At 39.5% G+C, this 144179-nt stretch overlaps 2 protein-coding genes and 1 non-coding gene across 5 annotated transcripts; 1 reads left to right on the top strand and 2 right to left on the bottom strand.

Annotated features, from left to right (window-relative positions):
- Window positions 1–45399: 45399 nt before the first annotated feature.
- On the bottom strand, window positions 45400–45472 carry TRNAR-UCG (transfer RNA arginine (anticodon UCG)). Its single transcript has one exon. It is a non-coding gene; the product is annotated as a tRNA-Arg (tRNA).
- POLG (DNA polymerase gamma, catalytic subunit) lies at window positions 45466–75096 on the top strand. 3 transcript variants are annotated; one of them, XM_069098572.1, is made up of 25 exons: window positions 45542–45927; window positions 46797–46837; window positions 47028–47080; window positions 47150–47742; window positions 48506–48701; window positions 49266–49433; window positions 49631–49777; window positions 50068–50147; window positions 50701–50883; window positions 51013–51161; window positions 51398–51524; window positions 52279–52503; window positions 53944–54061; window positions 54893–54952; window positions 55352–55459; window positions 56117–56277; window positions 57675–57728; window positions 58032–58149; window positions 58691–58826; window positions 58964–59210; window positions 60921–61043; window positions 62113–62281; window positions 62532–62740; window positions 72688–72848; window positions 73096–75096. In XM_069098572.1, the coding sequence occupies exons 4-25, from the start codon at window positions 47150–47152 to the stop codon at window positions 73158–73160; spliced, it is 3597 nt and encodes a 1198-aa protein (XP_068954673.1). In that variant the 5' UTR covers window positions 45542–45927; window positions 46797–46837; window positions 47028–47080; the 3' UTR covers window positions 73161–75096. The 3 variants fall into 3 exon arrangements, 2 of the variants coding, with proteins under 2 accessions (XP_068954673.1, XP_068954672.1); XM_069098571.1 differs by lacking the exon at window positions 46797–46837; XR_011170311.1 differs by lacking the exons at window positions 46797–46837; window positions 62532–62740; window positions 72688–72848; window positions 73096–75096 and having other exon boundaries at window positions 45466–45927; window positions 60921–61131; window positions 62113–62243.
- On the bottom strand, window positions 72224–139392 carry FANCI (FA complementation group I). The gene is made up of 39 exons (XM_069098570.1): window positions 139205–139392; window positions 138618–138839; window positions 136510–136612; window positions 135199–135271; window positions 131497–131627; window positions 130105–130261; window positions 128925–128982; window positions 123544–123585; window positions 122461–122584; window positions 121922–122007; window positions 119423–119549; window positions 118232–118324; window positions 116944–117080; window positions 114590–114770; window positions 112687–112774; window positions 109058–109188; window positions 108505–108575; window positions 107887–108001; window positions 104616–104738; window positions 103388–103456; window positions 101648–101749; window positions 100439–100606; window positions 100234–100355; window positions 99609–99773; window positions 97819–97998; window positions 97317–97483; window positions 95543–95616; window positions 93282–93398; window positions 85040–85091; window positions 84397–84524; window positions 84218–84286; window positions 83956–84049; window positions 83517–83701; window positions 76396–76449; window positions 76261–76320; window positions 75561–75635; window positions 74669–74764; window positions 74176–74298; window positions 72224–73556 (listed from the first exon to the last, which is right to left on the bottom strand). Exons 3-39 carry the CDS (start codon window positions 136591–136593, stop codon window positions 73491–73493), a joined length of 3987 nt encoding a protein of 1328 aa, XP_068954671.1. The 5' UTR covers window positions 136594–136612; window positions 138618–138839; window positions 139205–139392; the 3' UTR covers window positions 72224–73490.
- Window positions 139393–144179: the final 4787 nt, after the last annotated feature.

The raw sequence follows: 144179 nt of genomic DNA, 5'->3' as shown, positions 1-144179 counted from the left end.
TTCTACCGGGCGTTTTCCTATTCAAGCAAGGTTTTTAGGCTGAGAGCAGCTTCTTCTATGGAAATAGGGACAACCATTTCTTTTTGCAGAGCACAGGCCCATTCTTGATCCCATCACCCTCTCCAGCTGTCACTATTGTGATTATTAGTTATAATAAGAATATATGATTAATGATGCTAATGGTATTAATAACGATTACGCTTCCTAGTGCCAGGGCCAGAGATGATCGCTCAGTGTATGGAAAAGCAAATAGCAAGCTTTCCAGATTTCTCTAGTTCCACTGGCCTCTATTCTGCCCATCCTACGCTCTTTTATCCTCCCCCACCCCTCAATCCCCCAGCTGCTGTGGCAAATCGACCAAAACATAGAATGTTCTCTCTAGCCGCTGACATTCTCTTTTCCTTCGAGTTTTCTGCCCGTAGCTGAGATGGGACCGTTTCCCGCTTGCGCGCGCCAGGACCCAGAGCTTGGCGTCTCCTTTGTTCCAATGGTAGGGCATGGCCCGCTACCCGACTGCTGCCAACTTCTTCCTTGCCTTGGGGACATTTCCGCGTGTTCTTCCCAAGCTAGTCCTGGAGCGTGTTCTCTGTCTGAACCCCAGGCCTCTCCCAAGTTCATTTCTACCCTCTGGAACCGAGTGATTCCTCTGCGGCTGCTGAACTTCGGCGCCCCACACCTTACCGGCTCTGAGCGGGTACTTCAGCCGACTAGTGGCCCGTGGTATTGCATTGCAGAACCCTCAGCTCCAGATCTTTGCCCTTCTTCATATCAGCTCCTCTCCTTCGTCTAGTTCTATCCCAACGAAAGATCTGGAAGCCAATTGGGGGTGTTATCGTTTCCTCTTGACTCCCCGCCCCCCTTAAACCATTCACTAGCCAAGGGCTAAAGTAACCTCGGATTAATAAATGGGGCTTGGTGGTGTGGCGCTGTACTTTTTTGAGTGAGTTTCCACAGTCCTCGCCACCACGGGGTCCTTGAGAAGGGGTCTTGAAGGAAAAGGGATCAGAAAATAGCCTTCCATTAGTGGAATTTGCTGTTGTTTCTATAGAGCCATTTTGGCTTCCAATCCCTGGCCAGTTTCTATCCTCTGGACGCAGGAACAAGGGTAATCTTGGGTGAATCGCACCCCACTCCCCGAAAAAATTAGACAAAATAAGACCGTCCTAACAACAACAACAACAACATTTTGTCTCAAGTAGTGGTTCGCCGGCCAGGAGAAAGAGAGGACCCTGTACTGAGGTTTTCCTTCCTCCTCTCCTTCGTTTGGGCCACCCGCCCATACTCCTTGCAACATACAACTTTCACGTGCCTGTGTCCAGGAAAGGAAAACGGAAACCCACTCCCTGACCCTTTAAAGGAAAAGGTGGAGGGGATCAGGGCGCTGTGAAAGGCTATGCTCTGGACCCGCTGGCTGCTGGGGCGTGTCCTCTTCCCCTGGTTGCGGCAAGATCTGGGCGGTAGGGGTCGAGTCAGGTTCCTTCTCGTCCTGTCTTTTGAAGGCCAACAAGTTGTGGGAGCTAGTGCCCTTTTCTTCAGTGAAACAGATCTACGGTTTCCGGTTAGCATTTTTTTTTCTCCTCCCCCGGTGCAGTCCCTTTGGACTGACTGTGGCCCCGGGGCCTAGGCTACCCTGGGAGGTCAGGCTGGTTTCCTCTTTCGAAAGTCAGCATCTTTCTTTTTCCCCGATGCCCCCATTCCGACCTCATAGAAATCAAGGGAGACCAAGAACAGATTTTTCCCCCTTCCTCTTTCCTGTCCCATAAATATTTAGTAAGATTATCGAAGGCTGGGAAATGGTGTGTTTTAAAGGAAAAAGTAAAATACTACCCACCAAGCAAAATCACCAAAATGTAAATCAGTTTGCCGCCCAGGAAAACAGGTACTCTAGCACCCCAGATCTTTGTTTTGCCTCCAGCCGGGTGGGACCAAGGAAAAAAAAAGAAAAGTCAGCTAAAGTAGAGAAAACTACAGAAAGGCAGATACAGTTTTACCATTATTCCTGCTGCCCTTTCCCTCTTAGCTTTTTAAATCTAATCCAATCCCCAGAAGGGGGAAAAAAAATCTGATTTTCAATTTAACTGCATCGGGGACTAAATTCTGGGCTGGTACATGGTCCAGGGAGGTTTAGGGTTCCCTGGCTCTGGGGACAAGGTTGAGTTGAATTGGAGAAGTGGAGTATCTCAGATAGTCCTGGACTGTGTTCTCTGTCAGGGAAGAAATTTCAGATAAGTGCCATTTGGTACCTTGTGCTTCGAATTTAAAACTCTTTTAATCATATTTTTCTGTAAGAAAGAAGGGTAAACTCTGAAATAGTTGGAGGGAGCCCTAAGTCCTAGAACTTAGAAAAGATCAGAAAGGAGTGAAGGAATCATTTGTTATTTTCTTAAGCTTTTTCAAGACAATAACAGTCATGGCATACAAGCATATATTTTTTTAAGTCCTTCCTTCTTTCCTTCTATCCTGTCTCTGTCTTTCTGTCTCTAAATCACTGTCTCTCTCTGTGTATCTGTCTCTATTTCTCTTTACTTTTTTTCTTTTGCTCTTGCTAATTGTGGTTTTAGCACCCCACTGCATTTTTCTTTTCTTTCTTTCTTTTTTCCCCCCTTTGAGATCAGGCTGGCAAACAGCAACCTCTAGTGGACAGCCCAGGAGAGGTCTGGTGGCGCATAGTGGTGGAAGAAGCTGGAGAAAAAGAGAACTGGTGTCATTTCCCCGGTATCTTCTCTAGGGCTGGGGAAGGAGAAGAGGATCTGGCTAGGGCAGTCCGATTGTGAACGCATCTTCTAAGTGCGTTCAGGATTAGGGGCTCCTGGCTTTGCCCACTGAGTAAATTTTTGTCGTTTTTGGCTTTGTTTAGCCTGGCTAGAAAGTATGTTAGAAGAGTGGAGGTACAGGGCTCCACATTTCTGTGACTACACAATACTCTAATTTTTATATTTAATCCATCTTTATAAGCTCAGATATTAAGAAATAGGGTTTAAGGCCAAGGACCTGGGAATAAAGCACACACAGAGACAATATGACATGGGTTTAAAAACAAGATTTTTTTTGTTTGGGAAATCTAGACTAGGCTGATATAGTTGGGTTTACTAATTACAATTGCATCCTCATCTTGTAGTCTGAGATTTCCTTCCCAAAGGAGCTAGGGTTGATACTTGGGTAGTCTTTCATTTCTTCTTTCTGAGAAGGCCTTCTGGACCTTACTCCCCTGGTGTAATGCAGTACAACTCATCTGCCAGAGAAGAGTATGGAAATTTCTCTCAGCCCTGAATGTGCTTGGCCAACCCACTGATTTCAAGGCCTCTCTGCCCCAGCGGAGGACTGTTCCGGTTGAACTCCTTCACTTTTTGATCAGGAGGGAGCTCTGGACCCTCTCTCTCAGGCACAGAGACACCAGTGCCAATCAGCAAGTGGCTTCCCTTACCCCTCTGATTAAACCTACCGAAGGAGGTTTAGGGGAAAGCCTGAGGGGAGAGACGCTGGAGCAGTGTCTGGACTGTTCCTACCGAAGCCGAAAAGTCCCCAACTGATTAAAGCATTGGTTTAACTCAGGCAAGCCAACTGGAGGATAGGAAGTGGGGAGCGAATGGGAGTTGGAGGGTAGGAGGTGTCTTGGGAAACTGAGTAGATAGGAGCAGCAGGAAGAATCGATTCGCAAGGTGGTGATGGGTGTCCCGTTCAGTGGGGGACTAGCAAAGGACAGGGAGACTAGACCAGGAGAAGTTTGAGCGCCAACACCTTGTCATTTCTGGGTCACCTGGTCCCGGACACAGACTCTGGGAGAACTAGCCGCTGCGCACCTTTTCTTACGTTTGAGCTCCGAAGCCCGGCCGCGGTAAGCCGAGCTTGGAAAGCTTCCCTGCCTCTCCTACTTCCCGATGGTGGCGGAAGTGGGTGGGGGCTGGTTGAAGGTTAGGCCTTTCGGAACCCAGGGAGACTCAGCTAGTCACTAAGCGCTTTCTCTTTTTACTGGACGGGACACGATTCCTAGGCGTTGGAATGAAAGGCTGGAGAAATCTCTATCTAGCATCATGCAACCTCGTCAGCCCAAGTAAAGGGAGAAGGGAAGCTGCTGTCAGAAGGGGATGGAGTGGGGCGGGGAGTCTGGTTTTCAAGCAGGACTGGAGAAGTGGGAACAGAAAGATGGAAACAAAGAAGAGGAAGCGTAAGCACAGATTCACCTCTTGATGCTTTATGATCCTCTGGGGCTCAATCATCTTTTGTCTATCTGACATCCATCACCCTCTGGCCAATTTCTCTCCCCCACTAACTAAAGCCTCTACAATTCACCCTTCTTCTCTAGGTTTAAATGCTACTTCTAGCTTCATGCTGTCTATCCTCCTAGAAGAACAAGCAAGAACGAGAATAGAATGACTGAAGAGAATTGTTGGTCATTGGCCACTTGAGGCCGCTAGGAGGAGCAGTGGATAGAATGCTGGGTCTGGAGGCCGTAAGATCTAAGTTCAAATATAGCTTCGGATGGTAGTTTTGTGATCCAGGACAAGTCACTTAACCCTTCCTACCTCAGTTTCCTCATCTGTAAAATAGGGGAAATAACAGCACTAGTTGTATTATATAAATGTTAGCTATTACTATTATTACTTGGCCTCTGAAGTAGCCTGTACTTGTGCAGGAGTGGCCTGGTATGAGAATGTTTTCAGCTGTCTCTCCACTCTGGTCCCATAAAACAAAAGGGAGAATCTTCACTTGAGGGGTGGGAATGGGGGAGGAGGTCTTAGAATCAAAGAATAGTAGAACTGGAGGGGAATTTGTAGATTGCATAAGACTTGCTTATTTTAGAGGTTAGTGACACCAGAGAGATTAAATGGTTTACCACAAGTCAGAGCTAGTGAGTGGTACAGCTAAGACCAGAATCTGACTCCTGGTCAGTGACTGTTCTACTAACACCTTGATATGACCCAAAGATACTTCATAGTAGGCTTTCAGGAATTTCATAAAATGGAAGGCTTTAGGAGCTCACTTTATTAAATAAATGAAAAAGCTACGCAAAAGTTTCTCCACTGTTTACAGAACATTCATAATACTCAAACTCCAGTAATAGTTATGGGTCACATAAAATAGTCTGCCTTCTAAGCAAATTTGATCCCTTGTTGATACTCTCACTATTTCCATATGGGAGCAAGTGTAGATGTGGTCTTATAATGAAACACAAAAATTAACCCAGGAAAACACCAGGAAAGGTTTTTCAAATACATTTCCTGAAGAACAATGAAGAAGATTAAGATATCCAAACAAATAAGCCCAGTTCCCAAAAGAAATTAAACTGGGCAGGAGTGTAGGACTAAGGCAAAGTGAAAAGAGTTGCTACTCTCCATGAAGCCTGAAAGGAATATTAAAGTCTACTTACTCAATTCTGTCCTCTAGTCCCACATATAAGGACAGAATCAGGACAAGACATTTATATATCTCAGGCAAAATTTGAAAAATTTACAGTCCCTGAGGATTACCGATCAATAGAGTCTGTGAACCTTCATAATATCTGGCATTCCTATGGCACTTTAAGGTTGACAAAACTTTACATACATTAACATATTTTGTATTCACAACTATGCTGTGATAATACACATAATAATGTGTATTACCCACATTTTGCAGACAAGGAAATTGAAACTCTGGTGGGTTCCTATCACTTCTAGGATCAATATAAAATTCTCAATTTGGCATTCAAAGCTTATCATAACCTGCCTTACCCTACCTTCCTAGTCTTCCTCTATATCCACTCTGCCAAGTACTCTTCAATGCAATGGCATCATCCTCTTTGCTCTTCCTGGAACAAGTCACTCCATCTCCCAACTCCAGGCATTCTCACTGACTGTCCCTTATGCCTGGAATGTTCTCCCTCCTCATCTCTGCCCCTTGGTTTCCCTGGTTTCCCTTCAAATCCTTAAAATGCCAATGTCTTAATTTTGGTCCTTTTCCTCTATTGATTTCCACCTTATTCTATATATAACTTGGGTGTACATAGCTATTTTGTGTTGTCTCCCCATTAAACTGTAAGGTCCCTGAGAACAGAACTGTTTTTTACCTTTTTTTTTTTTTTTGTATTCTCAGCATTTAGCACAGTGCTTGGCATATGGTAGACATTTGATAAATGTTTATTGAATAACTGACTGATATTTCTTTGTTCTTTTTTTTTTCAAAACTAAATTTGGTCAGAGTTACATATTTTTCAGTTTTTAAAACTTGTTCTTTTATTTGATTATAATAGTCATTGTCCATTTTTGTCTTCCAGATTCTGCAACTTTCACTTTGAGTCAGTTTATACAAATCTTCCTATGTATTCCTCAATTTTTGCACTTGTTATTTGTTACAGTAAAATACTATTCCACTACATTCAGATTCTAGGGTTTGTTAATTATTCCCCAATAAAAGGGTGTCTTCTTGGTTTGCAGTTCTTTGTTACCACAAAAAGTGCTGCTATGATTATTTTAGTGTGTGAGACCTTTATGTTTCTGACCTTCTTGAAGTATCTGCAAAACACTAAGATCTCTGGGTCAAAGGCTATGAATAGTTTAGTTTTTTTCTACCTAGTTGCAAAATGTTTTCTAGCATTGTTGGACCAATTTACAGTTCCATCAACATAGTATTAGTGTACCTGTGTTCCTTCAGCCCCTCCAAACATGACTGTTTTCATTTTTTGTCAGTGCCAGTTTTGCTGACTTTAAGGTGAAATTTCAAACCTATATGCCTGTCCATATATCCTTTGAGTATTTATCAGTTGGGGAATGGCTCTTCTTCTTACAAATTTGAATAATTATGTGGTGCATTTTAGAAAAGAGATTCTTATCAAAGAAATTTGCTACAGATTCCCTCCCTGCTCCAATTACCCAATTTCTTTCTAATTTTGGCTGCACAGGGTTTTTTTTTTGTGTGCAAAAACTTTTCAATTTTATGTAATCAAAATTGTTCACTTTATCTTCTTTGGTCCTCTCTAGTCTTTCTTTGACCACGAACATTATCTATAGATATAGATATCTTCTTTACCCCACTAATTTGTTTATGTCACCCTTTATGTATCTTTCTATTTTTAACCAAATCCAGATAGTTTGATGATTACTATTTCAGAATATAGTTTGAGGCCTATAAGTTCTCTTTCCCCTATATTTCATTTTTTTCATTATTCCCCTTGAGAGTCTGGATTTTTATTCCTCTAAATTATTTTTGTTATATTTTTATTGCATAAAATAATTTTGTAGTGGTTTGATTAGCATAAATCTGTAAATTGATTTAGACAGTATCATCTTTTTTTTTGTTATACTGGAGTAGCCCAACAATAAGGAATTATTTCTAATTACTTAGGTCTTCTTTTATTTCTTTAAAAAGTCCTTTTAAATTGTACTTTTATGGAATTTCTCTATTATTTTCTCCTACATAAAAATATCAATAATTTTTGTGAATTTTAAAATATACTTTTACTTTACTGAAGCTATTTGTAGATTCTCTGGGGTTTTCTAAGTAAATTATCATATAGTTAGTAGAGATAATTGTGTCAACTCTTTGCCGTTGCTTATATCTTTCTTTCTATTTTATTTTTCTATCGTCTTTTTGCAATTACTAGAATTTCTAGGAGTATCTCAAAGTGGGGAAAGGAGGAAGCTTGCTTTATTCTTTTGTTTAACAGGAAAGATTCTAATGTTTCACCATTATAAATAATATTAACTTTTGACTTTGAATATATCTTTATCACATGAACATTTGCCCTTCTGTGTTAATGCTTTATAGTGTTTTTTGGCATATATGAGTTTTGGACTTTGCCTCAGCATTTTTCTACATCCCTTAATATTGTAATGTAGTTTGGGCTAGTTTTGTTTTTAGTATGGTTAATTATGTCACTTGCTTTCATGATATTGAACCATCCTTGCTTTTCTCCTTTTAGGGACTTCAGAGTCAGTAATTCCCTCTCTGCCCCAAGTTAGATCTCAAGGCTTCAGAAATATTAAAAATAGCTTTTACTCACTGAGAGATTAGGCATTCTTGTCATAAGTAGTAACTGGGGGTGGGAAGAGGAAGGCACAAGACATAAGCAAGTGAACAATATCTTCATATGTGGGTCAGGAACTGGAGCAGTCACTGTTCCTCTTTAGGCAAAATTTTTTTCTCCATTCTCAAACTCCAAAGTGTCTTTCTTTTGCTTGTTTCACTAACCAATGGCCAAGAAGAGAGTTACTTCTATTCATCTTCCACTTCTCATTTGCTTTTTCTACTGTACTGTTTTTGGTTTTTACTCAGTCACTGATTACTTCCTTTGGAAAAGAACAATCAAGAATACAGTCCCCAAAAGGCTCCTGTGTAGCCTAGGTGAAGCATGAAACCTGTGTCCCTTGAATGTTACTGTTCCCAGTAAGCATTTCTAGTAGCATATAAAACTTGACTTGTTGTTGAGTAATTTTCTTGGCAAAGATACTGCCACTTCTCTCTCCAGCTCATTTTACAGATGAAAAAACTGAGACAAAAAAGGTTAAGTGACTTGTCCATGGTCACACAGCTAGTAAGTGTCTGAGGTCACATTTGAACTCAGGACCTCCTTACTTTAGGCCTAGCCCTCTATCCACTGTACCACCTATCTGCCCCATAAACTTGACTTAACACAAAGTAAATACTTATGTATAATAGAAATGGAATTTCCTGACATTAAAAATAAGTGCAGGGGTAGCCAGGTGGCTCAGTGAGTAAGAGCGCCGGCCCCAGAGTTGGGAGACCTGGGATTGAATCCAGACTCAGATACTTAGCACCCACCCAGAAACACCTGGCCGTGTAACCTTGAGCAAGTTACTTAACCTCAATTTCTTTAAAAAAAAATAAGTGCAGAACAACAACTTCCAGGAGACAACATAGTGGAGTAAGCAGTAAATCACCAACTTTCCCATATTCACCTCCATACAACCATAGTGCCTCAAAATAAATCTTAGAACAGCAGAACCAGCAAAAAGATGGAGCAAAACAATATTTTAGACTAAGAAAACTGGAAGATCAACAGGAAAGGTCTGTCTCACCCAGGTAAAAGGGGAGTGCAGTGCAGAATAGGAAGCATCCCAGCAAGCCAGCAGCAAGCCCCACCTCAGCAAATCAGGGGGAGATCATCAGCTCCAGTGCAGTAGAACAGGCAAACACCACCAACAAGGAACCCCTTCTTCCCCCCCATGCCTCACCATAGTCGGGGAAATGGGCAAACTCCAGCTCTGAGAACCACCACATGCTTCAGAGTAGCCCAGGCAAATAGGCAATCTCCAGTGGTCAGACTTTCTACTTTCATATGCTTCAGTGTAGCTCTGGGGAAATGAAGGAATGCCCCACTGACCTCAGCACACCCCAGATACCAGCACTAGGACCCCAGATCTGCACTAAGTAAGCTGCCAGACCCCCTACAGCATTCAGCAGCACAAGTCACTCCCCACCCCACCCCCTCAGCACAGCATTAGACACAAGGGTCCACTGTGGGCCTCAGGGCAATATCAGTGCAACACCAGGTAAACATCCATGGCCTGCAACCCCTGGCTTGAGAAGCCTGGGAAGAACTCCTTCAACTCCGGGAACAGAGATCAAATTTAAAAGAAAGGAAAAAGGCCAAAAGAGATGAGCAAAAAACAACAAAAAAAGAATCTGACCACAAAAAGTTATTATGGTGACAGGGGAGACCAAGACACAAACTCAGAAGAGGACAACAGCATGTCAAACCACCTATGAACAAAACCCCAAAGAAAAAATGGGCAGAGGTCTCAAGCCCAGAAAGAATTTGTGGAAGAGCTCAAAAAGGATAAATCATACAAGAGAGGTAGAAGAAAAATTGTGGAAAGAAATGAGAGTGATGCAACAGAATTATGAAAAAAGAGTCAACAGCTTGGAAAAAGAAAAAGAAAACAATTGCTTAAAAAGTAGAATTGGCCAAATGGAAAAGGAAATACAAAAATCCACTGAAGGAAACAACTTAAAAAGTACAATTGGCTAAATAGAAAGGAACACACAAAAACTAATTGGGGAAAACAACTCCTTAAAAGTTAGAATTGGACATACGGAAGCTAATGACTCTATGAGTTGTCAAGAAAAAAATCAAACAAATCCAAAAGAATGAAAAAATAGAATAAAATGTAAAATACCTCATGAGAAAAACAACTGACCTGGAAAATAGATCCAGGAGAAACAGTATCAGAATTATTGGACTATTATTGAAATAATATTTGAAATGAAATAATTATTGAAAGCTATAATCAAAAGAAGGACCTGGGGGTGGCTAGGTGGCCACAGTGAGTAGAGCACTGGCCCTGGAGTCAAGAGGACCTGAGTTCAAATGTGGCCTCAGACACTTAACACAAAAACTAACCATGTGACTTTGGGCAAGTCACTTAACCCAAATTGCCCTGAGAGAGAGAGAGAGAGAGAGAGAGAGAGAGAGAGAGAGAGAGAGAGAGAGAGAGAGAGAGAGAGAGACCTGGATAGCATCTTTCAGGAAATTATCAAGGAAAACTGCTCTGATATCCTGGAACTGGAGGGCAAAAAAGGAATTGAAAGAATCCACCAAATACCTCAGGAAGGAAGTCCCAAAATAAAAACTCCAAGGAAAATTATAGCTAAATTTCATAACAATCAGGTCAAGGAAAAAATACTACAAGTGACCAAAAAGAAACAATTTAAATATTGGGGAGCCACAGTCAGGATTACATGGGACTTAGCAGCTGCCACATTAAAAGATCGAAAGTCATGGAACATGATATTCCAGAAGGCAAAGGAGCTAGGACTACAATGAAGAATCACTTACCCATTGAAATTAAACATAGTACACCTAGTAAAAATGGCTATTCGATGAAATAGAAAGATTTCAAGCTTCCATAAGGAGAAGATTAGAAGCAAACCAAAAATCTGATCTCCAATATCAAGACCCAAGAGAAGTATAAACAGGTAAAAAGGGAAAAGAAAACATAATGGATTCAATAGAGCTAAAATGTTTACATCTTTATATGGGAAGATAATACTTGTGATTCTTAAAAATTGTATCACTAACAGTAAAGCTAGAAGGAATATACACAGACAGAGGGTGTGGGTATAAGGTGAATTTGAGGTAATGGCAAAAAATGATGAAAGGGTGAGAAAGAGGAGTACACTGCTTGCAGAAAGAAGGGAGAGGTAGAATGGGGTGAATTATTTCACATGAAGAGGCACAAAAGACCTATTATGGCGGAGGGCAAGATGAGAGGGTGATGGGCATTTCTTTTATTTTTTTTCCTTTTGGAGGGCAATTTGGGGTTAAGTGACTTGCCCAAGGTCACACGGCTATTTTGTGTGTTAAGTGTCTGAGGCCGGATCAGAACCCAGGTCCTCCTGACTCCAGGGCCGGTGTTCTATTCACTGCGCCATCTAGCCGGCCTGATGGGCATTTCTTGAACCTTGCTCTCATCAGTATTGACTCAAAGAGGGAATAGTATACATAATCAGTTGAATATAGAAATCTATCTTACCCAATAGGAAAGAGGGGAAGAGATTAAATGAAGAAGGAAGGGGAAACTGATGGGAAGGCAGATTGAGGGAGATGGTAGACAGAAGCAAAACACTGGTGAGGAGGGAAAGGGTGAAAGGAGAAAGAGGACAGATAGGAGGAAAAATAGGATGGAGAGAAATATGCAGTTCATAATCATAACTGTGAATGTGAATGGGGGTGAACTCCCCCATAAGATAGAAGCAGATAGCAGAGTGGATCAAAAACCAGAATCCTACAATATGTTGGTTACAAGAAATGCACTTGAAACAGAAAGACATACACAGTCAAGGTAAGGGGATGGAATAGGATCTATTATGCTTCAGCTGAAGTAAAAAAAAAAGCAGGGATAGCAATCCTGATCTTAGACAAAATAAAAGCAAAAATAGATCTAATTAAAAGAGATAAAGAAGGAAACTACATCTTGCTAAGAGGTATCATAGATAATAAAGCAATATCAATTCTAAACATATATTTACCAAGTGGTATAGCACCCACATTCTTAAAGGAGAAGTTAAGTGAGTTAAAGGCATTATGAAATATAAAATAGATAATTTTGATGATATTAAAATACTTTTTTTTTACAAACAAAACTAATGCAACCAAGAATAAAAGGAAAGCAGACAGTTGAGAAGATGTTTACAGAAAGTATCTCAGATAAAGGCCTCATTTCTCAAATATATAGAGCACTGAGCCAAATTTATAAGAATACAAGCCATCCTGCAACTGATAAATGGTCAAAGTATGTGAACAGGCAGTTTTCAGATGAAGAAATCAAAGCTATCTATAGGCATATGAAGAAGGACTCCAAATCACTTTTGATTAAAGAAATGCACATTAAAACATCTCTGAGATTCTATCTCACACCTATCAGATTGGCTAATATGACAATAAAGGAAAATGATAAATGTTGGAGAGGATGTGGGAAAATTAGGACAATTATGAACTGTTGGTGGAGTTGTGAACTGATCCAACCATCCTGGAGAAAAATTTGGATGTATGCCCAAAGGACAACTAAACTGTGCATACCCTCTGATTCAACAATACCACCACTAGGTCTGTATTCCAAAGAGATCATAAAAAGGGGGAAAGAACCTACGTGGGCAATAAATATTTGTAGCAGCCCTTTTTGTGGTGGCAAAATACTGGAAATTGAGGGGATGCCCATCAGTTGGGGAATGACTGAAGAAGCTGTGTTATATGAATGTAATGAAATACTCTTGTGCAATAAGAAATGATGAACAGGCAGATTTCAGTAAATCCTGGAAAGACTTATATGAACTGATGCAAGTGAAATGAGCAGAACCAGGAAAACATTGTACCCAGTATAAGAAAAATTGGGACACTGAGTTAAAAGCAGGAATTTTAAGACAAAAGCCACTTTAGGTTGTTCTCAAGTTTTTCCTAGAATATTTCCTGTTGAGAAGCCTCTAAGTGAATATATCTCTGAATGGGACCTGGGTTCTGAGCTCTAGCTTGATTGGGGCAGTCTTTTGACTGATATAGGAGAAATGGTTTTTGTTTGGAAAAAATGTCTTAATGGATTTAGGGTTGCCAGGCTTATATCCATAATGTACTCCCCAGGTCCTCATCAGCATTAGTGAGGGCATGTTGCCTCTAATATCTGGTTCTGGTTGCTCCAGAAAGCCAATGAGAAATTGATGATATGGTGATATTCCTGTAATGGATGCAAATGGAGAGTTCCATCCACAGCTATCTGGAGCCCTGACAATGATGAGAGAGTTGGAAGTCCATATAAAATTGAATTAGAATTTTATAGTGACTGTGAAAATGTCAGCATCTGGTCACTTTAGGAGTAGGAGAGGTTCAATCCATAGCAGAGCTTAGTAGAACATCTGTCTGCTTCCCTGATAATGGGTACTATATGGATCAATAAAGTAGATTCCATTCTTTGCAGGTTGTCATCAGCACATGCCTTGTCACTGAGACTGGACCACATATGAAATATAATTTGGTTGCCAAGACTACAAAGTATGAAGAACATCCTGTAGGTAGCTATGGGTGACCTGATGCTCATTGTGTGAGCACTGTGTGTCCAACTCAGAGCGACAATTTTCAGTTAATGGCTAAAGATAGAGTTGTCTTGTCCATGTCTCCTGGAGAGAAGGAGGTGTTGTTGTGAGTTGTGAATAATAATAATAATATATCATATTCATATTAATAATACTTAGCACGTATACAATACTTTAAGGTTTGCAAAGCACTTTATAAATGTTATCTCATTTGACTCTCATAACAGCCCTATAAGGTAGGTGCTATTTTATCCCCATTTTGCAGAGGAGAAAAGTGAGGCTGACAAAAGTTAGTGACTTGCAAAAGATCATTCATCTAGTGAGTGTCTGAGTCAGAATTTGAACTCAGCTTTTCCTCACTCCCAGTATAGTATACTATCCATCCTGTCAAGATGCTTCTGCTTCAAGTCAAGTCAACAAGCATTTATTATGTGCTTAATAAATGCCAGCCATTGTGCTAATTGACGGGGATGCAAAGAAAGTCAAAAACAGTCCCTGCTCTCAAGGAACTCACAATCTAATGGGGGAGACAACATTCCATCAACTATATAAAACCAAAATATACATCACAGAGGGAAGGCACTAGTATTAAAGGGAACTAGGAAAGGCTTCTTGCAGAAGGTGAAATTTTAGTTAAAACTTGAAGGAAACTAGGAGGCCAGGAAGCAGAAAATGGAGGGAAAGCATTCCAGCCATGGGGAAAGCCAACGAAAATGCTTGGAGTCAGAAGATGGAATGCTTTGTTCCACAAACAGTAAGGAGACTGCTGTCACAGACAGGACCATGGAATGTATTACATTCTACTCTGTGTTTTACAGGGTGCTCAACTGTTTATAATGTTTTTCAGTTTGTTTGGTTTTTATGCTTCACAAACCTTCTCATGAAAACCTTGTATTATTGTCCCCATTTTACAGATGAGGAACTGAGGTTCATATGGACTAAATTACTTGTCTAGTTAGTGAGATAGAAAGTATCATGGAAATAGAAAATATCAGATGTAGGTCTTCCAGCTCCATATCCAGTGTTTCTTCTATTATACTACAGTATATTTGTGAAGGGATCAGGAATATTTTCCATCACTGAAACTAAAGTATGCTCCTTGAGAAGGTTACTTCCCTTCCTCTTTCCTATGACTGTAAAGCACAACTTTACTTTTGAAGAAATTTGCTTGTTTGTTGTGAGTTTGGGTTGAATGCTGCTAAATCTTTCTCCCCTTAATTCATCTAAATCAAGATTAGGGTTTAAAACACACACACACACACACACACACACTTTTACTGATATATTAAAAGAAAAAAAACAAAAAGAACCAAAATAAATGACAAGAATTTGGAATTTCCAAATTACAAAGATATACTGATATTTTTCGGTTTAATCTGTCTCTAACATTCTGTTCTTCTGATCTGCCTCTCCTTGTAGACCTTGTAGACTCTCTTGGAGTGGATAAGGGGGATTCTTCCCATAACATGAAGCTCAGCTCTGCAGCTTTTTAGATGGCATCTTAATGTAATCTAGGCCTACTATTTTGTGTGTCTAAATGGCTGCGCAATATTTAAGGTCCTTTTAGGGGCTGTTTCCTTTTTGAAAATGTATGTCCCTCTATTACCTCCTACCAAGTGATAGCTATTGGGACCTTCTGGTAGAACTTTGTGCTGATAAGACTGACACCAAATGGATCCAATTAAGATTTCATATCTGTCTTTGGTAAATTTGCTAGTATTCCACCTATTTCATTATGCTATCAGTTGATAATTCATTTTTGAGTTGGCTCTTAAACCCTCTCCACAAAGGGAGTGAACCATCTGAAAATTTCATTTTACTTTGTTACATTTATCTAATACTTTATGTAGCTGTTAGCCTGGAACCCCTTATTCTGAGTTTATCCAGACCTGATTCAACCTTAGGTGCCTTCTTCACTCCTAAGTCACCTTGTTGATTCATTTCTCTATCATTCAAAGTTTTCCCTGGCAACTTCAAATTATACCTCTTAAATAGGTCTATACTCATGTGAGTAAAAGGGTCCCAGCTCCCATGTAAGTAAAAACCCAAGGTAGCAGTATATATAAGGTATAGGGCATTCTACAGACATAATTCATGAAGGACTTACAATAACCCCTAAACAATTGATACAATTCTCCCCCTTCCAATGAGTCTTGTTTTGATCCCCAGGGCATACAGGATAATCTTACAATACTATTCTAAGGGATTGGACTCCTCCAAGAAAGTAAATGAACATGGAGTTACTAGAAATAGTCAGGTACCCTGAGAGAGAGAGACAGGAAGTGGCATGTCAAACCATGCTACTACTTCAACCAATATCTCTCCTAAGACCCTAGTGGAAAGCCCTAAATCCTTGGGAATAGCAGTTCTGTCCCCCTGTCCCCAACACTGGCTTGCCTCCATTGTGGCTCCCACAGCCATCACTGAGGACAGCAATCCCTGTTGTGAAGGGGTCTTCCTGCTTTGTCATCACTGCCACCAATCACTGACCACCTTCTACCTTAAGGCAAGTTAAGCCCAAGAGTCCCAGGAATACCAGTGCTTTTTCCTCCTCCACCCTGCTGAACACTGGTTCTGCTTTCAGCCCAGCCTCCAAATCTATCATTTTGGGAAGCAACTCCTATGGAGAGCTGACTGTTTTCTACAGGTACTGAAGCCTTCACCTTCCTAGCAACCATAGCTAATGGAGACGCAGAAGAGAAAGTCATTGGCAAAGTCAAATAGTTCAAAACTAGAAACAGATATTATTTTATTAGTGGAAACGACATTAAAGAAGATATATTACCAAGTGACTCACTGCTGCACCCTGAGAAAGCATACGACCTTTTGATCTGACCTGCACCAGAAACTTCCTGTATGTTTTGTCCTGCCCATTAGAATATGAGCACCTTAAGAACAGAGATTATTATCTCTGCTTTTCTACCCGTCTCCCCAATACTTAGCACAGTACTTTACACAGAGTGAATGTTTAATAAATGCTTTTTCATTCATCTATTTAATGGGCCTATACCATATGAATAACCAATGGCAGTAGTAGAAAGCAAAATCTATGTTTTCTGCTCCTCTGTGTTGTGTCTTAATATCTTTAGGCTCCAGAGCCACATACGGGTCCCTTATTCTAGAAACTTTTGGCATTCCTTCAGAAGGCTGGGATTTACTAGCTTCCATCGCTCAGAACATGGTTCCATTCCTCAGAGGGTGGTAGCTGGCACAGTAGGTAGAGCACTAGGCCCAGAGTCAGCAAGACCTGCGTTCTGTTAATATGGGCTCTGCAATGACCATACTATATATTAGAACTTCTTCCTTCACAGGGGAACAGGACAACAACCAGACAATTAGAAGGACTTCTGAGGCTCAGAATTGCTTGACAAGCAGTGATCCTTTGCAAGTTAACTCTAGCCCAATTTTGATGCCTATAGCTGTCAGCAACCACAGAACCAGGCTTGATCAACTCAAGGGCAACCTTGAGCAGAAGTTGCAGGCTCAAGATTTTGCTCAGGACTTTCTAGACATCCTTCTGCTTGATTTATTGTGTCTACAGATGTCCTCTTCCTTAACCCCTGCTCTCCACCAAAAAGCCTCTAGAAAACTCTAATATCTCACCCTGTTCCCACTCCTCTTTGAGCAGCTGAGAACTTGATCCCCCTCTGTTCCCTTGTGGGATTGTCTCTCTCCTGTAAGTCTTCTCAGACAGTAACAGTTCAAATTCAGCCCCAGGTACTTACCAGCTGTGCGACCGTAGGCAAGTAACTTAATCTCTGTCTGACTCAGTTATTTCAACTGTAAAATAGGGATGATAATAATAGTACCTACCTCCCTGGGTTGCATGAAGATCAAATGAGATAATATGTATAAAGTGCCTAGTACAGTGCCAGGCACATAGTAGGAGCTTAATAAATGCTTGTTTGCTTCCTTCCTATTCTTCCTTCTCTGTGGCAACCATCTCAGAATGAAAAGTTACATAATTTCTGAGTTCTCTTCACAGCTGAGTCTAAGAACTTGGAGTCCACAAACATCCCCTCCTCTATGCAGGAGGCTGAATCATGTGACTTCACCCTTTCCTGAAACCATGTTGCTAAGAGACTCCACCACTACCTCTCATTGCCCCTACTCTGGCTATGTGGGTGAAGACATATGCGGTTGCTCTGGCATAACTTTCTAAGGAGGGCGTTAATGACCCCAAGGGTAGGCTGTGCAGATACACGGCCTACCCCTTCACCTCAATGGAGTCAGGCCTGTTCTTAGTTCTGCTGTAATTCTCCTTTCTGTGCTCAGCTCTTTGAGAACCTCACCAAGACTAATTCTTCTCCCAAGACTCCCCTTTATAGGCCCAGTACAAAAGGGGTGGTGCCAGTCCATAATAGATCAAATTATCCACAATCACTGAGACTTGCTTAATCACTCATCCTTAATGAGTTATGAATAGGTTGACAAGCACCCAAGCCCAGGAGATGTCTTCAACCATCTCAACAAGGTTTTAATGGGCATGCCCACACTCTTCATAGGGAAATGCAATCAAAGTCCCAAACAAAGGCTCACCCCCAGGAAACCACATCAAGTTGATGAGTATCCCCTGCTCAAACCGCTACAATTATGCATGCTGAAATAACACAGACAATTTACATTTCAACCAGAGAAGGATTGCTTCATCACATGGTGTCTTGTGGGTCCACCTGTGCTGTCAGGGGTAAGCATTTCCAGAGCAGAGACTAAACAAAGCAATTTGTGCTTCTTAGACAAGGTTTTTCTCCCCTTTCTTTTAAAAAGGTTTAATTTATTTTTACAAGCATTTATTTTCTCTCTCCCACTGCTCCAATGAAAATTTGATAAAATAAAAAAAAATAAAATCCTTATAGCAAACATGCATGGTTCAGAAAAACAAATCACCATATTGGCCATGTGCAAAAATGTCTCGTTCTGCCTTTTTAAATCCACTACCTCTTTGGCAGGAGGTGGGTGGCATATTTCATCTCTAGTTTTATGGAGCCGTGGGTTATCATTGCAGTGTTTAAAGCTCTAAAGTCTTTCAGAGTTGTTGTTTTTTACAATGTTGTTGTCATTGTACTGGTTCTGATCATTTCACTCTACATCACTTCATAGAGGTCTTCTCATTTTCCTCTGAAAATATTGATTTCATCATTTTTTTATGAAACAATTAATTTCCATAGGAAATATTTTAATAACTTTGCTCTATCCAATTAGAACTTTTGAACTTTTTACTGTAAGAAGTGCAGTTTTAGGGGCGGCCAGGTAGCACAGCGAGTAAGAGCACCGGCTCCAGTGTCGGGATGACTTGTGGATTGAATTTGGGCTCAGACACTTAGCACCCACCCAGAAACACCTGGCTGTGTAAACCTTGAGCAAGTTACTTAACCTCAATGGCTTATTAAAAAGAAAAAAGAAGTGCAATTTTACTTGGTGCAAGATAAATACCAATAAATGAATGGAAAAATAATTTATTGTTATTGGCTATGTGCCAGGCACTGTGCTGACTTCTGGGGATACAATGAGGCAGTCTCTTCTCTCAAGGAACTTACTTTCTAATAGGTGAAGAAAATAAATATAGGGAAGTGGTAACCAGCAATTGGAGTTTAGTCTGGGAAGTCATGTCTTGTGCCTGTCCATTGCTCTTTGTGTGATCCTCAAATTTAGTTCTTTGAAGACTACGGCATTCCATGATTCATAGTCATTCAACATCATATGAAAAATATTAGTATAAAAAGGATGAATCTCTGTTTCAGAAAGAAACTTGTTTGGCCATTTTAAAATCATTAATCATGTCCACTTCTTCATGATCCAATTTGAGGTTTTCTGGCAAAGATACTAGAGTGGTTTGCCATTTTCTTCAACAGATCATTTTACAGATGAGGAACTGAGACAAATGGGGTTAAGTGACTTGCCCAGGGTCACATAGCTAATAAGTGTGTAAGGCCAGATTTGAAGTCGGGGGATGATTCTTCTTGACTCCAGGTGCATCACTCTATCCACTGTGCCACCTAGCTTCCCAGAAGAAACTTAGGAGTCATCAAAAGAAGTGGGCAATTTTCCAAAGGTAATCTTGCCTTTTGTCCTCTCTCTTATCAAGCCTAGGTTTAATTTATCTTGTATTGCATAGTGTCTGTACCAAGTGAGGGCACTCTATAGGTTGTACATCCAAATGAAAAATCATTATCTGGACAGCAGTTTTTCTTCATCCTCTTGATTTTTCTGTTGTGTATAGTTAGGCAGAATTCTTCTGAGCAACTCTAGACCTCATTTAGGAAATATTGCAGTGCTCTAAGGCTTGGCCAGTACAAGATTATCCATAAACAGGATATTATATATATAGGGTCCTCACTAAGCATAGGGATTTTTCTATTTGGATTCTGTTCTGAATCTCCTCTATGACTATGGAGAATATTTTTAGCAAGCATACTTCTCTTGGCTTTATGCCTTGATTGATATTAAATTTTGGGTTGTTGAACCAGATTATCTTTGTTGTTACAATTTAAAAATGAAATAAATTTATCCTTTTATACCTGACAGATATTTCAGAAATATTCTTTAGGAGCAAGGAATGGGAGAAACCAAAGGCTTATAGAATACATATAGAAGCCTTACATATATTATACATGATTACTTTCTTTAGAAAACTCAGCATGCAGTTCTTAAGTGTCAGGTACTGGGGAAACAAAAACAAAAATGAAACACTTTCTGCCCTCCAGGAGCTAACATTCTCTCCAGAGGAAACTATACACACACATACACAATATACACACATAATAAATATATACATACATACGCAATGTGTATGTACACACATGTATATACACATGCATATATAGATGTATAATTATATATTATTTTACATATAGTTATATATGTATATGTGTACATATAGTTACATGTGTATATATATGTTTGGATATGTATAGTTCTATATGTGTATATATACATATATGTATATGTATAAACTTTATATAAATTGACATAAGATAATTTAGTGCAAGGGAAGGCACAGATAGAGACAATCAGGAGAGACCTCATATAGCAGGTTGCCTTTAAACTGAACTTTGATGCAGGACATGCAAAGGTTACCAAGAAGGAACTGTCAGACAGATAGGAGGAAACCAAGATAGAGTACAGTTATCTTTCCACATCTCAGGGGTCAGTGGTGAGGAAAATTTGCACAAAAATTTTTTAGCCGTCCCTTGGTACAGAGAAGTCTAAATTATTATAGCATTAAAAGATAAAATATGTCGATATTATCCAATACTATACATATATTTTATGTATTTCTGAGTTTCTAAACTTTTTCTGTGTTGTCTGCTGGCCTTTGAGTGTCATCCATGGTTTCCGCAAAACTCCCAAATAATTTCAATTTAATTTCTTTTGTTGACCTGTGAAACTTTGATGTGGAAAATTGCAATGTGGAAGGCATAACTGTTGCATCTTGAAAACCTAGAAAGGAGAGAGTGTTCAACAATGACAAATGCTACAGAGAAATCAAGAAGGATCAGGAATGAGGAGAGCATAGAATTTGGCAATTAAGATTTCACTGGTAACTTTGGAGAGAACTGTTTCACTTGAGTGATGAGGTTAGAAGTCAGGCAGTAAACATTTAAGAAATTTAAAAAAAAAGAAGAGGGAATGGAAGCATTGAATGGAGAAAAATTGTTCTAGGAATTCCTCTGGGAAAGAGAAGAGAGATATAAGATTTAGTAGGATGAAGGGAAGGTTTTTTTTTTTTTCTTAAGGATAAAAGGGGCAGCAAGGAAGAAACCAAGAGACAGAGAGATTGAAGATTAGGGGAAAAAGGGGGATAATTAAGGGAGCAATCTACTTGGGAAGCTGAAATGGGATGGGATCAAGGGTAGAAGTAGAGGGATTGAATTTGACAAAGATAAAAGTCACTTCATCAGGAGAGAATAAGTGATAATGTTAAAGGGTTTCAAGATTAATAAAAAGGGGGAAAAGACTGAATTTTGGAATAAGAACTCAGTATTTGACAAAACCTGCTGGGAAAACTAGAAAATAATAGGACACAAACTAGGTGTAGACCAACACCTCACTCTGTATACCAAGATAAGGTCAAAATGGGTGCATGATTTAGACATAAAAGGTGACACCATAAGCAATTAGAAGAGCAAGAAATAGTCTACCTTTCAGATTTATGGGTAGGGGAAGGATTCATGACCAAAAAAGAGATAGAGAGCACTACAAAATATAAAATAGATAATTTTTATTTTATTAAATTACAAAGTTTCTGTACAAGCAAAACTAATGCAACCAAGATTAAAAGGAAAACATAAAGCTGAGAAATAATCTTTACAATAAGTGTCTCTGATAAAGGCCTCATTTCTCAAATATATAGAGCACTGAGCCAAATTTATAAGAATACAAACCATTCTGCAACTGATTAATGGTTAAAGGATATGAACAGGTAGTTTTCGAGTGAAGAAATCAAAGTTATCTATAGGCATATGAAGAAGTGCTCCAAATCTTTTTTTTTAAAGCAATTGGGCTTAAGCAACTTGCTCAAGGTTACACGGCCAGTCATTTCTGGGTGTGGTGCTAAGTATCTGAGCCTGTATTTGATCCCCAGGTCATCCCGACACTGGGGCCAGTGCTCTTACTCGCTGAGCCACCTGGCTGCCCCAATCCAAATCATTTTTGATTAAAGAAATGCACATTAAAACAACTCTGAGATGCCACCTCACACCTATCAGATTGGCTAATATGACAAAGAAGGAAAATGATAAATGTTGGAGAGGATGTGGGAAAATTGGAACAATTATGAATTGTTGGTGGAGTTGTAAACTGATCCAACCATCCTGGAGAGCAATTTGGATGTATGCCCAAAGGACAACCAAACTGTGCATACTGTCTGATTCAACAATACCACCACTAGGTCTGTATTCCAAAGAGATCATAAAAAGGGGGAAAGGACCTACATGGGCAACAAATATTTGTAGCAGCCCTTTTTGTGGTGGCAAAATACTGGAAATTGAGGGGATGCCCATCAGTTGAGGAATGATTGAAGAAGCTATGTTATATGAATGTAATGAAATACTCTTGTGCAATAAGAAATGATGAACGGGTAGATTTCAAAAAATCCTAGAAAGACTTTTATGAACTGATGCAAAGTGAAATAAGCAGAACCTGGAAAACATTATACACAGTATCAGCAACATTGTGTGATTATCAACCGTGAATGACTCAACTCTTCTCAACAACACAATGATCTAAGATAAGTACAAAGGACTCATGAAAGAAAATGTCAACCATATCCATATAAAGAACTGATGGACTCTGAATGCAGATCAAAGCATGTTTTTCCCACTTACTTTATTCTTTCTTATGTTTTTTTCCCCTTTTGATCTATTTCTTCTTTCACTATTGTGACTAATATGGAAATTTTTTTTTACAAGGTAGCACACTATATCAAACTGCCTACCATTTTCAGAAGAGAGGAGAGGAAGGTGGGAGGGAGAAGAACTTGCAATTCAAAATGAATGCTAAAAATTTTCTTGACTAATAACTGGGGGGGGGAATAAAATACTATTAAACTTTAAAAAAATAATGTTAAAAAATAAAAAGGGAAAAGAAGGCATTTATGGTAAATGACTGCTATTTTCTCAGTAAAGTAACAAGATAGGTCTTATCCTGAAAGGAAGTAGTGGGAAGAGAGGGAAAGGTTTGAAGTAGCCTTTGTGAGGATTTCAATAGACATTCAACTAGAGAACAGCAAAAGCATTGCTTTGTGACAATAAGGGCCCAGTTAAGATTATAATTCTTGATCATAGAAGAACATTTGTGGATGATGGTAGGATCAAGGGTGTGACCATCTCTGTGAGACTGAGAGGAAAGAAGGTCAGCATGCCAACCTTGTCTCTGGTCCCTGTACCGCTTGACTTTTTAGGAAAAATTCTGTTACCCTGCCCTACTCCATTCAACATGGAAAGAAATTAATCTTAGAGTTTACATGCAAATGCACACAAGAAATAAAATAATAAAAATATTTTTTCTTCTCTATTAATTGTAAGGTCCTTAAGGACAGGGATTATTTTCCCTTTTTTTGCATCCCTAGAGTTTGTGCTGGGTCCACCTTGAACAATGCACATAGTAGGTACTTAATAACTGATTGTTGACATATTGGCTTGGCTTGACTTGATTTAACTACTCCAAGGGCACACCAAAATTATTGAAATTATATAGATTACAAATAAGTTCAGAGTATCTGGAAGAGCTTAATAAGAGAATACAGTTGTTAAAAAAAAAAAATCCTCTATACTTCCTTGTTGAGCTTCTCATACTCCCTGGAGGTACATATTCATACCCTAGACTGGGAATCCTTGGTGTAGGTCTTGGAAAGTGAAGAGGCCTATAACCAGGGAGGTCAGGGCATTTGAGATGTAAATGAGGTAGTCTTAATGAAAAGAGTTGGGGAGCCTGCTTCTCTAAGGGTATGATGACAAATCATGGAAGTGCTTTGCTTCCCTAGTTGAAGAATATTGGAAATTCTGTAAAACGTTCCAGACCATATGTCACATGGGAAAGAAATGCCATTTTTAATGACTGTAGAGCTGGACCTAGGGTACATTCAAAAGGCTAGAGGAAATCACTTGGTCTGACCCCTCCTGACTGTTATGCTGAGAGAGGAGAAAAAACATTGTAAAAGGAGAGTCCTCATGCTCTCCTCATCCAAGGTTGACATCTCCACCACAAGGTGGCTTTATTCTTTGTCTCTGAATTTATTTCCTATTTTAGGTGAAGGAAATTGGAAATTACTATTTAGGATTTGGAGAGCAAGCCATCAGAAGGTGATGGAACAGAGTTCATGCCAGATTTAATGACAAACCAGTTTAGCACCAATGGCCTGAGGAATGACTTTTGAGACCCAGGCCCAGTCATAGCTGAGATGTGAACTTGCCTAGCAGTGATGCTGCATTTGGAAGTGAACTTTGTGTGTCCAATTCTATTTAGTAACTGTTCAACCTGAGCCTACTATCTCCAAAGAAAGAAGTCATGGAGGGGACAGTATGCCTCTCAAGTGTTAGAGTTAGAAATGTTTGTACTTATGTTCTTTATTGCAAATTAAATACCTCTCTGTAAAGGCTAGGTGAAGGAAAGGAAAGGAAAGGTGGGGAAGCGAGGTGGTGCAGTGGATAGAGTGGCCTGAAATTAGGGAGACTGATCATCCTGAGTTCAAGTCTGGCCTCAGAGACTTACTATGTGACCCTGGACCAGTCACTTAATCCTGTTTACCTCACTTTCCTCATCTGTAAAATGAGCTGGTGAAGGAAATGGCAAACCACTCTAATATGTTTGCCAAGAAAACCCCAAATGGGATTACAAAATGTTGGATGTGATTAAACAACAACAAAAACTAATCAATATTAATTGGATAAAGTTAACTGAAGATTAACAAAGACACACAGGAATGAGGGTTTGGGAAAATAGCTTTAGAGAAAGCCATCCCATAATCCCACCAAGGAGATGCCCCTAGAACTCTGTGAGACTAGAGATTCATTTACTATAGAAAGAATATCAATATGTAGGTTGAAGGCCATTAGTATTAGTGCAGAAGTTGAGTTAGAGAATAGTATGAACCAGGTTTTCTTTGTGAAAGGAGGGAGAATCAACTGGTTACTGATAAATAACTGCCATGAGGTTCTGCATAGAGTGAAATATCTGAATCGAGTGAATCTTACAAGAGAAGTTCTTGAGTGATGGCAGCATGTAGCTGCTGCATTGGGAAGTGAACTTTTTGGGACTAATTCAATTTAGTAACTATTCAACCCGAGCCTACTGTCTCCAAAGAAGTAAATCATGGAGTATGCCTCTCAGGTGTTAGAGCTGGAACGGTTTGTATTTCTGTTTTTTCTTAATTGCAAATTAAATATCTTTTTGTAAAAGGTAATCAGGGCAGCTAGGTGGTACACTGGAAGAGCCTATGGGGAACAAGGATTATGTCCCCTCTCCTCCTGGTCCAGGGTGCCAAGGAGCATGAGAATACATGCATTCAGTACTAAAAAAATGGATAAGGATACAGTGCCTTCAAAGGGAAATCCAGGTCTCCATGACTGCAGACATATAGAAGGAGGATGAAGTAAGAGATCGAAACGGAAGGAAAGTTTGTTAATAGAATGGCTATCTCATGATGGCCATCTCTACAACAGAAGGCATAGGGTCAATTGGATTGGGACTTGAAATGGGTAGAGATCAATTGGATGGATATGAAAAAATAGAATTGGTGGCTAGAGATAAGATGGTTTTTGCTTGGGAAACCAGTGTTTGTGCAACACTGTAATTGGGAGAGTAAAAGGTAGATATGCTAGCCATAAGAGAGGTATAGTGTGCTTTTTATTTTTTCTTGAAGGGAATTGGAGTGACTTGCCTAGGGTCACACAGCTACTAATTTAGTGTATGAGATGGATTTGAATGCAGATCTTCCTGACTCCAGGGCCAGTGTGCACTGTGCCACCTAGCTGCCCCATGGATATTAAATTGTTTAAAAGCAGTGTCCATTCTTAAAGACCTTCTGAAAGACAGTGGCCAGCATCAGTTCTCTTTTATGTGCCAAGAAAGAAGAAAGATTGGGTATGATATTAATGGTCCTTTCTGTAAATGAGGTCCTGGCAACAAGAAGTCTGGTACTTGAGTATGGTATTTATATAGAACTAGGTTTATAAGGCCTAGTATTGAAGGCTCTGGTCCTAGGAAAGGAAATGGGAGACATTGGACATGGCAAGTACCAAAATAACACTACAAAAAATAACACTGTACATTTTTCCAAATAGAAAATAACTGATTACTGATTTGGGAATCATTCCTGAATCAGGTATCTGTAGAGTCAAACTACTGACTTGATAGAGTAAAAATTAAAATCAATATAAAACTAAAAGAATGAAAACAAGAAAAAAGATAAGGAATGAAATTTTAAATAACTTCTACCTCTTTTTATTAATAAAATTATTGACACTAAGAAAAGGGAAATGGATAGAGGGAAGGGACTACAACATTGATTATAACCATTTCCTCAAGCAGTTTAACCAATATAAATCAATTGTCAAAATAATTGCCAAAGGAGCCTAGAAACTACTATGGTCAATAAATATGTACTCTGTCATCACCAAACACAGAGATAGGACAGCCAGAGATAATACTGGTTTACAACATAAACTTAAAAAAAGTAATGGTGAGAGCTTATAAGAAGCATCATCTTATAAAACAAGAAGCAGTAACAGCAGGGGTGTGGGGTGGTTTGAGACCAAGTTAAAAAAAAGGCTTGACAAGATACCCTACTAAGAACACACAGGAAACTAAGGATGAACTTGACCAGAGGATAATATATGGATGAAAAGTGGTAAATAACTGTCAAGACTTATACATAGCAAATGACTTTTCACCATCAATGACTATGAAGCTACCACATTTGGAGTCTAACATGCCTTTCCACATGCTGCACAAGACACACCAAAGAAAACAAAGGTGAGAAATGCAGCAGTGCTAGACAAGGTATAGACAGAAAAGGCCCATACTGGAAGAGTGGGTGAAGACACAGCAGCTGACCATCTTTAAAATATTCCTCCACTTGCCATATTTTTTGACAAAAAACAGCTGTAGAGAGACCAGGCACTGTGCTCACTGAAACAGAAATATGTCCACATTCCAGTGACTCTGCTATCTAGTTGTGGCAGAAAATCCTGGGACCAATAACCTTATTCACAGTTTTCCCAGGTAGATCTGACACATATTACAAAGATCTGATAAGCCAGTTAATGTTTTGGTTAAAAAACACACTATACTTCTCATTATTACTATATCTTCTTGCCTTGTTTTCCCTGGGATCCCAGTGAGTAAAGAAGGAATAGAAAGTCTCTTGAAAGATGTTCTTAATAACTTTTGACAGTTGTTGGGCAGTATGACTGTGACATTAGAAGTAATACCACTAAGCAATTACCCTTACCTTGCCCCACCTCACCGACTCCACCCCAAACAGTATTTCAAACAAGCAGGTATTGATCTAAATCCCAATTCAGAGGGTAACTGGAGAAATATCTCTGATGTAACCATTTAATTCAATGCAACAAGTATTTACTAAGGATCTACTTTATGCAATGTTAGTCACTGAAGAAGATATAAAGATGAAATGATACATAGTTTCTGCTTCAAGGAACTTAGAATGAAATAACAGGGCTAATAGAAGAATGTGTATAACAATGGCACAAGTTCTAATATGATATATGCATAGAACATGTCCAAACAGTGTAGTAGAAAGGGTTTGAGGAGGAAGCAATCATTCTGTTCTTTTATATTAAATTAAATGAAATTATTAATTTTAAAATTCTGAATTTAACAAATACCAAAGTGAGCATTTCCATATACAAAGTAGAACACAAAAGATACATGAAACCATGAATTTCTATTCCTTGAGATTTGCTTTTTTTTTTTAAACAAAAGCATATAATAAATTCAAAATGTTTCTTTGAAAGCTGTTGGTGTTTCCTTCTGACCTTCCTTCTATTCCCTTCTGTGAAAAACATTTCAATAGCCCCTCTTTCTTTTCTTCTTTTTTGACATCACTATTGTGAGCTCCACTCTTTCCCTCCTGAAGTCCACCCTCCCTCATTAAAAACAGAACAAAATACACCTAGTTACAAAATAAGCATAATTAAGTAAAACACAATGATCATTTCTTTTTTTCTTTTTTTAACATTCTTTTTAAAATTCTGAGTTCTAAATTCTCTTCTTCTCTCCAGTGCCTCCCTCACTCATTAAGAAGGCAAGCAATATACTTGTTATACATGTGAAATCATACAAAATATATTTCCATATTAGTAATGTTGCAAAAAAAGCAAGAAACAATTCTAAAAATATGCTACAATCTGCACTTAGCGTTCAGCAGTTCTCTCTTGGAGGTGGATTGCACTTTTTTAAAATCTTGAATCTTTTGGAATTGTCCTAGATCATTGTATTGATTAGAAAAAATAAGCCACTGATGATCATCATTACAATCTTGCTATTACTGTGCACAATGTTCTTCTGGTTTTTCGCATTAATTCATATAAGTCTTCCCAGATTTTTCTGACACAATGATGATTCCTGAAATATACCTTTCTGCACTTTGAATCTATCACCTTTCATTTGGGAGATAGGTGACTTCATTGGTGGTTCTCTGCAAATGTGTTTAGTCATTGCTTTGATCAGAGTTCTTAAATCTTTCAAAGTTGCTTTTCTTTACAATGTTAATGCTATATAAATTATTCTCCTGGTTCTTTTCTCTTCACTCTGTATCAGTTCATAGAATTTTCAGAATTTTCTGAAGTCACCTCTTTTGTCATTTCTTATGCTGCAATAATATTACATTATATTCATGTACTGTAACACAATTTGTTCAGTCATTACCCAATTGATGGACACTACATTAGTTGATTGTTTAGATTTTGATGGCTTAGAATAAGTGTAAATAGTAACTGTTTTCTGTTCTTGCCAGAAACTCTAAGGGTTTTCCCCTCCCAGACTGATAACTGTGATGACAAATTGGGCCATCTTTTGTCTCAATTCTTACCTAGCCCTTTGTCATTGAATGGGTATTGCCTCAAACAAACTGAGACCTAGGAAAAGACCTTTCTTGTGGGAACTCTCTCCTCTTGCTGACTTTGGATTAATCTTCTAGTCTATAGGTATCTCTGGTCCACTCTAATCATATTAGGAGACTTCCATCTTGTTTGTGTACATTGGCACTGGCTTTTCTCTTGGGACCACTTTCCTATTGTTTGTGGACTTCTGTCTGATTTTGTATAGTTCTGGGGTTGGATTAAATTACATAATGTAGTTTCTCATTGTGTTTTTTGATCATTATTAAGTCTGATGTTATTTTTAGTTGTTTTTTTTTTGTTCGTTTTTTTGCTGAAGTAGAAGTATGAGACTTGGGCTGTCTGTCTTTGGCCAGAGGTTTCTGGGAGCCATCACTTGTAGGTAGGGACAAGCAGGGCAGTAAAGAAGGAATCAGGGAAGACTTTGTAGAGGAGGTAGTACTTGAGTTGGGATTTGGAGGAAGGGAAGCATTTTAACACTCATATTCCTACCTCTAAGGGTTATTTTGTGGGGATAAGTCACTTGGAAATTATATATTGAAATGGAAAAAAGAACTTAAGTATTTCCCCTCATAGTGGTAAACACTCTACAAAAGGCCTGTTTTGCTCTTCACTGTGGAAAAAAGGTAACTCTGAGTTGTTCAAGGCTATGCCAACAGAACCTAAACTTAGGAAGGTTTACCAAGCTGGAAAGACCTACCCAGCCAAACTACATACAGTCCAAAGACTGGCCTAATACAAAGCAGTTCAGCACCTTCAGACTGTACACAAAGTGACAGATCTTACTCCTATGTTACCTTTCCCCACTCCTTGCTTCAGCAGTGATGGTAGTAGACTGGCAGAATAGGTTGGGAGAGGGTGCTAAGAATAACATAGTTTTAAGAGAACATATAAACAATTAGATTGACTGCTGGTATTTTAAATGAGTGTTACTTGACTAGAGCAAAGTTCTCAATATTCTACTGGAGGAAATGAACCAAATCCATATGGACATTCTTAATATAAATGACGGCTCACAGGTGCTCCTCCAAGAGATAAATACAGTGTTCTTGATGAGCATAAGGGGAAAAAAGACCACCAAGAAGATAATTGCAGATTATGTAAAAAAATATTTGCTGCAAAACATTAAGAGGAGGGGAATTCTTTTAAGAATTTGATGAGATTCTCCAAACCAAGTCAGTACTGCTTCTTGTCAAGATTTTTTTTTTTTACTGGTTTCTATTTTAGCAACATTTCTCTTTGTTGATTAAAATGAGGTGAAGATTTTTAGTTTTCCTCATCATTTCATTTTTCTTTGGAAAGATGAAATTATCAATAAAATAAGGTATGAAAATATTAGCTTTTCTGTTTTGGGGGAGAGAAACAGAGAGCTCCTATAGGTGCCAGATAATTTAAATTCTCTCAATCTCAAATCTTCAGGTTTGTGATTTTTCCTAAGTCTTCCTCTATTTTCTCCTTCTATTCATGAGGTCTATATAATCTACTCCCATGACAATATCATTTCTCCTTCTGTTAATCTTCATCCAATGTTCTCCATCATGTTTCCTTCCTCTGGCACCTGGATTTCTTCACATGAGTATGAATTCTTAATATACAGTGTTCCTCCAATGTTTTCTTCCCCTCCCTTTATCTAGTCTGGTGGCTTTTTTAAAGAATAAAGTAAATACACTCATATACTTTAATTATAGTTCCCATACCATTAAGATATACCTATGAAGTCAAAGTTACTTTTTAACGTTAGGGTCTCTATTTCACCTTGCATGTGAATAACAAGCAATAAAGGCAGATGAGGAGATGCTAATGAACAATGGATACTAATACAGGATTTAAAAAAAGATGTGGATGGGTTATGATCTACGTTATTGGATGGAGTACCCACAAAAATGGAATAATTAGTACTTTAAGGACAAGTTGGGGAACTTTACTAAACAACCTTTTTAAAGCAGTTACAAATAGTTATGTTTGGGAGACATAATAGATAGTCTGTTATAAGTCAGTCCATTATTAGTCTTAATTAAAGAAAAGGACAGAAGCAACATATCCATCTAGGTGAGCAACTTGCCTCTCAATCAATCAAATACAACCTTCGGAATATTTTTTCTGAATCCCCAAAGGAGAACAAGAGGACACTATAAATTCCTCGAAATTGAGGATATCTTTTGTTCTCTTATTCTATTTTCTCTCAATTACATGAAAAAGTGTTAATATTTGTTTTTAAAAAGTTTGAACTCCAAATTCTCTCCCTCTATCTCCCCCTCCCCTCCTTGAGAAGGCAAGCAATTTAATATAGATTATACATGTGAAGTAATGCAAAATACATTTCCATATTAGCCATGTTGCATAAGAGAACACTGACCAAAATAATCCAAGAAAAAAATAAAGTTTAAAAAAGTATTATTTGATCTGAATTTAGACTCCATCAGTTCTTTCTCTAGAGTTGGATAGTATTTTTCATCATAAGTCCTTCAGGATTGTCTTGGATCATTGTATTGTTTACTACTCTTACTATGTACAGGATTACTGCTACTATGTGCAATGTTCTCCTGGTTCTGCTCATTTCACTTTGCATCAGTTCATTTAAGTCTTGCCAGGTTTTTCTTGCTCATTTATTTTCTTTTGGAGTTTGTGTGTATTTAAATTTATTCAGTAATTTATTTTCCTCAGTTAGATGTAAAAACAATTTTTAATATTCATTTTTAAAACTTTGAGCTACAAATTCTCTCCCTTCTTCCCTCTCCTCCCCACCTCATTGAGAAGGCAAGCAATTTGATAGAGGTTATGCATGTGTAGTCATGCAAAACATTTCCATAATAGTCATGTTGTAAAAGAAAGCATAGACTCCCAAAAACACCTCAAGAAAAATAAAGTTAAAAAAAGTTTGCTTCAATCTATATTCAGACACCATCAGTTCTTTCTCTAAGGATGGATAGAATTTTTCATCATAAGTCCTTCAGAGTTGTCTTGAATTCTTATATTGTTGAGAATAATAAATCATTCACAACTGATCATCTTACAATATTGCTATTACTTTATACACAGTACATTTCACTTTGCATCAGCTCATGTAAGTCTTTCCAGGTTTTTTAATAGTATTCTTTTTTTGTTAAATAGTATTCTACCACGATCACATACCACAATTTGTTCAGTCATTCCCTGATTAATGGGTATCCCCCCCAATTTCCAAGTCTTTGCTACCACAAAAATAGCTTCTATCATTTTTTTTGTGCATCTAGGTCCTTTTCCTTTTCCTTTGATATCTTTGGTATACATACCTAGTGTTGGTATTACTGACTCAAAGGGTATGCACAGTTTTATAGCTCTTTGGGCATAGTTTCAAAATATTTTCCAGAATGGTTAGATACATTCATAGCTCCACCAACAGTATGTTACTGTCCCATTTTTTTCCATATTCCCCCCTAACAGTTGTCATTTTCCTTTTTTGTCATGTTAGCAAACCTAATAGGTGTGAAGTGGTACCTCAGAGTTGTTTTAATTTGCATTTCTCTAATCAATAGTAATTTAGAGCATTTTTTCATATGACTATATGTAGCTTTGATTTCTTTGTTTGAAAATTGACTGTTTATATGTATTCCAAGTATTGACCAGTTATCAATTGGGGAATGACTCATATTCTTATAAATTTGACTGGGTTCTATATACATTTGAGAAATGAAGCCTTTATATAAAAAGAACACTTGATATAAACATTTTTCTGTTTCCTGTTTTCCTTCTAATCTTTGTTACATTGGCTTTGTCTGTACAAAATGTTTTGAATTTAATGTAGTCAGAATTATCCATTTTATATCCCAGAATGCTCTATCTCTTATTTATTCATAAATTCTTCCATAATCCATAGATCTGATAGGTAGAATGTCCATGCCCCTCTAATTTGCCTATGGAGATGATACATTTCTTAGTTACCATACTGTGGTAGAAGCAATATCTGCCATGTAGGCTAGGCTAGCTTTCCCTTAACAAGTATTAAAACAATTCCTAATTGACTTGGTGGATTAGGGCTCAGGCCATGACGTGGTTTCTTGGTGGCCCAAATACAAAAGCCATGCCACAAGAAGGCAGGAGTTGTTCTTTTCCCTCAGGTTTCTGACCAGTGAACCGTCATTGCCAATCTAAAGACAAAGAAGTTGTACCCAAATGAAAGAATAGTGTATCTTTGCTGAATATTCTTTCCCTGCTATGGCTAAGTAAAACTCTTTTTGTTAGTGGTTAGATATCTTATGAGTGTCTTGTTTTGTACCAAGTAGAAACTTCAAGCATCAAACAGGCATGAACCAGGCCTCATCAATAATATATTATATTTCCTCCAGTCTATCATAATATCTTATGTATGACAGGTGCTTAATAAAGGAATGAATGAGTTCTGATCATTAGCAGCCTTAATAGCTCAGTTAACCTTACTGGAAGGCCCTTACATGGGATGATCACAAGGCATCGTGCCAATTCAGTAATCAATAAACCAACACATTTATTAAGTATCTACTTCAGGTTTAGGCACTATGCTAGGGTCTGAAAGGATACCACAGAACTAAATGTGTGGTACAGAAAAACAAAATCATACAATAATTACAGAACTTAAAGGGAACATAGATATTATTTAGGCTTAATTCTTAAGGATAATTAACATGGCTAAGGTTATAGACAATGCTTATAAAAATTCAGGGAAGGCAAAGATTGCTGTAAGCTGGGAAAGTCAGAGAAGGCATAATGGAGGAAATTGTTTTTGAACTGGACCGTGAAGGAAGAGTAGAGCTTCATTTGGTGGAGGTCAATTTTTTAGTTATGAGAGAATGCATCTAGTACAATATATGGGAGAGGGCCATGAAGAGGTTAGTCCAACTGGAAAGGGTTGGATCTGGGGGTGGGAAGCACTAGGGAATAGAGAGATATTAATGGATTCTTTACAAAAATATTTATTGAGTACCACCTGTTGTGCTTTAGGCTAAGAGAGGAGGATAAAGTAAGGTAAGTAAAGAGGTCTGGTTGATAGAAATAATTGAACCCTAGGCAATTTCTAGGGGTTTGCAGAATGCTATCCCACACCCTGGCCATAGGATACTCCCAAAGGAGCAGAAAGTCTAGGCTGTACATTAGAATACTATAGAATCAGAGAAACTTTGTATTGGAAGGGACATTTGATACCACTTATCAACAACGCAAGTGCCTGATTGGTACTCTTCAGCCATGGAAGCTAGACTCCTCCCCATCCCAAACTCCTCAACTTTCTTCTTCTCAATAAATTAAAAGTTTCATCTTAATCTTATTTTTAACACTCCAGCCTTGTAGCTTCCTTTAATCTATTCTGTGCTCTGTCAGAAGCCCCTGGATGAAAGTTTTTCTATACTAAGATCCCATTCCTCTTTTCCCCTTCCATAATTATGCTCAATACTCTTCCCTTTACCTGGAAGAACCATGATCAGAAAATGACCCGATGAATTTATTTACTCTTTTTGTGTCAATAATAATAATAGATGACACTTATATGCCACTTTGCTTAATGTGCTTTCCTTACATTATCTCATTTGATCTTCACTCGATTCTCCAGTCCTTTAAGATTTGTGAAGTGGAAGCATTATTATCCTAATTTTACACATGGGGAAACTGAAGCACAATTGCATTGTAATTATATAAATCAATCAACAAACAATTGCCTGTTCTCCTGGACTTAATCTACAGAAACTCTTCTTTCTGCAAGATGAAATCAACTCTGAAACTCATATCTCCTCAGTACCATGGACCTCTGGACCCCTCCCTCCTTCTGATTGGAAAGGAGGGAGAATAGATATTGGAAAGTTCTTCTTAGGCCCTCTACCATTGAAGGAGGGCTTCCAGGGAATTTCCCCTCACTATTTCTCATCAGGCTTCTCTCTTGTATTTCATGATCTATACATAGTCATCATTCTGCAAGATGACTTTAATTCTATAACTCATCCTTCGTCAGATCATTTCCCACCCTGGTTATAGGTCTTCATTTTGCCCTTCCCCACATATCTCCTCCCCAAACCTTTCAAATTCTTTTTATAGACTGTCTTTCTCCATTACATTGGGAGCTCTTTGAGAGCAGGGACTATCTTACGGTCTTCTTTGTAGCTCTGGTATCTAGTATAGTGCCTGACACATAACAGATTCTTAAGAAATATTTATTGACTTTGATTCTGACATTTATTAAGCACTTATTATATGACAGGCACCATATTAAAGAATGACAAATGATAAATGTATCAGAATGATGTGAGTGAAGTGCTATGTGAGGTTAGAAGCTATTGATCACTAGGGAATATGGGAAGGCTTCCTGAGATAACATTTGAGTTGGACTTTAAATGATGGTAGGATAAAAAACAACAACATTGAATTAACAAATAAAACTAGGAGTTAGTTTTGTTTTTCTAAAAAACCCAACAAAATAGATAAACCATTGGTTAATATGATTCTTAAAAAGAGAGAAGAAAACCAAATCACTAGCACTAAAAATGAAAAGGGAATATTTACTAATTAAGATGAAATCAAAATAAGGAGATATTTTGCCCAATTATATGCCAATAAATTTAACAACTTAAGTGAAATGGAATATTACTTACAAAAATATAAACTGCCTGGATTAACAGAAGAAGAAATAGAATATCTAAATAAGTCGTTTTAGACAAAGAAATTGAACAGGTGGGGCGGCCAGGTAGCACAGCGAGTAAGAGCACCGGCTCCAGTATTGAAAAGACCTGGAGATCGAATCCTGGGCTCAGACACTTAGCACCCACCCAGAAACACCTGACCGTGTAACCTTGAGCAAGTTATTTAACCCCAATTGCTTAGGGGCGGCCAGGTGGCTCAGCGAGTAAGAGTACCGGCTCCAGTGTTGGGACGACCTGGAGATCATAATCCCGGGCTCAGACACTCAGCACCCCACCCAGAAATAACTGGCCGTGTAACCTTGAGCAAGTTACTTAACCCCGATTGCTTTAAAAAAAAAAAAAGTATGAAGACCCATAAGGAAGGTATTTCAGTTGTCTAGGCTAGTGGTCATAAGAGCCTGTACAAATAAAAGTTGAAATTTATATACCATTTTACATACCTTATCGCATTTAATTCTCACAACTGTAAAATAGATAGTGCAATTATTATTAGTCTCATTAAAGAGATGAGGAAACAATCTTAGAGAGGTTCAGTGACTCATTCCTGGCCCCACAGTCACTAAATGAGAGAGACTGTATTTGAATCCAAGTCTATCTTGATTCCAAATCCATTATGCTTTGTATGACACTACGCTACTCCCCACCCCCATTACTCCTAACATGACAGTAAGAGAGATTAGATACGATGACTATAGAATTGAGAATGTATAACCAATTAAATATGAGAAATAAGGCAGAAGGAAAAGCCAAAGATAAGACCAAGGTTTCAAACATGGAAGAGTATATGTTTTCACTATCAGAATTGGTAGAATTAGAAGAAGGTTAAGTGGGAGAGATAATATATATTTACTATTGGATGAGTTCAATTCAATGTACTGGAAAAAAACATTTCATTTGGGAAGTTGAACATTCAGGTTTTGAGCTCAGAACAGAGGTTAGAGCTAGAAAGAAAGATATGGGAATCATTTAATCTGCCTAGAGATAGGAATTGATGTTGTGGGAGTGGATTGTGAAGGGGAAAAGCACAGAGTAAGAAGAAGAGAGGGACATAATCCTTGGGAATACTTCCCTTAAAGAGTTGGGAAGAACAACCAACAAAGATGGCAGAACAGGAGTGTTCAGAGAATAGAAGTTAAAGGAAGAGCCTTCTCTAGAAAGTGAAAGTGATCAAAAGTATCAAAGGTTGCAGTTATGTCAAGGAAAGTAAGAAACCAGAAGAGGTCATTTAATTAGCTTGCCATTGGGTGACCTTCTAAATGGTGGTCTCCTTAGAATGGTGAGTGTAGAAGATGGATTATAAGAGAGGTGAGGAGAAAATAGGTTATGAGGAAGTAGACACATGAGATTTGGACTTCTTTAAAGGTTTGTCATTGAAAGGGAAGAGAGATACATGTTGTTAGCAGTATGGATCAAGACTTCCTGGGTGAAACAGGACACCTACTAACTTTCTTTTCAGGTGGGCATCACTTCCCACCCCAGCAGCACTGCCTAGTTGGGGAAGACAGATTTTTCACAAGGTGAGTTAAAATGTACAGAAGTCAAGAACCACTGACTTCAAGGTGGCAAGTGGGGTTACACTGCCACCTGGTGTCCAGTCACATCAGGCGGCATGAGTAATGATCTACATAACCAAAGATATACGTGAAGCGGCTAGATTTATCTCTGTAAATGGGCAAACTCAGGAGGACTCTCATTTACTACACCACCGTCATGTAGGTCTCTGAAACCAGAACGGTCTCTTAGACATTATCCATTCCACTCCCTCTGAATCCTCATGAAGCAGCAGATGTAGAAGAAAGAGAAAGCAATCAGATGGCTTGAGTTTGAGTCCTAACTTTGCTAATAACTTATTATGGGATAAGAGTAAGTCAATTAACTTTGCTAGGACTTGGTTTCCTTGTCCATAAAATGTTGGATCACTGAGTTTTGTGTAGTCTAAAATCTGATGATCACTGGAGTCTATATTTCTAAAATCCTTTCTAGCTCTAAAGTCCATGATTCTATTGTATAATTTTCCTATCCCACCCCCTTTCAGCTGGGGCAGCTGAATCACAAAGAGGTGAAGTTAGTTATTCAAAGTCTTATAGGGTTCAGGGCCTGCCTCTGATGAAATTATGATCGACAGATTTGGCCATCCTTATTGTCACTTTTTTCCTCCATTCCCAGATATGTCTTTATGCTTCTCCTCTTCCCTTCCTAAATATATACCCGGGATTAGCCCTCTTTAGGAAATATAACTGGAAGAGACCTCACAGGGTCATAGCCCAATACTCTAAATTTACAAATGAAGAAACTGAGGCACAGATAAATAGACTTGCCTAGGATCAAAGAAGTAGCAAGATCCTAGAACCCAGGTCCTCTGACCCCCATTTCGTATTCTTTAGATATGACCTTAAATTCTTTAACTTTTAAAAGGAACTTGTAGATCACAAAAATTGTAAAATTTAAGACTTAGTTGAATCATAAATGGGGAATGATAATAATAGAAATAGGTACCTAAAATCATACCAGAGGAAATATGTAGTATAATTCATTGAGAAAAACACAAGTATATTTCTCTAAATTCTTATAGAATTTCAGAGACTCCCAATTTCCTACCATTCAAGCTTCAAATTGCTAAACCATGTCTTCAGTGATCTATAAGAAATACAACTTTCCCATCATGTCAAAAAATCAACCCAAAGGACCTACTTGCAAACTCACATGCCTTATAAATGAGACCACATCCCTCTTGTTCTCATTAGGATACAAATTACCAATATGAATCTATGGGACCCTTCCCTGGGAATTTATATTTAACTAAATTAACTAATTAGGGAATTTTAAGCATAGGCAAGAAAGGGGAAGTATTGTCCTGGGGAAGGTAATCTTACTGTTCTCTGAAATTACTCCCAAGCAGGCAGTAATCAGCTCTTGGGATGATATAGTTACCAAAAGTCCTACTTGAGAAGCTAACAAAAACCAAAACCAAGAACAAAACCCAACATTTCCTTTCTTTCCAAATGCAGTTGTTATAGAAATACTCTGATGCTCTGACTTTGCCCTTTACCATTCTTCTCAGGGTAATACCTACCCTTTGTTGGGCAAGAGAAGTTCAGTATAAATTAGAATTCTCATTTCTGCCCCAAGTACCAACCATTTCAACCTCACGCCATTTTCATTCTGTACTTTCAGAGAAGGAAAATTCATGTTTTCAGTGCAGGGACAAGATATTTGTGTACTTGCACCAATATTTGAAAGTTGTTCCCTTTTTCAATTTTCCTGATACCATTCCCTCCCAACACCTGTTACAATCCACTAGAGACTATAATTTAGCCAAAATAATAATAGGACTATCAAGAGTGAAGTTTTCTGGTATTAAAAGTGTGTGGAATTGTTGTTTGGCAACATGGCTAATATGGAAATGTGTTTTGCATGACTTCACATGTATAATTGATATCATATTGATTGCCTTCTTAATGAGTTGGGAGAGGAGGAGGAGGGAGGGAGAAAATTTGGAACTCAAAATTTTAAAAAATGAATGCTAAAAATAAACAATTTTTTAAAATTCGGGCATTTAGAGGAGAAAAGATAGTATTAAGGACCATCTCCACAGTGTATTGATTGAACCCTAAGTTGCAGTCTACCTTGCCTATGTCTAGTCCTGGTTCTGCATGCTCCATACAGTTAATCCATATCTAGCAAGTGTATTATTCAATGCTAACCTTATGGGATAGACATCTAATTTTTCTGCAATTGGTTCAAATGTTTTATAGAAGGAGGTAGTATAGGCAGACCAGAAAGTCAGGGACAAGGGCCTTTGATATTGTGGGGTGAGATGAGATGCCTGCTTCAGCATAGGAATATGGACTAATTTTTAAAAACCAGAGTGTTCTGATTCAAATGACTTCCAGAAGTTTTCTCTCTATTCCTCTATGCTTACAATCCCCTTTCCCTCAACCTTTTGTGATCCAAAGGGTGAATGAGTGGAAAAAGGCTGGGTACTAGCAAGAGTGTTTGACTTGGAATCAAGAGACCTAGGTTCAAATCTTAGATTCAGAGATAGCTTTGTGACCATGGCTATTATGTAGCCTCTTTGAATCTGCTTCCTTATCTTCAAACCCAAGGTAATAATACTTGCATAATCTAATTCATGAAAATATTATGGGGGAAATGATATACAAATGTGAGTTGTCATTATTATACCTGAAATTCCATTATTAGAGATTCATTCCTTTGGCTCATTTGTTTTTAAAATTTCCCTATCATTCATTTATTCATTCAACAAATATTTTTTGAATGACTACAAACAGAGGTGTGCTAGATCTAGCTAATGAAGGCTCTCAAGAGAAGATTGTTAAATTTCCAGTGAGGGTATTTACACCTAGGAAATTGGGAAATGTTACAAATCAGGGCTTGATGTATTGCTTTGTTGATTGTCTAGACTTAAAGTGATAGAGAAAAAGCTATCAATGCAGATTAAACTTTAAAATGTGCTGTGAACACATTTCCCCCCGGGAGAGTTGATTGTTAAACATTTACCAACACACCCCTGCTTACAAATATGCCAGGGACTATGCTGCAGGCTGAGGATAAAAAAATAAAATAAGAGAGGGTTCCATCCTTAATTAGCTTATAATCTAGTAGGACAAATGAGGCATCTTAACATGAAGACTTGGAACTTGAATCATAGCTCTGGTATTAACTAGCTATGTGACAATTCCTTTATGTCTCTGTACCTCACTTTTCTCATTTGTGAAATGATAATGTAAGACTAGATGATTTCTAGGGTCCCTTCCATTAACAGACTGAAGCCAGCTCATAAAGGTTCATAAGAGTGGATTGTTAAATTTTCACTGTGAGCATTTAAAACTTAGAAACGAGAAAGTGGTATAAATCAGAGCCTTATTTACCATTCTCTTGATTATGTAGACTTAAGAAAGAGATGGAGACAATGTTAACAATGTAAATTAAACTTAGAAGTATGTCAAATGTACATTTTTTTCAAGAGAGCCATTGTTAAATATTTTATCACCATACACCTGCCTCCAGTCATATGAATCTAACCTATATATGTATGAGTGTGTATATATACACATACGCATAAATGTATGGGCAGACAAATGTTTGTATATACACATGCACGTGTGTACACATACACACGTGTATACAATGAATATATACATGTATGTGTATACATGCTCGTATATACACATACATGTATACATACACTCACCTACATGTATCTGCAGGCAGAAGTTTAAGGAATAAATTATAGATGTGCTGAGTAGAAAGAGATTATTTTCTGTTGGTACCATCTTATCAATAAACTCTGTCTCCTTATTAACTCTGGAATAAAATACAAATTGCTGTTTGTCCTTCTCAACCTGGCTCCAATCTACCCTTCCAGCCTTATTTTACATTCTTAGCCCTTTATTTGCTCTGTGGTTCAGTCAAACTGGCCTTCTTGCTAATATTCACACATGACATTACTCTTCCAGCAATAGCTATCCCCCATGTCTGGAATGTACTTTCTCTGAATCTCAAAATTCCTAGTTTCCTTCAAATCTCAGTTCCCTTCTACATGAAGATTTTATAGATATCCCCAGCTGCCAGTGTTTTCCCCCTAAAATTACCCTGTACTTATTTTGTATTTAATATATACACACATATGTGTATATATATGCATATGGCATTATATAATGCATAAGATATATATGTATACCTACATACATGCATATGTAAATATACATACATCTTACTTTCCCCAATAAAATGTAAACTTGAGGGCAGGGACTGTTTAATTTTTGCCTTTGTATCCCTAGAACTTAGCAAAATGCCTAGAACATAGTAGAAGTTACTAAATGCTTGTTGAATGATTGATCCTATAACAAACCTGTGAAGTACTATTGTTATCTCTGTTTTACAAATGAGGAAACCGAGGCAGAGAGGTTAAGTGACTTGTCCAGGTTCACACATCTAGTTAAGTATCTGAGGTAAGATATGGAACTAGGTCTTCCTTAGTTCCTGGGAACCAAGGTCAGCACTCTTACCTACTGAGTCAGACTATATACATGTTGCTGCCAAGCCAGATGCCATTGAGAAAAGTAGGTACAACGAAAGTAGGACATTAGTAAGGGAGGGCCAGTAATTCACAAGAGAGTAAAGCTAATGGTCTGTGATGTTATAAATGCACAAAGTGCAGGTAATAAGCAAGGTACATTTAAACTCTGTGGGCATGTGGGCAAGTTCAGTCTCATCAGAAGCACAGAGACTTGGTGGGATGAACTCATGTGTGGAATATGGCTACTATGCTATTCAAAATGAATAATATGCCAAAAAGGAATAGCAGAGCTGCATACATAGTATTTTAAAAAGATATACTCATGAGAGAAAATCAAGGAAACAGAATGATGTCTTTATTTTATGGTGTTAGGTAGGCTCTGAGAAAGAGCCTGGCATAATGGAGAGAGAGCTGTGCTCACAACTCCAAGACCTGGATTCAACTGAAACCTACTGCCTGTATGACTCTGGGCAAGTCTCTTAACCTCTCAGTTCTCTAGGTAACTCTATAAGACTACAAATTGCCAAGGGTGGGGGTGGGGGGGGACACCAATATGTATGTGTAAAAGGTGTTTCCTCACCTAAGAGTTTTTCTATGCTAATACAATCTCAGGTCCAGTTCCCATCCCTGTAAGTAGGATCGACAGAGAAACAAGGCCAGAAAGTTTTAGAAGCTTTCAAAAAATGAAATTCTGAGGAAGAGTGCTGTTTTAAGAGTCCAGTGTGGACCAACTTAGTGAAAGATTTTTAAAAACCTGCAGAAGAGGGAAATACAGGTAAGAGAATAGGAGATGAATACAAAAGAATGTCATGGGTCTGTAATTTCAGGAATAGTAATGCAAAGAATGAACTGAAGCTGATGAGGAAAGTTAAGAAAAACAAAAAAGGGGGGCTTGCTTTTAGTTATATCGGGAAAGGAATGAGAGTTTATTAAGTGCCTACGGGGTGCCAGAAATTGTGCTACAAGCTTTACAAATATTGTCTCATTGTATCTTCACAACAGTCCTGTGAGATAGGTGCTTTTATGATCTTTATTTTACAGTTGAGGAAACTGAGGCAGGCAGAGCTTAAGTGACTTGTCCAGGGTCACACAAGCTAGTAACTGACTGAGACCAGATTTGAGCTTAGGTCTTCCCAACTCCAGGTTCAACACTCCATCCACAGAGTTTCCCAGCTGCCTCAAAGAAAGAGAAGGCAAAAAAAGGATAGTACCAAATAGAAAGAAAGAAATCGGGGGAAAAAAGTTAGGACCACTGCTTAGGGCAGATGAGATGATCGTTGATGCCAAAGAGAAGACAGCTGGCCAATTTTTTCTTTGCTTTTGTTTCTTCTCTTAAAGAACATGTTCTAAGGACTGGAAAGGACAGAATAAAAATGGCTAATAGGGAGCTGACCCTGATGATGAGTAAATGAGTAAAGGGAATACCTGGCTGACTGATCATTTTAAGTTATCTGGCCTTGGGTACTGAAGACACAGATATTTGTGGTTGCTGAGTCACTGACAGTAATCCTTGCATGAAAGAAGAAAGCAGGACATCAGGACTGGAAAAAAGGAAAAGAGTTCTGTATTCCTAAAGGGGAAGAGAATTAAGTCTAGCAAGTATCAGCCAGTGAACTTGAATTTAATTCTGGGCAAAATTCTAGAATAGATTATTAAAGGGATGGTTAATAACCATCTAGGAAAAGAAGCAGTGATATAACCAATAGCCAGGACAACTTCATCAGAAACAAATCATTCCAGATTAACCTATTTCCTTCTTTGGAAAGCTGGTACATTAAGGGGGTGGTATAGATAAAGTTAATCTAGATTTTAGTGAAGCACTTGATAAAGTCTCTCATGGTATTCTTGTTGGGGGGGGGGTGAGGAATACATTCCATTCAGGGCATCACATCCTAGAAAGGATGCTGATAAAGTGGAACGCCAAAGCAAAGGCATAACTGTCCATTTTTTGTTTTGCTTCTGTTTCCTCTTCTAAAGAACATGTTCTTTGGATGGTGAGGGGCCTGGAGTTCATGCATCATGAAGATGAGTTGAAGGAATTGGTGATCTACTATGATCAATCAATGTAAAAACATTTATGTATTAAACGCCCACAGAATAGAGAGGGAATGGTAGTTAGGAAAGAGAGCTTTGGTCTAGCCAGTCACAGGCATTGTAAATTAGTGGAATGATAGAGGTAGGGCAGGATTCTTTTGGACGGAGAAAACATATACAGAGATAAGTAAAGAGAAAGAAAACTAATAAAAGAAAAAAAAAACACAAAACCTCAAAAGAATCAGGAAGGCCTCCTAGAGAGGGTATATCAGCTTGACCTTCAAGGAGGCAGGATTAGGTATGCTCTGCTTGGCCCCTGGGCAGAACTAAGAGCACTGAGTGGGTAGAAGTTACCAAGCAGCAAATTTAGACTTGATATGAGGAAAAACTTCTAAACAATTAGGCTGATACAAAAGTTGGAAAGAAAACTGCCTGGGTTCCCTCTCATTAACTTTACATGGTATTGCAGAGCTGAAAGGGATTTCAGAAGCCACCTAAATCCTACTCTCTCATGTGTAACTCAGACTTAAAGATATTAAGTAACTTAAGGTCACTTGGGCTTCATGGAGAAGACACAGGATTTGAATTCACAACACAGGTCTCTGGAAGCAGTATTTTTCTACTGTACCACATTGCTGTCTCTAAGCAATGACTGAAAGATCACTTGACTGTCATGGATAAATGTAGAGGAACTGTTGGGTCAGGTATAGGTTGTACTAGATGGCCTCTGAAACCCTTTCCAATCAATCAATCAGGCAAGCATTTATTAAACTATTAGGTGTCAGTTACCGTGCGCTAAGGGCGAAAGAACAGCACAGTCTCTGCCTTCAAAGAGCTTACATTCTACTGGGAAGGGCATGGTACATAGTCATAGATAAGGAGATGCAAGTTACATAGAAATAAATACAAAATGATGTGGGTGGAACATTAACTACGATAAGGCCTCCAGAAGAAGGCATCTGGGCTGAGCTTTGAAGGGAGTTGGGGGTTCCACGGGGTGAGGAGGGAGGGCACCCCAACCATCTACTGAGAACTGTCAATAGGCCAATTTTCTCGGGAGCGTTGAGATCGTGGGGTGGAGTAAAATGGATCCAGCCGGGGCGGACAGACTGAAGCCAGCTGGTGGAAGGGCTTTAAAGGCTGGCATCGTAATCTAGATGCAATGGGACTGTCTTAAAAGCTCGGCGATGGACCTATCCCTGCTTGTTTCTGGAATCATTCTGCAGGACCCAGTTTGCTGAAAGCATTTTCTGGAGTGGGAAGGATGTGATGAGCAAAGGATGGTTTTGCTTTCCTGGCTTCCAAGGTCAGTGCTTCTTTCCCCTGGTAGGATTAGTTAGTGGTCCCATGAGTTTGAATGACTGTAGCCTTTAAGATGTTAAAAATTGCCATTAATTTCTGTAAGTAAAAGCAATTACTGCATAGTAAATGGTGACATTTCCCCCTTTTATAAAATTGTAGCACTGAGCTCTGTCGTCCCCTTTGCAGGGATCAGAAAAGTCTTCTCTTTATATAATCTCATAAAGATTCTTGAAACTTCCAAAGAGGAAGTGAAAAATTCTTAGCCCCCGGCTCTAAACGACCGCGGCAGGACTCGAACCTGCAATCTTCTGATCCGAAGTCAGACGCCTTATCCATTAGGCCACGCGGCCTCATGCAAACCAGGCCTCTCGAGCTGATTTAGAAAGACGCGTCACCGCCTGGCGCCTTGTTCTAGACCAATCTCCAGGTCTTGAGGAGGGAGGGGGCGGGACGTAAACAGGTTCCTGAGGCTGCGCGCTGTGCGGGGAGGGTCCGGGGAGGGTCCGCGCCAGGCGCGGGTGGGCTAGTCTTCTTGCCTTTCCTTTTCTTCCTTTCCTCTGCTGCCTCGTCCCGTCCTTCCCGCTGCAGACCCGGCCATTTGCGCCCTTCCCCAGTTCCCCCTCCTCCGTCGTCTCGGTCCGAGGAAGCAGCGGGAGCTCGAGCTCTGAGGAGTCGCCGGGCCGAGGCGGCGGTGGCAGCGCGGGAGGGGCCGCGGAAGGTGCAGCACTTTTGCCCGAGGCTGTGTAGGCCGCGTGCATTTAGGGCTTCCCGAGGTCAAACGAGAGGAGGAGGAGGATCAGAAGAGGTGAGGATCCGGCTTTCCTGGCCTCCTCCCGAGGGGAGGGGGAGGGGTGGGGTCGGGGGCACTGTGGGGGAGGGGTGGGGCTGGAACGAGGGTGTCCCCCGCCTCGGGCAGAGGGCCGGTGGTGATCGTGACAAACCCGGGAGAGTCGCCCGCCCAGCGCCAGCTGTCCCCTCCTGCCTGGGGATGCCGGGGCCGGCTGCATGCCACCCCTGCGGGGCCGGCGGGCAGCGCCTAGGAAGAAGGCCCCAGTGGATAGATGGATGGTACCCCTGGGAGATCGGTTCGAGGCTGCTTTTTCGCCTTTCTCTGCTCCCCCTGCCGAGTCCAGAACCATTTATTAACGTGCCAGGCCAAAAAACCAAACAAACAAAAAACCCAAACCCAAAACAAAACAGTCCCTACTGCTAAGGAGCTCACAGTTTAATGGGAGAGACAGCCCACTAACAACCATGCAGAAACGAGATGTAGGCAGGTTATATTAAAGACAGTAACAGAAGGAAGGGGAATCGGGAGAGGCTTCTTGTAGGAGGTGGGATGTTAATTGAGACTCCAAGGAAGCCAGAAGGCAAAGAGAAGGAGAGCATCCCATGCATAAGGGACAGCCTGTAAAGAAGCATGGAGTCAGGTGATGTCTTGTGGAAGGGCCAGCAAGGCGTCCAGGGTCACTGGATGTAGAATAAATGGAGGGGAGGGTAAGGTGTGGAAAGGGAGGAAGGGGCTAGGCTATACAATAATCAATTACACTTGTACATCACCTTGTAAGAAGTAGCCAAGGTGAGGGATCAGGGATTAATATGTTCCTTTAAGAGTCTTCACAGTTATCACATTGTACAATTCTTCCATCTCCATTTTTACACATGAGGAAACAGGATCAGAGAGATTAAAAGATTTACTCAGAGATACAGAGCTGGTAAGTGGGGGAGCTGGGACTTGAACCCAGGGTTTAAGACTCTTAGTCCAAAGCTCTTTCTTGCTGAAAATGGAAAGAAGTCCCTTAAAGATTGTAGGAAGTGGCCAGGGTGGGGGACAGAAATAAATTTTCTCCTTTAAGGGTCTCTACAGTTATCACAGTCTACAATTCTTCTATCTCTATTTTACAGATGAGGAAATAGGCTTAGAGAGGTTAAAAGAGTAACCCAAAGACACAGAACTGGTAAGTGGGGGAGCTGGGACTTGAACCCAGGGCTTTAGACTCCTAGTCCAGAGCTCTTTTCCACTACAGATGAGTCGCCTGGTATGGAGAGCGGCAGCAGCCCGTGGGGTCCAGCCTTGGTGTTTTCGATGGGCTTCTGGCTCCTCTGTTAGTCAACAGTCCTGTGAAGAGGAGGTGTCTTCAGTGGCAGTTGGAGAGGAGAGCCAAAGGAGACAGAATGCATTGCATATTCAGATGCTGTCCAGAGGGCTTCATGAGCAGATCTTTGGGCAGCCAGAGCTGCAGCCTTCTAAGGAAGCCATACGGCAGAGTGTGGAACATCTGCAGAAGCATGGACTGTGGGGCCAGGAGACTTCTGCCCTTCCTGATGTAGAGCTGAGGCTACCTCGTCTTTATGGGGAAGACTTGGACCAGCACTTCCGAATCCTAGCTCAGAAGCAGAGTCTGCCCTACCTGGAGGCTGCCCATGAGCTGCTACAGGCTGAATTGCCTCCCCTCCCCAAGAAGTGGGCCTGGAAGGAAGGCTGGACCAGATATGAGCCTGATGGGAAGGGACAGCAGGTGGAGTTCCCTGAGGATCGTGCCCTGGTATTTGATGTGGAGGTCTGCATGGCAGAGGGCAATTGCCCCACCTTGGCTGTGGCTGTATCACCAAATTCTTGGTAAGTTAAAACCATGCATTTATGTGAGTACCCACTCCGTGGTACAGTCATCACCAGGGATATGATATAACTGTTAATGACTTTCTTTTACAACTTGATACTGTTTCTCACATCTTCCTTTCCTTTTCCTTTAGTCTCTTTCTCCTTGCCCAAGTTTTTTAATTCTTTTTTCTCATTTTCAACTTGTTCTTTTTAGTTTGGCTGATAGTACCTAGAACATAGGATATTGTTGAGTCCTGACTCCCCTTCACATCCCTGACTTGAATATTCAATTCAGTAGGTGTATCTTAAACACCATGTATGTATATATACAGCCTTGTGCTAAGTATGAGGACTAACTTCTGCTGTCATGGATTAGATTCTTTCTTGTGATCTACAGGTTATTCCAGGAAACTTATCATGACTATGGATACTGGTATATCAAGGATATTTTAGTTTATCTTGTCATTTCCTTGCCTTTTGGCTTGTATCTGATCTCTTTGTAAAATAGTCCTACTATATCTTTTCCCCAGCCTCTCTGGTCTCTCCTCTGTGATATTTTTTTAATCTGTCCCTACTCAAGCACACCAATTTCCACCTTACATTCAATTATTATTGGTAACAATGATATTGGTAGAGAATTGGGTGTTGGTTCCCAAACCCTAAGCCAAGAAACTTGTACTACTCCCTTATCCAGTACCAGTGTCAGGAGTTACATGCACAGATGTCTGTGGTTTTTCTATTCCTCTTTGTGACACCAGCCCCATTTTTGCACTGCCTCTAGGTATTCGTGGTGTAGCCAAAGGCTTTTAGAGGAACGCTACTCTTGGGCCAGACAACTGTGTCTATCTGACCTCATTCCTCTGGAGACTCCTGCCAGTGTTAGTGGTCCAGTCAAACAGGATTGGTTGGAGCGTTTGATTGTAGGGCACAACGTTTGCTTTGATCGAGCCTACATAAAAGAGCAATACTTGGTTCAGGTGGGGACTCTGCATCTATCACTTTTCTTCTGCATGGGGCCCTTGATTTCCCATTTATGTATAGTCAAGGATGTGACATGTTAAACCATTCAGGAGCTGGGAAAAGTAAAGAATATTACATGGGACTTATGTGACTTTTTTTGTAAAATTTAGTCAGAGGTCTCTATTCTTGATTCCTCACAAATAAGTTCAAAACACTGTTCTAGGCTAGTTGTACCAAGGGCATTTGACAGGACAGGTAACTGGTCAAGGTGACTAAAAGAGAGATGTTAGGTCATTTGTGATTCACTCAGAGGATGTAGAGATCCCCTCCGGCTGGGGTAGTTGGAGAAGACTTTACAGAGGAGGTGAAGTTTGAACTGAACCTAAAATATGAGTAGTACTTGTATAATCAGATAAGGGTAGGTGGGGCATTGCAGGGTTTATGCTGCTTGACTTTACAAAATATTAAAAAAGTAGGCATGTGTACTAAATAATTCAGGTGACAGTGATAGACCACTTGGACTGACGTTGAGCATTTGATGACAGAGTATTTTTGTCACCCATCTGTCGTGTGTTTTCCAGGGCTCTAAGATGCGTTTCTTGGACACCTTGAGTATGCACATGGCCATCTCTGGCTTGAGTAGCTTCCAGCGCAGCCTTTGGATGGCAGCCAAGCAAGGGAAGCAGAAAGGCCATCAGCAGGTCCAGAAGCATATCAAGAAAACCCAAAGTAAAGTCACGGGCCCATTGGTGAGTGAGGAAAGGTGCCCGCCTTTCCATTCCTAACATCAGTAGTCAGAGACAGAGTTCTTCTGGATGACTGACTTTATCTTACTTAGGGTTCCCAGTCTTTTTTGTATCTTTTAGAACTGACTAGAGAAGGGTACAGAGTAGGATAGGTTAGAGGAAAGGAGCATAGCTAATCACTTGTTCTCTCATTGTCCTAGATTTATGCCTGGGATTGGTTGGACGTCAGCAGCATCAACAACCTAGCAGATGTACACAGTCTTTATGTTGGGGGACCACCCCTGAAGAAGGAAGCCAGGGAACTGTTTGTCAAGGGGACCATGAAGGACATCAGGGAAAACTTCCAGGTATGTTAATTGGGCAGTGCATTGGCTAACCCTAGAAAAGACACAAACCTTTTTAATCTAGAAAAAAAGTGAAGGTATGTGTGGCTTTTGGACTTTTTTGTAAGTGGCCACCAGGATTCTGTTTTTTCTGTCTCTCTAATGCAGTGGATTCCTTGGGAGTATAAGACTGGCTTATATTGAACTGAAGTTAATTCTGCAGGTAGCAGAATCTGCTCTTACCTTGAGTGAGAGGAGAGGGGTTGTGATTCTGCAAAGTATCACTTTGTACCCCTTGTGATTCTCTCTTATAGGATCTGATGCAGTATTGTGCTTTGGATGTTCAGGCCACTTATGAGGTTTTTCAGGAACAACTGCCACTCTTCATGGAGAGGTGAGAGGACCTTGAGGGCAGAAGGAGCCTAGAGTTATTCCTGCAGGGTTCCTTCATCCAGAGCTTTTTGGATATTAGGATCCCTGTTCTTGGTGGGAGTGGCCAGGTAGACCTGCTCTTTTTTTCAGGGACAGCCCATCAAGATATAAGTGTCTATAGTCCCTGATTGTTTCCGCAGAAGCCTTATAGGAAAAAGCATAGGAAGGGGATATGGAAGAGGAACCCATTTTTCCCTATTTATTGCTCTTAGAGGGAGGGGTGGGTTGGTTTGGTCTTGACTCCATTTGTGAAGTGGAGGGTGATAATGTTAACAACTCCCATTTATATAATGCCATTCTGTGAGGTGAGTAGTGCTAGTATCACTCCCGTTTTATAGACAGTGAAACAGGTTCAGAGATGTTAAGTGACTGGCGCACAGTCATATATCTAGTAAGTCTGAGAACCAACACTTTGATCCAAGGTTTTTGATCTTAGTGTTGTGCTCTTTCCACCACATGCCCCTTCTTCCTGTCTCTTCTCTGAGGCTTATGTTGACGTGTCTTCATCTCTGAAGGTGCCCTCACCCTGTAACATTAGCTGGGATGCTGGAGATGGGGGTGTCTTATCTTCCTGTCAACCAGAACTGGGATCGTTACCTAACGGAGGCTCAGAATTCTTATGAGGAGCTGCAGAAGGAGATGAAGAAGTCTCTGATGGACCTTGCTAATGACGCCTGTCAGCTGGTGTCTGGGGGAAGGTAATCTTGGGGATGAGGGCCTTGGGGTGGCTGCGAGTGGACCCTGGGAGGCCCAAAGTGGGTGAAAGGTGAGCCTAAGTATTGAGATCCATTAGCTGAGTATGAGTATTGAGTAGTTTTGTTCCTCAGATACAAAGATAACCCCTGGCTTTGGGACCTGGAGTGGGACCTACAGGAGTTTAAGCTGAAGAAGAAAAAGAACGGGAAGAAGGATCAGAATAGATCCTGCAGGTCTTCAACTGAGGCTGAAAAGTCCTCAGAGATGGAAGGGCAAGAAGGTAGGACTGGAACAGGGAGGTTAGATGTGGGAAGTAGGGTGTAAGGATGGACATAGCTGAGCTGTTGGGACATAACATGTAATAGGGAACCTTCTAGGATGGCTTCGAAATCCATTTTGGCAAAATACTCCTAGGACCAAATAGGAGCAGCTTTGTTGGGTAGAATGTGGAGATGCAGAATAAGTCCCTTTTTGGGGAGTCCATTTGTGTTTTGAGCTGATCATTTCCTGGGACAGATCCTGGCCCTCCTAGTGAAGAGGAAGAGCTGCAGAGAGATGCTGCCATCAGAACTCGAATGGAGGAGTTAAAAGAGACTGCATCATTGTTACCCAAGAGGACTCAGCACTTGCCAGGACATCCTGGGTGAGCTTCTAGGCCAAGGGGTGGAAGGACACTTTGGGCACCACCCCCTCCATAGACTGAGCTGCTCTCAGGCCTTCATCTTCTTCCCTTGCCTCACTCCTGTCTCTTTCTCTGTTCCCCAGCAGAAGGTAGATTTGGCAGTAGAAAAATCATGTTTCAGCGGTCAGGTCATTAAATCGAGTTGTGCAGTTTTTAGATCTCATCTTTACCATTTCCCCTAAGGAGCCCTTCAGTTTCCAAGAGTTTGTTCAGAGAAGTTCAGGACTGAAGTAGGAATAACATGAATTCCCAACCTCTACATGTATGTGTGCATAGGTATTTGCCCTCTTTTGGGGCTTATCTGAAGAGAGTAACTGTACAGTTCTTACTGCTGTTATCTTTGAAATCCCAAATCATCTTAAAGAATTAACCCACAGCTATTTAGTCACTGGTATATACTCAATACTTCTGGAGATACAAAAAATGTTTAAAGTTAAGGATTCTTTGCATTCTTAAGGAACTTGCATTCTTATTAGGGAGATAATCTTAACACAGTTGAAATAATTTAAGAACAGTTAAGAGCTGACTATAAATTTGGTAGGAATGAAGAGAAGGGAGTGATCAGTTTAGGCTTATATAGTTTGAGAAAAGCTTTGGAGAGAAGAATTGCACCTTGAAGGATTTGTAGTATTTGGGTACTTGGGGTCAGGAGAAGGAAAGAATGTCAGTAGTTGGAAAACAATGATTTCCTATAATCTCTGTGTTTGTGCTACAGGTGGTATCGGAAACTCTGTCCTCGGCTAAATGATCCTTCCTGGGTTCCAGGGCCCAGCCTTATCAGCCTGCAGATGCGAGTGACTCCCAAGCTCATGATGTTAACATGGGATGGCTTCCCTGTACACTACTCAGAGCAGCATGGCTGGGGTTACTTAGTACCCGGGAGGAAGGATAACCTGTTAGTAGGTTCTTCAAAGACTGATGTTGCTGGCTGTCCCTACAGGTAGAAGTCTAGGCTGGATGCCTTTAAGAGCTCTTATGTGATGAGCAAACAACTTGGGGAAGTTAGGCTTCAGTTTCAGTGAATGGGGAGAAGGGGTCCAGACAGTAGGGCTACTCTGCAAAAGTTATCACAGTTGGCACCATAGCCCACAGGGTCATACTCCCACAGCCAGCAATGCTCCTCTGTGTAGCTTCTGATTCCCTTCTCATCCTAGAGATCAGGTTAAAATTTGCACTCCTTAACTGCTTTTTAGAAGAGTCCCTACCTTTTTTCCTTCTTCCTCACCTTGTAGACAAAGGGCAGGGGCCTTTAGGGTAACTAGGATTATCAGAGGTTCTTGAAGTATTCTTCAGAGATTACTTTTGTAGTCCAGTAAATCAGAGATTTATATATTTATAGTTCTAGAATCCTCACATCTTCCCAGTATTATACTAAAACATAATGGGCAGTTATTTGAGGTTTGCTTAGAGTGGTGTTAGATTTGGGGTAAGAATGAGGGGCCTAGACCTCCCTGAATCAGTCGGTGTCTGGGAGCTAGATAGTGAAAAAAACAGAACTTGAGGGCTACAGTTACAAAGAATAAGACTATCCCTACTCTCAAGTTCTGTGCTAGAGGGTGACAGTGAAAATCCAAAGTTTCTAGGGTAGTTGGGTCCTGGCTGTAGCATAAGGCCCAGTATTTCTTAATTTTGCTTCTCCTCTGCCAGTTTGGCCTCCAGAGAGTAATTTGGACTATAGCAATGAATAAGTAATATTTTGATCTGATTGCCACATTATTAATTACATTTAAAGTTGAGAAGATCATTTACTAATACATTAGAGATGGGAATAGGAAAGGTTAGTATATCCCAATTCCTATCATAAAATTAGTACTTTCACTTGGAAAGGGAAGCTTTTAAGGAACTACTAGTTCCCTGGGCAAAGCTTGGGCTGGAAAAAAAAGTCAAATGACATATAGCCCCATTGAAGTGAAAAATCATCTCCCCACTCACTATCCATTTTACCATATCCCTACGGATGTCTTTTTCTTTATGGATATTGAACATGAGCAATGCCATGGCCTGAACTGAGGCTTTCAGTACTCAGAAGAAATTTCACTTCTGTACTTTACCACTTTCCTCTGATGAAACAGATACCAAAATACTCGAGATGGAAAGAGAAATCAGAAAAAGAAAATGATTGCTCAGTTTCACAAATGTATACCTCTATAACCATATTGAATAAAAGATTATCAAAGAGGCTACAGTAACATTGTGGCTGAACCAAATTAAAATGTAATTGGGAAATATTTAGCAAAGTAAATTAAGATATAGTAGAACATAGATAATGTTGATATGTGATTTTCTAAGTATGTAGCCATCAGATATCCTTAGGTATGACCTAGTTGCCCTCTTTCTATGTGAGTTTGACATCATTGCCCTTCTCAACCTGCTTTTACAGAGCCATTGAAGCCCTCTATCAGAAATACTGCAGGGACAGGGGGAAGGAGCAGCCTGTGCTGATGGCCCAGCCATTGCCAGAGGAGTTCATGCTCACTGACAGCACAGTGTGGCAAGCGGTGAGAGCAGCTTTAGCCACAGGAAGTAATGGGGACGTCTGAGCTTCTCCATTAGCAACAGGGGAGATGGTTGACCAGCTGTGGAGTCTGAGTTCTGTCCCTGACCCTAATCCAAATCCCATTTCCCTGGGAATATTGAATGGGACATATAGGCCTTTCTCTTTTCTTTCTGTCAGAGATGGGAAGGGCGTGGCATCTTCCTGAATAAAGTTGACAAGAGGGTGAGGATAAGTCTGTAACCTCAGACTGATACCCCAGTCCTCTTAAAGCTGCGTTGTCAGGTTTTCCTCCCTAATTCCTTAGTAGTTGTATGGGTGTAGTTGAGATAACTGATGAGGATGCAGTGTTAAAGAGACACGTATAAATGGAAACATTGTTCTTTGTTTTTCCTGGGGACCCCTCTTATCAGGACATTGATGTGTCCATGATTCCTTGAGAGGAGAAAAGGCTTTGTGTAGATATCCAGTACCTGGTTTGGGGGAGAAGGGGTACTTTGGCCAGACAAGGAGTCAAGGAAAGGACAGCTTACTTGTCATTTCTTTGTTGGTCTTAATTCTTTTTTCATGGAAAGAAATTATGGCAAAGTAAAAAGAGCTTGGGTCTTGGAGTCGAAGGAACTGGGTTCAGTCTCACTCTTGATGCGAGCTTTGTGACTTTGGCCAAGTCATCTAAGACCTATATGGACCTCAGTGCCCTTATGTGTAAAATGGGAATAACAGTATTTGTACTGCCAGGTTGTTGTGAGAATAAAGTGCTTTGTAAACTTTGATGTGCTCTATAAATGACATAATTTAATATTGTAATTGTTACTCCTCTCCTTGCCTCATTCAGGTAGAGGAGTTGAGCCACTTGGAGTCTGATGCTGATTTTGAAAATGGTAGAACAACACAGGTAACTGGTTGAGGTCTTGGAGGGCTCCTAATTTGGGATGTGAGACTTAACAGCAGGCAAACTGGTCATCTTTTCTGATTTGTTTTTTCTTGGTGAATTTCTATAGGTAACATTTGAGTTTAGAGTGGGAAGAGAGTTCTTTCTTGGAACAGCTTCTTCCTAAAATTATAATCTTGACTTCAACTGTCACTACAGGCCAACTTAGAGCACCATTAAGACTTGAAAGGGAGACAAGACCCAATATCTACCTCTATTCCACAGTGCCTAGAATCTGGGGACCTGGGTATTACTTATGGATGGCTTTATAGGATAAGGTCACTTACCTTAGTCTCTACTGTCACTCTAATTTCTGTATATTCATAGGGGAGGGTTAGGATAATATATATGTCATACCCATAGGAGGAGACTAATGGTTTGCAGCTTATTCAACCAACCTATCACCATGGCATTGGACCTTACAATGATGTGAACATTCCTGGCTGCTGGTTTTTCAAGCTGCCACACAAGGTAAGTGTGTGCCTATTACATAGTAAAAGCATAATAAATGCTTGGATTAATTAGTATGATTCTTCTTGTCCGTCTTAGAATGCTACTAATATGACCATATTTCCCCCATGCCCCTTCCTCCAAGAAATAAGACTTAACCATGAAAGAAACTAAGTTACAGATGGGGTCTAATGTCTGAATTTAGGGCTAGCCCTGGCATTAACCTAGCAAGGCTATTTGTGTGGTATTAAGCAGCTATTTTATAGTTCTGTGACCTTGACAAGTTAATACCTCAGAACATACATCACTTTCCTTATCTTTAGAACAAAGGGGTTGAACTGGAAGATCTCTCAGATCAAGTGTAGTTCTGTCATTCTTTTTGTTAGGGAGGCAAAGTTGAGATGAGAAGAAGATAAGGCATGAACTTTTCTAATGTTAAAGGGGAGGAACTGATAGAGGCAATCATAGGAGCTTTGGATACTGCATAGGGAATTAGTTATTTGGACTTTTACTCCCCCTCCCCCGCCCCCATCAGTGTTTTGGGGTTGTCTTTCACTCCTTTTGGATCTTTAGCTCCTATAGTCTGGCTTAATTGGCCCAGAAGTTTTCTTGGTACTTAGTGTGTGTTCCTGACCCACGGATCTTTTCTACCATGGATCTTTTCCTCCCCCATCAAAGGACGGCAATAAGTTTAATGTGGGAAGCCCCTTTGCCAAAGATTTCCTGCCAAAGATGGAGGATGGTACACTGCAGGCTGGTCCAGGGGGTGCCAGTGGCCCGAGGGCTCTCGAAATCAACAAGATGGTCTCTTTCTGGAGGAATGCTCACAAACGCATCAGGTAGCCTAGAGCAAACACTGGGGAAGGGCCCTTTATGTGGATGGAAATAGCCTTTTTATTCCTGGGGTTGAATGGAAAGAATAGAAACTACATAGAGAAGAAAATGGTTTGGATTTCTTTTTCCTACAGAGAGATTGAATTGAGTCACAAGTTACTGGCAGTTTACTGCAACTCCCAGGGTGGGCCTAAGGTGACTCTGGTATTTTCTTGACTAACCCAGATCCTTTTCTGAAAGAGGACCCAAACATTCAGAATCAACTAAACCCAGAATGATCTAAGACAGGGCCAGACCTCACTAGAAAAACTGTTTGTGCCTCATATTCCTTAGCTGTTAAATGGGAATAATAATATTTTCATTAGCCTCCTTATAGTTGAGGCTTAAATGAGACATTATGCAAACTACTTTGAAAACCTTAAAGCTTTATAAATGTAAATTATTTTTAAGAAAAATCTCTTCCCGGGGCGCCTAGGTGGTGCAGTGAATAGAGCACCGGCTCTGAAGTCAGGAAGACCTGAGTTCATATGTGGCTTCAGACATTTAACACTTGCTAGCTGTGTGACCTTGGGCAAGTCACTTAACCCCAGTTGCCCTCCAAAAAGCAAAAAAAAAATCTCTTCCTTATTCTACTGTAAATCCCTTAGGGGAAGAATGTACAGCCTCAAAAGGGTTTTCTCCTCCCAGAGCTAGGGAATCCCTAGCTTCACCAAACTTGTAGGTTATCTCCCAGAAATATCTTTATATTGTGATGAAGATATTCTCCACTTGCCCTTCTCAGTTGTCAACCTGAGTTAATGACCATTGGTCCTAACACATTAGACCAGCTCTGCCATTAATGAGCTGTAAAACCTTGGGGGAGTCGCTTAACCTATGTAAACCTTACTGACGTCATTTCTCCAAGGTTCTAGTTCTAAAGAATGTTGTCTTATTCTATTCTTTGGTTCTTCTAGCTAACCCTGGGGGTATGGTCTTGGGATCATTTCTATCCTGGGTCATCCTAGTCTTACATGGTAAATTTTGAGGTGACCTGCATAAGGTCATTAGGAGGCCTTTGTTATGTGTCACACACAGAAGACACCTGCTTGCCTCCCATGGTATGCTGATGATGGAAAATTCCCAGGATTGATCAGTTTCGTGGCCAGTATAGGGTCTGATTTCTGCACCCTAAGAGAGAGAATGTTGGGAGTTCTAGACTGAAAAGGATCCAAAGCCATTATTAAACTTGAACCAATACTCTGATGATGACAAATTAAGGGCCAGGATCTACACTACAAATTGGGCTAAATTTCTGGAAATTTAGAACTGGAAAGGATCCAGACCAGACTTCCAGGAAAGGAAGATTGTTACTTGCATCCTTTTGGGTTTTGGGTGACCCTGAGCTTTGTCTCCTTTCCTACAGTTCCCAGATGGTTGTTTGGCTGCAGAAAGGAGAGCTGCCACGAACAGTGACTAGGTAGGAGCTAATTTGTTACCTGGGGGAAAACAAGCGAAATGTGGGCAGTACTTGCCCTCTTTTGTTACATAAGTCAGTAGGGCTCCTTTTTAGAGTGTGAACAGTATGCCGCTTTCAGACCTATTACCTAGCAAAGTGAGGGTATTCTGTGATAGATATGTTGAGGGCGGAGGGGGCGGGGTGCATGGGGTATCCATTTATAATCCTGTAATTGGCTGAACTACAGTGCAGTTTTTAGTATCCATACTACAGCCTTCCCAGTTCAAGGTTTCTCTAAACACTGATTCCAAGTTTTCCACGCAGGCACTCAGATTATGATGAAGAGGGCTGCTATGGGGCCATTCTGCCACAGGTGGTGACAGCTGGCACCATCACTCGAAGAGCAGTAGAGCCCACCTGGCTCACAGCCAGCAATGCCAGGGTATGTCAGTCTTTAAGGACTCCCATTTTCCTGTCTTGGAGATCAAGGGGAGATTTTTTGACCCTTAAGGGAAGTTTATGATCTGTTCATATTTTTCTTTGTTTTCCTCCCTACCCTTTCAAATCCTGTATCTAGATCTTAAGAGCCCAAAGCTCTTTATTTCTTTATTTATCATATATTCTTTTTATTTATTTATTACATATTTATATATTATTTTAATTATATTATTATTTTAAAAAATTTTAAATATTATTTTTATATATCATAATAAAATATTATTATTAAAATATATTTAATTATAATAAATTTATTTATTATATATTCTTTATTTCTGAGACTATCAAAGGTGCCTAAGGCATAACCAAAGTTTTTAGGACCCACCACCCACTCCCTCATTCCCTGGTGATTCTATAATTTCCTATTCAACTTCAGAGCTGGTGACTTGAGGTGGTTTAACCAGGGTGGGGAGAGGGTTTGTTTGTTGCTCCTCACTCTCATCTGTCCTAAGTGTCTGAAGGAAAGGACTGTGTGTGTTACATAGGTGGACCGGGTAGGAAGTGAGCTGAAAGCCATGGTTCAGGCCCCACCTGGCTATGTTCTAGTTGGAGCTGATGTTGACTCCCAGGAACTGTGGATTGCTGCTGTGCTTGGAGATGCCCACTTTGCTGGAATTCATGGTGAGGGAGGGGTTTGGGGAAGGAAGTCTTTAAGTGATATTGGGGGAAGTATAGATTGATGAAGACATCTGATCTGTCACCCTTTTGAGCCCCTGGGCCAGCTAGGTGAAAGCTTCCAAGCCTTTTTCTTTCTCCAGGCTGTACTGCCTTTGGTTGGATGACCCTTCAGGGGAAGAAGAGCAGCGGGACTGACTTGCACAGTAAGACGGCATCCACAGTAGGCATTAGTCGAGAGCATGCCAAGGTCTTCAACTATGGCCGTATTTATGGAGCTGGTCAGCCTTTTGCTGAGCGTCTGCTGATGCAGTTCAACCACCGCCTGACACCACAGGAAGCCAAAGAAAAGGCTCAGCAGATGTATGCTGTTACCAAGGGTCTCCGCCGGTAAGGAGTTCTAACTTATTTTGACCTCTGTCTATTTTCACCCATTCCCCACCTTGTCTCCCTGAAGCCTTGGAATTGGTAGGCCTCTAACTTGAGTGCTATATTCATTCTCTCCCTGGTACAATAACTAATAACTTTATCTCATCATCCTGGATCCCTCCTTTTTCAGGCCCACAGAAAGCCTGCCAGCTTGGATTAGACCTGGGGCTGGCATGCCTTTCAAAGGTTGACATTTTCTGTTACTATGTGTCTTTAGTTTTGCAGATTCTGCCTTCTAAGGGTTATTTATGTCTTAAAAAAAATGCTGAGCCTGAAGTTTAGTTATTTTGTTACCAGGTGACAGTAATATGTGTAGATTATAGGACTATGTCTATATGTCAGACATGGTCTGAACAATTAAGGCTCAAATAAAAGTATGTTTTCTCTTATTATTTGGATGGTGACTTTTTGCTCTGGTACTCCTAATTTGACCATAAACTTTACTTAAAAAAATAAGCTTTTGATTAAACCATCTGATCTTAAATATTAAACCATTATTGTCTTTTAAAGAAGATATATTAAAGCAACTTATAAAAACATAAAATACCTGTTATAATTCAATATATCTCTCATCAGTTCTAAGCTTTTATCAGTTTGCCATATATTATTGACCTGGAGTCAAGAGCCATTCATGGAGACATATTTTCCACTTTACAGTATTCTCTGATTCAGGACTAAAGCAGAACTTAATTTAGCCCTGTGTGGCCAAGTATTTTAACCATAGCTTATCTCTTTGCCTAGGCTAAATTTTTAGAACTAGCTATAGCAAAGACCTTAGTTTAAAGCTTTAACTTGTGATTTTTTATAAGCAGAAGAAAATTTTCCACATTAAGCTTTTCTCCATTCTAGGCCTCTTCTCCCCTAAATCATTTAGTGTCAGATAAATTACTAAATTAGTAAATTTGAAGAGATGAATTAAACGATCATACAATCGGGTGGGTTCAGAAGTGGTCAGATGTTGTTAATGGTTCAGTGTCACATTGCAGGAAGTCTTCAGTAGAATACTTATGTTTGGCCTTGTGTCTTTTAACATTTTTAATGATGACTTGAAAACTGCCTGTTCATATTATTTGACCATTTATCAGTTTGGGAGAATGGCTTTTATTATATGGGTAGCTAGGTGGTACAGTGAATAGAGCACTGGGCTTGAAGTCAGGAAGACCAAAGTTCAAATCCAGCCTCAGACCCTTTCTGCTAGTTGTGTGATCTTGGGCAAATCACTTAACCTCTTTTTGCCTCAGTTTCCTCATCTGTAAAATGGGGATCTATTTCAGAGTTGTAAGATCAAATGAGATAATATTTATAAAGTGCTTAACACAGCATCTGGCACATAATTCCTATCATCATGCTTTTGTTCATGTTGTTTCCCCTTTGTGAAATGCTTTTTTCCACCACTTTTCTACCCTTAAATTTCAGCTTCCATGCTACTTCCTCTAGGAAGCTTTCTCTGATCCTCAGTTGGTAATGACATTCCCTTCTCTTCCAGCTTACTTTACAGTTCTCTTATATGTCTGTGTATTATTTGTATTAGATATTTATTGTGCATGTCTTATAACCCCATAACACCCTGCATTGATTGAAGGAAGACTCTGTATTTCTTACAGTATTAGCTGACCACAGAATAGGCACTCAGTAAACCCTTGTGGACTGGTTTTCGTTCTTTTTTGTTAGGTATCAACTTTCAAAGGATGGTGAGTGGTTGGTGAAGGAACTGGGGATTCAACTAGACAAGACGGAAGATGGTTGGGTCTCTCTTCAGGACCTACGGAAGATCCAGAAAGAAGCTTCCATGATGTAAGAGAAATGATTTGCTTCTTGAGAATGGCTGACATGGAGCTAGTGGTTTCAAGGTCTAGGGTTGCTCTTCCTTATAGGTAACAGAGTAAGTACCTTGGTGGGTTCTTGAGCAGTGAAGTAGCAACAGAATGATAGTGTCATTTTAGGAAGTTTAATTTGGTATGTAGGATGGGTTAAAAGGGAGTAGATAGGAATCTGAGTATACTTCTAGGAGTAGGGGACTGTAGATCATGTGTCATTTTAAAGGCATCACAAAGCTCTCATCAGTCCTTGGACTTAATTAAATTAAAATTTATTAATATGTTAAAGGCACTGTGCTAGGTGTTGTAGGAACACAAAGTTCTAGACCTGTTTTCAAGCAACTCATAATCTGGTGGGGGGGAGACATGTACGTAAATAACTGTGGTACAAGAAAGTCTAACTTAAGTGCAAGGAAGAGATCCAGGTGAAGTGCTCTAAAAAATTTGAATGAGGGGAGAACATTTTCATTTGGATGGGGATCAAGGAAGTATTTTATGGAAGAAACTTGAGACAGCAGGGAAATCCCTTTATCTTACACTATGTTTAAAATTTCTCTTGTCAGGGAGAGTGTGTCTAAGTTGTCATTGCAGTGTGAAGCCCTGGGAAGCCAGGAGACTTCAGCAAGTCATTTAACCTCACTATGTCTCAATTTCCTCATCTGTAAAATGGAGTGATATTTCTATTATCTATTTCACATGATTATTATGAGGATTAAATGAGATTAGATAACTAAAAGTTATTTGTAACTAAAAAGAACTATCTAAATATGAATTATGTTTGGACACCATAAAATTTGCCTTCCTTGTGATTTTGACCTTTCCCAGGATCCTTTAATAATCCTACTACATGCCTTAGTTCTCTTCTCTACATACTACTTAGTTAGTCAATTTATAAATTTACTAACAATTCCTTTCTCTTATTGCACCTCCAGAGAGTAGGAATACTGTTTTTTTTTTTTTGATCTGTGCCTGTTTCTAAGTGGTGGTGAGATCCCTGTTGTGGCTTGAAAACAAATCTGAGAACTTGTTTTCTTTTGGCCTTTTAGGTCTCATAGAAGAAAGTGGGATTTGGTAGCTGACCGAGTCTGGGCAGGAGGGACAGAGTCAGAGATGTTCAACAAATTGGAGAGCATTGCCATGTCAGATACCCCTAGGACCCCTGTACTGGGCTGCCAAATTTCCCGTGCCCTGGAGCCTGCAGTTGTCAGAGGGGAGGTAAGTCAGCTTTAGTTTGCCTGGGTGAAGTCACTGTGACTTCCTCATGCAGATAAATTTACTAGAGACAGAACACCCTTACCTGCTACGAGAGAACTGCCATTTGGGTATCTCTAGCTTTCTTCACTTTAGAAGTGTGTCATTCAAAGGGTCAGAGGAGTTCAACAGGCTGTGATCTAGGATCTTGAGTCTTGGCATTTTCTGTAGTTTCCATCACTTCATTTGATACTCATCATCCCTCTTTCTGCAGTTTGTGACCAGCCGGGTGAATTGGGTAGTACAGAGCTCAGCTGTGGATTATCTGCATCTGATGCTGGTGGCCATGAAATGGCTGTTTGAAGAATTTGACATCAGTGGCCGTTTCTGTATCAGCATTCATGATGAGGTCCGCTACCTTGTTCAAGAGAAAGATCGGTACCGTGCAGCCCTCGCCTTGCAGATCACAAACCTTCTGACAAGGTAAGGTTCCTGGAGCATGGAGTTGCTGTCCACTTATTTAATAATTTACTTTAAAGTTAATTGGTGCCCTCTGTTTTCATATTGCAGTCATTTCTTTTTTTATGTAAATAGTATTTTATTTTTTCCAATATTTGTAAAGATAGTTTTAAACATTCATTTTTTATAAGATTTTGAGTTGCTAATTTTTTTTCTTCTCTCCCTTCACCCCTTCCCAAGATGGCAAGCAATCTGTTATAGGTTATACGTGTGCAATTATGTTAAACACATTTCCACATTAGTCATGCTGTGAAAGAAGAAACAGAACAAAAGGAAAAAAAAATCCAAAAGAAGTGCAAATAGTATGCTTCAATCTGTGTTCACATTTCTTCAGTTCTTTCTCTAGATATGGATAACATTTTCCATCACAAGTCTTTTGGAATTGTCTTGGATCATTGTATTGCTGAGAATAGCTAAGTTTGTCATAGTTGATCATTGCACAGTGTTTATTGTTACAGTGTTCAGTGTTCTTTTGGTTCTGCCCAATTCACTCAGCATCAGTTCTTGTAAGTCAAGGTTTTTCTGAAACTTGCCTGCTCATCATTTGTTACAGCACAATAGTATTACATTCATATACCACAACTTGTTCGGGCATTCCCTCAATTTCCAACTCTTGACCACCACAAAAAATTGCTGCTATAAATATTTTTGTATGTGTAGGTCCTTCCCTCTTTTTTATGATCTCTTTGGGATACAGACCTAGTAGTGGTATTGCTGGATCATAGGGTAGGCACAGTTTTATAGCCCTTTTGGCATGGTTTCAGATTGCTCTCCAGAATGGTTGGCTCAATTTACAATTCCACCAACAGTGCATTAGTGTCCAAATTTTCCCTTCATCCCTCCAACACTTACCATTTTCCTTTTCTGTCATATTAGCCAGTCTGATAGGTGTGAGATGGTTCTTCGGTGTTGTTTTAATTTGTATTTCTCTAATCAAGAGTAATTTAGAGCATTTTTTTCATATGACTTTAGATAGCTTTGATTTCTTTGTCTGAAAACTGACTGTTCATATCCTTAGACCATGTATCAATTGGGGAATGACTTATATTCTTATAAATTTGACTCCGTTCTCTATACATTTGAGAAAGGAGGCCTTTATCAGATACTTGCTGTAAATCCCTTCCTCCCCCCATTTTCTGTTTTCCTTCTAATTTTAGTTGCACTGGTTTTGTTTGTGCAAAACCTTTTTAAATTTTATATAATCAAAATTGTCCATTTCATATTTCACAATGCTCTCTATATCTTGTTGTGTCCTAAGTTTTTCCCTTATCCATAGATCTGACAAGTAAATATTCTTTGCTCTCCTAATTTTGGCAGGTAGACTCTCAAGTATTTTATATTGTTTACAGTTATTTAAAATGGAAATCAGCTATCATATTGACTGAAGTGTTATTCCGTATTCCATACCCATGGGACCTCACCTTTCCAATAAACCTTACTACAATTTAACAGTCATCCCAAGCTTTGATTGGTTTTGGAGGAGTAGAATTGCGTAACCAGAGAATACTTTTGCAGGTGCTTCTTACATAAATTAGTTTGTATGTTCTGGGGAAAACAGACTTAGAGACAACTTGTGATGATTATTTTTTTTTTCTTTGTACAGCATCTGGTGTGTTGATTGCTGTCATATAGTGGTGTACAGTATGATGGCAGTGTTAATGATCTCTGCCTTTTTTGTTTAGCTTTACCTTTATGTATGTGAACATAACAACAGAGCCTACAGATCATAGGCTGGTAGGAAATTCCAGAAAGGATATTAAAGAGCTGGTTGGTAAATATCTAGAAAGAGAAAAAAAAACAATAGCTTTATCAAGAATAGATCATGAGGGGTGGCCAGGTGGTGCAGTGAGTAAGAGCACCAGCCCCAGAGTCGGGATGACCTGCGATCAAATCCGGGCTCTATCATGATACTTAGCACCACACCGAGAAATAACTGGCTGTGTAACCTTGAGCAAGTTACTTAACCCCAATTGCTTTAAAAAAAAAAAAGAATAGATCATGCCAGATTAATTCCATTTCCCTTTTTGACAGGAATATTAAACTAGTAGATGACTGGAATGGTGTGAATATAGTTTACCTAGACTTTAGCAGAGCTTTTGATAAAAATGCCTCATGCACTTCTTGTGGAGAAGTTGGAGATGAAACAGTAATACCATCAGCTAGATTCAGAGCTAGTTAGATGGCCAGACTCAGAGTAATTGTTATTTTCTGTATTAACATGGCAGGAGAGCTCCAGGGCAGTACCTTTGAAACCTTTACTTGGCCCTGTGCTTTTAAACATTTTTATTTATAACTGATAAGGGAATAGATGATATGCTAATCAGATTTGCTAATCTGGTAAGGATGACTGTCAGGATCTAAAATGAACTTGACAATCTAGAGCAGGTATCCCTAACTTGGGATCTGTGAACTTATTTTAAAAAATATTTTGATAATTGTATTTCAATGTAATTGGTTTCCTTTGTATTCTTATGGATTGTAGTCCTGTGTATTTTATGCATTTGAAAACATTTTTCTGGGATGGACCCCATAGTCTTCACTGGAACGTCAAAGGGGTCCATGACATGAAAAGGGTTAAGAACCTTTGGGCCTACAGCATTGGGCTCAGTCAGACAAGACAAAATTCAGTGAGGATTAGTGTCAAGGCTTGTATTTGGGTATATACAATCAACCTCACAAATCCAATGTGGGAGAGACATGGACAGACAGCCGTTATTCTGGAAATAATCTGAGAGTTTTAGGGATCTGTTAGTTTGGTATGAATTAGAGGTGTAATGTGACAGCCAAAAAACCCCAACAAAACAGCAAAGCAGTGCAGTATTAAATTAGGAAGATCTCAGCTTGCAGCTCTGTGGCATGATGGTCCTACTGTCCCTAGTCAGACCTCATGTGGAGTTGTGTGTTCCGTTCTGGGCTCTACAGTTAATAAGGACATTGATAAACTGGAGAGTTCCAAAGAAGAGCAAATAGAATGTTGAAGGGCCTTCAGTCCATGTCATATGAGAATTGGTTGAGGGAACTGAAAATGTTTAGCCTGGAGAAGGGAAGACCCAAAGGGGATATGACAAGTATCTCCAAGTATTTGAGGGACTATTACATGGAGGAAGGATTAAATTGATTCTGCTTGGCCCCAGAAGGCAGAATAGAAACAATCGGTGGGAGTCATAAGGAGGCCTATTTAGGCTTTATGTCAGGAAAAACTCCTTAATAGAGCTGTACTAAAGTGGTATAGGCTGCCTTGAGAAGTAGTGAGTTCCATCTTTGTGGGAGCCTTTGAGCAGAGACTGGATGACCAATTGTTGGGTATGTTTTAGTGGGGATTCCTTTGGTTGGTGGGTTGGATTAGATGGCCATTGATGTCCCCTTCAACTCTCAGATTCTGGGATTGTATAATTGTGTAATACTTGGTTGAGACTCTTCAGTTAGTTTCATAATGCCCCTACGGCCCTAACTGGACTGTTTTGTTATTAAATCAGAAATGCTAAGCCCCTGAATCCCATTTTCCACAGAACTCCAATTTATTAAGCATTTATTAAGTGTCTATCTTGTGAAAGATGTCCAGGGCACTAGGAATGCCAAGATAGGTCTGATAGTACTCTTGTTCTCAAGAAACTTACAGTCTAGTGAGGGGAAGAACAAGCATACAAGTAATTAATATAAGAGGAAGTGGGGTAAATGATCCAGGTGAAGTGTTTTGAGAAATTTGAAAAGGTAAAAATACATTAATTTTTACAAAGAAAGGAATTTGATATAGGAGAAGGTACTTTTCCTCTCCCAAGATAGAAGCCAAGAGAAGCTTCAAAGTGGCATTCTGGTTCAGTCTTGAGGAAAAGGAAGGACATTTGGGACAGAAATAGGGGAGGAGAATCCATGGGATATGGAAGTGGGAGAGGGCAAGATGATTATGAGTGGAGAACAGTGCAGTTTGTCTAACATAAAATAGGTAAAGGGCAGTAGTAGTAAGAGATGGGGCCAGGTTGTAATGATCCTTGAATGCTAGGACCAAACAGTGGGAGCCACTGAAGTTTTTCAGCAGAGGACTGAAATGATAAAAGCAGCGCACTAAGATTTCTTGGGCAGCTATGTGCAGGATGAATTAGAGAGAGGCAAGACTAGACTGGATGCTCTTAACCTTTTTTGTGTCATGGACCCTCTTTGGCAGTGTCTGGTAAAGCCTATTAATTCCTCAGACCGATGCTATTAAATGCACAAAATAAAATATGTAGGATTGCAAAAATGAATTATATTGAACTAGTTTTCAAAATGCTAAATTCACAGATCCCAGGTTAATAACCTTTTGCCTAGAGATAGGAAGGCCAATTCATTAGATTTTATAGGAGTCTAAAGTTAGAAAGGAATAGGGCTCAGATTAGCGTGGTTTCATGGTTTCACAGTGGAAGGGACAGAAATAATGGTGGAGGGAGAAACTAGAAGAGCTGCTAACTGATTGGATGTGTGGGGCAAGGTAGGACTAATAGAAGAGCGCTTGGAGAACAGTGTCATCAGCGGAAGTAGAAGAGTGGCGGTGGGGCAAGATCATCCTCCTTCCTCTTTCCTTCTTCCATCTCTCTGTCTCACTTGGGCTGGAAGTGAAGCAGCCACTTCCAGGCCCAACCACATGGCTGAGCAGCATAGAAGTTTTGACTTCATCTGTTTTCCAGCCTGGGTTGGTCCCCTCCATCTTAGGCAGTCTGATGGCTCTCTTTTCCCCCAGGGTGTCATCACATGGTGTTTTATTTGGTGCTGATACCCTTAGTGTACTTAGCTCTAGCCTTTCTGTAGCTCAGAACTCTTGCTAACTCAAGGGATCTACCAACCTCAGCCTCCATAGTAGCAGGAACTACAGGAGTGTTACCATTCCTGGCAAGAATTCAGTTTTCAAGATGAGTGTGAGGTACCAGAGGGACTTGGAAATGGAGCTGTCTTAAGAATTAGAAATAATGATCTTAAAGCCGCTGGGAGAGATGGGGGATAGCAGTAGAGATTTGGAGTCATCTGTATAGATGATAATTGAGGCCATGAGAGTGGATGGGATCACTTCTATGAAATATTTTATTATTTATAAGAAAACTTAGGATAGAACCTTGGAATACAGCTGTGTTAAGAGGTCTTAAGGAAGATGAAGAGACAGGAATAACTAGAGAGGTAGGGGAATCATGAAATGTGCAGTTTTGTGGAAAACAGGGGTAGAGAAGGATCTTAAGGAGAGCAGTCTCCAGTGTTTTATATTACAGAGAGATCATAGAGAATGTTGTTGAGGATTTAGTGGTAAGAAGGTCATTACCTTGACTCTGGAGAGGAATGTTTCATTAAAGTGGTATGGACTGAAGCCAGATTGGGAAGACCTGAGCATGTTTATAAGATGGTTGGAAGGAGCAAGAAAAGAATTTCAAAATGCATGAGGAGGTTATTTATGGAGGAAGGACATATAAAAAATGGGGAGGATCAGGCATAGAGGTAGAAGGGTACCTTTTCCTTTGAGACTAGAGGAACTTAAAGAAGTGGAGGAGCGAAGTAGAAGGAGGTGACTTGTTACAGTTTCAATTTTAGCAAAATTGAAGTTGAAGTAATTTAAGAGAAGAGGGCAAGGTTGAAATTGGAGGCTCAAGGAGAAAATAGTAGGAACAGCTCATTTGTACCCATTTGTGGTAGACCTAGTCAGCATGATTTTATCTTATAGATTTTTCAATTCAACTGAGCATTTTTTAGCAAGATGTACTCAGTACTGCAGAAAAGACCAATTTTTTTTCCTTAAAGTAACAGGCTCATTTATTCATTTTTAAAGAAATGTCTACCAATAACGTAGTTTTGCCTGTCAGTTTAAAAAAAAATTTATCTTTTATTTTTACAAATTAATATATTTACTTTTATTTACATCATTCAGTTCCACAATCCCTTGAGTTTCAAATTTTCTCCCTCTCCCTTCCCCCGCCACCCATGGCAGCATGCAGTCAAACATAGGATCTATAAATACCTTCACATTAAATATTAGGTTGTAAAGAAGGATTATAACCAATGGAATGAACAGTGGGAAAAAGGTAACAAAACAAAACAAGAAAAAGAAAGAGAACAAGTAGTTTGCTTCAATCTGCATTCAGACTCTGCATCTCTTTCTCTGGATGTGGCTATCTCTTTCCATCATGAGTCTTTTGGAGTTGTCTTATAACCCTACATTGCTGAGAGGAGTCCAGTCTATCAAGTTAGTCAGAAAAGACCAATTTTTCCCTTCTTTGCTTGATGCTTCTTTGAAAAGTTTCTCAGTTTAGTCAAAACAATCTAAAATTTGTTAGAATGGGACAAATATAGAGCTTTTGAGAAAGAAATTACCCTAATGCCAGTACTTAGCCTAGTGCTTGGCACATAGTAGGTGTGGAATAAATGCTTGTTGTCTAGTAAAGTACAGATAGATGTTGCCACCCCTGGCAACAATTGACAGTTATGGATCACTAAGATCAGTCTGAATAACTAGATTTCTTAGTATGGGACTTAAAAGTTAGAGAACAGAACTTGAAAAGTTAAAGAACAGAAGCGTGGATAATTTAGACATCTGTGACTGAGATGTTAGGATTGAGGAGATAACAAATGATTGATCTTTCATAGGGGATTTAATTGCAGGATAAAAATTCTTGAAGTGAACAGACCAAATTAGACACAGGCAAGTGAATGATAGGGATATTTAAACAGTTGAGTGTGATTTATTTTATATCCAGCCCTGCCATTGCTCCATTTCTGCTGCTCCGAACCATCTTCATTTTACCATCATAACTTCAGTCCTCTGAGGGATCTGAGATCTTACCAAAGTGGGTTTTCCCTCCAACAGTATAGATTTCTCAGGTAATGTAGTTGTTGGGTTTTTACATTGCTTCTCCTGTTATTCTCTGTAGGCAATATGACCTTTATGCACATCTGCACTGCTCCGTTTCCTCTTAATTTTTGAGACATGGTATTCCATGACTTATAGGTAGAGAGCAAAATTTGAAGACTTGGTATTTTAAAAATAATGTGGCTTTTTTTTTACATTAGGATTATTATGTAGCACAATTTCCCAAAAGGCAGTTGAATCCACTTTCCTTCCCTTCCCGTACTCCATTTTGAACCTGTTTGTTATGCATCTACATCATCTGTCAAAAGATATATGTGCTGCCATGCTAGTTGGCTCTAAACTGTTTATCATGATCAGCTGGAACAATAGGTGTTCATTATTCACTGAGTTTTTCCCTGTGTTTTCTAGGCTTGATCATGAAACTATGAGAAACTTTGCCCCATCTCAGTGCCTTTGCCCAGGTGGTCTTCCATACCTAGAATGTTTTCCTTGCTCACATTCACCTCTTGGAACCATTAATTCCCTAAAGCCTTTTGCTACATAAGAGCTTTCCTAAATTCTTCCAGTGTTAGTGTGTCCCCTCCCCCCCCTCACACACACACCCACACCTGAAATTACTTTGTATTTCTTTGATTCCCTGAAATCTAGCAGAGTACCTGATACATAATATTGTTGACTTGGCTAAAGCAAAATTCTTGATGGACTATAGATCTCCTTTGCTGGGGAGGTCATTATTATCCCTGACCAACTGACAAAGGCCCTCTTTTCTCCCTTTATCTTCTCTGCTGATCCTCATCAGCTTGCGTGGGTTTGGTTTGGGTTAAAGAGACATTTAGGGTTGGTTAGGGTTATGTATCTTGCTCTCATCTGCCCCTTGAGCATCAGTGCCACATCCAGTCTCCAGCAGTTTGCAGGACATCTTTACCAGGATTTAAGCTCAACTTCTCAAACTTAATAGTCCTACATGTTTGAAAGAGAATCCATTAAAACCCACCTCTCTTTCTGACTTTCTCATTTCTGTTAAGGGTACTGACTTATTAGCTGTCCAAGCTTGCCACTTCTATGTCTTCTTGAACCTCCTGCCCTTTCCTACTCATCCTGTCATAATATTCACTCCTTTGCCCAGTCATGTGTATATCCTAACCTTTTTCCTCTCTATCCTCCATTTTCCAGCCACATGGCCACCAGCCTAGTTCAGACCCTCATCATCTCTTACCTAAATTATTCCAAGTTTCCTAATTGGTCTCCCAGCATCAAGTGGCTCCCTATCAACTTTAAATTAGCATCTGTAACTTCTGTAAGTTTGCTGTTGTTCCAGTCAGTATTCTTGTGACTTCCCAGACCATAACACCCTTTCTTGGCCACCATATTCCTTTATGTTTCACCTCCTCTTAGAAAGTGAGCTTCTGAAGACACTTGTGGTGTCACTTGCATCCCTAGTATGTGATGTTTTTTCATTTCTTCATTCAACTATATCTAGTATACCTCCTTCATTTTATAGATGAAGAAGCTGGTTAAGTAGTTAAGACTTTGAATTTAGGTCCTCTAGATTCTATAGCCAGGACTTTTCCACTGTATAAGACTTAACTTTATCAAAAAGAATAGGTCGTTAGAGCATCGGCCCTGGGGTCAGGAGGACGTGAATTCAAATCCGGCCTCAGACACTTAACACAAAAACTAGCCATGTGACCTTGGGTAAGTCACTTAACCCCAGTTGCCTTCCAAAAAAGGCAAAAAAAAAAGTATAGGTCAGTTGTATTTAGAACTTTTAATCAGGCTCATCATAGAATCTCACCTTCCTTTTCAACAAATATTGGCACATAAGTTTTAATTATCTACACGTTGGTCTTTTTTTTTTCCCCAAGTACTTTTGTGTATGTGTCCTTCAGATAACAAGATGAAACCTCCTCTGCCAGTTCTTTTATTTGCCTATTTTTAGTATATCCTTTGTCATCCTGTTTACCTTCAAATTCTGTCTTTTAGTTTTATTTATAGCAGGAGTTCTTAACCTATTTGTGTGTCATGGACACTTCACAATAAGTTTCTAAATGCAGAAAAATAAACAATTATAAAAGAATCCAGTTATATTAAAAGAAAAAGGTATTTTTCCCACCCAAATTTATGAACCTCTTGATTCATAATGAAGCAAAGATTGCTATGATAAAGCAGTTCTATAAACAGCCTTCCACTTACTTGGTCACTGGACAGTGAACATTGAAGGGCTAACCCTAAATTTTGTCAGTAAAAACTGTTCTCCCACAGTTCTGACCACTCCACCCCCAATTTCTTTTATGCCACTCCATTAGTCACTGCAGAAAGAGGCATTTTGTGGGGTTTTTTTGGCTATGGCAACCTATAACAAAGAATTTATCGTGAAGTGGTCAGCCTGCTGGTGATGATCTTTCTTCAAATCTTTCAAGCATTTTATAGCATTATATATAAGCATCATAACTTTCAAAACAGAGCATGCGCTCTTTTGGCATAGCCTGGAAGAACCCAGAGTCACCTGTTTTAGTTGTTTTAACGACTAAATCCTGGTTGAAGGAATTTTAGAAAAAGCCTTCATCATTCTAATCCAAGAATGATAGTTGAATTTGTACATGATTTACAAACAAGAACAGCAGTCTGAACAAAATTAATTTATTTACATAATGGTACACACTCTGGGCCTTTGCTGGTCTCAGCTGATGGCCAATTAAAAAAAAAGTTCTTCCAAATGGGTTTTTGATATTGATGTCATGATTGATTGCATTTCTACCAAGGTCAAAATAGAGGGATGACATTTATTAAACAGGAATCAATATTGGTCACTACCGTTTAGGTACTTGCTTTTCACCCTTTTGTAAAAGCAAAATGTGGTCATATAAAACTCCTGTAAATGTTCATGGGAGATAGGTTTCAGCCTAGCAGCTAAGTGGAGTTTAGGTTTAGGAAAACCCATGGCCCTTTGCTTGGTTGGCATTAGGATTCTGTGGAAAACTATAAATTTAACCTAATGGCTTGAGAACAAAATAGACAGGTGTGTGACTGTCAGTCTTTTATTGTGGGGGACTCTCCACTTAGCAAAATAATATTTGGTCTATTTCAGATGCATGTTTGCCTATAAACTAGGTCTCAATGACCTGCCCCAGTCTGTGGCCTTTTTCAGTGCAGTTGATATTGACCAGTGCTTAAGGAAGGAAGTGACAATGGATTGTAAAACACCTTCCAACCCAACTGGACTAGAAAGGAGATATGGTATACCCCCAGGTGAGTATGTAGTATGCTTCCATTTATACCGATAGATTGAAGATAGTTGGAATTACAGCTGAATTAAGATTAAAAAAGAATTTAAAAAAATTAAATATGGTCCACTATGCCAAAAGGAACCGGGAACCCAGTTGGATAGAATGACCCTGTTTCTGGGAATTCTCAACCACTACCCTATTTTCCTTTAGGGCATATCACTCCAGAGTCACAAGACAAGTCCCGATAACTAATTTTAATTGTCTTTCAGGTGAAGCACTGGATATTTATCAAATAATTAAACTCACCAAAGGCTCCTTGGAGAAAAGAAGTTAAGCCTGGAACATGCCATGGTCAAAGGCATCCTGTTTGCTCCCATGGGGCATTAACACTGATGAAGGCTCCTATCCCAAAGGTTTTTTAGTTTACCCTTTTCTGGGACAAAGCTTCCCTAGGGAAAGTCATTTATCCAAAAAAAAAAAGGGCATTCTTACAGAGTTTATGTGCTGCTATTTGATAAGGCATTGCACTGACATGCCAAGAAGAATAGAGTGGGTTCAAAACTAAGGTGCTGTGTGTGGCCAAGTATGAAGGCCAAAAAGGAACTAAGGGTTTACAGATCCTGAAGTAGTCAGGAGTTATACTGTATGTCGCAACTCAGGGATTTCATTTTTTTTTCCTTTTCTTCTTGGGTGGTTCTTGATTATCTTTTCTCTGCTCAGATGCAGCAGTCTGGAAGGAGAGAGAAATGTTCAGTAAAAGTATTTTATAAAAACCCATGTCACTCTTGCTTTTTATAGGTGTGTAGGAGAGGCAGGTAGGGCATAGATGATATATTCCTATCTACTATTAACTGCATTTACTTTATTTTAATGACCTGATCACACTTGGTAATCAAAATGAGAATAGTAGAGATAAAATTTTATTCTATCTAAATATGTCAACCCCTTGCTTTTTATAAGACAGCCAGGTGGAGAACCAACAGCTACCATAATACTCTTCCAAATCTGTCCTCAGTTCATATCAGATTATTTATTTTCAGTCTCAATAGGTCCCCTTCCTTTTTCTACAGTTAGCCTCATTTCTTTTCTTTCATACCTATGTTCATGTGGATGCCTATACTATTAACCTATAAAATGCAGAGGTATGGCAGAAAAAGCACTTGACTTGAGTCAGTGATCACAGACCTCTTTGAGGCCCAGTTTTCTCATCTGCAAATGATACCTGTACTACCTAACTCTTGTGAAGAAAACATTTTGTAAAGTGTCTCACCAGTGTGAGTTATCCCCCCTCAGAGCTATACTTAGATCCATTAACATGTTCTTTGAAACAGAGACAAAAGGGAGCTGACCTGATCTGCCACTCTTTCATCCTCTTCGTCTGTCTCTTGCTCCTGAAGAGCTGTGTCCAAGATGTCCCCATTGATTCTGAAGTCTCTAGAGGTGCTGAGCTTCATGTACTGCATTAGGTTTACCTGTGACAGTAGTATATATAAAGAACTTTTTCATTATATATGTGATCTCTGAAGCATTTTAAATCATGTTCTGAGTATAGCATTATTGATCTGGAACTGGATTCAGGAAGACCTGAGTTCAAATCCAGCTTCAAACACTTAATAGTTTGTGACTGGGTTGAGTCTGTGCCCCCCATCTGCCTCAGTTTACTTATATGTAAAATGGGCATAGTAATAACACTTACCCCTCCCAGGGTTGTTAAGAGGGTAAAATAACATTTGTCAAACACTTTGCAAACCTAAAAGCACTATATTATAAATGTTATAACCATCTGTCCAGTTTGTTTTAAATGTTGTTTTGTTTGAATTTAATACTTAGATTGTAAATTACCTTGGACTTCTTAGAAAGGTGGATGAGAAATTTCTCATATTGTTCAATGGCAAAGATCAGGTTAGGAATTGGTTTGGTCTCCCGAAGAACTCTAGCCTATAAGGTAAAGAGAAGGCAAGTATTAAAACCAAATTTTCATAGCTTATGAGTCTTATAATCTATTATAGGTCTGTGATCATATAGGAATAGCGGGGGGTTGATACTAAAGATAGCAACCAAAGCTTCTTTAATCAAGTGGAATTGTAAACCTTGTTGATGAATTCAGGGTTTATCAAGCCATCCTAGGCCTAACATACACCAAAGTTAATTTTTCAAAATATTACCCCAAAGTGACTTAGTCTTGAAGAATAGGTTGTAGTAGATCCATTTTATCATCTGAAAATGTCTGGTTACTTCCCATGGCTGTCAGAATTAAAGCTTCTTCAGTACTTGTGCTTCCTTTTCTAGTTCCACAAACATATTTGCTTTGCTAGGATTCCATATCCTTTAGGCTTCATGTGTAGTGTGGCAAATGACTGCATTTCTCCCTGACCAAACTTCCCTACTGGTACTGGGCAAAGAGCTGCTGAAGTAAGGAGCCCTAGATTCAAATCAAACCTTCGATCTGAGGGCAAATTATTTCTCTGTGTTTCCTCATCTAGCTAATGAGAATGTAAGGCAGGAAGGCTGTAATAGAGGATCTTTGGCCATTTTACACCGACCTACAGAATAGAGCTCAATGCCCCTTTGTGCACAAAAATTAACACACGTTTTTTGGCAAAAATTTTTAACCCCAAATTAAGATGTTTCAATTGAACAAAAAGTCTCAATACAAGTTAGGTCCATGCAAAATGCTGGAGTACTGAATGAAACGATAAATTGTGTCAGATTTAAAACTCATTTATAAGCTCACCATGGCTGTAGTAACTGCAGCAGTTTTCTCCTTTTTCTTCTCTCCTGCACAGCTTAGACTTTCATTCTGGATGTTCTAAAAGAATTGAAAGCAAGATGCCCATTAGGTTGTCCCTACATGCCTCACTCCCATGAGAATTCAGAGGGAGCAGAGAAAGGGCTCTCTGTTCAGCTGAACTGAGGAAAAAAAGCCTATGTCTATTTGTTAGATTCATCTTATTAACAGTGAAGCTGCCCTCTGACAGGTAGTTCTGCCACCATATTTCTGTCCTCGATACCCTTTTGTTCATATTCCCAATAGGCTTTTCTTAGCAATTTTAGGATTACCAGGTCCCCAATCCCAAATGCATAGTCATTTCCTGCTCTAAATACTAGAGAGGAAATGCCTTCTTCCAAATGAAATCAAAGGATTTTTGATGGGTAAAAATTGTGTGAATTCAGAGAAATGTACTTTCTTAAAAAAGCTTCTAACCTAGAGTCTGTCTCTTCTGGGAGCTACTAGATTGCTCAACAGTAGACAAGAGAGTTTGCTGTGAACTTGGTAAAACATTTGGTCTCTATCAGTAGTCTCTAACTTTCCTTATGTGCACAGGGAAGAAATCCTTTTTGGATACTTGATACATTGTAGATTTCAACTCCATAGTCCCTGCTCTGGTACCTAGGAATCTTAATTACACAAAAATAATTTTTGTTCCTCTTACCTGCACATAAGAGATGAAGGCATAGCATTGGGGTGTCAGATGGGAACCTGAGAGTTTAACCTGCAGAGCAGAAATATAGTGACTGCATTAGAAATAAAACCTCTCCTTCCCCTCCCTCCAGAAAGGCAAACATACCAGTTTTTCCATATGGTTAGGAATTCCTCCTGAGCTACGGCAAACCTGGAGATACTGACAGAAAAGAATAGGAGTGAAAGTCAGTGTGGTGTAAGGAAATGAGTGTTGGGCTCGTAGTCAAAGGGCATGGGTCTGAATCCTGACTATAGGCAAGTTACCAAGTAAAAAACCATTTACTGCACATAATGGTGTGCTAGGCACGACATTAAGTGCTAAGGACACAACAAGCAAGATAACAACAGTGCCCCTGCTCTGAATCAGCCTTACATTCTAATGGAGGAGAAAGCATAATAATGCAGAATGCAGGGTATGAAGGGAAGGGTCTAGTAGCAGAGGGAAGCAGGGAATACTTCCTGTGGAGAGGGGGATCTGAGCTGAGCCTGGAAGGAAGCCAGGGAAGGGAGGGAGAAGGAAGAGTAGTCCAGGTGCAGGGCCAGCCAGTGCAAATGTGCAGGGTGGGGAGATGGAGCCATGGGGGTGCTTGGGCACCATCTGTGTGACTGGCTGGTCGAGCCCTCGGAGGTGAATGAAGTGTAAGAAAAGGAAAGGAAGGAACCAGGCTGTGAAAGGCTTTAAATGCCCAACCTGAAGAATGTTCTGTTTGACCCTGGAGCCACTGCAGTCTGGAGCAAGATCAGCTGGCAGCTGAGTGGAGGGTAAGTGGTGGTGGGGAGAGACTTGAGGTAGGGAGACCAATCAGAAAAGTACTGTAGGGCCAGCACCCAACTGGCAGCTAAGTCACTGCCCTTCCTCAGCACCAGTTTCTTAATCTATATAATAGGGTAATGTGCCACTCATCTCCCAGGGCTGTCAGGAAAGCACTCTATAAAGGTGAGCTACTGTTACTGTTCCACTGAGTCATGTTCCTGAATGGAAGCTCTCAGGCACTGTGCTGAGTAAGCACTGGGGACCCAAAGAAATGGCCACCTAAACAGTCCCTATTCCCAAGCGCTCACAGCCTAAAAATGGAGACGAGCTATACAAAGTTACAGACAGGAGAAACGAGACAGTCAGCAGGGGGAAGGTGTGAGCATCAAGGAGGACCCGGAAGGCTTTTGCAAAAGGTGTGATTTTAGCTGGGACTGGAAAAAAGCTGGCAGGCAGAAATGAGGAGAAAGGGCATTCCAGGTCTGGGGGTCAGGCACTGAAAATGCCCAGTTAGGAGAGAGTGCCTTCTATAAAGAGCAGCCAAGAAGCCGGTGTGACTGGACTGGCATTATGTGGAAGTGTGAAGAGACTGGAAAGGTGGAGGAGGGCACTGGGTATGAAGGGCTTTGCATGCCAAAGACTGGATTTTGTATTTCATCCTGGAGATGACAGCAAGCCACTGCAGCTTATTTGATGGGAGAGAGCCATGTGACAGGATCAGACCTGCACTTCAGGAAGAACACTTTGACAGCTGAGTGGAGGGTGGACTGCAATGGTGGAAGAGATGAGGCAGGGAGACCCAGCAGCCTAATGCAAGAGTCTGCAAGAGTCCAGGCATGAAGTGATGAAGGCCTGCTCCGGGGTGGTGGCAGTGCCAGAGAAAAGAGAAGTATATGAGAGAGATTATGAAGGTAAAATCAATAGAACTTGGCAACAGATTGGATATAGGGGTAAGTGAGTCAAGGATGAAGGTTGTTAGCCTGGGTGACTGGGGAGATGGTGGTAGCCTGGGCAGTAATACGAAAGTAAGGAAGAGGGGAGTTCAGTTTGGGACATACTGAATTTAAAATGTCTCTGAAGGGCAACTATGTGGCACAGGATAGAGGACTGGCCTTGGAGTCTGGGGGACCCAAGTTCAAATCTAGCCTCAGATACTCTTTGTGACCCCAGGCAAGTCACTTAACTTTGACTGCCTCCAAAAAAAAGTCTATGAGACATCCAGTTTGAGATGTCTAATAGACACCTGAAGATAAGAGTTTGGAGTTGAGAAGTTAGCGCTGGATATCTGAGAATCATCAAAATAGAGATAACCGAATCCATGGGAACTGATGAGATCACTAGTGAAACGGTATAGAGCAGGAGCTGGCAAACTACAGAGTTGGCAAAAAAGGTGGTGGGTTAGATTTGGGTGTTCGGCCATAGTTTGCCAACCCCTGGAATAGAGGACCTGGGGCAAAGTTTTGGAGGACGTTCACTGTTAGCCAGTATGTATGACCTGGATGAAGATACAGCCAAGAAAACTGAGAAGCAGCAAAAACAGGTAGGAGGAGAACCAGGATGGAGAAATGTCATGAAATAAAGTATGAAGGAGAAGGTGACTGATAAAGTCAAAGGCTGCAGAGAGATCAAGAAAGATGATACTGGGAAAAAGCATGAGATTTGGTAATTAAGAGATCAAGGGTAACTTTGGAGAGAGCAGCTTCAGTTGAATAAATCTTACTGTCACAAAAGTATAGGAAAAAGGAGAAGAATTTGTACAGAATTGGGGAGATGAATCTTCTTTCAGAAATACATACAGCATTCTTTTTGGAGAACAGGAGAGAATAGAAGCCATTCCTTCATGCCTTATTTTCTTACACGTAGGTACAACTCGGCTCTGTGCCTAGAGGGGTCCTTTCCCTATCAAGTCAACTGTCTTCTTATCTGGGACACCAGGCTATCTCATTATTATCCTCTAAGAAATGCCAACACAAGAATTTGCCAAGACTACTGATGTTCCCACTTCAAAAGCTTGTTCCCCTTCCCCACCCTGACTGTCAACTGCCTAGGAACAGGGATTACTGTCCAAATGCATTGTGATATTTTCTGTGCCTTTCTGAGTATTAGGCTACTCTTGGGGACAGAGATTCGATTAGCTGGTTTGAATACACTTTTTGTTTTCTCGTTTTGAACTGAAACATCTGCTAAGTACAAAGCAAAGGATACTTGCTAATGAGCACCAAATGATATTTGCCTTTTCTCAGGCAAGAATTGATGTTAGTGTCAAGGTAATAATAACAACTACAGTGACGACGATGCCGATGCTGATGCTGATGATGATAGCTCACCCTTGCACAGTAACTCTATGGCTTTCCAAGCACTTCCTTCACAACTCCGTGAGGTAAACGATTTGTACTATTCCATGAAGAGAAGGATGTTCAAAGACATTGACTTGCCTAGTGTCCCACGGCTAAGACTCAAAATGAGTCCTTCTGGATCTTCGTGCTTTCCATTACGTTATGCTGCCTTTTAACCCTATCACTCCCCACTCAAGCTGTTGTCTTATCTTTTTTCCTCTCTTACATAGCCAAGCTCCTAGGAAAAACTTGATACTTGTCAACTTCTCTTACTTCTCATCTGCGTCTGTCCTCAATAATCAACTAAAACTGCTCTTTCCAAGGTCACCAATGATCTCTTTATGCATCTGTGACCTTTCTGCAGTGTTTGGCACTGCTGGCCACCTCCTCTTGGATACTCTCTCCTTCTCGGTTTTTGTGACATTGCTCCTCCAGAGTTACAATTTCACATCTTCAAATGCCTGCTGAACATTTTCAGTAACGTGTCCTCCAGACATATCAGATGCAGTATGTCTAGGACAGAACTAATTCCCCCCAAACTCCGCCCCCCCCCATCCCTGTTCCTGTCAAGAAAACACTGTCTTCTTTCAGTGATTCAGGACCACAAGTTCAGTCCTCAGTCCTTCACTCAGGTACTCTCACCTATTATCCAAAAAGCTACTCAGTCTTGGCAATTCTACTTGCGCATTCATTCTCTTCTTCCCACCCACTTGGCCATGGCCCTAGTCTAAGCCTTCATAACCTCTTGTGTGGACTACTGAAATAGCCTCCTAATTGGTCTCTTTACACCCCATCTCTCCCCACTCTGAACCATTCTCAACCAAGCTGTCAAATATTGATTGCTATAGAGGCCCAACCATGTTATTTCCCTGTGCAAGATGTTTCAGTGGTTCCATCATTTCTAGGATAAAACACAAACGTCCCTGAACTTTTTGCCAAGATGGTTGCCTGAATGAGAGGCAGGCCCCTCAATTCTCACATACCTATTTCAGCAAAATCTTGAAGTTTTCATCAGACAGAGAAACAATTAAGAAATCCGATGAGAAACTATACTGACAGATTCCACTCCAAAGAACACAAAAAGATCAGCCAGCAGCCCATAATAGGGAGGAATCCTTCCCTGTCCGCTCACCCTCACCCCCTGCCCATCCCAAACAAAGCCTAGGCCAGCACTTCCCACCTTGACCATAGATGGAATACCTATAGGCTTCAAGGATGTGTTGAGAGGCAAGAGCAGAGGGGGCCCCTTAGAAAATTCCAGGGGAGAGACCTTGAAAATCCCAATCATGGTGTTGTAGCACTTGAACTGAGACAGCCCAGGCCCAGCAGCTCTAAGGTCCCTAACACTGTCCTGATATTGCAGAGAGGATTCTAAAGATATAGCACTCTGAACCTCAAAGATTCAGAAAGGTGCTAAACCTCAGGAGATGGAGGTCAGCGTGGAAACCCAGAGTGAGACCAAGTAGAGCCAAACATTCTATCCAAAAGTGGGGTCAGGTTGTCAGGTAGTGGGGGAATCTGACCCCAATTCAAGAACTAAAGCTTAAGAGAGATCAGTAAAACAAAGAAAATATTAACCAGCATCAAACATTATTGCAAATTAATTTCCTAAAATTACAGTGTGAAACTCGAAGGAAAAAACAGATTTTCCACAAAGACTTCACAAATACTTAGAAGAAATGAAGCAAAAGATAAATGAAATAAAAGCACTTGAGAATAAGAAGTGGAAGAATAAGTGACCTAGAAAAAAAGTGGTAAGTGGTACAAAGTTCTTATCTAAGAAATGGAATCCCTAAAAACCAGAACAGACCCAACAGGTTCCACAAGACAGCACAAAATATTAAAAAAGAAGAAGAAAATATAAGACATCTGATATCAAAAACACATAACCTGGAAAACTGGTCAAGTATAGAAAATTTGAGTTGTTGGACTGCCTGAAAACCATGTTTATAAAACAAAAGCCTGGACACTATATTTAAAATAATCATAAGTTGAAACTGCCAAAATCTACTAGAACCAGAGGGTAAAGTAAAGGTAGAAATAAGTCACTGATCATCTCTTGAAAATAACCCCGAAAGGAAAAGTCCTAGGAATGTCACAGCCAATATTCAGAGCTTTCTACATTAAAGAAAAACTGGAGACATACAGAAAGAAGCAGTTCAATTACGGTAAAGGTCACATGAGACATCGAAGCTTCTATTAAAATCCAAGGGAGCTCTTGGAATATAATATTCCAAAAAGCAAAAGAGAAAGGCTTACAACCAAAAATATTTTACCTGGCAAAAGCGAATATAATCCTAAAGGGAAAAAAAACGGACCTCAAGAGAATAGAGGACTTTCACACATCTCTGAATCAAAAACCAGAGCTGCGTGGGAACTCTGAAATACAAACACGAGTCAAGAGAAGCCTAGAAAGAAAAATTTATCTAAGTAATTGGAAGAAGCTGTACAATGATATATTTCTAACATGGTAATATGAGGAGAAGAAACAAGTATCCCTCCAGAATCTTATTATCTTTCAAGGATACTGAATATCTTAAACAAGAAAAAGAGGTCCTAGGGGATAAATTGGTTCTGTTCCAAGCATCTGAAGAGGAAAAAGGAAAGGGAAGTTTAAAAAGTAGAAAGGAGGAAGAGGTGAGTAGAATTTGTTATTCTTCATAACTGGGGTGCATAAAAATATACAGAGGAAGAGATGAGAAGGAATGGGAATCAGAGGAACTCCCCTCTTATCTGAAACAGAGAGAAGAGTTGGACACAGTCTGCAGTAGAAATACATCAGACTCAACAAGGAAACAAGTAGGGATGAGTAAGGAGGGAAGAGTCACAAGTAATATACTCAACAGGGAAATAAATAGAAGGGAAAGGGAAGAAGGAGGAAGTAAAGGAAGGACAGATGAAGAAAGAGATTCTGAAACTGAGGATGTACAAAAATATTTATTGCTTTTTGAAGTGGCAAAGAATGTAAATTTGAGGGGGTGCCCATGAAGTTGGGGACGTTATAACTTGTTAACTGAACAAGTTATGGTACATGAATGTAATGGAATACTACTGTGCTTTAAGAAATGATGGAATGGGTGGTTTCAGAGAAACCTGGGGAGACTTATACGAACCTATACATAGTGAACAGAACTAGGAGAACAATTTATACAATGACAACAATATGGTAAAGACAAACAACTTTGAAAGAATTAAATCTTATCAGCATAGTGATCAACCATGAATCTACAGAACCAATGATGAAACACGCTACCTCCTTCTGACAAAAAGGTGAAAAGACACAGTGCTAAATAAGATATATTTATTTTGGACATTAAGGTTGGTTTTGTTTGATTAATACATTTGTAAGCAGAGGTTTTGTTGTTTTTTTGTTTTCAATGGGAAGAGTAGTTTGGGAGTAGGGAGACAGGAGGATTTTTGCTGATTGAAAAAAATGCACAAAGGCAAAACAAAAATTCAGAAAGAAGCACAGACAAGTAGGACAGTTTTGAAAGTAATATGTAAAGTTTATATACTTTTTTAAAAAAGCAAATGGTGTGAAGTAGAGATTCATAGTTATAGATATGTCCTCCTTTTTGGTGTTTAAATTTAGAAGGAAAAAAAGTTTCCATTTGGCATTTAAAGCCCTTCAGAACCTAGCTCTAACCCGTCCTTCCAGGGTGATTACACATTATTGCCTCACACACATTGTTCTAATCAGATTGGCCTACTTGCTGTTTTACACATGGCCCCTCATCTCCCACCTCTGCAAATTTGAACTCAGGTCTTCCTGTCTCCAGGCCCAGTGTTCTATCACTGTGTCACCAGCTGCCTCTGCAGAAGGAGACTTGGGTTCTAATGCTAGAATTTTTACTTACTAGTTGCATGACCTCGGGCAAGTCATTTAACCACTCCAAGCCTCAGTTTCCTCATCTGAAAAAATGAGGATATATCTGCTTATTTAACAGGGCTGTTAGGTAATGCTGGAGAGGCCTGTCCCAAGTAAGACCATACCAATGACAACTATTAAGACCTTGGAACAAGGCTGACCTGGTTTTGTTGTAGTTTCATGATATAAATTTGGAAGCAGACTCAATTGTTCTGGGCTGGTGGCCACGGTAGAACAGACTCAGCATGACTTCTCTATTAATTACTCACATATTTAACAAGGGCTGTTAGGATGGTGTAGATTTTGCTGAGGTTCCTTAGTAGGCTGTCCACACAGCTGCCTGATGGGAGTGCTGTCTGCAGCAGCTCATGGAAAGCTGTGAGCAGAGTCCCAAGTTGCAGGATAGCTGCCTTCTCGAAGGCCCGGTTTAGTGAGACTTCCTCGGAAGCCTCCTCTGAAAGGAGAAAACATCAGCAAATGTAAAACCAACACAGCTTCAGTAGGGTTAAAAATTAGAGCAATGTACTCAAAGTTCTTCTACTTTAGCATGAGTCTAGTGAAAATAAGTCTGAGGTTTATCAGCAACAAATACACACTGACATATAAAGTTATACTGCTTCTACCTCAGAAATTCCCCTTAGTTCAATGTGGCTTTTTAGTCTCAGTTCCAAACTACTTTCATGTACCTCCATATGAATGAGCACTTACCTGACAGTGTCTCATGGCTGACATGCCCCTTAAGCTTGGTGATGAGCCAGTCTACTTCTTCTAAGACCTTTTCAGCCTGACTGAGAACCAGTAACTACAAAAGAAAAGGTGACTTGGTGATATGGTCTGTAGTCCTCAGCTGAGAGAGAGAACTTGGAGGTATGGGAGCCAGGCCCCTGGGTTTCAACTACTTCAATTTGGTTTTGGTTGCTTCTAGTATGCAGTGAATGATAATCCACATGGCTCTGGTAGCAACACTTACACAGACAGTGGGAGCTGCAGTTCTTAGGTTCACCATTGCGAAGTGGTTTGGTTTTTCTACCTCTATATCCTGGGGAAGAAGAAAGAGTAAGAGTCATCAACACAGAGGATCTTCTTTTCAGGTCAGAAAAGACTTGGCTCCCAGGCTTCCAAGCCCTAGGCTAGAACATTCTACACTACCTGGTCTAGGTCTCCAAGCTGCCCATGGATATCTTGGGACAGGTCACGTAGTAGGCTAACAGGACTCTTGCACAGAACATGTAGGCTGAAGAGCAGGTTCATCAGGCCCTTGCAAAAGGAGGCATCCTCTAAGAAAGGAAAAGAAATAGGAATCAATGATCAAGTCACAGGCCAGTAAGTCTATTTTGGCCTATTACAAGAAAAGTAGGGAAACAGCTGAAGAGAGCTAGTCAGATCACACTGTAGTCCAGGGCTGGGGAACCTGTGGCTTTGAGGTCAGACGTGGCCCTCTCGTGCTTAAGAATGACCCTTTTGACTGAATCCAAACTTCAAAGAAAAAATCCCTTTAATAAAAGGATTTGTTCCGTAAAACCTGGACTGTCAAAAGGCCACAGGTTCCCCACCCCTGTTATAGTCTGTGCTGTTATACTCAACCCAAAACAAACTTGTTTTAACCATCTGTATGGGTCTGTCTTCCTATCTACCTAAGTCAGCTGAGAAGGCAATTGTCTACTATCGTGATAGAACAAAGTCACCAAACCAACAGAAGACTAGTATAGTCCTAGTGTCAAAGAATATTTGTTTTACTAAATGCTATTTGATGACAATGATTTATATATGGCATAAAAAGAAAAGCACATACCCAGACTGTTTTCCTTGCACATCTTGAATGTCCAAGAGAGCATCTGTACAAGCTGTATCAAAGTAGAAGGATCATCATTCATATGTTAGCAACAAACAAAAAAACGGGCTCCAAGTATTGTCAGAAATAACCATTGGGCATTTATTTCCAACCCTCAGCAAATGATTTGTCAATAGCTTGGGCACAAATCCATTCAAATTTTGCTCCAGTATTCCCATGAAAATTAATTCTAAGTTTGTAATCAGGATTTCTTTTAGAAGGATTTTGTGCTTGACTTCGATTCAAGGCCTGCCATCCTTTCAGGGATTAAAATTTACCAATTTCTGGGGCGGCCAGGTGGCTCAGCGAGTAAGAGTACCGGCTCCAGTGTTGGGACGACCTGGAGATCGAATCCCGGGCTCGGACGCTCAGCACCACACCCAGAAATGACTGGCCGTGTAACCTTGAGCAAGTTACTTAACCCTGATTGCTTAAAAAAAAAAAAATTTACCAATTTCCTGCCATCTCCTAATAGGAGTTATTAAATTTACATATGTAATGAATGCTTGTCCCAGGTTCTGTGGGGAAGAGTTTCCCATTGTGTCCTAGCTACACTGATATAGTTCAAGGAAAATATTTTCCATTTCATGTGATCAAAATTATCGGGAGGAGGGGGATGGGGAGGAGGATACAAAACAATAACAATAAAAATCTATAAAATCTATTAAGCACATCTTTCTAAAAAAGTAATTACTAAATTCATCACAGTATTTCCAAAACTGTTCTGCATGTCTGTCTGCCTCTGAACTCATATGTGAATTTTTAAATATTGCATTAATTTTCCCCCCAGCATTATTACTATCCCCCCCATCTCCATTCCACAGCTCCCCCTCCAAAGCCTTCTCTTCTAACAAATAAAATTGGTTAAAAATAAACAAAAAAAATCCATACACTGGCCATGTCTGAAAATTGATTTCTCCTCCTGCACCTCTAGTCTACCACCTTTGTTAAGAGGTGGGAAACAAGATCCAACACATTAGCCTTCTTGAATCGTAGTTATTCATTACATTGATCAGAGTTTAGTCTTCCAAAGTTTTTTTCTTTTAAATGTTATAGTTGGGGCGGCTAGGTGGCAGACACTTAACACCCACACAAAAAAACTAGCCATGTAACCTTGGGCTGCCCTCCAAAAACAAACAAACAAATAAATAAATGTTATAGTCATTGTATAAATTGTCCTCCTTGCACTGTTTCATAGTTTTCCTAGATTCTCTGAATCTATCCTTATTGTCATTTCTTCTGACATTATATTACACTATATTTACAGATCATATTTTTTTCAGCTAGTCTCAAGATGCTTGGCAACCCTTTAGTTTCTAGTTCTTTGCCACAAAACGTTGTATTGCTGTAAATATTTTTGTACATATGGGTCTTCTCCCTCTATGGCCTAGTTAGTAGCATCAGTGAGTAAAAAAATATAGGTTTAATGTCTTTTTTTGGGTATAGCTCCAAACTATTTTCTAGGAGAATGGCTACAATAATTTATGTGCATTAGGGTGCTTGTTCTCCCACATTTCCTCCAACAACTGTCATTTTTCTTTTTTGTCATCTCTGCCAATTTTATGGGTGTGAGGTAGAACTTTACCATTTTGATTTGCATTTCTCTTAATATTAGTGATTTGCAGCATTTTAAAATATGATTTTTAATAGCTTGTACTTCTTTTGAGAAATACCGGTCCATATCCTCTGAAAATTTATCTATTGGGAAATGACTCTTGTTCATATATACATAAACACATACACATATGCACACACATTTATGTGTCTGTGTGTGTGTATATATTTCCCCATGTCTTAGATTATTAGACCTTAATCAGAGAAATTTTCTGCAAAGATTTTTTTCCCCAGTTAACTCCCTTCTAATTCTTGATGTCTTGAGCAATGTAAGAACAGAAGAGAACTTTGTCCAGTGATCTTCTGATTGTTAATCTCAAGTGGTCTCTAAAACAGGGAGACATATACTTGCCAAAAGTGTCTGCCAAAGTCATGGAGGACATCCATCAAGAGTCCAAAAGAAAGGGGTTCCCTACAGCTCTTTAGTTGCTACAAATGCCCCAGTTTATGGATGACATTATGCCGATTGCATCAAACTCCTAAGGAACAAACTGGTCCTAAATGAATTCCACAATCACACAAAAAATCCAAAATACAAAACTTGGCCTAGCTCATCACACAGGAAAAAAGAAGTGGATAAAGAGCGACAGGCCATGATGTATAGTTGCTGGGACAGGCCATAAAGCTGTTCTACTAGTGCTCTTATATCAAACAGATATTGAATGTGAATGAACTGGGTTCAGAGGTGACAAAAGGACAAGAGCCGGCTGGACGGCCTTTGGGAAACTACACACTCTTAACAAACCCAAGTTTATCCCTGAAACAAAGGTTTGCCTTTTGAACCCCAATATTCTTCTGGCAATGGCTATCAGTCTCCAAAGAATTAAAACTGCAGATCAATGAAACATGCTACCAACAAAGAATAATACAAGAATGGCACAAGAGATATCAAAGAAATGTAGAACTGAAAAACGGAGACAGGCAGGTCATGCAGTGAAAGGAACACTTATGGACAGCCCAGATGCTCCACTAGTACTCATGCGGTGCTAAGAGACCTGTGGGGTGGTACTAAGCTTATTGGGTGAGTCCCCCGTTGAAGACTTGTGGAAGAATATGGACAAAAGCTGCACAGGATGAGAAGATATAGAAGAGCTCAAATGTACACCGAAGGCAGTTCTATGCATCAAGTTGGTGTTTGACGACCGTTGAAAAGGATGCCAGTTTCCAACATTCAGGAATGCTCTTTCATTCTAGCAGGCTAGCGGCAGTGCATGCTGTAATAGTAATGAAATTTGAAGATCCCTTTGTATTGCCAAGCTAACAGGTACTTCACACTTCGTTTCAAATTAAGCCTCTATAAAGAAACAGAAGGTATGAACCCCTGTTGCTGATGTAACAGGAAGGGTCTGAACAGGGAGGAGCTAATACGTATATAAGGAGAAGCCCCAGTTGGGAGAGTCAGAATTTCTTGAGGTAAGCATCATGGAGGCAGAGCAGCTGCTGCTGGGGAGAGAGAGAGTGAGAAAATTTCTCTCAGCGAGTGTCTGGAGTCTGGGCCGCTACTGCTGGACTGAAGATTGAACTGAGGATTGAGAAGAACTGAGAACTGAGACTGAATTTCTTGGAGCAAGCCCCATGGAGGCTGGATGAAGTGATTTTGATTTTGAGAATGGGAGAAAGTGATTTTGATTTTGAGAACAGTAAAAGGCCAGCCAGAGCTGCCAGAGGAAGCATTACTGTGGTGTTGATACTTTGTCTGTGGCTTTGTTAAGCTTTGTCTTCCCAGGAACAGAAACTGTGAAGGACTTGAAGTGGACTGGACACCATGAGTTTCAATATGGAACAAGAACTGCACGGAGAGCTGGACAAGGAATTGGGTGCTGTCTGTTTTTGAACCCAGGTGACAGTTTGGTGGATTTGGGCAGGAGCTGGGACCATGGGAACTGAGAGCCTTCCTTGAGTCAAGATGAAAAGACCTCTCCGGGGTGGCTAGGTGGTGCAGTGAGGAGAGTGCCGGCCCTGGAGTCAGGAGGACCTGAGTTCGGATCTGGCCTCAGACACTTAACACACACACACAAAACTATCCATGTGACCTTGGGCAAGGTACTTAACCCCAATAGCCCTCAAAAAAAAAAAAAAAAAAGAAAAGACCTCTCCATGGGTAGAGTAGTGACTGATGAAATGGTAACTTACTTGTGACCTAGGGCCTTTGTATTTTCCACTACCCCTTACAAGGGTACTGAGTAGTGACTGATGAAATTGTAACTTAATTGCATTCCATGGATGGAGGTCTTTGACTTTTGTACTTTGTGACTGAATTAAGAACTTTGTGATTGACTAAATGAATGTACTTTGCTTAAAACTATGTGACCACTCTGGTGAAAACTATGTGGCCAATTTAGTGATGTTATTATGTCACTGTGAAATGCTGTACCTTGATTTCTATGAATGATTTGCCTTAATTTGTTATTGAATAAATAGAGAGTTCATTATACTGTGTAATCAGAACCTTGAAGCTGTTCATGGCAGTAGTCCTTTGGAAAGCTGCTCGTGCATGGCTTTATACACACTAGCATGATTTTAGTAAAACATTTGATAGAGCATATTATTTTATTCTTGTGGAAAAGTTAGAAAGCCAACTAAGTAACAGTACAATTAAATGGATCTCATATGGTTGAATGGTTGGACTCAGTAGTCATTAACAATTCAATGTCCACATGGTAGGAGTTCTCCAATGGAGTATTTGAGGAATCTGTACTTTGCTATATTTCCTCTAGCTTTCTCTCTTTGCAAATTTGATAAACATCACATTTATGCATTTATCTAAGTAACTGATAAAAGCGTTAGAGAGCTTAGAGTAAAGGAGAGATCGCTAGCACAGTACAACAGAGACTTTTCTAAGCTGACATGGAATCATTTATGATTATTGCTTCTGGGCATTTAACTAATTCCAAATCTTCTAATTGCATTATCATTTAGCCCATATATCTCCATTTTTTTCTACAAGAAGAGTCATGCAACTATGTTGACTGGGTCCACTATAAATTTGTTTTATTTAATTCTCTATCCCACTCTCCATGGCTGTTGCTCCAAATTCCTTTCCTCAGGCTTCCTTCATTATCCCTCCCCTCTCATGGCTGAGGTCTTTACCTTAGACCTTACTGAGAAGGTAGAGGCCATATGCCATGGGGACTCTCATCCCCTTCTTTAATCTCGCAACCACTGGACATCACCATCCCCTTTCTCCCAATCTCTTTTCCTTTACTCTAGTCTGAGGAAGAGATGGCCCATCTCTGCTCTAAGGCCAACACCTCTATATGCATCCTTGATCTCATCCCTTCCTATCCTCCCTACCTTCACAACCATCCCCTCTGTCCCTTATCTTCAATCTCTCCCCAGGTCCTGGCTCCTTCCTTGCTGCCTACACTCTTAAATTCTTGAAAAATCTTCTCTGGATCCTACTACCCCTTCAAGTTATTATCCCTTTCTCCACTCCCTTTCTCAGTCAGACTCTTAGAAGAAACTGGCAGGGGTGACTAGGTGGCACAGTGAGTAAAGCGCCCTCCCCAGAGTCAGGAGGACCCGAGATCAGTTCTGGCCTCAGACACTTAACACCCTCACAAAAAACTAGCCGTGTAACCTTGGGCAAGCTACTTAACCCCAACTGCCCTCCAAAAGGCAAAAAAAAAAAGAAGAAACTGGCCACACCAGGAGTTGGTTCTTAACTTATAGGTGTTCCAGACCACTTTGGTAGTCTGGGGAACCCATGGACCCCTTCTCTGAACGAGCTTTTAAAATGTACGAAATGCAGTTGGATTGCTATTTTGGGGTGGTGGGTAGGGGGAAAAACAGGGAGAAAATTTGTAACTCAAAATCTTACAGAAATGAATGATGTAAACTAGAAGTTTTTTGTTTTGTTTGTTTGTTTGCCTTTTTTTATGGAGGGCAATTGGGGTTAAGTAACTTGCCCAAGGTTACGCAGCTAGTTTTTTTTTGTGTGTTAAGTGTCTGAGGCCAGAACCGAACTAGGATCCTCCTGACTCTGGCGCTGGCGCTTCACTCACTGCGCCACCTAGCCACCCCTGTAAACTAGAAGTTAATAAAGCATTTGATAAAAAAATAAAATAAAATGTACAAAATGAAATATCCAGGATTAGAAATTAAACCAGTTACACTGAAATGCAGTTATCAAAATGTTAAATTTTTTTTATAGGTCATAGATCCCAGGTTAAGAACCGCTGTTTTATACCCATTGCCTCGACTTTTTTTTCTCTCAGTCTCTTCTTAGCCCCTTGCTGTCTGGCTTCCAACATCTTCACTCTGTTATTGCTCTCTCCAAAGTTACCGATGATCTCTGAACTCAAGCTGGATGACCTTTGCTCAATCCTCATCTTTCTTGACCTCTTTGACACTGTCAATCACTTTCCTCCTGGATATTGTGTCCTTTGGGTTATCATGATACTTCTCTCTTCTGGATCTCCTCCTATCCATTTTCTAAACACTCCTCAGTCTCTTTTGCTAGATCATCATCATCCATATCACAGTCTCTAACTCTGAGTGTACCCCAAGACTCTGTCCGAGGCCATCTTTTCTTCTCTGTCTCTGCCTCACTATTCTCTCTGTGACCTCATCAGTGTATATAGGTTTACTTATCTCTATGCTAATGATTTTTGGATCTACAGATCAACATGTGGCCCTCTAGGTCCTTGACTGCAGCCCTTTGACTGAATCTAAACTTCATAGAATAAATCCCCTTAATAAAAAGATTTGTCCTATAAAACTTGGACTCATTAAAAAGGCTGCACCCAAGGGCCTGGAAGGTCACATTCACCACCCCTGCCTGAGCTTGTCGAGATCCTTTTGGATCTTGACTCTCATCCGGTGGACTGGTTATTCCATTCAGATTTGTGTCATATGAAAATGTGATTGGGGCGGGGTGGGGAAGAATAAGCATTTCTTAAGTACCTATGTGCCAGGCACTGTGTAAAGTTCTTTACAAATATTATCTTATTTAATTTGATGAGCACAATATCTATGCTTTTACCCAAATTACTGATAAAAACGTTAAAAAGCACAAGGTCAAATATAGACCACCAGGATACTCCACTGATGACACCAGGCAAATACACTCTGGTCAGTGCTTGTTAGGTACGCTCCAGCTCTGGCTTGGGGGCCTGTCATTCTGTATTTTCATCTAGGGTCCAGAAATCCAAATACATTCTCGATCTTTTTTAGTTCCAAGTGTATAATGGTTCTTCTTCCTTTTCTCCTGTGACGCTCTTCCATTCGCCAACTTCCTGACACAGATCGGGGTTCCTCTTTGCTTCTTCAGATCTTTTCTCATGGAGAGATGCTTCTCAAGCATATTAGCCTTCTCTTTTAGGAGGGAGACTAGCCTGTGCTTTGAACACAGATAGCAGTCATTTGCCCAATGGCAGAAATACGAACATCACACCCTCTATGTAAGTCACTACAAAATTCACCCTGCTTTCCTGACAGAACCTCAGGTTCCCAAACTGCTTATAGGTTTTTAATACCTTGTCTCCTTGGCATTTCATTAACACCTTTACACCCTTTAAAAAACTTATCTTTTAATATCCCTCTGCTCTTTTATCAGCATTTAACAACTTCACAGCCACATCTAACTTTTTTCCCCTTCTCTCACTCACATTTAGTCTGGTCTTGTCTTAACAATGTTTTACATGCCTTTCTTACCTTACCAATCACCTTATTTACAAGTCCCTTTTCCTCAGATCCCTGTCCTCCATACTTTCCTTCCTTTAGCTATAGTTGCTGGTCTTCAACAATTTTCCAAGTTCTACATTCTTCCATCCCCAAATTCAATCTTGAACCTTCTTCCCAAGTGCAAAGCCCTCTAAATTACCTCATAATTCCTCCTCCATATTCAAGACCTTTTCTTCCTTAGGTTACTTTTACCTCAAGACCTTTTCTTTCAGAAGTCAGAAATCATTACACAGTCCTTCTGCGAGGCCCAGCTGGCCTTATGTGCCTCCATTCCTGTATTTTCCAAGCAGAATGTCCCTCAATGAAAGAGGCCAAGAAAAGAAAGACATTTCTGGTTCTCTCAGCTGTAGCACACACACAGACACGTTTTTGCCAGTAGCCTTGCTTCTCCTCTATGGCTCCATGCATTTCTGCCTGACGCTACTCCTTTCTGCCTTCAGCTGACCTGGCGGCAAAGACTCCATAGAATGCTCTGGTCATTTTCTTACCAGTCTATAATATTATTCACACTGACTCTAGGAGGAGGGACATGGTAAAGAAGAGCCCAGTTGACTATGGAGTATCAGAAACCATAGTTTCTAAGTCTAGAGCTGGAGGAGACTTTAAAAAATCATCTAGTTAAACTCTACTATTTTATAGAAGAGGAAACAGATCAGTCATACTAGTTCAAGGTCATATAGGTATTAAGTAGCAAAGCCAGAATGCTTTCACATATACAGCTTGAAAGGAAGACTGGTTGAAACAGCATACAGCTTATATTAATGGGAGTTAACTTTAAGGCAGAAGCAAATATTATGTAGATAGTTTACAATATGCTAAAACAGGGTATCCAATTATTTTCATGATGTAAAAGTATCTTTTCCAAGGAAAGCTAACATGAGAATTCAAAGCTTAGTACTGGTACCTGAGGAGAGGAGGAATCCAGAAGCTTGGATAAACTGGAAAGAATCGTCACTAATAGGAGAGCCTCTTTGCCATTGAAGTCATCATCTTGGCTGCTGAGCAAGTTCACTAGAGATCTCTGGGTGAAGAAAGTTCACAGGATTATTAACAGACACATCTATCTGGTATAAAGAAAGAGGGGTTATACCTTTGATTTCATTGGTATAAGGAGCTCCTGGAGGAGGAAACAACTACCTCCCCCAATGCAGATAGGCCCTTTCTCTCCAATTTAGAGGCTCAGATTGCTGCTTAGAATGCTGAAAGGTTAAATGATTTGTCCAGGTTCACATAGCCAATATGTGTCAAAGACAGGACTTGAACCCAGGCCTTCCTGGTTCCAAGGTCAATCCAATCCATTGTGCCACACTGTCTCTCCTACCTGGTATAAGGGAGAAATAATTTAGTCAGAGATTTCTATGGTAAGGGGAGAAATTATTAAAAGCAAATGAAGCGGGCAGCCAGGTGGCTCAGCGAGTAAGAGCACTGGCCCCAGTGTCAGGATGACCTGGGGATCAAATCCGGGCTCAGATACTTAGCACCACACCCAGAAATAACTGGCCGTGTAACCTTGAGCAAGTTACTTAACCCCAATTGCTTAAAAAAAAAAAAGCAAATGAAGTTTTGACATCCTAGAAATATAATGCTTATTTGAGGTATAAACAATAAATGTTTTAGGAATTTCTAGTCTGGGACTAAGAAATGGTTTTCCTCACCCAAGTTGTAACCCATGTGATAAAGATATTCTAGTCATTCTATGGATTCAAAGGCAAGGGATAATACACAGATCCTAATAGATGAATAATTTTACTTTAAAGAAAGAATGATAGTCCCTATACTTCATCTGTGACTGAAGTGGTCAGGTGGCCAGGTGGCACAGTATATAAGGTACTAGGTTTGGAGCTAGGAAGTCTGAAGCTCAATTTTGTCTCTGACTTGTGTGACCTAGAGAAAAATCACCTTTCTTCTCTGTAGTTCAGTTTCTTCACCTGTAAAATAAAGAAGTTGGACCTAACGTCCTACTATGTGGCAGGCACTCTGTTAATGTGCTGGGGACACAAAATGAGGCAAAAAGTCCCTGCCCTCAAGGAGCTCATAATCTAATGTGGGAAGACAAGACAGAAAGAAACTGAAAAAGAAGGGATAGAGGTTACTCTGTCCTGGGGAATGATGACCTTGAGAGAAATGATTTGAGGTAAGAGTCTCAGAGCTGATTTCATCTTACAGACTGTGGTAGGAGGGGACTAGGTTATAAATGGCTTTTTATGCCAAACAGAGAGGTATGTATTTGCTCCCAGAGGCAATAGGAAGCCGCTGGAATTTATTGAGTGGGGGGTGGGGAGAACATGATCAGACTTGCACTTTAGGAAAATCACTTTAGTAAAGTGGCTGAATGGAGACTGGATTGGAGTGAAGCAAGACCTGAAGCAGGCAGACCCACCAGCAGTAACCAAGGCATGAGGACATGATGAGGGCCTGCACCAGGGTATGACAGTGTCAAGAGAGAAGGGGGTATATTCAAGAAATGCTGCAAAGGTAAAATTGACAGGACTTGGCAATAGCTTGAAAATGGGAATGAGAGATAGTGAGGAATCCAGGATAACTCCTAGGTTGTGAATTTGAGATTCTGGGAAAATGGTGTTTCCCTCTATTGTAACAGGGAAGATAAGTGGGTGGAGGTTGGAGAAGAGGGTTTTGAGGAAAAGATAATGAATTATTTTGGACATACTGAATTTCAGATGTCTATTGGACACCTAGTTTGAGATGTCTAAAAGACATTTGGAGATGATAGGAGATCATCAGGGGAAATGGGGCAGGAAAGGTAGATTTAAGAATCTTCAGCATAGAGAAGGTAATTAAATCTATGGGAGTTGATGAGATTACCAAGTGAAGTAGCATAGAGGGTGAAGAGGGCCCAGGACAGAACCCTAAGGGACACCAAATCACTCAACATAATTGCATTTCCTGTCAATCCTAAGAGCTCTATTCTGTTGTTCATTTTGTGATCTAGAAAAAAAAAATTCTGGCCTTTTTCCTCTGGAAAAGAAAACACCTACCACAGGTTCCCTTTCCTATCAGCTGCTTCTCCTATGGACTCCCATCTCTCCTCCCAAGAATCATTTTCAGTGCTTAAACCAAATCAATTCACTAACATTACTGCAGCAACCAATCATTTTTTACTTGTATTTTTGTCAAATTGAAGATGACCTAAACAAAGCCACTCACCTGAAACTGCCTAATCTGGAAAGTTGCTCTCTGGGTGATATTAACATCTTCTCCTTCATCTTCACTGTTGATATCTAGGAAAGGAAATTAAATGTTTTGATATGAATTTACTTTTTTTTCTTCCTATTAGACAGAATAGGTCTATTTTTGACAGCAAGTAGTGTTCAGTGGCAGATTTAAAAGATTAATTTCCACCACCTCCCCTCCTCACCCTATAGTACCACCAGAATTCAAACTACATTGTAAAGCAGTAATCATCAAAACTATTGGATAATACTTAAAAAAAAAAATGTAGATCAGTGGAACAGACTAGAAAAGAAGTCATTGGAAAAATTACTAGCTCAATAACCCTGTGCAAAACAAATCTGAAAACATAAATTACCCAGGCCAGAATCCTGTTTGGAGAGAACTGCTGGAAAACCTGGAAAGCAGTCCTGCAGAAATTAAGTTATATCTTTCACCAATAAACATGGATTTATTACTTTAAATATTAATGGTCTTAAAAAATATTAATGATCTTATCAAAAACTAGAAGAGAATATGAGCAGGTACCTTTTATAGCTATGGTTACAGGATGAATACTTAACTAAAAAAGTGATTACAAAAGTGACTAAAAAAAAATCATTTTGGAGCAGCTAAGTGGTACAGTGAATATAGCACTGGCCCTGGAGTCAGGAGGACCTGAGTTCAAATCTGACCTCAGACACTTAACACAAAACTAGCTGTGTGACCCTGGGCAAGTCACTTAACCCCAATTGCCCTGCATTCCCCCCTCCAAAAAGCAAAAACAAAAAAAAAACAACAAAAAAATCACTTCAATTACACAAAATTCAAAAGCTTTCTATGTAAACAAAATTAATGCCATGAAGGTAAGAAGGAAAATGGCTGATTGGGGAAAATCTTTATATCGGATATATCTGATAAGGGTCTGTTATGTAAGATATGTAAAGATCAAATGCCATCAGTTTTCAGATGAAGAATTTAAGGCTTTCTAGAGGCATATGAAAAATGCTCTAGGGTGGCTAGGTGGCACAGTGAATAGAGTACGGGCCCTAGAGTCAGGAGGATCTGAGTTCAAATCCAGCCTCAGCCACTTAACACAAAAACTAGCTGTGTGACCTTGAGCAAGTCACTTAACCCCAACTGCCCTCCAAAAAGCAAAAGAAAAAAAAAAGAAAAAATGCTCTAAATCCTTATTGATTAGAGAAATGCAAATTAAAACAACTCTGAGGTACCACCTCATACCAATAAGACCGCCAAATCAGGTCACAAAGAGTTGGACATGACTGAAAAAAACAACTGAACAACAAAGAAGAGAAGGAAGGAAGCATTTTCCTACCTTCTTTGCAAAGGTGGGGGTGGGGGGCGCCACTATGAATAGAGAACACTGAATGTCAGGCTTTTTCAATGTTAGGTAATTTTACTGAACTGTGTCTTTTTCATTCTGTAAGATGACTTTCTAAGAATGGGAAGGATATATTGGAAATGTAGGTGATATAAAAACAAAGGTTATTAGAAAGAATTTTAAAAAGATTATCTCATACATGCTGCAGGCTTTTAAAACACCGTACTAAATTTTTCTATGACTATTCCCAATTATATGCAGCTTAGTAAATGCAACTTAACAACCACTAGATGTCACTCCTTAGCAAATCAGAACTATCCTCAGCCGCTGAAGATATCATTTTTCTAAGTTTTCTAAGGTTGCATACAAAAGGCCAGCAGTAAAGAGTAGTTGGGTCCACGCCTATTTCTTTACATTTCAAGTACCTACCGAGAGCCTTAAGGAACTGATGGATCTTGGAAGGAAAGAACTGTTGTACTGTGTGGAAGATCCTCTGCAAGCCCTCTAAGCACAGGAGGGAGATGGTCTTGCCCTTCTCCTTCTTTCCTGACTCCTCAACAGCAGTGGGAATTGAAGTATACCTCCACAGCAGGACCCTGCAGAGAACATCATGTGCACATGGGCCAGCTAATTCAGATGGCAGTGGCACTGGCATAAAGGCCTCTCCTATCACAGACAGGTCAACTGCGCTCTATGTTCACATTCTCTTCTCCCTTCTCTCCTGTGCTCTAGCCCCAGTCAAAAAAAGTATCAACCTTGTGAGAACAGGAATTGTTTCTTTCTGGTTTTTGTGTCCCTAGCACTTAGCATAGGGCCTTAATCATAGCAGGTACTTAGCTAACGCTTGCTGAACTGAATCAAAACCTTTTCCTTCTTGGGTCCTTTTCCATAAAAGATGGAAAGCAAGGGTTCAGAAGGATCAGTGACTCACCGAGTGATTTCACAGAGGTTCTGGAAAATCCTGTCCATATTTTGACCATCGGGACCATCTACTTGTCCTGTCTCCTCTAGCTGCTGCACTTTCTGGAGGGCAACACTCACAGCATATCGCATGAACTCATTGCTGGACCGCAGGACAGATAAACTTTCTTCGTGGCCTTGGGAACTATCCCTAAGGTGGGAAAAAAAGAAGCATCTTGCTAACATTTTAAAAATTTCTCTAGCACTGGGTTCACCTAGATTCTTTAAAAATCACTGGGGAAAAAAGAAAGGAAAAAAATAACTGGGCTGCCAGATTGTGATACACAAATGTAATGCATATTATTGCTAAGGAACAGATATTTCTTGAACATGAGTAATTCTAAGAAATAAGGGAACACTTCTATGAAGTGCTACAGTAAAGAAAAAAGAATATACACAAGGACAGCTATACAAATGACAATTTTTAATGTCAACAAAACTCAGATCGAATATAATCGACACTAGTACTAATTTATTAAAATTAAGCATGCACTATTTTAACAAAAGGCAACTTTTTAAAAAATAAGGTATAAAGTTACTAATTAGGAAAAATGTAAAATTAACTTTAGTGTAAGGTTACATGTACTATTAATTACAACCATTCTTTTTTTTGGAGGGTGACTGGGGTTAAATGACTTGTCCAAAGTCACATGGCTAGTAAAGTGTGTCAAGAGTCTGAGGCCAGATTTGAACTCAGGTCCTCCTGACTCTAGGGCCAGTGCTCTATTCACTGTGCCACCTAGACGCCCCAACTACAACCATTCTTTCATGATGCTTGGCAAATTTATTTGCTTAACTTTGGGGGACTGTACTCTGTTGGGGGTTAGCTCTGCGCTTGTTGAAGTTTGTGTGCCATATCAAAACAAAATTCATCAACTAAAGAAACAGGAAAAATAATTGGATTGTCAGGAAGATCTGGATATTGTTGAGGTTAGCCTTTAGCCAACTCTCCATCTTGCAGCACAGGATCTATGATTTCTCAGGTCACTTACAGTTTCTTGTACTTACCTTCCCTAGACTCCTCATTTTGCTCTTTAAATTTTGTCTTGATCTGCTTTCCAGTTCTTTCACCTACTATGCAGGCTTCTTTCGTCATGATTTTCTTCCTTCTCTTTTGTAATATATTCATATCACTTGAATTGTTTTTCCAATAGCATATGCATTGTAGAATGTCAGTATTAGATGGGCATTTAGAAGCCATTTGGTGAAACATATTTATTTTATAGGTGAGAAGGAACGAGGACTTCAGAGGACTAAAGGCAGAGATGAGACTGGAACTCAGGTCTCCTAACTTTTAAAGACCAAAGTTTTTTCCACTTAACCAGTTCTTTTCCCACTATGTAACTGCCTCAGACGTGGTCTTGGCTGGAATTCATTCCTACATTATCCCTCATATTTTTTTATCTTCCTGAGGTGTCTCATTTCAACAGCTATTATTTCATTAAGGTTTATTTGGTACTGTTTTCGACAAAGTAAATGGTTTTGTGACTGAGTTGCACACACAATGAATAAGAAATGTGGGAAATTGGCAGAGACACTGGTATTGATTTGGGACATATTAGTGAATCTACACATGAGCAGGAGTGCTTCTCTTCCACAGAGCTATGAGCTTATTAAGAAATCCTGTTGCTTCACACATGCTGACATGCTTGCAAAAATTACACTGGGGGATTTCAGTCAAATTCACAGAATTTAGAACATATCTGAAAACAAATGAACACCCAACAACTTTCCCAGATGACAACATTGAGAGATCTTTACCTGAACAGAGCCACAAGTAGAGTAGACACAAATTTCATGGACAGGAAACTACGAACTGTTTTGTTTGCCATTGCAGACTTGCCTTTTCCAGCTTTCTCCTTGAGGATATCAGAGAGTCTGCTATAACACTGAAATAGGTTCAGAACCTCCTCAAATTTATTTTTACTGTGGGAAGGGAAAAAGCAGTAACAGTAATCATCAAACTGTTGTGTTTGCCACTGCATACACTCACATGACCACGTGATAAGACCAACGATACTGGTTCTCATCTTCATTAGACAGCATAATCACCTGTAAGTCATATCTGTCTGGAACACGATCAATATAAACTAAAATTTCTCCAATAAAACCAAAGGAAGCTCTTAAAGTCAGGGCTTGAGTAGCCTGTTACCAGCTTACAAAGAGAAAACTACACATTCACATACCCATGTGGCACACTTTGTAATTCCATGGTATGAAGAACTCAAGTGAAAATTTTTAGATTGTGAACCTATCAAAAAAAGTCACATTCTGTGGTCTATAGAGTGAGTGCTCCTGATAAGAACTCAACTGAAACCAAAACTTAACATCCTTACTTATCAACATGCCCTATTAATAATAATGAATAGGCATAGTTGTTCTTTACCTGAAATTGCCTATATTGAAATTATATTCGATCAGGACCTCATACACTCCCATCACCAGGAGAGCATAGATAGTATTCTTGATGCCAACACTAGTGGCCTGAGAGAAATCTGCTGATTTATCCTGAAAGACAAAATTGAATAAATTAATACTCTTAAACATTTCCATTACCCAAGTCATAGCACTCCTGAAGAGACATCAATTACCAGCTCAAAGTCCTCCAGCTCACTCTTGATCATACGAGTGGTAATTGACTCCAACATGTCTTCTAAGTCTTGCTGGAATCCTTCTTCCTCCTCTTCCTCCTCCTCCTCAGGCATCACTTTATTCTTGTACCATGCCAAACAATGCTGGATACAGCACAACAGGTGAGCCTGCAGGAGAAGAAAAAAACCATTCAATCTAATTCCTTGGGGTTACTTAATTGAGTTAATGTCTACAAATCAGGTTATTTATTAGCATCCACACCTAAAAGGGTGTCAAATTTTAAACAAACATGTTTAAACAGACAGCAGCATGGTGTTTCCATTATACCCAGTGTTAGAATCCAAACCTATGATTTCAGTCATTATATGAGTACAAGGGAACCACAGGACAATAATAAGTCTCCTTTGTGGCTTGCTACAAATGTCACTGGTACATGACCTCTCCCTTAGTTCTCAGAGCTATAAGTTTCATTCTATGGACACAGATTTAGGCCAAGACAGATCTTGAAAGACCAATACTGGAAAACTGGTTCCAGACCCAGGAACAACTTGTGGTGCATTTGGAAAGGTTATTAATATAGAGTAAGATGCCAAGCAGATCTGTCTTTTAGTATGCTCTAGGAAACTTCTGGAAGGTTTATTTCAATTTTCTTCTTGACTTCTGATCTCCATGGACAGGATTAGCACCTGAGAAAGCTAGGATGAGAGTGCATACATAAAGCCAGCCTCTGGAGGCAGGAAGAATGCCAGAGGCAAGAACAAATGTGACCTAGGAGTGCTAGCGTGAAACTTTTGTAGGAAAATGAGTCCTCAGTGGATGGATGATCCTAGGCTCAACAGTGGTGGCAAAAAGTAATGAAGTAAATAGAAGTAATGAAGAATGTTAAGACAAACAACTTTGAAAGACTTAAGTACTGTGATCAATGTAATGACTATGATTCCAGAGGGCTGGTGGGGAAGCATATTACCCACTTCCTGACAGAGAAGTGAGGGACTAAAAATGCAAAATGAGACATGTTTTTAGACAGGGCCAATGCAGGAATCTGTCATTTGAGTGCATAATTTTTTAACCAGAGTTTTATTTTGTTTTTTAATTTGGAGGGAAAACATAAAAGTGAGAAAAAATCCATTGTTATTATTAGTTGTTACTGTAAATTGTTAATTGAAAAAAAAAAAAGCCATGCCAAAAAAAAGTCATGGAGATCTTACCAGAGGTTCCTGAAGAAAGATCTGATCTCCCTGGGCCAGAATACATGTTTCAAGTTTCAATGGAGGCAGCAAGTCATGTTTTGGTTCATAATATTGTTTTAACTGTGTAGCAGAAAAACAAAGATATTACAACTTAAATTTCTAGTAGTCAAGCTAATGGTAATATAGGTGTTTAACATCATCTAATAACAATAACATTAACAAACACTGTTAAGTTTTAAGATATATATGGAATTAGGTTGGTTGTTGTATAAAATCAGTTAAAAAGCTCTGGTTCCTTTAAGGGATTAAGATCTTTACCAAGGGAGAAAGAAAATATATGGGTATCCAAAGGCATTCTAATATTTTGATTTTTTGCCAATTCCTAGATATCTATCTTATTTTTTCTCAAATTAGCTTTTATGGCTACTTCTGATTTTTACATCATTACAGTTTTCTCCAGTATTGTTCCCCTTCCCCAAGAACCATCCCATATAACATAATATTTTGTAAGAAAAAAAATCAACTCAACTGATACACACACACATATTTAAAAAATCTGAACCTCCCATCTCCTCAAAAGAATAGGTTGGGAGTATCCTCTCGTATCTCACAGAACTTATTTTCAATGTGGCTTCCTTATATGAATTTCCTTGGTGACTACTGGAAAACAAAGCAGTAAAATCCATATCCTAAAGCAGTTCTTAATCTTCTTTGTATTCTTAACCCCTTTGGGAGACTGGCAAAGCTAAGAACTTCTCAGAATAATGCTTTTAAATATATAAAATTAAATAGGATTACAAAGAAAACCAATTATGAGAAATAGTTATAAAAATATATTTTTTTAAGTTCAAAGAGCCCTCAGTTAAGAATTCCCTCTAAAAGGTAGATAGAGATTTTCCCTCAATACAACAGATTTAGAGCCTGGACCTCAGAGATCTTCTTCACAAGAAAGCAACTGAGGTTCAAAATGTGAGTTTGCCAAAATATCTAAGACAAAAAGAGGCTGATCAGCCATCTTGTCTTAAAGGAGTCATGGTTTAGGTAAGGTAAGCGCTGTATGACCTCTACGGTTGAGGCCAACTCAAAGAGTCTGTTTACCTAAATGCTAACTCTATCACACTTGCAAGCAATTACTCTTTTTCTGGTCAGTATCTGTAAAACTCAGTAGCTCTGCTATAAACAAAATAAAAAGTTAAAAAATAAGTTGAGTTTTTAAAGCAAATTTTGTTTTCTAAGTTCATGATCCATTTCAGAAAATTCCTAGACTCTGGAAATTCAAACCCACAGCCTAAAAGTGAGGTTAAATTATTTATCCCTGGTCATACAGGGACTATATGGCAGAACTAGGGCCAAACCCAGGTTTCCTGACTCCCAAGTCAGCTCTTTTCCCACTATATCATTAAGCTAATTCTAATGTTAAATGAAATGTGTTTTCTTACCCAAGCAGTTTTTTCACTCAAGCCTGATGATACCATTTACTTATAAGAGGGACTTCAGAGCTTTTGGATTTAAGATAATTTTGAGATCTGTGGGCAGTGATAGTTAGATGCTTGCAATATGGCACACAATGCCATACTGCAATAGTTGGTGGGGCAAGGAAACTCAGGACGTTATTGCACATCTATGATACAAGATAAGATGGGGCTGAGGTGCACTGATTGGAAGTTGATGTTTTGGACTTTGAAAAGACTAAAAAGGTCAATCTAATCGAATAATTTCCTTTAAGCACTGGCTTTTGATTCACCAAACATACTTTACCTGAATGAACAGAGTGTGCATTACTGAATTAGCCAGCTGAGAGTTCCTTCGAAGGACATCATAAAAACCCTGAAGGAAGTCAAATAGAGAACACATGAACCTACATCACAAAGCTAACTGATGACTAAGATGATAAGCTTAATACAACAGTGCTTCTCTCTGAGAAGTTTTAAGTATGCCAGGTATATTCTCTCCTGTACCCCATATTATCCTTTAGAAGAAATCAGAGATGCCCATTTGCCCAATGTTAAACTCTAATGCACAGATGTTGTTTGTCCTTCTTTTGAAGCAGACCAATGACATCATGATGTCTTTAACTTGTGGATGAACTGGACTTAAGTGAGGCATTGAAGCACAGTGGCAAGAAAAAGTCAGGATGACTGGTGATGGCCCAGGATTCAGTGGATGACCTTGGCATCTTCGACATCTGACCAAATTCTAAATGCTCCATATTTCCTGCTTTAACCACCTTCATTAGCCACTGAATCAAACTGTTCTCATCCACCCAATGTAGTGGAAGAAGTCTTCATATGCTTGGAGCAGACATCCCTTAATTCACTGATGGGTTTGAGGCCTGTCGGTTAACTTTAACCTGGTTTAGCCTATCTGCCAAGATGATTTACCAGGGGTGTAGCTGCTATGCATGCTACAGCTTCTTGGAGTCACAGGTAAGAGTGAGTGCCAGGTAGACACCAAAGGTGGATGAACAGGTCTGAAAAGGGTTTGGCAAGCCTTCCTACTAGAGGTGCTAATCCTTCTTGAACATCCCATATGCCCCAGTGCATAGATAATGAATATACAAAGAGACCAGTCTCTCTTTTGGAGCCAAATGGCTGCAAAAACAAAGCACTATTTCACTAAAACAGAAGTTTCCAAATTTAGGCTTAAGCAAAGGAACACTTCTGGCACTGGGGGTGTATTTCCTGATCAAGTTCGTCATTTCTTTAACAGTCACAATAAATATCTCTGGGCCTTCATATCTCTGCCTCCCATCTCCTCCACTAGTAACTAGGGATTCCTGTAACTTTCCCTTTGGTACATTCTCCTTACTTCATCCCAAGTAAGAGGCCTCAAGCACCCATTCTGGTTCTGAGTATCTAATTTTGAATGTCAACGATCCATCAATCCTTCTGAAATTCCCTGGGGTAGATTAGGGCTGGATTTAACTTAGCTAAATAAGTTTATCAGGCAAAGGAAAAATTTGAGCTCCATCATGAAATCTATTTACCTCATAAAGCATGAGACGTACATCAGCCTGCTGACCCAAGCATCTCCTCAGGCTATCTAAGATCTCAAGACAAAAAGCCTCATTGGCAACAGAGTTGTAACGGCTGTGAACATCCACGTGGACCTAAAAAGGAATGAGACTGATTCATGTCCATCCTATTTTGTCAAGGCAGTAGTCAACAAGAAGGAAAACATGTTCCTATGCCAAGAAATTCAAATCTAGCTCTCCTTGCCTGCCAAATGGAATCATTCTAACAATAAACTACAGACAGTGCTGTGTGTAGTGGGTGTGTCAGGGTTGAGCTGCTACGCTTCTCAAACTCTGCTTAGAAGCTGGGATCTATAAACTAAATCTTTCATTGGAGGATTCGGAGCATTTTTACCTAAATTAACTCAATGAACACTGTTTTCCTCAGTACTCAGTCACTCATTGACAGCAAGTAATGTGTTTAGGAAGGCACATTAACTACTGCATGCCACAAGAGGCTGTAATAATAAAACACTAAATGGTGCATTAGTGATCTGAAAGAATGAACATAAAGTATGTTGCTTATTACCAAGAAGTCTTTTAGAAAATAAAAGAATGTCTCTTTTACTGACCTCTTTCTTTTCATGATCCCTTAATGTTAGTGCTGTCTTTAGCTCTCTCTTCTATATTCTCTCCTCCAAGTTCAGTTACTTGAATAGTTTCAAATATTATCTCCACACAAACAATTCCCAAAAGACCCAGACCAGCCCCAACTTGTATTAGACTAACTTCTATTCTGAGCACCAGACCTTCAACTCTAATTGCTCACAGGGTATCTTCGCCTGTTTATCTCATGGGTACTTCAAACTCATTATGTCTAAAACAGAACTTTTATCCCCATATTTGCTTCCCTTTCTGAATTCCCTGTTCCTAACAATGGTACCATCCATCTTCCAGTCAACTATGTCAGAAACCCACTTTGACTTTTCCTAGTTCCTCAATCCCCACATCTAATCAATTCTCAAGGTGTATCACTTATATTTCTACAGCTTGTCACTGATATCCTTTCCCCTCTATTCTCCCAATCATCACCCTGATCTAGGCCCTTACCTTCCTTGTCTATTTAATAGCCTCATAAAAGATCTTTCCATTTTTAATTTCTTCCCCTCCAACCTATTCTTGACATTGCTGCAAGATTTTCTTTGTGCTCATGCCACACCTCTGGTTCTCTACTGCCTGGGTAAAATTTAAACCCCCTAGGTTGGAATTTAAGGCCTTCCATAATCTGGTACCATTCTACTCCCTTCTACCATAGACAATGAAGCAATAGCAATATTAAACATATATGCACCAAGTGGTATAGCATCCAAATTCTTAAAAGAGAAGTTAGGGGTGGCTAGGTGGCACAGTGAATAGAGCACTGGCCCTGGCATCAGGAGGACCTGAGTTCAAATCTGGCCTCAGACACTTAATACAAAACTAGCTGTGTCGGCAATCACTTAACCCCAATTGCCCTACCTTACCCCCTCCAAAAAAAAAAAGAGAGAGAAGTTAAATGAATCACAGACTCATGACCAAAGAAGAGATAGAGAGCATTACAAAATGCAAAATAGATCATTTTAATTATATTAAAAAGCTTTTGCACAAACAAAACCAATGCAAACAAGATTAGAAGGAAAGTAGAAAGCTGGGAAAAAAATCTTTACAGCAAGTATCTCTAAGGGGCCCCATTTCTCAAATATATAAAGAAATGAAATTTATGAGACAACAAGCCATGCCTCGATTGATAAATGGTCAAACGATATGAACAGGCAGTTTTCAAATGAAGAAAGCAAAACTATCTATAGTCATATAAAAAAATGCTTTGAATCCCAATTGATTAGAGAAATGCATATTAAAACAAGTCTGAGGTACCATTTCACATTTAACAGATTGGTTAATATGACAGAAAAAGAAAATGATAAATGTTGGAGGCAAAGTGGGAAAATCGGAACACTAATGCACTGCTTGTGGAGCTATTAACTGAACCAAACATTCTGGACAAATGGCACCATGCCCAAAGAACTATAAAACCATGCATACACCTTGATGTAGCAATACCACTACTAGGTCTGCATCCCAAAGAGATCATAAAAAAAGGAAAAGGACTCACATATACAAAAATATTTATAACAGCCCTTTTCGTGGTGACAAAATATTGGAAACTGAGGGGATGTCTGTCAATTGGGGAATGGCTGAACAAACTGTGATGTATGAATGTAATGGAATTCTATTGTACAATAAAAAATGATGAACAGGCAAATTTCAGAAAAACCTAGAAAGACTTATAAAAACTGATGCAAAGTGAAATGAGCAGAACCAGCAAAACACTGTACACAGTATCAGCAACATTGTGTGATCAACTATGAATGGCTCAGCTCTGCTCATCAACACAATGATCCAAGATAAGTACAAAGGACTCATGAAGGAAAATGCTATCCACATCCAGATAAAAAACTGATGGACTCTGAATGCCAACCAATATGGAAATATGTTTTACATGATAGCACACGTACAACCTATATCAAATTACTTCCCATTTTAGGAAGAGGGCAGGGGAGAAAGGGAAGAGAAAAATTTGCAACTCAAAATCTCTTAAGAATGAATGCTAAAAATTATCTTAACATGTAATTGGGAAAAAAATAAAATACTATTAAAAAAGATATAAAAAAATGAAGGACAAACAATAATTTTTTAGAAAGACCACATGTGTAATTTTGTATTATAGTTATTTGCATATATGCCATAGGCCCCTACTAAATAAACTATAGGAGGTGAGAGACCTCATTGTACTTAACCACTCTCCTATCCCATTATCTAATAAAGGGCTTTGAACAGAACAGAAATTCAATTCAATTCAACAAGTATTTATTAAGCATCTAGTAAGTGTAAGAGGCACTGAGAGGCACTGGGGATACAAAGATAAAACAAAAAGCCCTCAAAAAGCTTATAATCTATTGGGGGAAAGGGGAAAGAAGGTGTGGTCCTTTAATGGTTGATGGCATTGAATTCACCATCAAATTCCCAGATGCTCAATATGGATAGGGTGGGGATAGGGGTAGGGATATGGGGCTATATCTGCCAAATTTATGAGCTCAAATCAGTGAAGTCCTTGGTTCATCTTTAGAGAGTAAATCACAGAATTCAGAACTCATAGGGCCTATTTTAGGGTTAGTCCTTTAGACAATCAAGGCTTCAAGATCTGGATTAAAAAGGAAAGCTTCTGAAATATCCTTTCTACTACTTACTGTGTGTCATTCCTTACCTGAGTGACACCAATGCTCTGACTGCACTGAGATGAAGACAAGCTGCCAAGAATCTTAAAATTCTTCAATAAGAGCAAAAACCCAGCAACAGCAGATTTTCGGGCATCAAGCTGACTGACTCAAGGAATAAAAAAAAGAAAGTGAGCAAAAAGGGCCAACTTTATTACAAATAAGTTTCTAAGAAAAATCTAAATCTATTCTGTACAAAAAGGGAAATCTATATAAGTAAGCAAGCATAGAAGAATATAAGTTGAATTTAGATACCTAAAGTTGCCCAAAATAATTAATGATTCCACGACAGTTGATTTTAAAAACTGGCTATTTAAACTCATGACAACATCTGTACTTCCTTCTATCTTTTCTGACAAAATGATACAAAATATAAAAATAAGATTGTTCAAGGCTCATACAATGAAATAACTGGAGTATCTAGAAGGAATATGTTTGTACATATATATGCATACAAGTGTATAGATAGATAGATAAAACTTATCTTTTGGGTTACAAATTTTTCAAAGAGTACTGTCGGCTGAAGTGGGAAATGGCAAGAGATGAATTTCAGGCTTATTCTAATATGGAGAGTTTTTCTCCGAAGAATACTAAAGGTTACTACTCACTTGGCAAACATGGCTTTTCGGAGAATGAGTATTAGGGAATCTCTCATCGACATGCTGACTTTTAAAAGGGGCTAAAAGGGAAGAAAGATTCAGAGGGTGAAAAGAGTTACTGGGCAAATATTGAGCTTAGCTTGATTTTTGCTGGACATAGTTACCAATCTACATGAAGTTTCAGTCCCTACATCTAGGTTATGCTTATATTATTATTTTATGATTAGTGTTTTGACTGTTAGACTAAAAATAAAGTTTCATCAGATGTCAAAATAAGGAAACAGGATCTTCTAAAATGCTGTACAAAAATTAGCTTTGAAGTCCACTTTGACTATATGGCCTATATTCAATAATCTTCCAAGAAGCTCAAAGTGTTTTATAGATATCATATCATTGACTTTAAAATACGTTGAAGGAAATGAAGTAGAAGTTTGGTGAAAAGACAAAGTAGTAGACTATAGTTCCTCCTAATTCAGAATTTTAGGTTTTTAGAACAGAGCAGATAGATTATGACTAAATTGATGAACCATGCCAAATTCCTCCCAGATTGAAGGGGCCTCACCTGCACTGCCTTGAGCAGGCCTTGAACAGTGTGAAGGGGCAGAAAGGACAAATAGTCAAAGGCTTCAGTGACTTTTGAAGAACAACTCTGAAGAACCAAAGGTGCATATATGATGATATTTGACAGCAGATCTGAAAAACAGAATCTCTTATTAGTCACCTGAGACAACTGAAGATCATAAACATTGCCATTTGATTGGGACTAAAAGGAAAATGAATACAGAGGAAAGAGAAGAATCTATTTTGCCTTTTCCTTCACTGGCCTACTTCAGTGAATGAATGAATAAATGAAAGAAAGAAAATTTATTTTAAGTATTTATCATGTACTGAGAATTATGCAAAGTGCTGGTGATCAAGATAGAAAAGCAAAACAGTTCCTGTTCTCAAGGAGCTCCCATTCAGAGAGAAAGATAGTATGCATGGGAGGATTCAGCTGTAGAATAGATGGAAAAGCCCATTTGTGCAGTAGTAAGCAGATAGTAATGTATCATCTTTAGTGTCATTTCCTTTAATACAACTATATCTCTCTCTGATAGTGAACCACTTGACAGTGCCAAGGACTCTAGTGGATGTGGAGGAGGCAGGGCTCCAGCACCTGTAGATGCAGTTGCCAGGCCACCTATAGCACACATCTCTACTGAAGTCTCATTCTAATGCCTTCAAGAATTCTAGAAGGCTATGCTGGTAGACTACGAGTAAAGTAAATAAATGATGCAGAAAATAGATACTGGATATGGAATTTAAATAAGTGAATTTACAGCCCTCATCTGCTGCTCTTTATGTGGATGACCATGGGCAAAACATTTCACTTCTCAAAATCTCAGTTTCTTTTTTCTGTAAAATGAGGGACTAGATGGCCTCTAAGGCTCCTCCTACTTCTACATCTATGACCTACATAAAGGATAAACTCTGGTGATTCCTACCAAACTGAGAAGACTTTAAGTACCAGGACAGGCAAAGATGATTATGTCTGTTTTCAAAATTCCTGTAAAGGCCATCACCAGATGGTTAGTTATTGGATGATCAACTGTTCCAGCAATAACAACTCCAAAGTATAATCTACTAAGGTATAGAGAGGGGTGTGATTTGCATCAAAGAAGGAAGCACCAATATCACTTTAGTCACAAGTCCTTTAAATTCACCTCAGAGTGAACATGAATAAGATTCACAAGGATGGAACAAAGGCTGAACACAAGAGGCAATTTGTTCAAGTTGAAAGGAATTCCAATTAGATTACTTTAACAAAATGTACATATTCTATTTCAACTTTCAATCAATCAACAAATATTTTTCAACTGCTTACTATATACATTGTACTATGTATTCATTGCTATGTCCCCTATGTAACACAGCGGATAAGGGGGGGTGGGCCAGGTAGCACAGCGAGTAAGAGCACCGGCCCCAGTGTCAGGATAACCTGGGGATCGAATGTGGGCTCAGACATTTAGTCCCCACCCAGAAACACTTGGCCGTGTAACCTTGAGCAAGTCACTTAACCCCAATTGCTTTAAAAAAAAAAACAGCAGAAAAGGACAAATAAAGCTTGGTTATTCTCTTCAAGAAGCACACAGAATCAAACTGGGAAGTCAAGGCAAAAACCTGAAAAGTTATTTTAATACAGGAAATGTCACGAGATAGTAATGGATGGGGTGCTGGTCTGAAGACACTAATGGATGGAGAACTGGACCTGGAATAAAGAAGACCCAAGTTTCAATTCTGTTGTCAACAATTGCTTGCTACGTATATGAACATGGGTAACTCACCTCCTCTGTAAAGTGGGGAGAATACCTACTTACCTAACTCACAGTGTTGCTGAAGTTCAAATAAGATAATAGATGTAAAATGCTTTTACAAACCAAATGCTTTTAAAATTATTATTATTGTCAAATAAAAGGAGAGGTATATTAAATTGGGAAAGATCACTGAGGAATGGGGTGATTTGGAAAGGTTTCAAAGAGGACAAAGTATATGAGGTTGAAAAATGAGTAAGCATTAGAGAAGGGTATTTTTTTTTGGAGGGGGGAAGGTAGGGCAATTGGGGTTAAGTGACTTGCCCAAGGTCACATGGCTAGTTTTTTTTTTTTTTCCTGTGTGTGTTAAGTGTCTGAGGCCAGATTTGAACTTGGGTCCTCCTGATTCCAGGGCCAGCATTCTATTCACTGCACCACCTAGCCACCCCCCGAAAAGGGTATTTCTTGTGGGTACTATGTTGTTCAGTCATGTCTGATTCCTCATTACCCCATTTGGAATTTTCTTGGCAAAGACACTGGAGTGGTTTGCCATTTCCTTCTCCAGCTTAGTTCACAAATGAGAAACTGAGGCCAATAGGGTCAAGTGATTTGCCCAGGGTCACACAGCTAATAAGTGTCTGATGCCAAATTTGAATTCAGGAAGATGAGCCTTCCTGACTTCAGGCCCAGCACTCTATCCACTGTGCCACCTAGCTATAGTACAACTAAAATCATGGATGCATAAATTGGCTAAGGGGATAGCAAGTAGAAGAACTCTGAGAGTTTAAGAAAGTGAATTAAGTAAATCTTTAGAGGTAGATTAGTTGGTTTGCCTGAAAAGGGATAGTGTTATCTGAATTAATGGTGATGTGGCAGCCAAGAAAGCTAATGTAATTTAAGGCTACCCTAGGAGCGTCTCATTTCCAGGTCCAGGGAAGTGAAAGTCTCATACTTTGCCCTTCTCAGACCCCTCTCCAGTACTATGTTCACTTTAGGGAGCTACTTCTTAGGAAAAACAGTGATGAGCTGGAAAATGTACAGAGAATGGGCAACTAGATGTTGAAGGCTCTTGAATTCATGACATCTGAAGATCAACTGAAAGAACTGGGAAAGGCTTTTAATTACAGGCTAAAAAGTTTTGAGTTTTATTCTGTAGGCAACAGGAGGCCACTGAAGGTTTTTAAAAAGAGAAAACATAATGAAAATGAAGCTTTACAAAATTAGTCTACTGTTAGTGTACAAAATGAACTGGAGTAGACAAGAGAGTGAAGGGAGATTTATTTGTCATTGTCGTTCCGTCATTTCAATTGTCTGACTCTTCGTGAACACACTTGAGGTTTTTTTTGCAAAGATACTGGAGTGGTTTGCCATTTCCCTCTCTAGCTCATTTTACAGATGAGGAAACTGAGGCAAACAGGGTAAAGTGACTTGTCCAGGGTTAGACAGTGTCTGAGACTAGATTTGAACTCAGGTCTTCCTGACTCAAAGCTCTATCCACTGTGCCACCTAGCTACCCCTAATGAAAATTAAAACAACACTAAAAGTCATAAGAATTCAGATTATTTGTAGTGCATAAACTGACTTCTGGAAGGCTGATGAATTTGACCTTCTAAGAAATTTGATAGTGAAAGGAAGGAAAGAAATAGGACAAGTTTTCAAACAAATAGAGGGCCATACATCAAATGTGTATCATTTTAGCTCTTAGTAAAACTTTCACAAACATTGCCAAAGGAGTATTAACACACAAAAATCTAACAGCTGTATCTGTTTCTTTTGAACTTTACAGATAAAATACTTAAGCCAAGAGTTCCATTTTATTGGCTGCCCAAGTTTTCTTATAGATAGATCAGTGAAAACATTTCAGGAAATTAAGTTGCTCCAATGATTTCTGACACATTACCTAAGAAATGACTGATGGGAGAGGATGTCTTGGAAACAACCCTGTTGAGGATCTGCTCGACAATCTCTTTTCTGACCATCTCATGGATCTGGAAAGAACAGAACAGAAGAACTAAATGGAGATGTCCCCTAGGTATTGAAACCTCTTCAAGGTGACAATAACTCACACTTTTATAGCACAGATGCTTTACCATTTTTCACCAAAGGGCTAACAAAACATTCCTGGTATGTATATCATTGAGTCAGAATATTTGAAATACTAAAGTAGCTCAAGTTATAGAAGCAACAGTATGGTAGAGCACAGAAAGCACTGGATTTGCAGTCTGAAGACCTGAATATAAATTATGGCTCTGTCACTTACTGTCTGCGTGACCTGGGGCAAGTCACTTCACCTAAGTCTAATCTTCAACTGTAAAAGGATACTAAAAGCTGTGCTATCTATACCTCACAGGGTTGCTTTGATACTCAAATGTAGGTAAAATGTTTTTCAAGACTGTAAAATGCCATACAAATTTATTTTGTTACTTATTATGTGGGTAGAATTTGACCACTGATATGAAAGTTTTTATCATCCTAAAACACAAGGCTACTCAACTCTGCCCAGTATAAGCAGGTGAAAGACTCACTAACTAGAGAAGGAGAGGCACAATTTTGTTAACCTAAGTATAAAAATAATAAAGAGACTAATGCTAAGTGAAGAGTTCTAAATCAAAAATCAGTAATTCTTTGTAGTACTTAACTACTGATACCTAATACTGACTCCTGTACTTTTTTCAGACTGTATCACACACACACACATACACACAGCCCCAAACAGATGTTATATAAACCTATGACAATTTTATCAACCACTAATATCATTAGCTTTCTTCGATTCCTAGGAGGTACCAACGTCACATCTAGATGGCAGTGGTCTATTGCAGTAGTTCCTAGAAAGTCCAGTTTCATTTTGGTAAAGATTCTTATTTGTATGCTATTCCTTTGTAGTATGCTTATCAGGTCTCAAACTGATGAAAATATCGCTAATTTATAGGAATAAGCGAGTAGCAAATTGTGCTAAGCAAACATCTTTGTAAAAATGAATCAGTGGGAGAGAGATAAAATAACTTAGGCTTCAAACATGATATACCTTAATTTATGGTTTCAAATTTTAAGGAAAATAAGTTTTTATGTTTAAATCTTACATGGTCTTTTAAAAGATTCAGCTGTTTAGAAGTTTTAAAAGCTCAAATGGTATACTTTGGGCCTTCAAAAACAGCAATTAACCATAATTCCTAGAATTAATGTTTCTGCTAACCTAAAATAACATCTTTATACAAAAGGAATAATATAAAAGAGTCCAGAAATGGATGACCATTTGAGAGAAGAGGACAATAGTAGGACGAAAGATTTTAAGTTCAAATTTCTAAGGCAAGGCTAAAAATAGTGGAAATTAGTGGAATAAGCTAAAGACATGGTAAATCAAAGTTTGTTTGTGGGTTTCTTTTTTTTTTTTAAAGAAAATCCGACTAAACTGGATTTCTAGATACTAAGGATTCATCAGGTTGTTACTGAAAGATTGATGGCATTCTAAAACACTCCCATTTCTTGTCCTCCCAAGACTGAAACCACATTTTTTTTTTGGAGGGGGAAAGGTAGGGCAATTGGGATTAAGTGACTTGCCCGAGGTCACACGGCTAGTAAGTGTTAAGTGTCTGAGGCCGGATTTGAACTCCTGACTCCAGGGCCAGTGCTCTATTCACTGTGTCACCAGAAACCACATCTTTTTATATTTCTTAACTTCCAGAGCACAGGCATTCCTTGTTCAGAACATTTCATTTCATTTCATTATTACTGAGAAATGTGTCAAAATGAGATAACAGTATTTTCCACCAACTGAAACTGAGGCTAATCTGTTGTCTCACCTTAAAAGTTTCCAACAGAATATTAGCTCCCAGTTTGCACGCTTGTTGGGATGGCGTTTTAGAGGGAACTAAGCTGGCTTCAGCAGTTTTTCCTCCAAGTATCTTCTTCGGTCCATATGAGTCCATCAGAATGAAACCAAGTTCTACCAGGCCCTGAGTGACATGATCCCAGCTGTGAACACTAATACAACAAGTCTTAGTTTAAAAGAGCAGTGTTATTAATTCAATTCAACAAATACATATTAAATATCCATTGGGTACAGAACATTATGCTAGGTATTGGAAAGCTATAAAATTTAGATAGAAATGGAATTAAAGTTCACAAAATGCTCCCTGCCTCCATGGAAGTTTGCAGTCTAGTAAAGGGATAAGCCATATACATAACTATAGTAAACAGTACTGCCTGTTAAATGAACTATAGGTAAAAAGACTACACAAAGTCCAAGGGGAAGGTTAATGCTACCCAGGAATCAGCAAAGAAAACACAGCACTGGAGTTGAGCTTTAAAAGATGGATAGTAATTCAATGAAAAAAGAAGACTATGAATGAAGAATAGTAACACCAGACTCATGAAGGTGAGAAAATTTAAGACATGGTCACTGGTCAGAGTGGTCCAGTTTTACTGAAGCACCAAGTGTCTAGAATAGAATAATATGAGACAGAATACTAGGCAAAGCAATCTCTGACTATGTAAAATTGAAAAACATTTTGCACAAGCAAAATTAATGCAATTAGAAGGACAAGAAAAACAATTGATTTAGAAAAAAACTATAGCAAAATTCTTTGATAATGGTCTGATATCTGAAATATATAAGGAATTGATAAAATATAAAACAAGAATCATTTTCCAACAGATAAAAGGAAAAAGATGAATAGGCAGTTTTCAAAAGAATTGCAAACTATCAAAAATCAAATTAACAATCTCTCCAAATCATTAGAGAAATGCAAATTAAAATAACTGAGGTTATACTTCATACTCATCAAATTGGCAAAGATGTTAGAAGAGGAAAATGGCAATTCTTGGAGGAGCTATGGGAGTATAGGCATACTTATACTCTATTGGTCAAGCTATGAATTGTTCTGACCATTTTGGAAAACAATTTGGAATTATACCCAGCAAGTAACTAAACAAAAGTCACTAAAAGTCACTAAATTGCATACCCTTTGATGCAGCAATACCACCAGTAGGCATATACATTAAAGAGATCTAAGAAAAAAAAATTCCAATTCTGCAGAAGGTTGTAAGAAAAGTGAGAAAAGATAAAAGGCTTTGAGCTGAATTAGGAGAAGGAAATCATGTAAGTGACTTAGAGGGATTTGGACAAGTGAAGAAAGAGGTTGAATTTGGTAAGGAAAAATTTGGCAAAACTGTGTAGAAATTGAAGAAAATTTTAAGCAGAACAATTTTCAGGCCCAGATCCAGATTCTAAGAAAAGCAGGATCAAGGACAATTAAGAAAGCTATAAAAGGATTAAAGAGGATAGTGGAGAATTAGGGAGTGGAACCTGGAAAGACTCGAGAAACCTAAGAAGTAGGTAATTAGCAAGATCAGACAAGGCAAAGTAAGAAAAGTTAAGTGAAACAGTAATGTAAGTTGATAGTGTGTATTGGTGAATGGGGGTAAATTAGTTATAAAAAGTTTTAATTAGGTGCTTAAAGTTGAGATAGAAATACTCATGAGTAGTTTTAAGAAAAAAGACCAGGGTAAGAGCCAAGCTGGTGGAGAGAAGTCAGAAAGTTGCCTGAGCTTTCCCCACTTTCCCTCAGAAACAACATTATATCAAGCCTCTAAAAGAATTCTGGAGTGACAGAATCCACAAAAAGATGGAGTGAAACAATTTTCCAGCCCAAGATAACTTAGAAGGACTTCAGGAAAGATCTATCTCACTTAGGTAAAAGAGGAGTAGAACCCAAAGCAGGAGTGTTTGGGCAAGCCAGCAGTAGACTCTTAGCCACAGCACAGATCAGCAACCAAGGCCCCATGGCCCCAGCTCAACAGACCACTGGCACAGCAGGCAAGCTGTGAGGCTTCAGGCCCCAGAGCAACAAGCAAACTGCCAGCCCCAGAACCCAGAGCACAACAGATGCAAGTAGGCCAGGCTGCCCGAACACAGTGGGCAAACTGTCAGCTTTAGAGGCCCCAGTGCAGAAAGCCAGTGACCAGATCCCTGGCCCCCAGTGCAAGGGGCTTTGGACAGTGCCCCCTATATCTCAGGAGCAGAGCTCAGCTTTAAAAATGAGCTTGTCTATGAACACATTTCCCCAGATACTAGCAGGCACATACATACATGTGGCCTAAAACTATATTTTTCAAAGCAATAAAGGCAATTGGGAAGCATTGTTCTCTAACTTACCTATTCTTAACCACTTCAAGGATCATAGTGGAGATACAAGATTTTTGAGGGACAAGGTTCTGCAGAAACTTTGAGCTGTGGAGGAGCTGAAGGTCCCTGAAGCTTTTGAGAATTGATGTTTTCAGAAGGTCAAATACCTAATAACGATTAGAGGGGAAAGGAATCAAACAAAGAAATATAGCAGCTCTCACCATCATCTTCTTATGTTAACATTACTAAATGTTTATCAAAACACAGTCAAATGAATCGGGGAGACCCTTGATTTTATTCCTTGTCAATCAACAGTTTTATTCTTGGAATAAATTTTGAAAGAGATACTTGCATATCAGCCTCAAAACTGTTTTCTTGCTTTAGATTTGATTTAGAACAGGACTAAGAATGCTGATTCACAGAGATGAGCTGTTATAAACAGAATTAAAGCCTAATGAGTATGTTTAGTAAGAATGAGATATGCTTCTCCAAGGGCACATCAAAAATTTTGTAACTTAAATGACTGGAAATCAATTCAGAGTTTTTGGTTATTGTGGAGATCGAGTAGTTGATCTTTTGCTGGGTCATTGTAACTAATATTATTTTTTTAGGTCAATATGAAATTTGTTTCAAATCCAAACCTCATTCATTTGGTTTTGGGGTCAGGAAGAATCAAATTTTTCAGATGCATTGTAACGCTCCCTCCCTTTCTCACCTGACCCTCCTTCTTGAAAGTCCTCTCTTAAATCTATAAATGTTTTCACTAACATTACTACTTTTTGAATATTTTAATAGGCTAATGTAGTTATTTACCAAATATTCTCTATATCCTTTTTACAAGTATCATGCACCCCTGGTTGGGAACTCCTGACCTAAAAACTTTCCCCTTGAGAGAACAGATTGCAAATCATTAATTCTAACTCTCTGGTGATTGGGAGACAAGAATTCTGAAGACAAAGGACTCTAGGCTGCTCCTATATCCTTCTGACCAATCTATCCTCTTGAACTAATATTTATTTAACTAGAAGCAATTTCTTAAAAATCAATGCATAATAAAAATATTCAAAGTTTTTATCCTTGCTTTTTTGGGTTCTCTTTCTTATTTCTATTCTTACTTCTCCGTCCATCCTCTAATTCTTCTACAAGAAAACAAAGACATGAGAAGGTAACATATAAAGGTCACCCTGGCCCCCAAAGAATGGCTATAAACCATATACAGAGACTAGTGCCTCCAAGGACTGTTCTCCCAAGGAAATAGGGAAAATGTTCACTAACTACATGCTAGGTACTGAGAAATCCCACCCTTCCACATAAATACCTGTTCCTCAAATCTTTGTATTCTTGCTACTGAGAGTAGGAGTGCAATGCTGAAGGGACACATAGTCTTGCTGGCATCTCTTTGCTGCCCTGCCTAGGATAAACATATCAGGAAAAAAAAAGTTATTACTTATAACTTAAAAGCACAGCATAGCAAATAATACAATAAAACAAATCTTTGAATTTTTATAGTTCCTTTCTCTATAAGGGTTCAAAGCACCTGATATATTATTTGATTATGCTAATCAGTAGCTACTCAACAGGCATTAATTGATCGATTAATTGATAGCAATCCTATGAAGCTGAAGGTCTGCTCTTTTTCTAGAGTAGCTAGGTTACTGACATTTATTCAACCCAGTACCTGCTAGGAAACTTAGTCCTTTTCCTGTTAAATACTCCTCCTCCCTCAAAACATAGTAGAATAGCCAGTAACTGAGTTTAAAAAGCACCCAGCTTGCTAATAGCAGCATCTGTATGGAGCTTTAAAGTTTATAAAGTACTTTACATGTCTTATCTCATTTGATTCCCCAAATAAGCCACTGAGGGAGACACTAGGTATAAACCATTCCTTTTGGGGGACAATGAAACTAACACAAGTTCAGAGACCTGCCCCTAAGACAATGCTAGCAAGGACAGGTGTTGGATTGAGGTCTCCCTGACTCCGTGGCCAGCCCTCTATCCACTATATGAGGCTGCCTATTACAGAGCATTGATAAGAGCTGGCAACTTGAATAATTTGTTACAAACTATTAATTGCTAAAAATCTAAATATTTTAATATTCAGATTAAACTCATTACATTGATCAACAAGAGATGATTGGAAGTTATGAAAGGTTCTGTTAAGAAAAAATAGTATCATCATTTCTTAGAGTGGAAAACTGAAGTCAAGGCTTAAGGTCATGTAAGATAACTGAGAAAGGCCTGTTTACTGACAAATATATCAGGGCTTTTTTCATTACAAGATATTACAGTAAAGCTTTAAATGACACCTGTTGGCTTGTTTAATGATGTGCTGAAGATCACCTGGTCTCAATTTTCCAAGTGTAGAAGGATGACCTACTTTTGATGTAATTTCACGTTATGGCATTCTAACTTGATTCCTGGTATTACTGACCAACATCAAATGATTTCTAGTTTATATCTTTCCCCTTTTCACCAGGAGACACTGAATCACATGCAGGTTTTGCTCTACCTTTAAGTGCTTCATGAGTTCTCTGCCTAGGTCCCGGTCCAACTTGATGGCAAACACAATGTGCAGGATAATGGTGCCTTCCACATGACGCAGTTCACCAGATGGCACTGTGACAAGGTCCAACAGACTAAGGAATAGAAAGAAGGGCCTGGGCTACAAGTCACTGAGCCTGAGCAATTGGTTGAGGCACTCAGCTGTGCTACTGGACCTAATCATACTGGACTCAAATAAAATAGAAATTGATTCATTCAATAAATATTTTTGAGTATCTATAATGAGCAAGGCAGTACAGCACAAGGAGCTGTTCTTGTTTTCCAGGAACTTAAAATTGAGCAGAGGAAGTAAGAGATTTACCCAGCCAAAGTACAAGGTGGACACTAAGTATTCAAAGAATTCTGAGGAAGGAGAAATCACTGGCCATGGAAAGCTTCATTAGGACGTGGCACTTAAGCTTGCCCTTGAGAAATGGGTAGGATTGGAAATGGAGAGGGCACTGCTGGTAGAAAAAAATGGCATAAGTAAAGGTGACATTTGCACAAAAAGCTAAAGAAATAAGGAGGAATATATATTAAAATATTTATAGTGGCATTTGTAGTAGCACAGAGCCAGAACCAATCGAGGGGCCTGACTATTGAGGAACAACCAAACACATTGGGGTGTATGACTGTAATGGAATATTACTGGGCATAAGAAACAATGAACAAGAAGAATGCAGAGAAGTCTTAGGAAGCTACAGGAAGACTTACAGAAACTAATAAAGTAAACAGAACCAGGGAAGAAATATATGCAATGACCACAACAATGTCAATAGAAAGAACAGCCACAAAAGAACAAAGCTGGACGTTTCATAGTAATAATAACCAAGCTTGTTGCTAAAGAAGAAAGAAATTGCATCTCCTTTCCTTTACTGGAAAGGTGGAAGACTAAGGAACACTGCATATGTAGTCAATGTTGATATGATGGTTAGTTTTGCTAAACATCTTTTTTTCCCCTGACCTTTTCACTTTTTTGTAACAGGGATAACTCACTGGATGTTTGAGAAAGGATATATATATATTTGGAAACTAAGGTGATATAAAACAAAAAGACAAAAATTAAAATTGTTTTAAAAAAGAAAGAACAAATATGTTTTATCAAGAACAGAAATTCAAGGTCTCTTGTATGTACTATTACAATGTGACATGAGTAGAACCAGGAGAACAATTTATACAATAACAATATCAGTGTTTTTTAAAAAACACCTACTTTGAAAGACTTAAGAACTCTGATCAGTGAAATTATTAACAGCAACTGCAGAGGATCTATGAGGGAGAATGTTATGTACATCCTGACAGAGGAGTATGGCCTCCAGGTACCAAATATAACATACATTTTTGTATGTGGCCAACATATGGATTTGTTTTGCTTGACTATTCCTATTTGTTGCAAGGACCATGCTTTCTAATTTTCAACTGAGGGGAGAGATTTTGGGAAGGGAGTGAAGATAGACAGGGTTGACCAAAAAAATGAGAGACAAAAGAAGAGTCACTGAAGCATTTTAAAAACCAAAATGAACAAAAGGAAGTTCGGAAGGACACACATAAGCAGGATAACTTTATACTTTTTAAAAAAGTAAACAGTACCTAAGAGGTTTGTGGTTTCACATATAATTCTTTTGTTTGTTGTTGTTGTTGCTTAAATTTGAATCCAGAATTGTTTATTGGGAGGCTGGTTGTCAAATTCATAATAAAAAGAAAAACTGAAGGTCTTTCAGTCTACAACTGAGGCCTCGTTGCCCGTATAATCTACAGCTGGGCAGCAGCACAATCCTTTGTAGTGCCTTTCAATACACAGTTCTTACTTGAGGTAAATTTGTACTGCGCAGATTACACTGGCTCTGGCTGGTGCAGTTCTGTGCCAAGGAACCTCAGCTTTGGCTAGGAGAGGGAGAGGTTTTTGGAAAAGCCAACATACTATAAGCAAGAACTGTCTGTATTTGAAACTAGGAAGTGATGTACTTTCAGTACAATAACCCAGGAGAAACCTCAGGCCTCAGTTATTTAGTGCAGGTTATAGCAAGAATACATAACCACTAGCATTTTTATACAAACTACCTGGACCCTGTAGCTAACCAAACCACTTAGCTTACAGGAGAATGGCAGAAAAGCAAAAGAGTGAGTATTCTCAAACTCTATAACTTCACTGCATTGTAAATAGAAACTAGGAAGGTTCTGGGTATAAGTCAAAAGAGTAGACAGAAAAAAAACGTAATCATGTACAACCAGAAACTTTTGTTTTAAAGGAGAATGAATGATTTTTTTTTAAGCAATTGGGGTTAAGTAACTTGCCCAAGGCTACACAGCCAGTTTTTTTTTGTGTGGGTGTTAAGTAGCTGAGGCCAGAACCGATCCCAGGTCTCCCGACTCTGGGGCCAGCGCTCTTACTCACTGCGCCACCTAGCCGCCCCTGAGAATGAATTTTTAAAAACAACTATTTCAAACCCTACTGTATATTACTCACTCATCACCACTCTGCTCCTCACTGTGTGATTTATCCAGCTGACTGAAGAAGGCTATAATTCCTTCGAGAACTTTCGTCCTACTTCCCTGGAAGTTATGGAAATCAAAACAAAAACAAAAAGATGAGCGAAATCATCCAAGTTTAAGAGTGCCTTCCAATCCAAAGGATTCTTAAAGCATAAAGCTCAGTGGACCCAGACTATGCCCTAAGATCACACAATGGGCACAGAATACTTTCATGTGGGTCTAGAGTGGCTCTGAGAAACCAGACAATGGAAAATACTACATTGTGACTTATATGACACAGCCACTAATTTTGCTGCTGCATACAAAACATGGTCTTCCCCTATGTGAATGTTTTTTTCAGCATGAAAGTGTGAGATGCAATCAAATGTACCCATACAACTGAAATGTATAATCTACGTCCTAGAATATTTCTGGAGTTACCTCTAAACTCCAGTGTGAGAGAATAGGTTGGAACACTCTGAATGGCCCATTTCAATTATGGAATTTAAAAGCAAAAATCTTTCTCATTCTTACCTTAGAGGAAAGCAACAGAAGCTGGTAGACCAAAGGAGGTATTTCTTGGAGGTCCAACTTGGAGAGCAGCCTCAGGACCTTTTCTATCACAAACTCCAACTCCTCTGTGCTTAGAGGGACATCCCTGTGGATCAGATATTTTTAACATCCTATGGACATAACCCTAGGATTAAACGCTATTTACTTTGACTTAATGCTTTACAATACTTATAGTTCAGAGAAACAAAATCCCAGGGTATTACTGGGCTAATCTACTTTTTGATTTCTGACCAGAGCCCTTTAGAAGAACCAATAAACTCACCCAAGGAAAGAACAAAGGCTATGAAAAAACCTATAAGTACATAAGATGTAGAGATGGAAGGGATCCCACAGACAATCTGGTTCAAATCACTCATTTAACAGATGATGAAAGTAAAGCCTACAGATACAAGTGACTTGCCCAAAGCTATACACAGGTTTGACTCCATGTCTTCTGATTCTTCTGGCTTTTTTTCACCAGACCATATTCCGCCTCTAGGGGCATACTTTGATTTAAATAGGTATGCTTAATGCCAAAGGGAAAAGGAACTTTTAATACAAAATACAATAGTAATGTGCTAGTAGCTCACACATTTCATAGATGAGCCACTGACATCTGTGAGAGTGTCAGGCAACAAGTTTCTAAAAGGACAGGACAGGAAAAGAAAGAGAGAAGACTAGAGGTGGCTAGGTGGTGCAGTGACTAGAGCACCAGCCCAGGAGTCCGGAGGACCTGAGTTCAGATATGATCTCAGACATTTGACATGATTACTAGCCGTGTGACTTTGGGCAAGTCATTTAACCCCAACTGCCCTCCAAAAAAAAAAAAAAAGCAAAAAAAATAGAAGGAAAAACAGAAAGATGGGAAACAATTTGGGCAGCTAGGTAGCGCAGTGAGTAAAGCACCAGCCCTGGAGTCAGGAGGACCCAAGTTCGGTTTCGGCTTCAGACACTTAACACCCACACAAAACAACTTGCTGTGTAACCTTGGACAAGTTACTTAACCCCAACTGCCCTCCAAAAGGCAATAAAAAAAAAAAAAGAGAGAGAAGAATAGAATTTTACCTGAACACAGAAGTAAGTTGGATTACAAAGTTTTGGTCCCATCTGATTAAACAAAATGCCAAAAGAAGAAAAGTTACTTATTTTAATTTGAAAAAATTAGCCAAGAGAAAACAATTTTAGTTGGTCCAAGAAAACAGCATAATCTAGACAAGAAACGGTAAGCTTCTGCAACCCTCAGTTCTGCCTTTCTGCACAATTCTGTAGTTGGGTAAAATGGCTCTGGTTTTCAGGGAATTTTATTTAAAAATTTTTTATTTCCATCTTTACTACCACAGCAGTGCTCATTAAAGTAAGATACAAAGAAGTAAGTAAAATTGCTCCACTGCTTAAAGTGGGCACCATGCATCATAAATGACTCGGGATTTTAAAAAGCAAATAAACAAGGCAACATCTGGTGGGACTTCCATGAGCTTCAAATTATCTACTCAGCAGTTTTTGAGTTCAGTGTATTACAGTGTGCAGAATACAACTAAAAGCAAAAAACCCAGGATTTGAACAAAGGTAAAACCAAGAGATCAAGACTACACGGAAGAGAACAAAGAAATAATGGTTTTTTTGTTCTTCCTTCGGTAGATTTGCACTATGCAATAATTTTTAAAAATTGGCTCTTATAACCTCCATTGTCCATGATAATCTGTAGCTTGATAGGGATTCCTCTGAGTAATTTTTAACTTCTTAATTACAAAAAGGTTCTCACCTTTGGCTCAGAGTCTGAAAATTATATTAGGAAGCAAGAATTCAATTCTTTTCTTGACATACTATGACTGTGAGGAACAGAAGAAATAATTGCCTTTTTTCCTCTCTACAAAATATCACCTATCACCTTTTTAACCTGACTGTTGATGCACACAACATTAAAGGTAGAAAAAGCCTTCAAAATCATCTGGTCCAACGCCCACATTTTAGGATATGAGAGGCCCAAGTTCATGTAGCTAATAAATGCAAGAGGTGGGACTCAAACCTAGGTTAGGTCTCCTAACTCCAATCCCAGTGCTCTTTCAATACAATAAAAACATCTCTACAACTCATAGTAGAAAACTCTAGATAATCATACAGATAAATCCTTTTAAAATAAACCTACAGGAATTATCCACATTCTTCTGTTGTATTAGACTTTTATTATATTAAATGTATTAATATTTAATACTTAATACTACTTACTGTTAAATACTACTTAAAAAAGCAATTTACCATTTAATGATTGGAACTCTTTTCGTCATAATAGTATTTTAATTGTAAAATATTTGTTGTAGGATTATTGGAAGACGGTGGAGTAGAAACAGGACTTCTGCAGGGCTCCAGCTTCCACCTCCTCCAATTTATGTAAAAGGTGACTCCAAGGAAACTTTGGAGCTACAGAACCCACAAAATGATACAGAGAAGCTAACCTCCTGCTGAGGACAACCCAGCAGGCCAGCAGGCAGTGGCCAGTGCAGTGATCTAGGAGCCAAGGTTTTAGCCCCAGGGTGGGCCTGACCAGCTGCTGGCTGGAGGGACTTCAGATCAGTAGCAGCTGTGGCAGTTTCCAGAATTATCAACACATAGATGCTAAGGACAAAGTGAGAGGTCAGTGCAGTGTGGACTTTGGGATCCAGTAGTTCAGGAGTATGGTCAGCCTTTGTCCCCTGGAGGGAGAAGCCGCTGAGACGCCCGGCATAGCCAGCCAGTGCCACGTTGCAGCTTCAACTCCTGGCCTGCAGAGTGTAGGTGGACCAAGCACCAGTCTGAGGGGTAATCGCTCTTGCTTTAACCTGCTTGGATCTGGATTGCAGTCTAGGGTGGAGGTCCTGGGGTGTGTGTCCAGCTTGCCAGAGCATGTGGAGACCTCAGAGAGGGCACCCATCTAATACCTCTGGCAGCTGAGAAAACCCCAGCATTTGGGACGAAAGCTCCCCTGTCTGGTGGCAGAGTCCTACGGTGGCAAAAAGCCCAGGGTCAAGTGACTGAGGGGCGACATGGCCAGGCAAGGGAAACAAAGCAGACAGAAGAATACAACATTAGACTCCTATTTTGGGGACAAAAAGGAGCAAAGCATGGAACAGGAGGAAGACAGTGAAGTCAGAACTTCTGTACCAAAAGCTTCTAAGGAAAATACCAACTGGTTACAGGCCATAGAGGATCTTAAGATGGATTTTGAAAACTAAATAAGAGAGGTGGAGAAAAATTGGGAAGAGAAATGAGAATGATACAAGAAAATTATGAAATGAGAGTCAACAACATGACTGAAGAAAATAACACCTTAAAAAATAGACTAACTCAAATGGCAAAAGAGGCTCGAAAAAGGCAATGAGAAGAATGCCTTAAAAAGCCAAATTTGCCAGATGGAAAAAGAATCTCAAAAGCTCACTGAAGAGAATCATTCCTTCAGAACTAGATTGGAGCAAATGAAAGCTAACACTTTATGAAAAATCAAGATGCTGTTAAAACAGATTCAAACAAATGAAAGAATAGAAGGCAATGTGAAATATCTCATTGGAAAAACCACTGACCTGGAAAATAGATCGAGGAGAGATCATTTAAAAGTTATTGGACTACCTGAAAGCCATGATCAAAAAAAGAACCTAGAAATCATATACTTAAAGAAATTCTTGGGGCGGCCAGGTGGCACAGTAAGAGTGCCAGCCCCAGCATCAGGAGACCCGAGATCGGTTCCAGCCTCAGATACTTGGCACCCACCCAAAATAACTGGCCGTGTAACCTTGAACAAGTTACTTAACCCCAACTGCTTAAAAAAAAAAAAAAGAAATTCTCAAGGAATTGATGTTTTAGAACCAGAGGGCAAAATCGAGGTTGAAAGAATCCACCGATCACCTCCTGAAAAAGATCCCAAAAAGACAACTGCTAGGAATATTATAGCCAGGTTCTGGAATTCCCAGATCAAAGAGAAAATATTATAAGCAGCCAGGAAGAAACAATTTGAATATTGTGGAAACACAATCAGGATAACACAGGATCTGGCAGCTTCCACATTGAGGGATTGAAGGGCTTGGAATGTGATATTCCAGAGGTCAAAGGAGCTGGGATTAAAACCAAGAATCACCTACCCAGCAAAACTGGGTATCATGTTTCAGAGGGAAATATGGTCATTCAGTGGAATAGAGGACTTTCAAGCGTTCTTGATGAAAAAACCAGAGTTGAATAGAAAATCTGACATTCAGATATAAGAAGCAATAGAAGCATGAGAGGGTAAACAGGGAAAAGAAATCATAAGGAACTTATCAAAGTTGAACTATTTGCATCACTACATGGAAAAATTATTTATTTTTTATTTTTGCTTTTTGGAGGGCAATTGGGGTTAAGTGACTTGCCCAAGGTCACACGGCTAGTTTTGTGTTAAGTGTCTGAGGCTGAATTTGAACTCAGGTCCTCCTGACTCCAGAGCTGGTGCTCTATTCACTGGGCCACCTAGCTGACCTAAAAATGATAATTGTAACCTATGAAACTTTTCTCAGTATGAGAATAGTTGAAGGGAATAGAAATGTTTATACATATACATATACACACACACACATATTCATATATACATACATATATGTCTATATTGGAGGGTATACAGGTATATGAGGACATATGTGAATGTGTATATATGTTTACAGGTATACATAGATAGAGGGCACAGGACCAATTTAATCGGAAGGGATGACACTTAAAAGGTGAAATTAAGAGGTGAGAGAGGAATATAATGAGAGGAGATGGGGAGAGACAGAATGGGGGTAAACTATCTCATATAGAAGAGGCAAGGGAAAATGGTTACAATGGAGGGGAAGTACAGGAAGGCGAAAAGGAACGGTCAACCTTATTCTCAATGAATTTGGCTAAGGAAGGGAATGACATACACACTAAATAGGGTATCTCACCCTACAGGAGAGTAGGGGGAATGGGGATGAGAGGGGGGATGATAGAAGGGAGGGCAGGCTGGGAGGGAGGGAAGTTAGAAGTACCCACTTTTGAAAAGGGACAGGATCAAAGTAGAGAATAGAACAAGTGGGAGGTGGGATAGGAGGGAGGGAAATATAGTCAGTCTTTTACAACATATCCACTACCAGGGTGGCTAGGTGGTGCAGTGAGTAAAGCACCAGCCCTGGAGTCAGGAGGACCTGAGTTTGGTTCCGGCCTCAAACACTTAACACCCACACATACACACAAAAACTAGCCGTGTAACCTTGGGCAAGTTACTTAACCCCAACTGCCCTCCAAAAGGCAAATAAAATAAAATACAATATATCCACTATGGAAATGTTTTACATAGCTACACATGTACAACCTATACTGAACTGCTTATCTTCCCAGTAATGGTGGGTGACAATGGAGGAAGGGAATGAATCTGGAATTCAAAGTTTTAAAATCAAATGTTTAAAATATATATATATATATATATGCTATTATTAATATTATTTTACATGTAACTGGGAAATAAGATATACAGGCACTGGGGCATAGAGATCCACCATGCCCTACTGGAAAGTTGGAGGGGGTATGGGAGAAGATATGGGAGAGAGCAAATTGGAGGAGGGGATATTCAGTGGGTGGTGGGTAGGAGAAAAATGGGGAGAAAATTTGTAATTCAAAATCATGTGGAAATGAATGATGTAAACTAGAAGTTAATAAAGCATTTGATTAAATAAAAAAAATAAAAGGCAAGAACACAAAAAAACAAAAAAAATAGTTGTTTTAATCAGATTTTTTCTCTTAAAACACCCATTTTTCCATTTCTTTTCCCAAGGGTTCAAATTTCACTTGAAAACAACTTTTAATTCTCATATCACAACAGAAAAAACTCATGGTTACACTAGGACAAAGGAAATAAAGCCCACAGCTTGCAGGGATTCTTCAGTGTATAAATGCCACAAGACTGGTACTATCCTTTCTATTATAGGTCTCACAGCCTCTAATTCTCAAGCAGCTAAGGTCTTTTCCTTTTCTTAATAAGTCATGTCAATAGGGGAAGACAGGAAGAAAGTGAATAGACTATACTATGCCATAATGAAATCAAAAGAAGCGAAGGGTTTGCCCCTTTTCTTTTTCTAAGAAATTGATCATCAGAAAACGGGTGGAGTAACTCTAGTAACTTGAGAAGCTGAGAACACCTGAAGCTCCAAGACAAGTCACTCCAGAAGTGGTACCTAGTAAGAAAAATCCCCACCCTAAAAGGGAGATGTTCAAGTAACTAGGAAATGCTTCACTGAAAACATGAATGAAGCATTTAAAATCTTTCGTTTCTTATGGACTAAAATAATTCAATACAAATTAAATGAATCTATAATAGTACAACATATGACAAGAGTGCAAGTGGAAACTTACGGTTCAAAGAAACAAGTCAATGCTCTTTGTGGCCATGGATAGGTCTGGAAAAAAAAATGCAAGATGACTGACAGACTCACCTGCTAGAACACAAAGTGTTAATCAGCTGCTTCTTATATTCTTCTCCATTCAGCTCACCTGAAAAATACAAACTGCTCAACAACCATTCCACTTTCCTTTATTGATTCCATATCTCATTCCTCATAGGAGTTGTTCCAAATAATTCTCTCCTCAACCTCTCAACTCCCACACTCACAGTGCATAACTCAGCCTCCTATACTTCACTGAGAAGACTGAAGTCATCCAGGAGTAACTTCAGTCCACCTCTGCTCCTCAAAGTGTCCTAAAATCATTAGCCACTTTATTCTCCTTTCCTCTGGTCTGTGATTCTTCACTATGACAACCTGTCCTTCTACCCATATATTTGATCCCAGACCTTCTTGCTACCTCCGGGAACTGCCCCTTCTGTCTCATGCTTCTTTAATTTCTCCCTCCCCACTGATCTCTTCCCATCTTCCTAAAAACATATTCAGGTTTTACCCAATCCTAAAAAGCTTTTCCTTAGTCCTACACAGCAACCATTTCTTTCTTATCCCTCACTATCAAGCTTTTATGAAAGTTACTTATGCCTGGTACCTCTTCCTCAGTACTCTCTTCCACTCACTCTTTTTAATAAGGCTTTTTAATTCAACATTGACATCAATGTGCCCTAGAGAAAATATCATCCCCAAACCAATTACTGTATCTTTCACCACTCTCTCCAAGAGTTTATTTCCTTTTCAATCTGAGCAAAGACTGTTCTTAAATTGGATTAAACAAAGACATTTCCCCTCCTGGTTTGGTTAGCACAAACAATACAAAGTCTCTCAGGAACAAGAAATCAAGATCCATTCCTGTATTGTTTGTCTTCTCTTCAAGGAAGACGAATTAGAACTTTCATTAATGTGAAACCATGACACTGATGTATTACTTCGTAATGTTTCCTAAAACAAAAAGAGGTCTTAGTGCTATAGGCTTCCATACATCCCCCTTGGGACTTTACAGACCACTTTGTTATGGACCTCTCTTATGCATTGATCCTTCAATATTATGTATTAAAGTTGTCTGTATTTATGTCTTATCCCCTGACAAGACCACAAGCTTCCTCAATGCTTACCAAACTTTATATTTCCCCCCAGTATCTAAACATAATACTCTGTACACAGGAGGCGCTCATAAATTTTTGCTGAACTGAATTACTGAAAAGTGGAAAGAAATTACCTTTTCCATAAGCCAGGTTTTCCTTTTTGGAAGCTAGGCCAGTAAGGATAATGGGTAATAACTCCAAAGATTTCCCATTCACCAAGCTGCCGTCCCTAACAGCATCAACAAATCCATTGGCTAGCTCAACCAATGAGGAGCCAGGCAAACTGTGAGCCTAAAAGTTCAAAGGTCAAAGAAATCAAATAAGAGCCAGAAAACAATTGATATGTCTTTCCAAGAAACAGTACTTTTTATTGAATTAACAGAAGTATTACCTAGACATGGGCTACTCCTAAAAGGTACAGGCAATAACCTGAAAGGATCATTGCCTTTATGCTAAAAACTAGAACTGGACAAATAAGGGTTATAACATCTCCTACTAATTACCCTGTTTTTTTGCACCACAAACATGTCAAGTTTTCAAAAGTATGTGATGCTAGAGCAGGCCTTCACAACCTACAGCTGCTTATAGTCCTCAGGCCACTTGCTACATGCCAAAGGACTTCCTCTACATACAAAGGATGTTTTTCTCTACGTTTTTTGAGAGCCACCCGAAATCCTTTGGCTTGCTTCAAGTGGCCCTCAGGCTACAGGTTGTGGAGGCCTGAACTAGAGATTCAATGAAATTAATTAGATGTTGCATGGTCCAAAAGTCAGACTTTAAAAACTGAGGCTCATAATAAAAGATGGAACTGTACTGAGCTTATGTAATGGAAATGCAAATTTAAAGATCTTCCCTGCCCCTAGGCCCTTTGATAGGCTTAAGAAACTCTGAGAACCTTCCTTGATTTGAAAATATACTCTGCCTCCTAATAGGCTGAATGTGGTCACATGGAGCCTGTGGCAGGAGGCTTGCTTTTCAGGAATGCCCATACCTTGATGCTGTGTGACTGGGCAGTGGGTCAAGAGGGTGGTTACATTCTCTGACCCAGGAGAAGGCTATATAATCCCTGATGTGAGGCTTTGCTTTGGGGGCTCACTTTGAGAACTGTTCTGTGATTTGATCAGATGACAGTCTGGGAAGTCGTTGTTGAGAGCCCCCCGGCTTTGAAAAACCCAGATACTGATTTGGTAAGGATGTAATGGTTGGACAGTTTGGAAACCTGTCTACTTGATCTGTTTCTCTGTCTTGATAATTCTGTCTGTATACTCTGAAGTTCGGGGTGCTGACCTTTTTTCCCCTGAACTAGGTAAACGACATATGTTTAACTGATTAAAGTAAGCTTGTTAACCCATTTTGAGTTGCTTTCCTTTATCAAAGCAGATCCAAGAACATGTGTTGGCAGCCACCCTGGGGACGCTGGGGTGCTTGCTGATACAGCTTAATACACTGAAATTTCCCCAACTCTCCTTTCTACAAACTGCAAACCCAAGAAAGCCATCCCAAGGAATCTTTAGCTTTCATCCTACCTCAAGCATCAATAGTCCTGTGATCTCAGATGCTACTTCTCTATGCAGATCTCCTGATTCCACCAACTGGATACAATATTTGTATACTTTGAGTCTCCTGAGATTTCCAGCCTCCTCAGAACATGGGGAACCTTATTGTTTTAGAAGAAGAGGTGGAAAAACAAAGCAGAAGAAATACTATTATTATTATTATATAGGCTACTTAGATAAAGCAGATTAACAAAGACAAAAGATGAATAAATCATGCATCTCTCTAATACTAATCATAGCATTATGATTAGTATTAGAATTATTAGTTAAATTAATTATTATTAATTATTAGTTAAACTAATTATTCGTATTAAAACTATTAGTATTATTATAAAAGCTGTGGCCCAAAGACAAATTCACAGTACTTTATGTACTAAATTACTAGCTCACTACAACAAAGGCACAGAAAATATTCTTTTCTATGCATAATTGCATCTCTTTGAGAGGATATTTCTCACTGATTGTGACAATGGCAGTTGTCAAATACTCTTAACTTAAGTTCACCTCAAAATACCATATCTGTTACGGGCACACAGGGCTTGAAAAACTGGACTCTGTCATAAACATTTATTGACTCAAATTACAAAAGTTATCCTTTTCAGTAAGCTAAAAAGTCAAGCTCAGCAGAGCAGGGCATAATTACTTCTAGGTATATTTGTTAGAAAAAAATATCTTCAATAAGATCAAGGCATATCCAGCGGCAGTAATGGTGAACTTTAGTTTTTGATAGCTCTTCTTTTATTCTCTCCTTTTACTTGTGAAGCCCACCTAGGACAGGGATCTTCCTTCTCTTTCAGCTCTACAAACACCCATTAAAAACTTATTTTATGTCAGTCACTGAGCTAGATACTGAGATGCAAAAGACAAAAGTAAAACTGTCTCTGTCCTCAAGGAGCTTACACTCTACTGGCAAAAAAAGTAGGTATATGTAAATACACAACATATACCAAGTAAATGTAGATAAATATTTTTGAGAGGGTGATGGGATCAAAATCAGAAAAGGTCTCATGGAGTACTTGACCTAAGGTTTTTTTTTTTTGGAGAGGTGAAAACAAGGCAACTATGAAGAAGACTTGCCCAAGGTCACACAGCAAGTTAAGTATTAAGTGTCTGAGGCTGGATTTGAACTCAGTTGACTTAAGTTTTGATGGGAAGTAGGGATTTACAAAATGCAGAAGTGGAGAAAAAAGATATTCTATACCTGAGGGACAACCTTTTCAAAGGGATGAAGATGAAAGACAGAATATTGTATAGAAGGAACAAATAGGCCAGTTTGGCAGGAAAGCAGACCATCTGAAGGGAGAGTTACATGTAATCAGTTTGGAAAGGAAGGCTGAAACCAGATTTTGAAGAGCTTTAAATACCAAACGAAGCACCCTGTATTCTACTTTAGAGGCAACAGAGAGGCACTGGTACATTCTGAGTAGAGGAGTGACACAGTCAGACAAATGCTCTAGGAATATCATTTTGGTTACTGAGTGGAGGAGAGATTGTAAACGGAGAGACTTGAGGGAGGGATATCAGTTATGAGGTTTATTACATAATCTAAGTGGTAGGTGATGGGGTCCTGAACTAGAGTGATGGCCATATGAGTGGAGGGAAGTGGATGGATAGGAGAGATGTTATGGAGGTAGATTCAAAAAGTCTAGGCAACTGACTGGATATGGGAAGAAAGGGGAAATGAAAAACTGAGAATGACTCCAAGACTGCAAACTTGCATGGCTAGAAGGATATCATGTTAACTTTGACAGAAATAGGTTAGAAAGAGGAGCAATATTGGGATAAAGAGGCATTGCTTTAATCATAATGAGTGTGAATTACCACATCACAACCAGTGGGAAATGTCCAAAAAGCAGCTGCATATGTAAAATCTCAGGAGAAAGAGAGTTTTGGGAGTGACCCACCCAGAAATGATATATGAACCCATGAGAGCCAATGAGATAGCTGACAAAGAGGGTATAGAAATAGAATAGGGTCTAGGAAAGAACTCAGGACTATATGCATAACTAGCTGACGTGATAGGAGAAATCAGAAAAGGAAGCAGAGAAATAGCCAGACAGGTAGGAGGAAAATATCATGAAAGAAGGCAATGTCATGAAAACCCAGAGAAGAGATTATATAGAAGGACAATACTGCATGGCTCAAGAAAAAGAAGAAATGAGAAAAGACCACTGGATTTGGCTATTAAGAAATCATTGGTAATGTTGGAGAGATCAGTTTCAATTAAGTGATGGAATAAGAAGTCAGTCTGCAAAGGGCTGAGAAGGAAGGATAACAAGTATAGACAGCTTTTTCTAAGAGTTTGGCTATGAAATATGAAAGGTAGAAGTTTAGGATGACAACATAAGGGGTCAAGTAAAGTCTTTTGTTTGTTTGTTTGTTTGTTTTTAAAGAATAGGAAAGACCTGGGCATGAGAGAGGAGGGAGTCAGAGAGAGAAATTTAATATTAGGGAGAAAGAGAGAGTAGTAGCACAGGTAATCTGCTTGAATAGAGGAGATGAGATCCAGGGTATAAATAGTTAGCCTTTGAGAGAAGGGCCTCTCCTTCATTATACTGGAGGAGAGAAGGGGGGGGGGGGTTTAAGATGTAGGGGAGAAAGAATTCACAGAAAATAGCCTCTAATTTCTCAGTAAAGTATTTTTTAAGGTTTGCACCTGAAAGGAAGGGGACAAAAAGATTGTGTAGAAGGTCTAAAGAAAGATTAAATGTTTGAAACAAGCCCTGTAGGTAGTGCATCAGAGTATGCATTAAGGAAAAGTAAACTTATTGCTTTGCAGCAATAAGGGTATAGTTGAGCTATGAAAACACAAATTAGCAGTACAAGAGAAGACACATAGAAGGCACATAATGAGGATACTCTTGGGTGGAGTTTAGCATGGGATGGACAGTGATAGAAGAAGAAATTAAGGACAGTTCAAGTTTCCATAAATATGGACTCAAACAATTTTAAAATTTCTCTCATGAAAAGTGGGAGATTGTTCCCTGCAGCAAAGAACAGTTTAACTGAAAAAAGAAAACAACAAAAATTACTTGCCAAGAGCCCAAAACCATATTTCACTTTCATAGTTGTATCTCATACCAGTAGCTATTTGCCAGTACACATGCCCACCTCTAAGAATATGAGTTAGACTTTTGTCATTGTAGAACTGGAACCCATTCAAGAGATTGAAATAAAAGAGCTCTACCTGGTTTTAAGAAAAAAACTGGATTAAGTATTTTATTAAACCCTAGGGCTCCTTGGTCTCAAATTAGATATAGATCAGGTAGCAGTTACTGTTATTTCCTTAAATACACTTCTAAAGACACCAAATCTAGGGGGATTTATATAAAAAGATTCTAATTACCAATAAACTAACACCACATGAATCTCACCCAATAAAATTTTTTTAAAACCAACAATAGTAACAACAAACACCAAATGTCCTTTCATTTTGTTCTGTGGCCCTAGTTGATTTTACAAAACCACCCCTGGGTACACAAAATGCCCTTTGGGGGAGAGTGGGAGAGTGGAGAGAGAAGGACAAGCAGTCAAGAAAATAGCAAAGTCTACATATTTTCACAGTAAAAAATCCAACAACTTGCAACTAACCAGAAAAATAAGGCAATTGTTTAAGCCACTTTTAGGAAACAGCAATATCATCATCATCATCATCATCATTATTATTATTACCCTTGAAGATGCCTTTTAGCAGTGCTCCAGGGGATTTTCCTTTTACTGCATGCTTCTGAAGGAGACTAGTCAGCTGTAACCAAAGAAAGAATGGTTTCAAATTTTAGGTAATGGTAAGAAACCTCCTCTAGTAAAAAATATATAAAAGATATACCTGGTTAGGCACAGATCTCTACCTGAGAGCAAGAGCCACAAATACTCTCATTTTTTTTAAAAATAGGGTAGTGGAGGTAATTTTAATAAAATGTTCTTGTTAACCCAACCTTTTTTTATCTTATCTCTATAAAACAAAGTAATCATAATTCATGCAAATAAATAGTATCATGCTACAATATCAGTTTAGCATGTTTCAAAGAATAATTAAGAGTGAAGCCCTATCTTAATGTTCAGTAAGTGTTGCCATAATGTAGTAAATAAGACAGGCCTCTGCCATTTTCAATCACTGCAGCACCAATACATAAAAAACTCTCAACTTCATTCATCACGTACTTGATCACAATTGTAATAGTGGCAGAATGGCAGAGAAGGAGATAAAAGGCACTAAGAATCAGTTTTCAAACTATCTCTACACAGCTTGTCAGTACTTAAAATGTGAGACATTTGGCTGGTGAACAAGCAGCTGGCTCAATTTTGGAGGAAGTGAATTGTATCAATCTCGACAGTCTTATTACAAAAGAAACAAGAAATGGCATGAAAGGCTTCATCCAAGAAATCTATGACATGGGAAAAGAGGTGGGCCACTTAGGAAGCAAGAGCAAAGGATCCCAAGTAGATGGCCTGTGTGCTCTACTGGGTCGACCCTGATCAAATCAAAGGTCCAAAGGATGCCCCTGGTCTACTGAGGGGGTCCCAAGGAAGGGTTCATGGGAAGTCATGAACAGGAGGGGTTAAGGAGGAACAGGGATCACTCCAGCAAATATACACATTGATGACATCACAGAACTTTTCAAGCATGTGTAAATTACTTATATTCTTGTCCTCTCTTCTCATATTTTAAGAAAACCAAAGTTTGATGATCAAAGATTGTCCTTTCAATGTCATCATTTTGCATTTACATAATACAGCATTTAGTGCCTACTAAAACTTTTTTTTTTTTAATGAGCAATCGGAGTTAAGTAACTTGCTCAAGGTTACATGGCCAGTTATTTCTGGGTGTGGTGCTAAGTGTCAAAGCCCAGATTTGATCCCCAGGTTATCCCGACACTGGAGCTGGTGCTCTTACTCGCTGAGCCACCTGGCCGCCCCTCTACTAAAACTTTTAATAGGATTTTCCCATCAGTAATAAATAACAGTTGGAATCTTCATACTCACCTCAGCATCTTTCAGGCACTGCAGAAATTCTTGCAATTTATCTGCTGTTTTTTCTGCTGCTAGAGAGATAATTTTCTGGTCCATTGTAGCTCATCTCAAGGAACTGCAAAGAAAGTGCATTACATGAGGGCATGATTTTCAGATTCCCAGAGTTGAAAGAGATGTTGGCTGGTTACCAAGTCTGTTTCTCTTTCCTCACCTCCAGAAAAACAAAATATTCTTATTTTTAATCTACTGAAAATAGTCTCTAGATTTCACCAACATCTTCCCTTTCTCAGAAATCTCTACTGTATTCAAGTGACTTTCAAGGCTTTTATTCAGGATAAAGTACTGCTAGAAATGAATGATCAACTGGTCACAACAGCACAGTAGAGATTGTGCAGGACCTGGAGTCAGAAAGAACTAAATTCAAATCTAGCTTCAGATACTTACTAGCTCTGTGACCCTGAGCAAATCACTGAACCACTATTTGCCTTAGTTTTCTCATCTGTGATGAGAATAGTTATAAGAACACCCACCTCCCAAAAATGCATAAGGAAAAAAAAGAAATATCTGTAAATTACTTTGCAAACCTTAAAGTACTACACACATTCTAGTGATTATTATTATTACTGAGCTTCTTACTATGAATGTGAAGTGGGTTTTTACAAATTTATAATTTTATCCTAAAGTCAAACTTTTTTCTAGGGATATCAGTCTTGTTAATTATTTTCTCTTATTGGCACATTCTTAAGCAGACAAAGATCACCTTTTCACATTACTATCTTCTCAAAAGAGGAACCGTGAAAAATATTCCAAGTTTTTAAATATCTAAGGACTGTAAATTATTTATAATTTTATGTGCTGCCTTGCAATAAATGGTATGGGACAAACTCAGAAGAACATACATACTAACTACTTGCAGCATACTCTAGTAATAAGAGGTTAAACTTTATGGTTAAAACTTCACAGATCAATTCTATAAACCAACTATTTACCGAGCACCTACTCCATACAAGGTACTGAGAACAAGTGTCTAATTCATGAATCTTTGTTGAACTATCTAGATACAATTAACTAACAATACAAGAGAATATGCTAGGTGCTGTGGAATACAAAATTGCTACATACATTCTGCTGGGATAATCACACAAGGCTTCTGAAGTGGGACAGGCAGCAACAACATGAACAAACATATAGGGATAGGAATTAACAAACTGTGTTTGTGAAGGACAGCAACTCAGATGGAATGGAAATTTCAAGGTGAGGAGTAGTGGCACATAAAGTTGGAAGGGTAGGGACAAATTGAGGAAGATTTCAAAAGCCAGAGTATGGAGCTTATCCTATAATAGGCCAATGGTTCTCAAAGTGTCCCTAGGCAGGGTGATTTCCAGGTGCAATTTGCTGTCTGCTCAATCTGGCTTGACACTGGAAAGGTCACAACTGCAGCTTTATCCAACGTACCAAGTCACTTCCTCTGTTGTGAGGTCTAAGAGAATAAAGTAAGAGAAGAAAAAGGCTGAAGAAGAAGAGGGGCAGGGGGATCCAAAGACCCAGATGGACAGCCTCAGAACCCTCTTCTCTTGCAAATTTAAATGTCCTGGGTGCTATGATACACTTGGCAAAGAAACTGTGCCTTGAAAAAAAGAGAACTAATTGAGAACTATCAATACTGTAGCCTGAACTCCTGAAGGTTTTAGGGCAGGGGAGGGATAAAAGCAGAGTTTTAGAAAGATCAGTCTGGTAGGGGGGAGACCAGAGGAGGGTGAACCGGAATAAAGTCAGAGGAAAAAAGGCTTATGCAATTACTGAAATCCAGGTGACAAAGACCAATACAGAGATATAACAGTTGGAAAGCAAGTGACAAGTCTGAGAAGCAATAGGAAGTTAAACTAATACTTGATAGGATACTGATAGGATTTGGGAGAATAAGGTGAAATCAAAGACGACTCAAGTTTCTAGTGGGAGGGAGGGGGAATGACACCTTAGAAAAGATGTGAGGTGAAACCTGTATTAGGGAAGAAGATAAATTCAATACAAATCAACAAATACTTAATGGAGTATTTACTAGACATTAAAGCAAATGACAAATAAATGATCTGCCCCAATTATGAACATCCATAACTGACCACAAGAAGCTGAACTAGCCAGTCGTTGCGGCTCTCAATCCACCTGGAAGCCCTGTCAGGGATCTCCAGGCTCTCGTTCGGGTGAGGAAACTGTGATCCACGTGGAAGTTGGGGCTTGGGAGGCAGGCGAGCCGGGCTCCGGACCTAGCTCTTCTCTGCCACTGACAGCACTGCACCAGCACCGGCTTCTTACTTAGCCGCTCCGGGTCTCAGTTTCCTCATCTGTAAAATTAAAAGGGTAGACCAGATGACTTTTAGGAAGTCTTTTCATCCCTTAATTTTTTAAAAAAAAGTATGTTTCTTGGAGCGATTAGCTTTCGGTCTACGGTTCCTCTCTGGATAAACATTTCTGCGGCATTCGGGCGCAGAACAATACCTAGGGCACGGGAGGGAGGGGAAGGGGAAGACAGCTGCTGACTTCAGGGAGTTTACAGTCTAGATTGGCGGGTGGTGGCCGGAGGGCCCGGGCTCACCCTGGATTTCTCCCCTACGCCCTCCCGCAGGCAAGCCCGTGCAAGAGAGGCGCCAAATACTGGGGGACTGGAGATTCCACCTCAGCCCTGCGCCCCCAAGCCGTCCCCCGTTACCGGACTCCGGAACCACTGGAGTAATGTGCCCAGGCTTGTCGCCGGGCTGGACACCCAAAAGCTAGGTTACTGCTTGAACGCTGGAGTCCCCGGGTTTCTAGCGAGTCGCTTCCGCCTAAAAGCCGCTAAACTGAGTCCAAATCTCCCGCTAAATTGGAGAGCGCGCTGACCTCACTTCCGTTACCCAGAGCAACAATTCCCGCCCCCACCACCCTCGAGCAGCCTGCTTCCGTTCTTGTTGATTTCGCAATCTGGAAGGTACCAAGAGTCTTAAGAAAGAGGGGGGAAGAACAGGAAGATAGGGGAATAGCCGGGGTAATTTGGTATAGTGGAATGGAGCTGGTCTTTGTGATAAACCAAAATAATAAGGCTAGAGCACCAGCTCTACTCTCATTTGCTAGGGGGGATTAATTCGCCTCGTTCTCCACTGCCCCTTTCATTTTCTCCCTTCTACTCCGACAGTCCGCAGCCTCTTTTTGGTGTTCACAGTATCTAACACTCAAAGCAGAGGTCGGTGTTTGCAGTGTGCTGTAACCCTCCTTGGGTCATCCGCTCCTTACTCCTGTCTTTCCCTCATTCCATACTCTCCTTTAACATCCGTTCTGGTGCTCCTCCAAACTTCCTAAGCCTTTGTATCCCGAGGGCCTGGCACAGGGCATAGCACATGGTAAATAAATCCACATCAGTCAGTCAGCAGCCATTTATTAAGCGCCTTCCATGTTCCAGTGCTAAGTGCTCGGGACACAAAAGGATGGTCAGTGTTCCTACTCTCAAGGAGCTTACAACTTAATAGAAAACGCCTGTGGACGGGACTCTCCATTCTTGAATTCCACGTCCTACTCCTGTACTCCATCTCTGCCTCCTGTAGGGATGGTCACAGGCTGGGTGTCACCATTAACCACATGTTTATTTCCCTAATTAAAAAAAAAAAAATAAACCAGACTATCCCCTAGGGTAACCTCTTAGCATTCCATCACTCTCTATGCTTAACTTCTACGCTCATCCTCCACGCACCTCAAGATCTCCAATCACGCACCTCAAGATCTCTAATCAATCCTTCCACTCAGTACTTTTTTTTTTTTGCTTTTTGGAGGGCAACTGGGGTAACTGACTTGCCCAAGGTCACACAGCTAGGTTGTTTTTTTTTTTATGTTTGTGTGTGTTAAGTGTCTGAGGTCGGATTTGAACTCAGATCCTCCTGACTCCAGAGCCAGTGCTCTATTCACCACCTAGCCGCCCTCAGTACTTTCTTTTGATGTACCTTTTATTTTATTTTAGTCCCCCTCCCCCATTAACAAACATTTATTTGCTAAAAGAAAAACGAAAATCTTCTAAGTATGCATAGTCAATCCAAATCACTATTGGACACATCCAAAAATACTCCTTGCTCCCCATTGTTTCTTCCAGACTCTTCCCCTATCACTATCAGCAACTTTTCTCTTTTGCGATTCATGCTCAAGTTTATCATCCAATACAGATTCTGCTCCCACCTGCACCTGGTAGCCACTATCTGTACCTCCAGGACATTCTCCATGCTTCTTCAATGAGTTCAATCCCCGGATCAATCTTTCTGCCCCAACTCCTTTTGTTGTTCAATTGTGTCTGACTCTCTTGTGACCCCATTTGGGATTTTCTTGGCAAAGATACTGAAGAGGTTTGCCATTTCCTCCTCCATTTCATTTTACAGATGAGGAAACGAAGGCAAACAGGTTAAATGATCTGCTCACTGTCATACAGCTAGTAAGTGTCTGAGGTTAGATCTGAATTCAGGAAGATGAGTCTTTTTGACTCCACTTTGGCACCTAGTTGCCCATCCCAACTCCTACCCTCACACTCATTTACCTAATTTAAAAAAAAATAATAAACCAGACTCTCCCCTACGGCTAACCTCTTATATCATTCCATCACCCTCTATGCTTAACTTCTACACTCATCCTCCTAGCACATCAAGACTTTGTGTATAAAGGTCTTCATCATACAGACTTATGCTCTTTCAAATACCCAATTGACAAGTTCTTCAAGGTACTCTATTTCCATGACCTGCTCTTCCATTCAGTTCACAAAGAAATCTTCATATTGTTGATCTTGCCATTACCTATTACCGTGTTTCCCCGATAATAAGACCTATCCCGAAAATAAGCCCTATTGATATTGGTACTGTAGTGAAGGTGATCCCCTGCGCTACACGCTACATTACGGTACCCTCTGTATGCACCATTCCCACCCCCCCACCCCCCCGTGAAACGCACACCGCGCTCCGAGCTGCATCCAATCAGAGCTGCAGCAGTGAGCGCGTCATCCTGTTCTTCCCCAGTGATTTGCTTGCTGGAACCATTGAGAGAAGTGCCACGGAGGAGAGCTGAGGCAGGACAACATAAAAACCCGGTTTGTAAGCAGGAGTGAGGGGGCATGATGGAGGATAAAAAGGGCATGATGGAGGAAAAAAGAAGAACTCAGGGGGCATGATGGAGTGAAAAGAAGGACTGATGGTCATAATTTTATTATTCTGTCTGTTTTGACCCCCAGACATGAGTACAAAAAGGAAGAGCTATACTGTTGAGTATAAGAAAGCAATTGTAGAGGAGTCACATGGCAAGAATCTTGCAGTTTTCTGTAAAGAAAAACTTTTGGATCTTCGAATGGTCAGAAAATGGAGAGCAGATTATAATAACCTCAATCAACAGGTGGATGAGGGAAAAGGGAAAAAGCGCAGGTCTGGATCAGGTCGGCAGCCCTTATATCCTGACTTGGAGATCCTCATTGGTGAATGGATTGCTGACAGGAGAGCAAAGGCCTTGGTTGTGCACAGGGCTGATATTCAAGCATTTGCCCTTTCAATGGCACCAGAGTTTGAAATGGTCTCAGAAGGATTCAAAGCATCACAGCACTGGTTGGACGGTTTCCTTCAATGGTATGAACTGTCCCTAAGAAGATCAACAACACTGTTTAAGCTGGAAGATGCTGAAGTTATTAAACGTACACTTGCATTCAAGTCCTTTATTGATAGGATCGACATTTCCAAGCACCAAACCTGCAATATGATTGCTATGGATGAAACTGCAGTGTTTATGGGATAAGGATCTCAAACAACAATTCATCACAGGGGTGCAACATCAATCTACATTCCCACCACTGGCTATGAAAGTGCACGGGTCACCTGTGTTTTGGCAATTCGTTTGGATGGAAAGAAAGCCACACCTCTAATCATCAGTAAGGGCAAGAAAGATAAGATTGAACGTGTATCTGGCATTTACGTTCTTGAAACCAAAAAAGCCTGGTGTACACAAGCCGTTATAAGAAAGTGGGTTGATTTAATGCTGCCACTTGTTATGCGAGGTAACCAAAGAGGTCTGATAGTCTGGGATTCAGCCAGCACTCACCACGCTAAAGAAATGAAGAACTTCCTTGCAGAGAGAAGAATAGATCAAGTAATGATTCTTGCAGGAATGACTGCCTATCTCCAGACCCTTGATATTGCAATAAAGAAGCCATTCAAGGACCATTTGCGCATGGAAGTCAATGACTACATTGAAAATAGAATGGAAAGAAATCAGCGTGGAAACTTTGTGAAGCCCTATCTGCAAGAAGTCGTGACTTGGGTGAAGAAGTCATGGGATAAAATTACTGACAGCTGTGTCGCCAAGGCACTACGAGCAGGTTACCTGGACAAGACATATTCATTTAAAGAGAGCTATATTGCTGGACATGACAGATTGGGTCCACTTCTTCTGAAGGAAATGGAGGCACAAAACATCCAGGACGGAATTCAGGGTATGGACACTTATGACGATGTTGTTGAAGAAGATGACATGATCATTATTGAATAAAGGTACATTTTTTTGTTCACATTTACCTGTTTATTAAAATTGCTGTCAATGTTCATTAAAATAAGCCCTCCCTGAAAATAAGCCCTCTGGTGTTTTTCTGTCCAAAAAAAAAATAATAAGACAGTGTCTTATTATCGGGGAAACACGGTAGTGTTCTGTTTCCATGTTCAAAAATTCCTTTACATGACCATAATCTTTTATCATTCCATTTTCCCTTATGCTTTACAAAACTTAACCCTACTCTTATTTTCACTGCTATCTCATTACTCCTCCTTTCAGAGGCATTACCCCTGCAATGACAACACTCTCCTCCTGACTTTTCTATCTCAACTCTTAGGTGAACCAATTCAGTTTGACACTGCCATATTCTCAATTCTTTTTGCTGACCATGCTTTGACAATCTGAATCCAGGATTACTCCCATCATTTGTCTTCTTCCCTCCTAGTCATAGGCTGCTGACTAGAGCTGGAAAAAAATCCTATAACCAAGTCATTTAGGTCCACTACAAATTTATGTTTTCTAATCTCAACTTGGCCCTCTTTGCAGGAAGAAAATTGTTCTATTCCTCCCTAATTGACTCATTACCCCACTCTCCACTTCAGACATCCCAACTGTTTTCTTCCATCTTCTACACTAGGGATGTCTCCTTATACATTCTTTAAAAAACTGAAACCATTTGCTAAGAGTTCCCTCTTCTTTTGTCCTCATCTCCCATCTTTCATATATGTTCTCCCATCTCTTCCTTTATTCTAGTACCAGATGAATGTACCATGAGTGCTAATGGTTCTTCTCCTTGCCAAAGATAACTCCTCTACAAGTGCCCTTGGTTACATCTCCTTTGATTATTTCAGTTGATTGACCTCACTACCACCCTCACTCTATAATCTTCAATCTCTCCCTATCTTCTTCCCCAATGCCTATAAAATATAACCATATGTTCCCCATCTGAAAAAAAAAAAAAAACTAAAACCCTCACTTAAATCTATCATCCTGGCTAGCTATCATTTTGTGAAGGGAATTATGATTTTGACATTAAACTATATGACATGTGTAATGAATATACTAATAGATGAAATTTTTCAGAATTTCCTTTTCTAGCCTGTGAGTCAGCTCAGGATGCAGCTTGAAATGATTGACGAAAACCTTAA

This window comes from Petaurus breviceps, unplaced genomic scaffold (genome assembly GCF_028583685.1).
Source record: "Petaurus breviceps papuanus isolate PSGF00001 unplaced genomic scaffold, PetGlider_PUasm1.0 37, whole genome shotgun sequence".
In the NCBI taxonomy this organism is placed as follows: Eukaryota; Metazoa; Chordata; class Mammalia; order Diprotodontia; family Petauridae; genus Petaurus; species Petaurus breviceps.
This window is presented reverse-complemented; position numbering and strand designations above follow the sequence as displayed.

Excerpts from the sequence above, each read along its gene's own strand:
- POLG (XM_069098571.1), top strand. The coding sequence starts at position 47,150 with ATGAGTCGCCTGGTATGGAGAGCGGCAGCAGCCCGTGGGGTCCAGCCT. Across the intron at positions 52,504-53,943 it reads GTTGCTGGCTGTCCCTACAG|AGCCATTGAAGCCCTCTATC; the intron begins GTAGAAGTCTAG and ends CTGCTTTTACAG. Across the intron at positions 58,827-58,963 it reads CCACTTTGCTGGAATTCATG|GCTGTACTGCCTTTGGTTGG; the intron begins GTGAGGGAGGGG and ends TTCTTTCTCCAG.
- FANCI (XM_069098570.1), bottom strand. The coding sequence starts at position 136,593 with ATGGACCAGAAAATTATCTCTCTAGCAGCAGAAAAAACAGCAGATAAA. Across the intron at positions 119,550-121,921 it reads GAGGAGCAGAGTGGTGATGA|TCTGTTGGACCTTGTCACAG; the intron begins GTGAGTAATATA and ends TCTATTCCTTAG. Across the intron at positions 97,999-99,608 it reads CTACTTGTGGCTCTGTTCAG|GGATAGTTCCCAAGGCCACG; the intron begins GTAAAGATCTCT and ends TTCCCACCTTAG.